This window comes from Tiliqua scincoides, chromosome 1, assembly GCF_035046505.1.
Source record: "Tiliqua scincoides isolate rTilSci1 chromosome 1, rTilSci1.hap2, whole genome shotgun sequence".
In the NCBI taxonomy this organism is placed as follows: domain Eukaryota; kingdom Metazoa; phylum Chordata; class Lepidosauria; order Squamata; family Scincidae; genus Tiliqua; species Tiliqua scincoides.
In genome coordinates, this window is record NC_089821.1 from 192,902,460 (window position 1) to 193,046,638 (window position 144,179).

Below are 144,179 nucleotides of genomic sequence, written 5' to 3' on the forward strand. Positions count from 1 at the left end.
GTCTTTCATCCTGTATTTTGTTTTTTCCAATGTGCAAAACAGGTGCCTTTTCTTGGAGTCTCTTCAGGTCCTTTTTAGATGTTTTGAACAGGGGAATTACAAGGAGTTCTCCATTTGTAAAGAAGCGCAGTTGGCCCTGTCCATGGGAGGATTCACACAACAATTCATTTTAAAAGCACATTGAAGTTGTTTTTTCCAGAGACGTGGGGCTTATTCAGCAGGCTTGTGAATGTTTCAACATGGGCTCAGGACCAGCAGTGCTGTTTCACATTTTGTGATAGGAACAGCAATCAGATTTCAGAAGGGGTTCAGAATTCTTAATGAAATATTAAAGGCCCATTCTTGACTATCTTCAAGATAGCATTGCAAAACAAACAAAATAAAAACATCAATGCAAATAAAGAGCATTTATTATAGTTCTGTAAGCAGGACCAGCCCATCCATGAGGCCAACTGAAACTGTCATCTCAAGGTAGCAGATTGGCAGGGTTCCATCTGCTCAAATCATCCTGCTCATACCACTCCCTAGATGGGAAAAGGAAGAAGTCTTCTGCTCTGAGACTTCCTCTTTCAGTCTGTCCCTCTTTTCCTTTTCCAATCCAGAGAATGGGACAAGCAGAGGCTGGCACATCACCAGGTAAGAGGAGCACCATTTGACACACTGCCTCAGGTGCTGGGAGCTCTTGGGCCAACCTTGTCTAACAGCTCAATCCAAACTAAGCGTCCAATCCTATCCGACTTTTCAGTGTCGGTGCAGCTGCATTGCAGCCCCAGGAAAGGGAACAAACATTCCCTTACCTGGAGAAGGCCTCTGTGACAGTCCCCCTGCCGCAGGATGCACTGCATGCCCTATTGGCATGGCTATACCAGCACTGGGAAATTGGATAGGATATGGCCTCCTGCAGGCTATGCTGCATCCTGCAGTGGAATCTTGGCTGCTAGAGGTATTCTCAGGCTAAGGGGACATTTATCTCCTTGCCCCAGGGTATGCCCCAGCAGCTGCAATGGGTCTACTCAGACCTGTGCCAACTCTATATCTGCCACAAGTCCACACTGATCCATGTCAGCGGATCCCCCCCTTGAAGACGGTTCGGAAACTGCAACTAGTGCAGAATGCGGCGGCCCGTGTGGTTACTGGAGGTAGGCGGTTCGACTCTGTCAGTCCACTTCTCCAGTGGCTGCATTGGCTGCCCATTCGTTTCCGGGCCCAATTCAAGGTGCTGGTCTTGACCTTTAAAGCCCTATACTGCTCTGGACCAGGGTATCTTAGAGATTGCCTGCTCCCATACAATCCGGCTCGTCCTCTTAGGTCATCAGAGAAGGCCTTTTTACAAGTGCCACCGCCTAGGGAGGTACGTGGGGCGGCTGCAAGAAATAGGGCCTTCTCAGTAGTGGCACCAATGCTATGGAACTCCCTTCCCCCTGACTTAAGAATGGCTCCCTCTCTTGAGACCTTTCGGCGAGGCCTGAAGACCCTTCTGTTTAAACAGGCCTTCTGAGTTCTCGGCCTTTTAACATCTTTTTAACATCTTTTAATATTTTTTACAGGCCTGATTCTTTTATGACTTGCTGCTGCTCTATGTTCTTTTTACCTATTTTTTACTCTGCTGTTTTTTATGATGTGTTAATATGTTTTTATTTGTTTTTAAATTATGTTTTTAATATGTTGTAAGCCGCCTTGAGTCCCTTTGGGGAGAAAGGCGGTATAAAAATTAAGTTGTTGTTGTTGTTGTTGTTATCAGGCCTAGGAGGGGGGATAGGGTATGTTGCATGTCAGTGCTGTTCTCCTCTGCCCTATTCCACTCCCTCTCCATCCCTGCGCCAGTCATTTATCTGCTTTGGCGGGTATCCTCCCCACCTGTGTGCACAAGAAACCTCTGGCCTTCCCACTGGTGTGCTTGGTCTTGTACTGTCACAAAGCACTTTACAGTGCTTTTGTGACAGCATGTCTCTTAGGTTGGGTTCTAAATCAGATTAAACATTAAGGGCACAATCCTAACCAGGTCTACTCAGAAGTAAGTCCTATTTTGTTCAATGGGGCTTACTATCAGGAAAGTGTGGTTAGGATTGCAGCCTAAGTTGTTCCAGTGATAAGTAATGTTGACAGGTACTAACTCCAAGCTTCTTTCTGTCTACAACACCTCAGTGATGGTGAGAAAATGTACAGCAAACTGCATTCCAGAGGTCTCTGTGCTCATTATTTATACTTGGCTCCTATAGCAAGCATAATTATGTCCCTCAACAAATGTGAAACGAGTGGATAAAGGGATTCTTGAAACAGTGGCACAGGACTGCCAGGTAGCTGTACATACCGTCTACCACTTCTCCAGATACTTTTTAGTATTTTAGTAAATACTTTTTGCTTTTTAGTATTACAGCTGAATGTGTGACACAATTGTCTGTAAATAGTTCTTTTCATGGATTCATCACTGCCACTGCTGGGTCTCATAGATGATAAGCACATCTATGTTCAAGACATGTAGTGCGGGCAATGCACAGCCCTCTAAGATTTTTAAAAACCAGACTTTTCAGATAATCATTGAGTGTTGCAGGCATTTCCCCTTCAACTGCCATTGGGGACAGAGGGGAGGCTTGAAAACAGCCCTGTGCCTTGTGTACAAATGGGTAATGCAGCCACAGCTAACAGTGCTGTCCATCTAGTTACTACAAAACACACAGTTTCCAACTCAGTTTTGGGAACTGCACCAAGAGTAAGGATTCAGAGTCCCACTCCTGGCAGGTGTGAATGCATCATTTAGTCATTTGTGTGCTTGGTTCTCAATTGAGCAAAGGAGGTTCATATGGAAGCCATACTTTCCAGAAGCACATCACTGGGTATTGTTAGTTGTTGTCATTCAATTTATACTTTTTTTCCCTCCCAAATGGGCACCCAAAACAGCTAGCAAAATATAAAAAGTAATATAATAAATAATTAAAACACAGAGCATAAAGTAGATACACATGAAAGGCACACATTTCAAAGTTTAAAAAATAAAAAAATGTACAGACAACCAATATTTTTTTTAAAAAAACAAGCGATTACTGCTGCACACAGCAAGTGCAATATTACAAATGGTGCTAATTACATACAACATAATTGTCACGCTCATCATTTGCTAATATCAACCGAGACCCAAGATGAGTTTGGAAACAAAACCACAGGTAGCAACATATTGTTCTATTTAATTTAAGGATATGAAAATAGGAATACAGGCCATTTAAGAAACCACTAGCTTTATTATGTTGCTAATGAATTATAAAATTGATTAACATCAAAACAATGAACAGGCTTGAAACTGCTCTAGTGAATCACTTCTTAGACAATGTGCCTGTTATGTTAACTGATTAATTTTCTGCTTTGCTTCCTTTTTGAGGCACAAAAAACATTGTTTTTGTTAGAGAAACCTGTAGATAACAAAAGATCCATTTTATAGTCTTTTGTGGCTATGATTTGATAGAGTAGAGCTTCTTCAGCAATTTGAAAAAGATGCCTAAGGGCCCAATCCTATCCAACTTTTCAGCACTGGTGCAATGGAAAGCAAACAAATGTTCCCATACCTTCTGTGAATGCCTACCCATCACAGGATGCAGTGCATGCCCCACTGGCATGGCTGCACTGGCACTGGAAAATTGGATAGGATTGGGCCCTAAGACTCCACAGCTCTGCTTTTGTGAGTGATACACAAAGGATGGCATGCAATGTTGCAGCACTCATGCAGTGCTGTTGTAACTTGTGACAATGCAGATGGACTCTGGCTGCTGTGGCAATGAAATAGGGCAAAGTGGAGCTGCTGCTCTGGCAAAATCCACATAGCCAGGTGCAGTATGTGATGCAAAATTCACTGGGCAGAGAGAAGCATGATGAGTTGGGATTCTGGACCAGTTACCTAGTAGGGCTCAGTGATGGCACCTGATTTCAGTCAAGGACTCACCTAAATAAGAATAGATAAAACTATCTCTGAACAGGCACAGCGTGTCTTTCTCACCATTGACTACAGAGAACCTCACATGGAAGCCTTCAAGATCGGAGGGCAGTTTTCCTTAGGGATATACAAGCTTCATTTTCTAGAAATTAAACCCCCCAAGCAACACTAAAAAGGGGAAGTTTTTTAAGGAAAATTCAGAACCATTTTCTTACTTGTGGCAGGTGAGTCCTGTTTCGAGAGAGGAGCAGGAGCAAAGACTATGCCTCCCATGATTCATCATGCTGAGCTAAATACATACTTGCATCTACAGCACACTTGGGTGGATTATAAACTTTCTAACAATGTACTTAATTGTCAGAAGGTACAATAATTTTATCCCCACTTCTGTAAAATGATTACAGTACTTCTGTACACCCAGGAAAGCAGCAAGAGGTCATAACATCAACAGTATAGAAAAAGAAAGTGGTTACATGTCCAAGTGTCTCTGTAGATTGTTCTTTTCCTTCCCTTTCTCCCCCTCCCCCATCAACAAATGTAGCTTGCCTGTTTCTGTTTCATTGGTCTCAGTGTGTTTCCACATTTCGGAAATGTCTCTGATGAACAAATGCCTCAGAACAGCCTGTACAATAATCTTTTCTCAGCACAAACCAAATAGCCAATTAACAGGGATCACAAGAAATGAAACACATGAGCCAAGAGGCATTCTGTCTTTACCTACAATAAAGAGGACTAAAGGTCCAGTCTTATTAATGAGATATGTCTGGATAACACCGCTTGCTCCAGTGCAACAACAGCTCTGTCAGTGCAGAAGCCCACCACCATCAACAGCAGCACAATGGTAAGAAAATGCCCCACCATTGTAGCTCTGATACAGCCAAGACACCAGCCTTTCTGCTAGTAGACAGGCCAAAACAGGGAGGAAAATGAGGTTTGACAAGGGTAGAGTGAGAGGTTGTTGATGGACACTAGATCCTAAAACCCCTTCAGATAACGGAAACACCCCTGATGCTGGAAAAACGTGGTGCCAACAAAAGACCTGGTATGGCTAGGAAGAACCTCATAGGGAGTAATGGGGAAGCAAAAACAGTAGAAATTGCACCTCCTACCCCCTTCGCCCTGCCCCACCAACTCCACCATGATGGAACCTAGAATATAGAGTATATCTGATGGCCAATCACAGCCCATCCACCCCAGCATATGAGCCCCTGTCAGGGAGAGCACCATTCAGGTCCCAAGATGAACAGCATGGGGCTATACCTCTCTTGTCTCTCAAAGGAAAATTTTGGGTTTGGGAATCATGGTGAAAGTCTTATTGCAGGTATTCTGTTCCACATATTTTGCTCCCCACAGAAACACCCCACTGGAACCACTACCTCACTGCTTCAACAGGGGAAGGGCAATGCACCCCACACAGATAAGAAAAGGAATCCCATGAGGCAGTGGACCAAGGACATCAGAGTCCCATCCAGGACAGCATCACCGAAGGGTTCTCCACCACACAGTCAAGTGAATTTCCCATTCAGGGTCCTATCCACAATCATAATTATAAATATTAATAAATAATATTAAATAATAAGTATTAATATTCCATTTTAAAATGCTTCCTTCGATCAGGCATCACTTAGGCAAAACCAGATCTGTTCACAGTAATCAGCAAATTCAAAGCTGCTGTTTTTATACAAGATATTTTCTGCTCTTGACAATCTCTGTTATAGGTAATTATATTTCCATGAAAGAAATCTTTCAAAAAAACCAGCATCAAATCCCCAACCAGCTCTTGATAGGCCCTTGTATCTATTTCTTTATGCAAGAACGTATATGCCAATGCAATTACATTTTGCTGTAAACTGTATCAAGCTGCAGAATCCTTAAAGTACATGTGAGCATCTGGAAGCATAAGGAAGAAAGTGGAGTGCAGCAAGCATGAGAGCATTTTAATTTATATTCATGATGACAATATTGGTACTGCAAAATATATGGAGAATAAATATCTTGGCATGTTGATACTTGTGGGACAGATGGTTGTTGAAAATAACAGTTGTGAATGTAAGGAAATCTCTCCCAGTGCCAGTTATATAGAGCTGATAAGGTAGTTGGAAACTTCTCAGGAAATTCACAAATCATGTTTATTTGTTTTTAGTTTATCTTTAAAAATCATAATTGAAAAGCACAGAAGTATTGTGTCTTAAAAAAACTGAACAAGTACAATTTTTCACCTAGATTAATTCATCCATCAAGAAAAATTTTTCTTTGCTTTTCAGTACTGTAATGCTTTTTAAAAGTAAACCAGGAAAAAAAAATTATTTGTAAAGTTGCTGAGAAGTGTTAAACTGCAGCTTCTTAGGTACATGTGCACTGTGGGTTATTATTTCCTTATGTTGCCTACTGATACAAGCCAGAAGCTTTGGGAAGTGAAAGCACGAACAACAAGCTTAGTTCCAGCCAAAGGTTTAACTAGGAACAAAGCTAGGACACATGGTCAAGATACTCCGCCCATATATATTTAAGAAGACCTGAGAACTTGGTATCTGGAAGACAACACATTTCATGTATGTACCAATCATAGCCTTTACATTAGAGTTGTTTGGGCCAATCAGAAAGAGTGACAGTTCAAGGTTGTAAGAAAATTTGTCTGAAATTTCTAGTGGCATTGGGGGGGGGGCAGCAAAGTACTGTTTTTCAGGTGCCTGCCTGAAAATGTGAATGCCTCCACATTGCTCCTGCTGCCCTGAATGGTTCTGAAGGCAAGGGGAGACTGCTTTACAATGAACTGGTTCAGGCACCTGAAAAACTTAGCGCTTTGCTCCCCCCACCCCGGGGTACGCCACTGGAAATTGCTACAGTACATGTAGATGAGTTTCCACAATATGATAGGGCTTAGAGGCAGAGGTTAGTCCTGGAAAGCCATGTCAGTATCAGAGTGCTGCCTTGGAACACTGCAGATGTGAGGGTCCTGTATTTATAAAAATTCAGGACCCTCTTTCTTTATATAATCTCTTGCTAAAGGTGGAATTACAGGCCTTACAAACCAGTCTGACTCAATGCCTCCCTGTGTCTGAGGCAGTGCACCAAATGCTGCCCACTCCCTTACTCAGCAGTTCACCTCTCCCTCTCTGGATTTGAAAAGAATGAGGGGAATAGAGCAGAAGAGGAAATGTGGAGGAGAGGAGAGTTGTGGGTTGGAGTGTCTTTAATGCTCTAGCTTGCCACTCTCTTCTCTGCCACTCTGCCCACTTCCTCTTTGAAACCAGGGAATGGGAAGAGCAATTGTAGTGAAAGTTGGAATGATGTACAGAGACAATTACCCTTCCCACTCATCTGCTGGCTAAGGCATGAATGAATGGCTCTGCCTAAAGAAACATACTTTACAGGCACTTTTCTACTGATAAACTGCAAAACTATGTGGGAATATATCTCACAACTTGGTTTCATGTCAGGAAAATTATACCCCAGCTAGTTATATATGTGACCAAATTCCTCTTGAAGTGAAAGACAGTGCTGGTTTCGGGATGGGGGGGGTGTGCACTTCTGGAGAAAGAGTTGCTGTGCCCTCCTCCAAGTGGTTTGAGGCAGAAAGGCAGTACTGTATATAAATGCAGTCAATAAATAGCAGCCCAGTCCTAGCTTTCCAGCACTGATGCAGCGCACTACATTTTGCAGTGGAGAGGGAGTCACAGAGGCCTCCACTAGGTAAGGGAATATTTGTTCTCTTACCTCAGGGCTGCATTGATGCAGGAAAGTTGGTTAGGATTGGGCTGTAAGTACAAAACCTGCCTATTTGCAATTAAGGATGTGCTACTCGCTCACTTCCATCATGTATAGTCCACTCTCCTTGCTATCTTCCTGTATAGCGGGAGAGCAGTTGTTAGTCTCCTAGTTTCAAGAATGAACTGGAATCCCGCTGAAGATGTGATACCAGTGGTGTGTTCTCAGAGCAGAGTAGGAGCATCGCAGTGGATCATTCTGTTGAGACAGCAAGTCTCCTTGCAGCAAGTACATGTTGATCATGTGCTTCTGCAGTCTGTAATCCATGCTTCCCACTGGCCTTCTGAATGCTGGGAGAGCAGTGTGATGATTAGATATGAGAAACTCTGAGGCCTGGTTCAGAGAAGCCTTCAAGATCTATGATGATAGCAGTTCTCCTAGCTAATCAATAGAGACTCTGGCTTTCATGTTTCATTTCAACTAAGGTTTGCCAGTGTTTGTTAGTGGGCACTAGAATCTCATTACAGGTCATTCCTTGTTATCCACTGGGATTCCTTTCTGGAACCCCCAGTGGATAAAAAAATCAGTGGATACCAAATCAGTGGAAAAATAGCTTTAAAGACCCTTTCCCAAGTTTCTTGATTCTCCACTGTCGCCCCAGAATGCTTTGGTATAGATGCTATACTGCATTCAGTCACTAGATGAGGTGAATAATAGAATCTAGTGAAATAAAATAATTTTTTTAACAGCACGAAATGGGAAATTGAATTTTGGCACTTCTTTCCTTGTTGCAACAAGGCATTTAAATGTGGACCTTGGTTTCAGTGGTGAGTCAAATCAGTGGATACCAAGGTCCCACCTGTATATATTAGCCAGGTTTGGTGTTTTTTTTCTCTGACTTTCAGGAGAAGAACCTCTGGGAATGCGCAGAATGATCTTCCCTCACCAGTGAGTAACTACAGCCACTCCTTAGTCATCAAACATTAGGTTGATTGGACACTAACATTGGAATCTTTTTAGGAAAGCTCAAGGCTGGCACCACTTCTCTTTGTCTCAAAATAAATGGATTATATGAAAATGGAAACCTGCCATCCATGGAAAGGGCTTCCTCCAATACCCATAATAGTATCATAACCATGAACCTGATACTCCCTTCTTCAAGGATCTCTTTGCTTGTTTAATTGAGCCTTTAAGCTTTGGTTCTATGCCAATGCAGATTAAGAAGGCAAAGCAACCACCAGCACAGGTATGAAAAGAGCTACAGAGCTAAAGGGCAATATGCGGACCAGGAGCTGGCTGCTGTTGTATCTGCTCCTCTTCACCCCAGCACAATTTGTGTGTGTGTTTTGTTTTTCATTTTTTGTTTTTTCTTTTCTAGTGGCTGTTTCTGGTGTTTCCTTTGCATCTTTTTAGTTTGGGGTTCCTTTGGGGGACTTTTAGTTATTTATTTACTTTATAAATTATTTTTGGAGAAGCAGTATATAAATATTCTTAATCATTGGTAGATTTGTCTCTGTGTCCAGTGCAGATCAGTAGTGGCTATGAGACTCTAGTAGCAGCAGCAGTTGCAGTAGTCATAATTACTATCATCATCATTATATGCACAAAGAGTGCATATACAAAATAATGGGGGGTGTGCACCCCCCAATTTTCTGTAACCTGTGGACATTAATCACTTTGATACTTGGAGGGGGGTGGGATACTTGGGGCGTGTCACTGGGGGAGTGTCACCTGAGCTCTTTTTATCTTGGAAATCAGATGGGATTCTTGGTCCAATGAGCTGATGAAGATATGCAGGAGAATGAGGGGGATTGGAGTTTCCAGTATAGGAGTTTCACCACACTGTGATACAGGAACATGCAATCTTTTTCAGGAAACTAATTTTGCCAGCAATATAAAAAGCCACAAAACAAAACTAGTGAAAACTATGGCTTCATGCATTTTTAAACGTCATAATAATGTCACTTAAGTCACATCAATTTCTTTTAAAATTGTAGGCCATCTTTTTATTAAGTTTGAAATATTAACAATATATAAAATTCATATAAATTCCCACAGCATCCTGTTTGGTCTTTTATCATACCCAGAATGCAGTTCTGCAAGCAGGTCTTTCATACACAGAAACTTCTGTAATGAAGGGCTGCCTCGCACATGCATGCTCAGCATTTGATCACTGTAGCATCATATGGTGCTTGTATGTGTCACCCATCATACACCAAAAGGAGTATTTGTGGTAACAAATACAGTTACCACATTGCAATAAGAAATTCACTTCTAGCAGCCAACCAGTATGCACTACTGGAAAACAAGTTGTGAATGAAGATGCCAGCAACACAGGCAGTCAGACAGATCTTTCTAAATGTAACAACTACCATAAGGGTAGCCATGTCAGTCTTTCACATCAGAAAACTTTGCCGCCTTAAAGACTAACAACCCAATCCTACCTAAATCCCCATGTGGTGAACCAGTGGCGCCAGCATGGTTTCCGCTGAATCACAGAAGTTTTGCAGCTACTGGAGGTTTCCTCAGTGTAAGGGAATATTTGTCCCCTTGTCCCAGTGTAAGCCCCAGCAACCACTATGGAGAAACATGGACCTACGCCAGTCAATAGCTGTGCAAGTTTTCATTGCTCCGTGCACACGGATCAGGCCCAGGAAGGCGGTTTGGATTCAGCTTGCAATGCCACCTCCCACTTCCCACCCCATCTGGGGCCCGATCCCCACCCTATCACCTCCCTGTTCCACCCTTTCCTCCACCTACTCTGTTCCATCCTCTGCACTGGGCTTACCTGTTCTGGTGGGCCTCCCAATGTCCACCAGCAAGCGTGGGAAAGCAGTGGCTTTCTTACTGGTATACTGGCTGCTTGCTCTGCTGCAAAGTGTTTTATGGCTGCTTTGCAGCAGCCAGCACCTGCTGAACACGTGTTCTGCCTGTGCTAGTCTTCCAAATGTAACACATTTATTGTAGCATAAATTTGCTGCAATTCTCCACCTGTCCATTGAGGATCAGACTTCATGCATCTGATGAAATAGGCTGTACTCCATGAAAGCTTTTTAAGTGAGTTGAGGACAAAACTTGTGCTGGCAAGCGATATCAAGGTCATGAATTGTGGAAGAGAGTTTGAGGCCCAAATCCTAACCAACTTTCCCACACTGGCACAGCTGTGTCAATAGGGCATGTGCTGCATCCTGCAGTTTGGTGGCAGTCACTGAGGCCTCCTCATGGTAAAGAAATATTTGTTCCCTTGCCTCAGGGCTGCATTGCCTTTACCTCCGTGCTGGAAAGTTGGTTAGGATTGTGCCATTAGGCAAAGTACAGGTGCCAGATCAGATGTATCCCAAACTCTGAGATTTCTGAGGTGGCACTTGGTGATATCACAAGATGCCAAATCTTGAAAAAAGGGGGTGGGGAATCTGATCATGGAACAGAAACTAGAACTGGCCCTAAAACAGACTAGATAATAACTCGGTATTTATATACCACCTTTCTGGTCATCAGATTACTCCTCTGACTTAATTCAAGGTGGTTTACATAGGCAGGCATTTCTAAATCCCTCAAGGGGATTTTTACAATCATAGAGGTTCTGTCTTTGAAGAACCAACAACATTTCAGAATGGATCTTCCTGATTTGGTCTCACTTCTGGCCTCCAGTTCTCCCACGCAGGCTGGCAAGCAGCTCCATCTCTCAGGGAAGGCAGCCAAGATGCTTCTTGCTCACACCAAGAGCAGGTGGAATCACTCAGCTGGGCTTGTCAGCTGCTTCAAGGTCTTGCTATTCTCAGCCGTTCAGGGAGCTGCCGGTGTCCTCGAACTGACGACATGATGTTATCTTCCAGGCTAACGGAAGCTCTACCCTCTAGACCAGACATCCTGCCCTCCTGCTAGATTAACCATTGCCACCTGTTTGCCTGTGAAAAAAATAAAAAAGCTGGGAGAACAGGGTCATTTTGGAATGAATCTGCATCTTTTTAAATTGCTAGCCCTTTAGGGCTGGAGCCATTTAATTATTTGATTTTCTCTGTAAACTGCTTTGTGAACTTCTTTTTGTTGAAAAGCAGTGTATAAATACATTGCAACCCATTCACTACTTCCCCCTTATGCACTTACTTTATTGCAGTGGTGCAGGAGGCAAGAAAGGCTCACTCTCCTGGATAGTAGAAACCATGATTGGTTACCAAACCTAGCCAAAAATATCTGAATGCCAGAAGCCCACAGATTTGTATATGATATTTCCTTCTGGCAGGCACAATAATCTCTCACCCTTCTTTTGAGCTTGGAGCAGGGAAGAGAGAGTGGGGACTGTCCTTGCAGTTGCATTCTGTCTTGCCATGACATGAATATCGTTCTGAGATTACAGCTGGGGCAGAAGGCAACAAATCACCCCCAACCTCCCAAAACATTTACAACCTTTCCCAACCTTTCTTTGGCTATGGGCTCTTAGGAGATGCCCATCAAATAACAACATGAACAGATAACCATAACATTATATAGAGTTTTCAATCTGTGGCCCCCTTCAAATGTGCCAGGGCTCCCTGGGCATGGAGGAGCCATGTGGCTCCTGTTCAGAATGGCTGGCTATGAAGGTGCCCAAGGAGCATTTAATTAATATGTAGCATCATGTTGGCATCCTTCAGTCTCGGAAGATCATGATATCGTGCCCTGAATAGTGATTCTGGAACAGTGTCCTCTCCAGTGCGTGAAGCCTGGGTAAAGTAGATATGGAGGATAGACTGTTACCCATGCAGCAAATCCCCCTTCTCCACATTGCTGAAATGATCCAATGGAAAGGCAGAGGCCAATACAGTTGGTTCCAGCGGCGTTGCAGGAGTTGCCAGAACTTGACTGTGTTCAGCCATGAACTGCCTCAGGGACTCCGGCTCCGGATTTTGCCTTGAGGTTGACTCCTGAAGCCTTTTCCATAATTGGATGTAGCCACAAGGCAGTGGAGGTTTGGGATCAGAGTTTTCCTTCTCTCAGATGAGCTGCCTTCCCAGGCTAATGAGTCCCATCTACCCGGTGGCTGTTTAGTCACCTCTTACGACAAGTACAGCCAAACTGCTACCTATATGTAGCAATAGGTTAAATAATAATTAATTTTAAGCCAGAACAACTATCTCCTCCCCTCTGCTTGCACGTACAGTGCAAAGCATAAAGGAATTCAGTGCATATACACGCAAATAAAAATGGAATTGAAATATCTAGTGGGGAATAATTTATGACTTGCAGGAAGATGTCTGTTTTCCCATTTGAATGGGGCTAGTGTAACCTTTTAAAGTAGAATATTCATTTGTAAGCACAACAGACGATGATTTGCTCTTAGCAACATACTGAAAACTTCACTAGAATTATGTAGGCCAGCTTTTCTTCCAGTTGTGGCATACTGTGAAGTGCACAGTCATTTCAGTACTCATCTGAAAGGCAAAGCAAAGCACAATGGAAAGTATCATGTGGAAGGGACAATCTGCAATAGAATGCCTCTGTTTCTATAAAAGTTTTATTAACAAACCTGGCAATAGTTGCTGGGCAGTTTTGTGCTAGCAACCCATGCGAAACCAAAAGCAGTTTTTAAATAGGAATTTTTCTGAATATTTTTAGCAAAGAAATTTACATTACAAAATCATCAACAAATAAAAATTTGCAGGAAAGCCACAGAGTGAAGTTTAGAACCAGTTGAAAGAGGGGACATAATCAAATCAAAGAACAGAAAGTATTAACAGTAGCATACTAAGGGCAGGGTGGGCAGCAGTCTACCCTGGGTGTCAAATGTGCCACTGAGTGGACTTGGTGTCCACTGTGGGAATCTCAAAGAGGAGGCCAGGTCTAGAGCTTCCCGCCCCAGGTATCAAATACCATAGGTACGCTACTGGGTATTAACATTTGAGGTCAAGGAGATAAGCTCATCCAGCTTGTGGTAGATTGATGTGTTTATAGTTTGTGAGATGAGCTCATCTGTTGCTAAAACTTCCATATACGTTATGAAGGGAAACTGAATAGGTTTTGCATATTGTTTCCAGGATCAATCTCTGGCCAGCTATACTTGCTTGGTACACTTAGGCATGGCCATCAAATCCCAGACTTCATTGAGTCATTGCTTCTTGGATGGCTGTTCTGGAGTCTCCCAGTTTCTCTCTGTGCACATCTTGGCTGCTGTGAATAATTGCACTAAGAGGTCTTTCTGAAAGTATTTTCGATTTGCTTAAAAACGTAAGAGCCCTGCTGGATCAGATCTCTCTAGTCCAGGGGTGCGCAAACCCTGGCCCGGGGGCCACTTGCGGCCCTCAGGGACTCCCACTGCAGCCCGCGGGGAGCCCCCACTCTCCAATGAGACTCTGGCCCTCTAGAGATTTGCTGGAGCTCATGCTTGCCCAACGCGAGTGCTTACAGCATGAGGGTGACTGTTCAACCTCTCATGTGAGCTGTGGGATGAGGGCTCCCTCCACTACTTGCTGTTTCACGTTTGTGATGCAGCAGTGGCAGCAAATGAAAGACCAGCCTTGCTTTGTGCAAGGCCTTTTATAGGCCTTGAGCTATTGCAAGACCTTCATTCATTCATTGAAGTTCCATCTCTAATATATTAATTTATGTAAATTTATTCAAATTTGAAATGTAAATTAATTCTTTTTCCCCCGGCCCCCAACACAGTGTCAGAGAGATGATGTGGCCCTCCTGCCAAAAAGTTTGGGCACCCCTGATCTAGTCCAACAGCCTGTTGAACCTATGAAGTTACTTTATACCACCTCAGATCATTTATTTCTTATGACTGTTTCTTTAACAGAAGCTGCCATCAGTTTCTTCATGACCTTGTCTCAAGGTATTCTCCTTGGAGGAAACTATTGGGGAGTTTTAGAGGCCAGCTACAATTCTGCCAATTTAGGGTGCAATCTTAGCCTGTGCTGGAACTGTTAGGCCCACTGGCCTGTGCTGTATCCAGAGCAGGTTTGGTGCAGGCTGGGATGCAACTCGGAGTAAGGGGATTTTATATCCCTTAACCTGAGAAACACTGAAGGCAGTTCTATGGGGCTACTCAGACCTGCGCCCACGATTTCAAGGGCACAGATCTAAGTGGCCTGTATAATGCTGCTTGGGCTGGGGGTTAGGACCTGGCCTGCGTGCTGTGACTGGTCCCACTGCCCTTCTGTGCCTGATCTGCTCCCCAGGCCACCCTCCCCTGCACTAAAATGTCTCCTTCCTGCCTCCATTCCTTGCTCCGGGTCCCCTCTCTGACCCCCTGTGCTGGCCTGCCTGGGCTGGCAAAAACTCACTCTGTCCCAGTACAGGTCCAGCTCTGCTGACCAGGCCTAGCCTGATCCCGAGTAGTCACGAAGTGCTTTACGACATGTTTGCAACACTCGGGAGCTGGCACAAGGGACATGTGCTGGTTCAGGGCAGTGGTAGAATTGTACTGTTAATGTTATTTGTAGGAGGAAAAAATGTAAGAAGTCTGGTCCATAGTTCCTGGAAGATGTGTAATACATATACCTAGGAAATGCACAAAGATACATATGAGGATAGGGAAGAGGGGGGAAAGTGTGATAAAAATGCTGGTCTGGTTACAGCCAGCACCATCTTGAAATAAGAGAACATATAAAAATAAAATAATTTAAACCAGCCATTCTCAACAGGAGTCAAATGGCCCCCTGGAGAGCCCTAGCACATTTGAATGTTCAAATTTTCTTGGTGTTTAATAATAGATGCATTGGCATTGCCAGGGAGGTGTGGATGGTGCAGGCTGCACCAGGTGAGGTGCACGGTGTGTGTGTGTGTGTGTGTGTGTGTGTGTGTGTGTGTGTGTGTGTGTGTGACATCACTATTGGTCAAAAAATTTTAAATACTGACATTTTTGAATAATACCATCTTGTTATATATCATTTGATGCGTACGTTCATGCAGAATGCAATGAAACAAACCACATTTAGATATCTATAATCTATTAAAAGTTATAGCCAAAAAACCAGCAGGGGCAGGGCGATGAAGCATCACCACGCCCACCAACTAGGACATTGCCCGCCCACTGCATGGGAGGAGGTCCATCATGGGAGTGACACCCTGGCCTCCTGCACCGGCTGTCGCAAACCCTAGAAATGCTACTGAATAAACAAAATTATGTTTATCGGTTTATGTTGTATCGTTGTTTGATAGAGGGGCCCTTGAACCTGAGAAGAACTCCTAAGGGGCTGCAGCAAGAATGACTGATTTAAACTATGGCTATAGACCCACAATAGTTTTTGAAAAGACTTGAAGGCAATGTGAAAGTGGGATTTATGTTTGTGGTGTGCACACGCATCCTATTTTTGCCACTAGTAGACAGAGTTTGCAAGTTACCAGAGATGCTAGTGGGATAAAAGAAATATTTATGCATCATGGGGAATGATGTGTCTCTTCCATTTCCAACTCTGTTAAAACTATTATGTGCTCTCATCTATATGCACAGATAAAAAAGTTAAAAACGGAAAACTGTCACTTGAAACATTCCAGCTCCACAGACTGACAGCCCAATCCTGAGCTGCCTGGCGCACAGGGCTGCAGCAGCGCTGAAAATGGCTGCTGCCACACCCAGCGTGCTCCAGGCAGCCGCCGGTGGGTCCTCGGGAGAAGGGGACATCCTCTTCCTCTGGGTAAACCAAGTAGCCCCACAATGGGGCTACTCGATTCTATGGCAACTCAAAGGCTGCCGTCGAATCAAGAACCTCCATATCAGGCGGTGAACCCAACACAGAGGCTCTGGATCCAGTGGAGCGAAGCTTGACCAGTCCCGCATCCCTCCTGCCCTGCTCCCTCCCCCGGAACACCTCCTCCCCATCCTCTTCCCACCCTCCCTTTGCCTCCCCTCTCCCTGGAATGCCTCCTCTCTGCCTCCCCCTACCTCTCCACAGCTCAGTGGTCCACACAACAACCAAACGGTAGAGCACCAGCACTCATCCGGCACTAGCCCAACATCAGCCAGTGCTGGGCTAGCATTGGCGGAACACCGGCGCTAGGGCCTGCAAATGTGCCTTACAGCACATTTGCGACAGAGCACGCTGGCGGTGAGCTGGTGTGCCATTCTTAGGATTGGGCTCTAAGACATTGATTCTGATTAAGCAAAACAGATTTTCTAAATGCAAGCATCAACTGGTGCAATGCCACCAAGCAAATGGTTGGTACCATCATGGTTTAACCATGCTTATTATGTGCTTGGTGTTTTCCCTCAAAGGGAACTAGGCATACCACCTGGATGTTAGATGCAGTTAAGAAGAGCTACTTGAACAGTACCATGGAAAAGTTAGTCATGAAAAGGATGGGACTATGTAAAGTATGTTTTTGCACATGGATCATCTTTGTTGAACTGATGCAATGAAGACTGGAAAAAGTGACCCACAGATTTCCAAATTCAAACTTACAATTCAAAAATATGGGGCTCCAGAATACTCCCACCTCTGACATTTTAAGATAGTGATAATAAAGAGCTACAGATGAACTCAAGAAAACAGAAACATTGGGAAAGTTTCAGAACCTTATAAAACTGCCATCCCACCCTCTCATGTCAATGATCTCTCATCTATTATGAATTACGCTTATGAGAAAGTCTTCCGTCTTTGGTGCAAAGGTTCTGGTAAAAGTCTTTTAAGTGGCATTGATTAAATATGTGAAACAGTAATTCAGTTGTAAGCTTATACTACTCTAGCAATATTAGATTTTAGCAATTATGATAGGAATAAAATCACAAGGTAGGAGTAAGAACACCTCCCTAAACAAAATGTCATTTTAGTGATGATGATGGTGATGGTGACACAGTGAAGTCTGAACTTTTTATTTCAACACCCCCTCTGAATCTGGGTAAGAGGTCATACCACAGTATTAGAACACATGGTGCGCTGGTAGAAGATCCAGTTCAATCCCTGGTACATTTAGGTAAAAGAATCTCACCAGGGCAAGACTGTGCTGGCGACTTTGGACAGTCATACTGGGTTAGACAGAGCAAAGGTCTGAATAAGGTACTGTAATGTATTCTGAATGTGCATATTGTTGCTGAAACACTGTTCATACATGTAGCAGCCTTGGAGAACAACAGGTTTAAGATACAGCCTGGGAAACCATATGAGTTTTTGAATCTGCCCTTAATAGGGTTCATATTAGGCCTGATTTAAACGTGATGCCAAAAACATACTTGTGCCACATTTCATCCATCTTTTATCAACTTGTATACATTGAGTTGTATCACTTGCACATACAGTCTTAGCACGCCAGCATCCTGTGACCTGGGCAAGTGCCATACTTGCATTCTAAGCTTACATGAGCTTTGCAGTGTTACTGAGGGCCAAAATTGTTGCTAATAATCATATTGCAATTATTTCCAAACACTGCCAAAGAGTGGATCCTGACAAGCTGTTCAGTGCACATTACACTGAATATTTTATCTTTTTTCCTGACTTTTTAAAAGTAGCCTGCTTGATGTCCATCATGTCCGTCTGTCCCCCAGTTAAGATTCATGGGTTGTCCTGTTTTCCCTTCTTTTTAACAGATGTAAATTTAAGTTGCTTGAATCATGTGGGGATATTTATTTGGTAAGAACATGGGTGTCCACCATTACCAGTGGGCGTTCCCCTTTTGCCCGACTTTGCTCCCCATCCCAGTGGGTGACCTTCTCCAGTGGCATGACAGTTGGGGGGGGGCACATACCCATGACTCTCCCTTTGGATCTGCTCCTGCGAGAGAGAGAGAGAGAGAGAGAGAGAGCACACTGTTTCAAGAAGGTTAGCATGGAACAAGGCAGGCTATCATGCATGCAAATGTCATGCCTACTGTATCAGATTGCTGCTTCCTTGCATCTGGTATTCAGAGTTGGACTACCTCTAAAACCTAGAGGTTGCATATAGTTATTATGGCTTGTAACCTGTGATGGACTGTACCTCCATCAAGCTGCCCAATCCCCTTTTAAAGGCATCTAGGCCAGGTGCCATAATCACCACATCTCCTGATGTGTTTTTTGTCCAAACTCTCCCACCAGTCAATGTTAGTGGATGTCCCCTGGTTCTGGTGCTATATGAGAGGAAAAAGAGCATCCTTCTACCCACACTCTCTATCCCATGCATAATTTTTTGTGTCTCAGTCATGTTCCTCCTCAGACACCTTCTTTCTAGATGAAAGAGCCCCAAATGCTGTACCCATGTGGTAGAGTGAGTATCTTCTTAAAGAGCAAGCTCCATGAATTTTTTGTCTCAATTCCAGTGTCACTCAGCAGGCTGCAGTGGGTCTATTTGGACTAGAAGTGCTCTGCACTTCCTCCCAGGAGAACTGCTAGTATCTGATGAGCTGATTTCGCATACCTACTACTCACAAAAGCCTCCAATTGGAGGCACTCTAATGAGTGGCAATGTCTTTACAGCTGTTGGCTAGCAGTGGGTTCTCATTATCCATAGGTTTGTTATCCATGGATTTGACACTTCACGGGTTCCAAACCCACAGTGGGAGGACCTCCTGGACACAACTTGAGGATGCAAAAACTAGAAGTGCCTGCTAAATTATTCTGGCAGACATTCTGAGTTACAGGGAGGTCATGGGCAACCTCCCTGCAACTCAGAACACCTCCCAGGTGCAACCTTTTCTCCAAAGGTCCTCTATGGGTCAGACCATAGATTTGATTATCCACGGTTTTCAGCATTCACAGTGGTTCCAGGAATGTAATCCTGTCGGATTCTGAGAAATGACCTGTATTTATTTTAAGTATAAAATTGTGAGCATAAAATAGTGATAATATTTAATTTGACTAGCTGACAATATAGTGTATATCTGAGTTCCACCAGTTAAACTTCTCCTAATTATAAATTCTTTCCCTGGAAAAAAAAAAAAGAGGGAAATCAGGCCAATTTATTTTCTTTTGGAGCTGTAAAAGAGGTGATAATGAGAACAACCAACAGTTAGATCTGATGGAGTAATCCTATGGAGGATCCACACATTTGAAGCCAAACATGATGACAATTAGCAGTTGTGGAGGCTAGATCAATGCTAGAGCCAAAGCTTAGTCATTATATATCCATTTGTGTGGAAAAAAAGAAAGAAAAAGGTGAAATCATAGCTCTCAGACAGCAGTGTTGTTTGTCCTCCAGATAATATACGAATGAAAGGAGTTTACTCAGTAAATTAAGTACCTCCATGGTCAAAGTAATTATAATGACAAAACGGAGCTGAAGAAACTAAATCACTATTAGTGCCAAGGCAGGGAGCCAAGAGGAACTAAAAAGACCAAGAGGAAGTTCAGAGCAGTAAATATCTCTTAATACTGGTTGGTTATACAATTCTGTCATTTTCACCAAGAATTTGTAAAGATGTTATGAGAATGGTTTTCACTGAGAACCATTTTCTTTAACTATGAGGAGTGGAATATTTATTATTTACATGTATATCTCCATGCATCTCCAAGGAACATGTATGGAACCCTAAGGAAAGTGAAACAGCCATACATGCACATTTACTTGCAAGTAAGCAAACATGCCACAGTCCATTTTGAGACTGTGGCAGGCCGAGAAGAATGCAACACCACCAGAATGGTCCTGATCCAATGAATACAGGCCCCAACAAACTCTCGAGAAGGAAGGCCTCCCCTCCGAGCTGACAAGAAAATGTATTGAGCCCCATGGAAAGTGAAACTGAGCCAAACAACGCAGGCCTCCAAATCTCTCAAGAAGGAAGCCCTCTCCAAGCTGATAAGAAAAATTTATTGAGCCCTATGGAAAGTGAAACTCAGCCACATGCAGGAATGTGCAAATCCACTACGGTTAGACTCTAATTGAGTCCCAAGTCCCTGCCCCCTTTGACTCGACTCGTGCATGAGTCTTAATGCGCGGCTATGGGAACTTGTCCAGAGCATTTTCAGAACTCTATTTGACTCAAGAGTCTTTTTGATACACGTCAGGCATGGCTCTGCTGAAAAAACAGCTCCTGGTGGTGTGTGTGTGTGTCTGAGTTTTCATTTAACACTCCCCTGATGTCCCCATCCCATCTTTAAACAACAGCTCTGAGGTTCTTCAAGTGAAGGCAGCAGTGCAGAAAGTGCTGGTTAGTTCCTGAGGAACCCGTGACAAAACACCTCCCCCCCTTCACTTCTGCCTCGTTCCGATGGAGCACCAGGCACTCCAGGGCATGGAGCAACAGGGACTGTGAGGCATCTGAGCTTGGCAAGGTGGAAGGGGTGAGATGGAGGGCTGTGTCAGAGCAGGGACAGAAATGGCAAGTGCGAGGAGGGTCAGGCACAGCAGCTGGGAAGCTTACCTGTTTGACCCAAAACTTTGCAGCTTTACTCAGAAGCTTTACTCATTGTGGCCAGTCATTCAATGAGCCTGCTGAAGCCATGAGTTTCTCTTCAATGGCTGCCTCTCCCCCCCACCTTGCCCCCTCACATGTCCAAGGAAAAAACCTTTGTCCAATGATCATCAGTTCCTTCAGAGATGAACAAGAGAGCCTGCTCCTTCTTCCATCTACCTCCTGCTTGAATCAAAACCAAAACATTAATCTTTCCCTGCCTCCTGGCTAGAACTTCTCTGTTGCTTGCCCCGTCTGAATGATGGCCTGAGGTCTTTCACACAGCAAAAAAAGTGAGCAAGCACAGACAGACAGAGACAGACTAGTCTGCACATATGGGACTCATTTTTGAGTCAGTGGCCTCAGTCATTGACACGTGATTCAAGTGTGTACAAGTCACCAAAAAACATGCATTTTTGTTACTTGAACTCAAGTTTCAATCCCTGGCCACACTTGTGCATTTACTCATGAGTAGGTGAGCATGCCTCAGCTCTTATCGAAGGCCTGGCAAAGGGGAATGCAAGGAAACCAGAATGGCCCTTGACAGATAAATGTGGAGCTCAACAAATGCTACAGAAGGTGGCCCCACCACCATAGTAAAATGTATAAAAGCAGACTTGAGTGGTTGGTAAAGTGAAACCTTTTTTTAGTCTCGTAAAGCTAGGTGGGTCCAAAAAGAGTGTCAGTTTTAAAAGAGGGTTCTGGTGCTGAAACCATGGAACCATTTTGGAACCATGGCTGTAATAGCATCAGATGCCACCAAACTACTTGCTAGACCTCACAGAAAGACTAACCTTTAAGCAGGTGTGAAACTTGAAGACAATAACACCATATAGAGATTTTTTTTTTAAAAGAAAGATTTCATGACAACATGCAATTGAGGTTCAATCCCTGCCAGTTCCAGGTATTTTGCTCCCAAAATATTTGAATTACTGAGGCAGGAATAGAAGGGAAACTGAGAAATGATATGCCTGGACCAGCAGTAGTTTCAGCCCTGAAGGAATTATGTATTTTAAAATTCTGGATACTAATGATCCATAAAATTCAAGGTGTAGACAAGGTGAAAACAGTTAAGGGAGGAAGAGCTGTCAAATGAGAATAGATAATGTTGTTAAAACAAATGAGAGAGAGCAAAGGAGGGTAATTTGTTGAGCTTGAAATAGCTTACAACAGTGTGCTTGCCATTTGTTTTCTTACAGGTCAATGCATGCAATCAGGTAAGGTTAATGACTGAATGAGAAATGATGCTGAATGAGTACTAGGATGTATGCATGAGTTGAGCAAGGATGCAGCACTATTTTGAAACCTGGAAGATCTCTGCCCACAAACATTAGATCTCTTGGGTGGTTCAATAGTGAATAGAAGAATTGCGTGACAATCCTTTTTGTTCCTCTGTGGGATTTGCAAGTCAAGGGCATGGTTTTAGAGTAAGCTGCACTTCCTTGAACAATGCCTTGGGCATCAACTTATACTCATGGAACTTATTTGACAATTTTAGTTGTTAGTCAGACTTTGGCATTATGCAGGTAACAACATAATGCTAAAGGAGCCTGCCAGATAACCAAGCATATCTATTAAGCATTTCATTAATAGCAGCAGGCAGCCAGATGTAGATAAAGGTAACATCTCGTGGCTATTGCCTATTCTTTTAGAGCTCTCAAAGCTAATGGCCATAACCACATGGCATAGCAGATTCCACAAATTAATTAAGAAGTAATAGCAGTAGTATTTATTTTGTTTGATCTAAGTATAGAGCCAGTTCACCGGCTGACCATGAGTCATTACATTACATGATACAGAGGCAGTTATTTCGACACCACTGTATCATGTCATGGGCAGCCCCAATAGGATTGGGCTGTTAGTCATGACTAACTAAACTAAGGATGTAACTCTCTGTTGCTCTTTCAGTGTATTGTGAATGCCAGTGTTTCTCTTCATTCTATAGTGGAGTGTCTCTGTCAAATATTTTATGATTTGGGCAAGCAATCCTGGTAACCTGGGTGAATTGTTTTAAAATGCCTGTCAGTGAAGCCTGATTCATCCTCTGAGTCTATAATGAATACACAAAAGATGTGGGCACGAATGAGAATATAATTAAACTTAAAACATGAGTTGTCAGGTTTTCCTTGGAGTGAACCTTTTTCCTGAATTTGATGTCATTCTGTTTTGGAGGGAGGGAGAACAGCTCATCAGAGCAGCCAACTTGAAAAGACAAGCCTACCCCCTGGCGTCTCAAAGACATGTACATGTCAACCACCAAATATTTGCTTAAGAGAAATTGCTCTGATGACTGGATACCATGCAGGTCTTCTGTTAAAGAGAAACAGGTGGAAGCTGGCTGGTCTCCATAGTTACCATACATTGCAAAAGAAAAAAAAGGCTGTTTTGGAAGTACTAGAGTACTGAATGTACGCTCCAATGAACTAGTCTGTTCCTGTTAACCACAACATGACCTGAAATAACAGAAGCAGTGTGTGTATGAATGATTAAACAAGTGTGTTTCCCATACTGGCCCTTAGGGGCTGCAGTGCCCCCAAAATTGTCAGACCAGATGTTCTTCTACAGCTGCAGAGTATAGTGTTGTCACCCACTATATCTGTATTTAGGATTCCACATGCTTTGGCCTGCACAGATTGTACAGAATGAGAGAACATTTACATGCCATAGTCTTCATCATACTTTGCCCTATGAAAATGCTTTTCATTTTGTACCAATTTCCTTTTTTAAAAAGTCGGCTTTGCGTGTGTCATTTTTTTGCATGGTACATAATTTCAAAAATTTGAAAAAATTTGATTTCAAAAATTTCTGGGGTGTGCATGGCAGGGTGATCTAAAATTGTATTTTTTCTTAGAAGCTATAGAGGGCAGCATATCTACAGATAGTTCTGATGGAGGGAACTGGCTGTGCTTTTTCAGCACTTCTGATCCACCCCCTTTCCAACCAAGTGTCTTGGGCACTTTGGTTTATGGTGATCTGTTAGTCCACAGGACCAAGAGAGACTAGCCGAGAACCAACCAAGGCAGCATACATGCAAAAGGTATTCACAGAATTGCAGTCCTGCAGCAATCACCACTCGGCAACTTGGCGTTGACCATGAGCGTTGACCATGACTGGCCCAACTGTGAAGTGATCTGATGCAGCTTGCATCAGTGTGGTTGGGGTGGGGGAGTGGATCCAAGGTGCCCTTCAGCCGGAGTCTTTCTCTGACCTGCTGGGAATGCAACCTGCACTGATCCATTCCCCACTTGCTCAAAATGAGCAAGAATCATATCTTCCGCTTCCTTTTGGTGCTCCATCCTTGCATAGTTTTGAACTTTGAAAGGAACGCATCCCTTTAAGCTTTAAACCCTGTGCAAGTGTGGAACATGTTGAGGTGGTAAGGAACTTGTTTTTAAGCGGGCACACGTCCCCCTTGGAGAACAGCTGTGCAGGATGCAGTGTTGGGCAGCAGACCCAGTCGGGCTGGTTCTGGGGCTGCTTTCCACAAATAAGTAAAGGCATCCCTCCCTATCCATGGAAGATATGTTCCAGCCCCCTGGGGATACGGAAACCAAGGATACAGGGGAATGCTATCTCTGAGCCTCCCCCCCCCACCTATTAGCTTCATTTCTATTCTTACTGGTAGCACCAAGAATGAAAGCAAGAATGTCTCTTGCTTTTACAGGACACTATAAGCATGAAGCGTATAGATGACAAGTAGGTAGGCAGCCTGCATGCTAGAGGGGAAATCGAACATTAACAGGAAGCACACCACTAAGAAACATACTGCTAAGTGAAGATAATTTTGGTCTTCCCTATTGTTGTTGTTATTATTAAGAATATTTACACACCACTTTTCAGCAAGACTAGTTCCTGTTATTGAATGACTAGTGAGTGGCTTGAATTTTCCAAAGATATTGGAAGTAGGATATAACATAGAATAACATATTACCCCTTGCTAATTGGGTTACCCCTTGCTAATTGGGTAAGAGGCACTTTTTCAAGTGGGTGCTCCTTTTTTTTAGCAGGGGGAGAGTAACTGGCCCACCTCACCCCAGCACTGTCTGTTCTAGTGGCTGTCTGCTGATATTCATTTGCATCTTTTTAGATTGTGAGCCCTTTTGGGACAGGGAGCCACTTAGTTATTTGATTTTTCTCTGTAAAACGCTTTGTGAACTTTTAGTTGAAAAGTGGTATATAAATACTGTTAATAATAATAATAATAATAATAGAACTGATTTTTGGAATGTTTCATGCATGTAGAGTCAAGTTCTTCATTATTTTCTGTTCTAATAGGATATTACTATCTGTTTTCCCCATGGAGATAAATACCTGTGGTTTGTAGGCCAAAGATCATGTCAGTATATAAAAGTGCAATCGCCTATAAACCGAGGTTGTATTGTTGTTGGCTTTAAATGAAATAGCACTCAGCTCTGTTGGCAATTGTCTTGTAGCATTATTGAATCTATTCTTGCAGTCAATTCATAATAATCCCTTATGAAAGAGAAAGCCCTATTTCTATGTCTGAGGCAGAAATTGGTGGGTAATTTAATGTCATTATTGTAAACGTATTCCCTAAAGCACAACAGAAAGCATGAGAAATGATAGTTTCAAATCCCCCTTTCTTTTCACTCATCTCCTTTTAGAAAGATTATTTGCCATCTTGGTGTTTCAAACAAAAGTAAAGCAGATCCCAGTTAGAGCCAGACAATCGTTCCAAATCGAGAAGGGCTGCAGGTCATTTTCATATAATTCATAGAAAGAGATTTACTATTATCAATTAAGAGTATTACAGAGTATCAATGAAAAGAATGCTGTGTGATTAACTGGAAAGCCTGATCTTCTCCTTGGGCATTTGTAAGCTTATACAACACTGGCATGTGCTGAGAAAAGGTTTTAAGTACAATCTCACCCAACAGGAAGGGAGGTTTTTCTAGCTGGGATCTCCCTTGGTCCTTTACCACTTAACAGCCACTAGTTCAAATATTGCCATTCAGTTTAAACCCAATTTACACCACCTCCTGTAATTTTAGGAAGCTAACTCAGAACTAGATCAACAGATATAACAACATTGTTGTCAAATGGAAGCTCAGACTCAAGAGAGGTATGTGCTTTCACGTGTATGTGAAATGTTTCATTACTGCTTACTGATCCAATGCAGTGCTGCACAAAATCTGAATTTTAAAAAAATACTGACACACAATCCAAAATTACTCAGCATCTGTAATGTAGGTGTTTTAATGGAAATGTATTGGCAACAATCCCAACACTTCTTGTGGCTGTGAAGAAAACCCAAGCTGACAGTTTATACTGGAACAGTACTTACATTTAATTACAAGTGAGCTGGATACATTTACAAGGAGAAAACTTACATTAAAACTGTTTTGTGTGAAGTCATCACCACCACCAACTTCAACTCTAAGAATCCACGTAACAGCATCATCAGCTGCAATCCACCTATTTATCAGAACATGCTAATTTAAAACATATGACTGAAACTAAAATGAGGAGCCTAGTAAACACTGAATAGAAGCAGAAAAGATACAAAGTTCATGGGAAGCTGAGAGTGGCAGTTCTTAAATGTAAGTACTACACCAAGTGCTTGGCTAGCTCCTGTTTATTGTTTTAAAATGCTGTTAAAGCCCTTGATTTCTAATTGAGATGGTGATGATCTATTCTATCCATTCAAGGTTTAGGCATCGTGCTATAAAGGCAAACATGTCAGATGCTTCCTCTATAACTTTGGCTGTTGGCTTTCCAGCACCATGGCCAGCCTTGGTGTCAACGTGAATAATCAGTGGGTTGGTTTGTTTGGGACTCCGACCCACAACATACTGCAATGTAGCAATGAACTTCAGAGAATGAAGAGGCACCACACGGTCATCGTGATCAGCAGTAAGAAGTAAGGTAGCAGGATACTGGACTCCATCTCCTTCTGGTATTTTGATATTATGAAGTGGAGAATACCTGCAAGAGAGACATGTATTTGTTTCACATTTGAAAAACAGATAAAATCCTATTTTGCATTAGCCACTTGGTAGGAGCAGCTGGGCAGATAAACGGATAAAGAAGAGTATCAGCACAATTCTATGCATGTCTATTCAGAAGTAAGCTTTACTGAATTTCAGTGAGAGTTACTTCCAGTTAAACATGTATAGGAGCCCCAGGGAATAAGAATAACCTGTGGTTCCTTGAGCTGGGGACAGATATGGACACACATACAACTAATTCATATGGGCTAATGCATATGGGGAAGTAGTTCCTAAGGTAACAGATAAGGGCTTCGGATGAGGAGAGGGATGGTTGGGTCCACAAATGGGAGAAGCAGGGGATCCCCTCCCACATGCGCAGTCAAGCACAGATGGAAGATGTGGAAATACTAAGTGTAGTCAACTCATATGCAGCAGCTGTGAAAAAGGAAAATCCTATGCAAAGATTATTAGGAAAGGGCTGAAAATAGAACCACCAATACTGTAGTGTCTTTATATACATCTGTGGTGCGGACACATTTAAGTACTGTGTACAGATTTGGTGGTCTCATTTCAAAGGATACTGTCCAGGTGGAAAAGGTAAAGAAAGGGCAACCAAAATTATCAGGGGATTAAAGCACCTTCCTTACAAGGAAAGGTTAAAGCATTTGAAGTTTTTAAAGTTAAGGGGGGAAAGGCAACTAAGGAAAAACATGACAAAGGCTTATAAAATTAGGCATGGGATAGAGAAAGTGGATGGAGATCTTTTCTTTCTCTTTCTTATATTAACACTTGAGGTCATCAACAAAATTTATTGGCAGTAGACAAAATAAAATGTTTTTCCACACAGTGCATAATTAATGTATGGAACTCACTGTCATGGGGTGATAACAGCTTAGGTGACTTTAGAAGAGGAACGAAGACAAAAATTCATAGATCTATCTGCTATCAACAGCTACTAAGCCATAGTGGCTATATGGAACTGCAATGATTAGGACAGGAATCTGTTGCTAGAAGGCAACAGCAGAAGAGTTTATTGGAATTATTGGAGATTATTGGAATTCCTGGCATATGGACCAGAGGCAATTGGATGGCAAATGGAGGAAATAGGATAATAGATTAGATGGACCTTTTGGTCTGATCCAGAGGGATCTTCCTGAAAGAATCTTTTCTTGTAATGGATAGTCATTGGCACAGATACCAACCTATCATTAGGTCATATTAACAAAACCGATTGCTTACAATGCAATACATAGTTCAGCAGATTGTATCTTCACATCTGTTTTTTTTAAAGGGGTTTTAACTAATAACGTACTTCATTATTACACTTATATTCCACCTTTCTCCCATCGTGGAACTCAAAGCAGTGTACATGGCTCTTCTAGGATCACCCATCCAGGCAATGAACAGACCTAATCTGCTTCAGCAAGGTGGTTATATCACACATCCTTGAGACCATGCCCAGGTACTCCCCCCCCCCCAATATTTTTCCCAGTATTTCAGATCTTTTTCAGTACATTGTGACTACGGTTATGGGACATATCATTGATTATTTAAAAAACCCAATTCATAACAGTTTTCAAAAATGCATTTTTAGTAAATCATCAACTTTAATAAGTTATCAAATGTCTTAAAATTACCAATCAGCAGTAACAAAGGCTACTTCTTTGGAACACATGCAACTTGTAATTATCTTTTTGAATATTTCAATTATTATTGTTGACTGCTAAATATTATAGATCTAGTGCCCTTTCCAAGGAAAAGTCAAAATAGTAAAAATTGCAGTAAATGTATAAGGTTAGTTTAGCCCTTACATTGTGAAAGACCAACTTAAGGCTCATACAGTCCAGTGGCAAATATGCATACTCAGAGAAAGAACGTTCTAATAATTAATGAAATCCACCTATTAGTGAATGCCCTTGGTGCTGTAGCCTTATATATAGCTTCATATATACAGTTCACTGAGTTCAATGAACCACATAAAGCAAATGCTCCCAGGAGTTAAGGCATTAACTTTAAAATAAGTCAGCTTTACAATACTCAGTTCTTGTGAGACTAGCAGAGAAGCAACAGCTCCCATAATGTATGAAATACAACTTGCTGTTATTCAGGAAGCAAGCAGACTATGCTGTTAATAAATGATAAATATAAATATAAAAAATAAATAAATATAATTATATATAAATATATAATAATAATAATAAATATAAACTCCCCACTTACTTGTACAGCCAACCAAACTGTTCTTTATAATCAGAGCAGCCAAAGTCTGTTGTCCAAGCATGACCAATGGTGTATTTGTGGAACTTTAACATGTCCATCACTCCTACTTGAGCAATAACACAGCCAAATAGATCTGGGCGCTGATTGGCACAGGCAGCTTAGGAATATGGAGAAACAAAGAAACAAACTCAGACTATATTAAGATGAATGTGTACAGCAGCTATTAGTGCAAGCTAATGTTTAAAACAGCAATCGTTTGTCATATGTACAAAATCTAAGTGTTGTGGCAAAGGAATATCTCAGAGTTTGTTGCTTTAGCATCAAATCAGAAGTTCTCTGAAAAAGTAAGATGCAATACAGGAGCACCTGTATCAATAATGCTATGCAAAAACAACAACAAATCTGCTTATGTTCAGTACAAGCCACTTGATAGCTACAGGCTGTGCCACTATCACACTGAATTACACCAACAGTCCATTGGTCTATCTAGCCTGGTACTTCTGACTGCTCAGTGACTCTCCAACACTACCAGGCAGGGCTTCTTTCCATCCCTGCCACCTTGTAGCCTCTTAACTACAGATGCCAGGCATTCAGCCCCAAACCTTCTGCATGCAAAGCACGTGTTCTGCAACTGAGCTGTGGTCCACTGCCTGTCAACACAGCTTTTTGGGAACAGAATGAACTGAACGAGGAACACCTGATTCCTGAAGAAGCTAATTAGTTTTCACTGGAGAGATGTCATTTTTAATAACTAGTGACATGAAGTACAAAATGAGATGCTTGGTGAAATATGGGCTATCAAGTCATCCATTTGAAGCCTACTGAAACAACTGGGTAATCCGTATTTTTAGGAAGATGGTTTAATGTGTGCTGGTGGTTCCTTTTATGAGGTAGGATGTTTAAATTCTGTTTATTTCTAAATTTACAATTTTGTATCTTGTAAAACAGTAATTTTAATTATGCTTTATACTTTTTTTTATTGTTTTGATATATCATTTGCTGTCTGGGGCACCCGTAAATGAGTTGGTAAGTCAGGGCATCACTTCATTAAACAAACAAACAAATGTAACATCTAAAGAAGCTGAATGCTCTGACCCAGAAGTGAAAGCACATTCACCCCAGTGGCCAGCTACTGGCAAAAATGCTCAGGGCTGCAAAAATGCAGGGCTGAGGGCTTTACACACTTCAATGGGAGTAAGTCCCATTGAGTTTTATGGGCCTTACTTTTGAGTAGACATGCATACGGCATAGCTGGAAGGACTGTCGCCCTGGCACACACCTTCCAGGTCCATCCCCTGACCTGTACTCCTCTGAATGTGCCTCTTCAGTCGTGTATGGAGGGTGTTCTGAGGCCCAGAGAGGCAGTGCATGGGAAAGGCCTAGAGAGGCCACTCGTGTGTGTGTGGTGGAAATAAATGAGCTTGGAAGTGCTCTTTGAAAGTACTATGTGTCGCTTTCTATTAACAATACTAGAAGGAAACTGTTTGGGAAGAAGCCAAAAGTTCTCTTGTCTTTTTTTCCCTCTTCAGTGAACACAATCTGAGGAAACATGGCACTGGGCCTCTCCATCTGAGACAGCACTGTGAATGCTGACTAGAAATACATGGACTGCTATTTTACAATTCCTTGAGATGTCAAAAGAGAGAAAAGAATTTTTTTGCTTCAGCTCTGGAAAAAGAACACAAGGAACAGATTTGAAATAAAAGGCACAATTAACAAGGTGTAAGAGAAGATGGCATGGGCTATGCAAGAGCATTACAGAAAATTGCAGCATATTTCCACTCTTGTTTTTCAATGAGCACAGTATTAATTTGCAAAGCATTCCAGGATATTATTAAGATTGCCACTGTGTATGCAAGGAGTGTAAGTGACAGTCTCTGACTGTTATGTAAGAAAGGCTGTGGTCCTAGTTGGACATGAAACTTCAAAAATGGAAAATTTAAGGGAAAAATGCACCAAGTAGGGAATGGAGGATTAGGAGGCAACATGGGGAACTAATAATAATAAAACAGTCAGTTTTAACTTGTTGTAAACTTGTGGAAACATTTGGCCCTTTCTTTTTATACATGGTGTCCTATACCTAGACCAATGTTTCTCAACCACTTAAGATGGCGTTTGGTGGGACCCGCAGGACCCCCAGACCCCCGCTGCCTGGCAGTGAGACTAGCAATGTAACACAACAAGCAATAGCAGGAAGCTTGGCTTGGCAGGCAGAGCTCCAGTGTGTTCTTTTCACACACTCAAAAGGTATTGAGAACAAAACAGCTAATATTGCTGTTGTACAAATATTAACAGCTATAATGCCGTTGTACAAATCGATGGAAAGGCCACACCTGGAGTATTGTGTTCAGTTTTGGTTGCCACATCGCAAAAAGGATATAGTGGAAATGGAAAAGGTGCAAAAGAAGGCAACTAAGATGATTGCTGGGCTGGGGCACATTCCTTATGAGGAAAGGCTATGGCGTTTGGGCCTCATCAGCCTAGAAAAGAGGTGCCTGAGGGGGGACATGATTGAGACATACAAAATTATGCATGGGAAGGATAAAGTGGATAGAGAAATGCTCTTTACACTCTCAAATAGCACCAGAACCAGGGGACATCCACTAAAATTGAGTGCTGGGAGAGTTAGGACAGACAAAAGAAAATATTTCTTTACTCAGCGTGTGGTTGGTCTGTGGAACTCCTTGCCACAGGATGTGGTGATGGCATCTGGCCTGGAAGCCTTTAAAAGGGGATTGGACAAGTTTCTGGAGGAAAAATCCATTACGGGTTACAAGCCATGATGTGTATGTGCAACCTCCTGATGTTAGAAATGGGTTATGTCAGATGCAAGGGAGGGTACCAGGATGCAGTTTTCTTGTTATCAGGTGTGCTCCCTGGGGCATTTGATGGGGCCGCTGTGAGATACAGGAAGCTGGACTAGATGGGCCTATGGCCTGATCCAGTGGGGCTGTTCTTATGTTCTTAAGTGAGCCATAGAAGTTATGAAATGAAATGCTCAGCCTGTTCTTACCAACTAAGAGGCCCCCATTTGAGCCTCCATTAATTGTCAGCTTCTTTGGAGAAGTATATCCCTCTTTGATAAGATACTCAGCAGCACACTGAAAGTCATCAAAACAGTTTTGCTTATTGCCCAAGATTCCGCCTAAATACAAAAATGAGGAAAATAAGTTAGTTAACCCTTTCAGAACACACACACACATACACCTACACACACTGTTGATTCAGAACAGTTGCTCCCACACTCAGACATAAGAGCTAGGGATGTATTTTCAGTTCCATGAGTATCTTAATAATTTATGCACCCAAGGAATACAAAAGACAATGAAGATCTCTTTCAGCAGAGGATTCAGAAGAAGGGGCTGCCAATAACTTCAATGCTTTCAGAAGCTCTGAATTATGCATACCTATGCAGAGCACGGGGGGGGGGGAGGGGGGAGGGAACAAAACAGGTAATGTTCCTAATAACCAATTCTAACTAAAAGCTTTGCACTGCAGACAAAACGGCCACGTGCAGTTCCAACTGAGGTTTGCCTTAATGGAAAAATGACAGTAAGAAGCTTGTTCATGGCACTGCTAAAGATGCTACAGCTTCCTCAATCTATCACAAAGGTAACCTTTTTATAAAAACAAACTCCAAAACTTGACACACAACTGCTAATCTGTTGGGTTTTGGTTGTTTACAAGTTCTGCTAATCCCACAGGTATGTCTCCTGCTTAGGATAACTCTGAAACTATGAAAATGAATTTTGTTCATGCTCAAAAGACTTGGTTTTGGCAATGAGAAGAGATTTTAGAGCAGAGGCCTGGTTGGTGGAACATTACAATAGGTAATGGGTTACAATAGGTAACTGGAGCATTTGGTGGGCCGCTGTGAGATACAGGAAGCAGGACTAGGTGGGCCTATGGCCTGATCCAGTGGGGCTGTTCTTATGTTCTTAGGTAGAAATTGAGCCGGTATCCTTATAAAGTTGGATACATTCCAGTTTTGTAGGCGTGATCTAAAAATATACACAAAGTTCTGGACTGTAACTAGACTTGACCATTTCATAGCTCCTGAAACCCTCTCTCCCATATGAACTGAAATCTTTTAAAGATAAATTCTTTTAATCTATTTCCCCATTTTCGGTGCCCAGGTGGCTACCATCTTTGGGGCATATCAGGTTCCATATCTGCTTAGCTTCAAAATGCTATACCTCTTTGAGACCAGTCTTGCGCTAAGTACAAAATAGATTTTAAATCTAGGATAACTTGGCTCCATCCACAAAAAGAAAGGCCTTCTTGATAGTGGTGTTATAGTATGCCCTGTCTTTGGAGGCTTGACTGACCCCTGCTCTCTTTCAGGAGAGCTGTAAAGATCTGGCTTTTTCAGTATTTGAAGAGGAATTATGCTTGGTGGTGTGATTAATCACATTATGGCTTTTTGGTTGTTGTGTTTGGTTTTGTATTATGCTGTCTAATTGGTTTGTTTTGAGTGCATTTAGAATTTTGTTTTTATTTTGTTTTAGCCTATTGCAAGTTTCCTTGGGTTGCCTTTACAGCTAAGAAAAGGACAGAATTGGCCCCAACTCAGGAAGGGCTGTAGCTCAATGGTAGAACATAAGCTTCTTATGTAGAAGGTTCCAGGCTCAATTCCTGGCATCTTCATAGAAGGCTGGCAAAGATGTGTCAGTCAGTGTAGACAATACTAAGCTAGATCAACTAAAGGTCTTAGTATGGTAGCTTTCAATTTTCTTCTGTTACATTGTCTTTTCACTTATGCAATATGAGGAGGTATTACCTTGCACAAACTGTCTTGCCTTTTTGCATCAGGCTTATATTAATGAAGAGAGGTTACAGATATGGACCAATCACCTACCTGCAGCAAAACAAGAGAGCTGTGATTCAGCAAATTTACTGCATAATTTTGGTTATTTTGTATTTTGTGAGCGTATCATAAACCAGAATTCTGTAAACAATTCTGTAAACAATACTGCTGCTATTTTATATCAATTTTCTTTTAGAGATGGCATGGTCTTTGTCTTGTATTGTTAATAAGCTTGGCTAAAAGTACAGACTGCTTTAATTTTTTTTTTTTACATTTGAATGTATCCTTTGTTTTTGCATGTTTATGCTCAAGTGGAATAAAACTATATAACTGAGGCTGCAGTCCTAACTTCACTTTCCTGGGAGTAAGTCCCATTGAACACAATAGGACTTACTTCTGAGTAGACCTGGTTACGATTGTGCCCTGAGTGTGGATACCATCTTTACAGCTGACATGCAAATGGTCTGTCATCACACAGTAATATGAACATTTAAAAGCATAATGCAGGCAAGGGAGGAGTGTATGCTGTCTATGCATGATACCTTCTAGTTTAATTGGTTCTGAAAGATGTGCACCACTAGAAAAGCAGAAGGAAGACACCTTGTGCTTCACTGAAAATATGAAGTACTCCAACAGAAGGACAACAACAGGATCCTCTGCCATGCAATTTATGGCCAGAGTACCAAGCAAACTTAACATCAAAAAAAGCTGCCTATGAAACTGACAAACTACAGACTTCCACCTAATGCCAATAGATGAACTGGTGCAGAAATTAACCCAGGAAATAGGAAAGGCAAAAGCCTCTCACAGAGGGGTAAATTTTATTAAAAATTCATTAAAGTCCTACAACTAATTTCCAGTTATAGAAGGAAAATTTGTCTTAAGCAATCAGCCTGCAGGCAAACTAGCATGTGTGTTTTTCTAGAAGCCATCAGATCTGTTCTCTTAATGACCGAAACACACTCCAGATCCCAGAAAATACAAAAAAATAAAACTGCAGGTAGCCATGTTGGTCCATTCGATAAAATGCAAAAACCATAATCTGATAATATGTTTTCTTAGGACCAGCCAAATTGATAATTTGAGTTGCAAGCTTTGAATTCTCCACTACTTTTATCCAGTTGAATATTAAGTAAAGCAATGAGAGGTAGACGAAAGGTGGGCATGATGTAATAACCCCAAGGTCTGAAGTTCATAAGGGTCATGTGTGCTGTTCGGTTTATCTTTCATTTAAAATAGCATCTCAAAAAGGACATAATGGAAATGGAAAAGGTGCAAAAGAGAGCAACTAAGATGATTGCTGGGATGGGGCGCCTTCCTTAGGAGTAAAGGCTACGGCGTTTGGGCCTCTTCAGCCTAGAAAAGAGACACCTGAGGGGGGACATGATTGAGACATACAAAATTATGCAGGGGATGGACAGAGTTGATAGGGAGATGCTGTTTACACTCTCACATAGCACCAGAACCAGGGGACATCCACTAAAATTGAGTGTTGGGAGAGTTAGAACAGACAAAAGAAAATATTTCTTTACTCAGCGTGTGGTTGGTCTGTGGAACTCTTTGCCACAGGATGTGGTGATGGCGACTGACCTGGACACCTTTAAAAGGGGATTGGACAAGTTTCTGGAGGAAAAATCCATTACGGAGTACAAGCCATGATGTGTATGCGCAACCTCCTGATTTTAGAAATGGGTTATGTCAGAATGCCAGATGCAAGGGAGGGCACCAGGATGCAGGTCTCTTGTTATCTGGTGTGCTCCCTGGGACATTTGGTGGGCTGCTGTGAGACACATGAAGCTGGACTAGATGGGCCTATGGCCTGATCCAGTGGGGCTGTTCTTATGTTCTTACTGTTTTCATAATGTAAGCAAGACTACTAGACAAAGAAACAATAACGGCTATTCCCCAATTTTTAGAAAATATAAAATTTAGCAGTGAAAATTAAACAATCAGAACAAATGGTGACAGAGTATTCTGGCACATGCAAAGCAGAACTATGGTGAAGCCTGTTTATTCATGGATTTTATATCTGAGGATCTGGCTCAACACAGGTTCCCCGGACCCGCATTGAACCAGACTTCGTTCCATCTGAACTCTCTGAAGGGGATAGGAGCTCTGCTCTGGTCGCCTCTGGAGGGCTTTCTGAAGCCCACAGAGGCCTATGCACCTGTGCATGGCCTCTTCAGAATGGTTGAAAAGGCAAAAAAACCCCACACTATTTCTGGAGGAAAACAGGAAGTAGCTTTTTGGGGGCCTTTTTGGTCATTCTGAAGTGGGCAGACATGGGTGGCCTCTGCAGGCTTCAGAAAGCCCCCGTCCCCTTGGAGGGTTTAATGTACCAAAATCCGCAGATTTGCTTATCCAAGGTTTTCAGTATCCAGGGTCCAAAAACGGATCTCTTGTGGAAACTGAGGCCCCACCTGTACTACAAATTTTGAAGAAGTTAGTTTTGCAAAGGAGATGCCCTTATTTTGGGCAATTAAGGTAATATTCAAATAAGTTTCCACTGGTGGTGCTGAAAATTCTCAGACCTATTTCAGTAGTTTAGTATGAGTACCCAACTATAATAAGCCACACTCGAGCTGCAGAAAAAAATTCTGACGGCCACTGAATTAATTTTTTTTTTTGAAGGGGAGGTGGGGGAAGGTTTTTGCGCCAATAAATCCTTACCTTTGTGCCAGGTCTCTCCATATTCACCACCTCCCCTGATGTTAGCCACAGCTAGAATACCACCTAGATGCCTGATGAAAATAAGTCTTGATACACTGTAACAATACAGAAAAATAACTGGTAGGTAAATATTTCCAGTTTTGTTCCCTGGTGACTAAAATGGAATGATAGCAGGAATATGGGTCCATTCACATGAAAACATAAGTGCTCAGACTTTCATACTGTTCTAAGCTTAAGTACAAAGGACTTTCCCATGGACATTCCTGCTGAGAAGCATATGAAATATTGCAATGGCTAATAGGCTCTTACAAATAGACCCTGTAATGGTTCACTCTCAGAGGGAAAAACAAAACCTTAAAAGGAAATGTTGATACCACTTTTGGGATATTTTCTTTGTGATAATTCCTCTGTAGGTTGTTCTGTCAACTCTGTTGCTATTGGCATTTTCTGCCCTAGCTTTCCTTCACCATTTTGTTATTAATGTGTTTCTTTGCAAAAGATGCAATCCTAAACACACTTCCTAAGAAGCAAGGCTCACTGAATGCAGGTTTTTTTTCAGAATAAATGTGCATAGGATTGCATTGTATGTGCCTTTCCAGTATCTGCCTAGCTTATGTTACACATCGACTATTAAGAATTATCTTGGCAGGAAAGGGAATTGTTCAGTGGAGGAAGAGGGTCTGGTACTGTAGCTAATTTCTATTTTAATTATTTACACTTCCAAACATGTGTTTTCTCTTCCCCTCATCTCTGCTGTTTATATCATTAACAAATGCTAATAAAATATTGGGGGGGGGGGGAAGAGATGTGGATTTTGACAGCACTGAAAATGCCTGCTAAGAATTCTCTTACTTGCTGCTTATAATTATGTGCTTAAAACATCTCTAATTTCTTCATCCTGACTCTCCAAAATTCTGTTATCACAGATGAAAGTTAACACAACAAAGACAAAAGGTCTACAACGAATCACAAGGATTTCAGACTGATGAGGTTTGAAAGCTGCTATTAAATTTAGGCTCATACAGTTAGAACTAGTGAACGCAAAAGTAAAATGATGGAAAGAAGGCCTGTTAAATGATTTTGGGATGAAGTGGGATAGTCAGAAAGCAACAAAAAAAATATATAAGAAGAAAATGGGGAAACGATGCCATTTTTTCCCTAACTCTTGCTGACTACTTGCATTCTTGGGCAGAGACTGGCAACAGTTATTTCAAGCCACAGTGCAGCACCTGCTATGCTTTTCCTAACACTCCCAGTTCCCCACTTTTCTACCTGCTGACCACTCTGTTCCTCCTCCGACAACTGCCCCAATTCCTGCCGCTCCAATTCACCTGCTTCCCTATATCCTGGAATCTCTTTTCACTTAAGGTTGCCAGCTTTTGAAATTAACCATTTTGATGCCTCGGTGGGTCTGAGAGCAGAGCCCATGGATCTATGTATGAAGCTAAGGGAAAAGTCTATAGAGATTTGGATGGGTCTGGAGGAGAAACCCAACACAAAATCTATTCACCTAAAGCATACAGTCAAAGGAAAAAAACACTGGAGTGAGAAAACATTACTTTTCTGAAAAATCAGAAAGGACAACAACTAATAATGGCTGGACTGATTTCTTTCTGGTTGGTTGACAACTCTATTTCCACTCAGATGCTTAGCCCTTGGTCTCCTAGTCTCACGTTCTACCAACCTCTCCCTTTGTCCCAGGCTCAGTTGTTTTCTTGCCAAACACAAGTCGTCTTTCTCACAGAAGCTGCACTCACTGTCAGAATTCGACATTCAGAATACTCCAACCCTGTAAGCACCAAGGCTGAACCACTCCATTAACTGTTGGTTTGTGGGCATTAGCCACAGAGCAGTCCATTTCTTTCACTACAAACCTACCAGGGACAGTTGATGGCATATTGATGTATGCAGACATTACTGATACACATTCTGCATAATATTATACGTATGGCAATATTGGCAAAAAGAAAATACTTTCTGATCTTCTAGCTGTTCTGAGTGATGGAGTTTTCAAAGGTTTGAAGTCAAGATATTATGTAAGTGTTTCAAAGTCCACTTTATCATCATGAAGAACAGACATTTGGTTTTCTGCTTCTGTACCAGTGACTCATTTGAGTGCAGTTGTCAGATTGAATATACAAGCACATGGTTGAGTGAATGACTGCTGGCTAGAGAAGAGACATAACAACAAAAATGGGACCAGGTAGAGAGGAAGCCCTAGGGTTGCGCAAGTTTCCTCTTGGTCACAGGTTCCTGGAACCTTGCGAAGACCATGTTTACATTTTAACTGTCCATAACCTGAGCAAACACTTCATTAGCTGCATTGGGGGCCACTGAGCAATCTCCTTGAGGACTCCTTCTTGCCCTTCTATTTGTATTGCCAAGTCAACTAGAGGCAAAAAAATGTTTTGCAACACAAGCAAAATATGTCTATATTCAGTGTCAAGCATGGCCAGAGTATGTGCATAGAATGATGCAAATGAAGTAAATCTGGGATATTTATTCTGCTCTAGAATTGATACTCTCTGCAAAAGCCAAGGTGGCAAAGAACTAGGGATTATGGGGAATTGAAAGTAAAAGTGAAGAGCATGGTCAACAGGCAGATGGTAACCATGAACAGATCTGAACGGTGTTTTCAATTCATGTCAGCAGCAGGGAGACTCTCCTTTCTAACTTTTAATAGCTGGTGAACACTACAAAACACAAGTTCCGGTAGAATTTGATATTGTCGTAACTAAGCAGGAAATAGCTTTTTTTTTTTTTTTTGCTGCTTATAGCAGTTTGGAGGCATGGGGAGGACTGCAGAGGGGGTTGCAGGTTCCCCAGACCCTCCATAGAGCCATAGCAACTCCCAGGTGTGTAAGGAAAAAAAAAACCTTCTGTCCTGGGTGGCAGCACAATCATGGCGATCATGTCACTACCCCCTCCCCCGTAAGCACTTATTTATTTTATTTTATTTGTAATCCGCCTTTCTCCCAGGAGGGCACCCAAGGCAGCTAACAACATTTAAAAGTCATAAAATACATTAAAACAACAGCAATAAAATAGATAAAAAACAACCAGCAGCAATAAAACCAGCAGTAAAAACAGTTAAAAGCAGCCATCAGACATCAAAAGCTTGCTGGAATAAAAACGTCTTCAGGCCTTGCTGGAAGGTTAACAATGAAGGAGCTGTTCTCAACTCTAAGGGGAGGGAATTCCACAATACAGGCGCCACCAGCGAGAAGGCCCTATTTCGTTACAGGTTCCCAAACTCTCCCTGAGAATTTGGGAACAGCTAATATAGTCCATTTATGGAGAGAGTTAGGTAGCTTCCTCACCATGTTTCAGATCACAAAGACTATCAGTGTAAGAAAGATGAGATGAAGCCCTTAGATGTGATTGGACATTATCATCTTCAGCTAGTCCATGAACTCTTCTACAGGAGTAAAATGAACTGGCATCTATCACTAAGGGAACTTGCAAGGTTTTGACTAAGAAAGCCTTCAAAGACATAAAGGACATGGCAAGAGGAAAAAGTGGACAAAACTAGCTACTTAATTAGGAAATTGTGTCACCTCTTCAGGTGGTTGTTAATCCAGTTTCTGTCTGATCTGCCTTGTTTGAGATGAACAAATAGTATGCTACCTCTAATTATAAGCTTATCAGCATAGCATTCTCATTTTGGCAAATTTTCCAATATCATAACGTCTCCGAGAATACGCTTACCTGTAGCTTGGTGTGATAGAAATATTGAAACCACCATAACCATAAAGGAATGCAGGAAGAGAGCCATCTAATTTGATTCCTTTCTTGTGGACAATAAACATTGGAATTTTAGTACCATCCTTGCTGGGGTAAAAAACCTTGAACAGAGAACAAAATCTGACATATTAGTATGGAAAGTATTTTTTGCCCCTCTCTATATTTTTCCCCAGTAAGAAACTCAGGTATAATAAATACATAAATTAACAAAGAGTTCACATCCAGTTTTGACACAGAAATATATTACACAACCATAGGAAATGAAGGTTACACAGGCCTACAAAATTGAGGGTCAGAAAAGTTTTTCCCAAACTTTATGGTGGTTTGATATGAATTTGGGGTGCTGGTTCCAAAAATGGCATCTGTTCTGCCCTTTCACATCTAGTTTTGGAAATATAGTATAACCTCATTAGTGACTGGTTCAAGCAGCTTCCTCGTGAGGAAGCCACGGTGTAGGTTTCCTCATGAAGAAGCTGCTTGAACCATTCACTAAAGAGGCTATGCCGTGTCTCCAAAACTAGATGTGATAGGGCAAAATGGATGCCATTTTTGGAATCAGCACCCCAAATATAGCCAGGAATTGGCGTAACGTTTAAGGAAGCAAATTGTGTGTTGGCCTGTGTTATCAGGAAAATTAAACATCAGTATAGAAATGCATATATTAGGCAAATGTGTCCTTCCAAGAGCGATGGGCTAAGGCATCTTAGGAAAAGATGGGTTGCAGTTATTTCACATTATAAAGGGATACCAAAAAGCATAGCAGGTATCAGGTTGGCAATTGTCTGGATAATAGAGGCTGAAGTGTGCCATATGCAAGTGTTTCAATTTTCTTTAGTGAACATGGTTCAGGAACTTTGTAGAGCAGCACAATCTTATCCATTGTTGACAATGACCTCACTTTCCAAATGTGTAGTCTCTCCTAACTTCTGAGCTGTCATTCCTGAGTCAGCCAGGACTTTGTCCTGAAGGGGGTAAGACATGGTTCTTTTTAATCAAGAGCATACCAGTAAGAGGTAATTGATTGGAATGGAAAGCTCTAATTCTGCAGGGACATCTGTCTCACCTTATTCTAAGGCAGTGGTTCCCAAACGTTTTCAACCTGCAGCTCCCTTGACCTACTGGCTGTCAGCTGCAGCTCCCCACTGCTGTTATTTTTACTATTTTTAGGTGGGCAAAGTCCAGCCTTGGTAGTACAGGTCCAGCCTGTACACGGATTTTTTATACATGAATTTGACTCAACATGAATGGCCCCTGCAAATGAGAAGGAATGTGCTGATCCCTGGAGAAGGGGAAAAATGCATCCCTTTAAAATCAGCTTTAAAAACTGAACAGTCCTTTAAGGAGACATAGAGGGGGGGGCAGCAGGCTAACAATCCATCAATCCTTCTCTCTCCTGAGGACCCCTCCCTTCCCCCAGCATGTGAAAGAAAGGTGATCACTTTGCATTGGTGAAAGGAGGGGATGAGTGAAGTGCTGATGGATTGTCTTCTTAATGAGTCTTATCTTAGAGTCAAAAGGTCAGCAAGGCTGTTTTTCAATCACTGGAGCAAAGAAACTTTGTTTTTTAAATTGATTTTTTTTTAATCCAGGTGAGTGCTTGGAACCCACTTGAATTAGTCTCAACCTGTACTTTTCATTTTTCTTCCTGAAAGTAACTGACTGATAAGGTGCCAGGTTTTTCTGTGATGCCCTCACCCCTCTATTTGTTACGCATATAATATTTTCAAAACTTTATTTAGAATACTTATAATCTGATCTTTTTAACATAAAAAGGAGTTTTATGGGAGTACTTTTGGGAGTACTTCCCAACAGCTATCACAATATACACAAAAGAATAAACAATACGTAATGAAAATAAATGGTAGCAGCTATGTGAAACCAATTGAACTGTGAGAGAGTTAGGAGGTGGAGAGGCAAGCGAAGATAACAACATATATCTTCTCTCCAGAATCAGATCAGAGTTGCCTCTTCTGCTGCTTATTTTCCCAGCAGAAAACTAGTTATTCTTCATTTGTGGAAGGTTTATTTATTTATTTATGTTAAGAAAAGGTTCTGATTGCTTTTGGTCTCAGTAAGACAAGATCTATTAATCAAATGAATAAACACAATGATTTTATAAATAAGGCCAGATCTCATTTAATTCTTATGGATACAAGCAAAAAGCCTTTTCTTGAAGGGGGGGGGGATCTAGAAAGGGGATCTCACAGAACTAGAACCCCCAGAGTAAAGAACTTACATTCCTCACAGGACACTGATACCCAAAGCAATGCTTTCCAAGCTGAACTGTTAGAGCTCATATGGTTAGAGATGTGCCCTATAATATGTATTTTATTTACAATATTTATAGCCAGCTAGCAAGTGTTAACATCAATACAACAACAAATTATGAATATCAAAACTACACCACAAACCACAAAGTTGGCTCGACACAAGCTGTATTTAGGACTCAAAAGCCAGCACTTTGATTGCTTTTTAAGAATATCATTTGTTTAACCAAAAGGAAACAGAAACAGAGCACAAAATTATCCCAGCTGTTGCACTTTTTATTTGCTTTCTAAGGAAACACAGGCATCTTTTGCTGTAATAAGTGACACAGAGAATGAGGCAAGAGCTATTTTTGTAGTCAGTGGATAAGAGAATATGATCCTCTTTATCATGTGATATTTAGTATATTTATCATCATGTCCATGTTGGCAAAACATTACTACAATAAATTAGTTCTTGCTCAATCACAGCTTTACAAACAGGAGGCATTTCAGAAATGGGGATGGGAGGAAAGAGATGCAAGAAATGGCACATGGCACATTTATGGTTACATACAGGGGGCCCGTATCCACAGATCCTGTATTCCTGAATTCACTTATCAGCAGATCAGATCTGCTGGCTGCCCCAGGAGGCGAGGGGAGCTGCTCCCCTCACCTCCAGAGGGTCCTCTGAATCCAGCAGAGGCTGTGTATTGCATATAGGAGGCGAGTAAATCTTTCAAGCCCACACTAGGAAGCACTTGACTTTAGCAAGTATTTCACCAGACTCAATGTTTTCATCATGAGCATCCAAGCCTTGCCTGGAACAATATGTACATGGAGTAAATCTCCAACAGCAACTTCTGAAGTATCAATTATTGGGGAGGGGAAAGAAGAGGAGAAATCAATCACACAGCAGCCTTGGTCACGTCTGTCACAAGTATGTTGCATTCTAGATGACCAGTAATCAATCTGTCAGTCGACACAAGTAAAGTTGAAAATAAATGGGGTTGGGAAGGGGTATTATAAACAGGCCTTTCTTTTAGCCTCCATACACACTGTGAACCAGAGTCCCAAGTATCCTCTAATTAGCACATGGAGCTACTGCAATAACTGGAAGCAAATTCAGTAGTTTCTCATATGACTCAACATCAGGAAACAGTTCTGGTAGATTAACAATGTAACCCTAAGCATGTTTATTCAAGAGCAAGTCCTTTGGAGTTCAGTGGGGCTTACTTGCCAGTACATGTGCTTAGGATTGTATTGCAAGGAAAACTTGAAACAAATATTTCCAGGAAGAAGAGGGGATGGGTGGGTGGGTGGATGCATGGATGGGTAAATAAACGGGGGAAACAAAACCCCACAATGCATGTGCTTGTTTTAGGTTACACAAGTTCTCACCAGAGAATGATCATAAAAGTGTCATGTTTCCTCCTCATCAGAATATGGTGAAAGAGGTACTAAATTTTTAGGAAAAAAAAAAGCCTTCTATAAAGTCAGGGTCATTTGCATAAAAATGTCAAACAAAGCTGTTACAGAAAATAGCAGAACTGTTATAAATAATCAAGGAAGCCTTCAGGAGAGTTCATTTCACCACCCACCTAGGGGACCCAGTAATGTCATGCTGGCAGAGGCTAAGTACTGGAAGTCAGTCATTTAGAAAAATGCCTTGTTAGAGAGCCTGGCAGCTGAAAAGCAAATGGTTGCTGGGAAGATACTCACCAGGTGTCAGAAAAGAGAAAGATAATTCTCAAAAAACTTCAGACAGAAACCCTGCAGTGAAGGTACAGAATAAGTTCTTTTTGATTCTTGCCTAACCAGGCAGAGAAAATAGTTTAATTCCCTCTATACAAATATCAAATGTCAAAAAGGGTTGATGCAAAGTGGCCTAATCAGATGCTTTTGAAGTCAACCCCATCTGATTGCACAGATATTCTTTAGGAGCCTTTACTATGATTTAAGCACTGAAGATCAGTGAGGACATCCTATGCTTTTCAAATCAAAAAGGTATCTCTAGTGCAAATGCATTATTAGAAAATCCAAGAAATCAAAGTGCAATTCCTTTCATTAAAGTAGCCTTTCAGGCCGGAACACCCCATGATGCAGGCAATTACAGGAACAACACTAGCCCATAGCTAGTGGGGGGGAGGGGGGAGAGGGAAAGGAGACTTAAAAGCAGTACACAGCAGTCTTTGTAATATAATAGGCATCCTTTTAAGCCATTTCTGCATATACGCAACAGCGATCAAAAGTGTGCAACTGTGGCTGGGCAGAAATGGGTTAATACTGTGAGATGGCATCTTGAACCCTTCTCATTCTGTATCTCCTCTTCTACCATGTCAAGTCCTCTCAACCAATAGGAATATACTGCAATGGCTAGCACTGTGAATGAGTTGGTGGGTTCCCCATGCACTCCATCCACCCTAATGGTGCACTGGGTGCTACCACTGCTGCTGGCCAGGTGGGCCTTCAGCCAGAGGTCTACCTGGCTGACTGCTGATATATGCCAGGATATACTGGTCATCAGCAGGACTCTCTTCATCATTCCTGCTCACAACCAACAGTTGATCGATTTACCACTGCACCTAGGCCATCAATAAGAGCAGTACTTGGGAATGATTTTTAGAGCCTCTAATGTTTATTGCACACTTGGTCCTAGAGATAGGCATTCACTGAACTGAACGCTTTAACTTGCATGAAGTTTCACTGATCATTGAAGTTGATATAAATAGTTCAAAAGTGTGTGAATGGAAGAAATGAAGAGCATTTAGGGGAACTAAGGGTACACTAGAAATAATGTATTTTCATTGATCCATTTTGCACAACAGCCCATGTGCCCCATCGCTCTATTCCTCTAACACTCTGGAGCAAATCTGGGGGGTTAGCTGTGGGCAAGGAGGGGGAACAGCAACAGGATGTTCCATGCAGAAACTTCCTTTCATGTATGCTAGGGTTAGGGTATCAGAAGCACATGGCAGGCTGAGACACTTTTAAAAGATGCTAAGATTTTTAGATAGTTTCATACTATTTGAGTCAGGTTTTATATGTCAAAAGTACTAAATATCTGCTAGATACAAAAACAAATCATTTAGAGCCCAATCCTATCCAATTTTCCAGCACCGGTGCAACTGCAATGCAGCTCCACAGTAAGGGAATAAATGTTCCCATACCTTAAGGAGACTGTGAATGCCTCCCCACCACAGGATGCAGTGTACATCCCATTGGAACAGCTGCACCGGCACTGGAAAATTGGATAGGATTGGGCCCTTAGACACCTAAAGTGTCAACTCAGATTAACATAACTATAACAAATAATGAATAATAATTTAAAAAACCACTTTGATGTCAAAACTTAAATGTTACATAGCAAAGAATTCTAGGCTCTTTTTCTTGATACAAATGGAAAACATTTCAGCTTTCTATATTAAACATTACAGGTTGAGACTAATTATCCGCTTAGTTCCAAGCACTCACCTGGTTAAAAAAAACGCACTATGACAAATCAATTTAAAAAACAAAGTTTCTTTGCTCCAGTGATTGAAAAACAGCCTTGCTGACCTTTTGACTCTAAGATAAGACTCATTAAGAAGACAATCCATCAGCACTTCACTCAGCCCCTCCCTTCTCCAATGTAAAATGATCACCTTTCTTTCACATGCTGGGGGAAGGAAGGGGTCCACAGGAGAGAGAAGGATTGATGGATTGTTAGCCTGCTGCCCCCCCCTCTCTCATTAAGGAGGCTGTTGTTAAAGGACAATTCAGTTTTTAAAGCTGATTTTAAAGGGATGCATTTTTCCCCTTCTCCAGGGATCAGCACATTCTCTCTCATTTGCAGGGGCCAATCATGTTGACTCAAATCTGTGTACAAAAAATCCATGTATAAATAGGCTGGACCAGTATTAATATATTATTTTTGGCAGAGTCATCCTACTTTGTAAGTTTAATGGGTGATGCCTCAAATACAGAGCAGAAACAATTAGTTTGAGGAATGGCTATTTACACAATAACTATGGGCACATTTTTTACATGCAGGATGAATAAACTACAAAATCCCAAGTGAAACTGGAGGCCAATGTCCCTATAATATAACTGCCTGATGCGTGCACACATACTAAACTCCCCTTGCTTACAAAGAAACATGTGATGGGAGAGCTAATTAGCGATGGAGTGTTATTACAAAAAAGTCACTTCCACCCTTGATAATTTACAAAGTGAATCTTATTATGAAAAGTGTGAGCTATGAAAGTTTATGCTTTCTTTGCTGACTATATACTTTGCTGACAGAAGTAGTGCTGGAAATATAATGAAATATCATGCTACTATATTTAAAATTTTAAGAGCCATGTTTTATAAGTTCCAACGGGCAGCCCAATCCTGAGCTGCCCAGGGCACCCAGGCTTAGCGGCACCGAGAAGGGCTGCCGCCGAATCCTGTGCCTCCCGGGCTACCGCAGGAGGTGCCTCGGTAAGCAGCCCCACAATGGGGCTATTCACTTTACCGCCGACCAAAAGGTAAAGGTCCAAAAGGTCTTGAGTCCAAGAGCAACTCATATTCAAGACGACATTTTTCTCAGCTTCTGCCTGTATATCACATATCTCATTTATTAGTTGCATCTCACCTAACGACATGCCCGAATCAATTCCTTATTACTACTAAAACTGCATATTAGACTTGCCTAGCAGTGCTTAAAACAAAGTCCAGAATAAAAGCCAGGCCACTCAAAAACAAAGTTTTGCTATCTATAGAGGTGTCCTAATTTATCATCACTTAAGATTACTGTGCTATTTATGCTTTATTAGAGACTGAGGGCACTTGTGCTACCTGGAAAACTAATATAAGAAGAGAAAGCTTTCCACGTAGCTTCAGCAAGGATGTTGGAAAATAGGAACAAACAGATCAATCAATCAATCAACAGTATTTATATACCGCTTTTCAACTAAAAGTTCACAAAGCGGTTTACAGAGAAAAATCAAATAACGTAAATGGCTCCCTGTCCCAAAAGGGCTCACAATCTAAAAAGATGCAAATGAATACCAGCAGACAGCCACTAGAACAGACAGTGATCTAGTGTCAGATCTGTCAAACAGATCTGATTCTTCCCTTGGTGAAAAAGTAAATTCAGTTACTTACATTAAAACTCAAAATATATTTTTGTTCAGAGAACGGGCAGTCTTTAAAGATTATAAAAGCTTTCCTTAATATTTCCATTAAACATCTTTAAGTAACTGTTACGTCTTTTATACGATATGGAAGCATTGTGAGTGCTAGGATTAATGGCTACGGATTGGCGCAGATTCAATACTGTCTGTTAATGAGAAGCGTTTGATTTTAGATTTGGAATCAAGCCTCAGGCCGCAACGTTCTTATGTTGGCCTTGCAAAAAGCCCCACGGAGCACATTTCTACTACCCAAGCATCTTGGTAGAACTAAAATTCAAACTGCCTCGATGGATTGGAGACCGGTAGAAAGTTACCTGTTCACAAAAAAAAAAAGTTAAATTTATTTTATCATTTCATCTGCAATGTAGGATAATCAGACGGATGGCAGAGATTCTGCATTTACAGGACTGGTGAAGAAGTTTCTCGTGCAGTGATTAGAGAAGTACCACTTTCTAAAAATACCTGTCCTTCGCATTTGGACAACTAGTATGGGATATCAACAAAAGCAAAAGTGTTCAAAAGCAGTTCATAAGATACCAGCCACTTTTGGAATTCACTTTTGGCTTCGGGCCTCTAGGATTTTGTTTAAGCAGTCCCCAATCTGTGCATTACAATGCCCTGGGATGTCGCGAGGCACTGGCCAAGGTGTCATGGGCTGCCTGCTACCCTGGCAGAGAGAGATTGTAGCTGGAGCCTCCAAGCAGCAGCAGGAGCTTAGCGCAGCAGGAAGAACTGCAGCTTAAAAGGTAAGTCAGAGAAGGATGTAAGGCCAACAGAGCAATTTATTGTTCTAAAGAACTGAGCAAGAGACAGCCCTTTTGAAATATAAATGCTTTGTATCATAAAAAGATGATATCTTTCAGCAGGATGACAGAGTTATTGAAAACTAGCTCTAAACACCACAAAACCATTTGTCTACGCTTGAAAAGATAATAAAAAGAGAAAGGGTCCTCAATAAATCCTCCTTAAAGTCTTCTTTAAAGCATCATTCAAAGCTCTTCTTCCATCCTGGAAGGCAAACACTGAACTTTGCTAGAAGGGTTTTCAGTAAAAAATTAATTAATTGGTACATTTAATATTTACAAAATGACACACTACTAAGGGTGCCGAGATCTAGGAAAAGTGTGGGAAGATACTGTGAACAAAATTTCTTTAACAACTTTGCCAATTAAATTCAGTTCTGATTCACCCTCATCCTTGTCAAGATTACCCAGTCATGCTAGCAATCTGATGCAGGTGATTTCATGAAGGGCAAGGTTGACTCTAGAAGCATCTCTACCACTGAAATGCACTGACTATGAGACTCACATAGATCTGAATAGAAAGCAGATTTAAATTCTGCATATCAATCAAAGCCTTGGGAATAAAAGTTTCTATCAAATACACAACCTCAAATTTTAATTGAAAAAGGTTCCATTTTTTCACATCAGATCGAGCTGCAGGCGAAATCAGAATAACGCATGCTGAACACTCAGAAGCATTTCAAGACACAACATAATGTAGATGTTAGGTTCAAAACATGGATGCTCCTGGCCATCAGAGATGTCTGAAAATAAAACTAGGTCTGTCAACAACTACAAGAGGATATACAGAACCCATTGGAAGAGTTATGCACTAGGCTTCCTGTCTTTTACTGAGTCAGTTGTAGAGGTCTCACACCTGCTCTGGTAAGTTTCTGTGGGGCTGGCAGTGTGCATCAGTAGAGGCTGTTGTAAATGCTAAATGCTAGCACAATGCTAGTTACGCTGGCAGGGGAGGGGGATAGGATTGGGCCGCTAGTCACTTAATGTTCGAACTTGCTTCATTCACTTACTTTGTTGCACACTTTGTTCAACAGCCCATTTGGTCTATATGTTCCCCTTTTGTTCTCAGCTTTGTTCATATTCTAGCTTAACAGTGGTTCTCATCTGCTAAGTTTTATTCATGGACTTATAATTCATGGATTTGTACAATTCATGGACTTACAATACCAGAGGTAAAAATTAATTTATAGCCCAAAGAGAAACACAGCAAGCTGAAGACAGGTATAATATAAAAAGAGGACTCAGAGCTGGTTCTTGTGAATTCTCCTTCACAATGGATGTGTCAAACGAGCATATCAGTGAATCAAATACTGATTTAACTTGTCATCTTGCTCTGTCATTCACTATCACCCCTTTTCCTCTGCCTGGGAAAAGATAAAAAACCATCTCTGTCTGGGAAAAGATAACAAAACATCTCCAAGTCAAGTACTGCAAGTGAAGGAGAAGCCAGAGAGGAACACAACTGACAGGCTTGAGCTACCATTTGATGCACTGGTATGCCTATTTGACAGCTCCATTGTGAATGGTACAGCACTGCTGAACACACTGTAAGATCTCTTTTCATATTATGCCTGTCTCCAGCCTAAGGTTTCATTCTAAAGCAGAGTATTTTCCCTATTCTGTTCCTCAGAATCTTATAACACCCTCAACCAAACTCATCCTCCCTTCAAAAACGATTCCATTCTCCCTAAGTGGCAATGGATTCTATGTAATTGGTCTCACCATTTCAGCACCCTGTAATCTTGCATAACAAGATAAACTTGGCTGAATTCTGATTTAGAACAGATGAATGTTTAACCCAATACTGAATAGCGCTATGAAATATAAATGTGAGCAGCACCAAAGTGCCATGCCAACAGGCTCACAAAGGCCTTTATGTAGAGCCTTGTATGTACAACATACAGTGCAGTCCTACACGTGCTTACTCGGAATTAAGTCCCACTGTGTTTAATTGAATTTTCTCCCAGTATAGGACTGCAGCATTATTGTTCTTTGAAATTTCAATGAAATAAAATAGTATTAGTAATGGAAAAAGTATTCAGAGAAATAGTTCCAAAATGCTTTCTGTTACATGGAGGTCAAGAAGAACAATTGAATGTGTGAAGAATCTAAAATAGATTTTTTTTTTTAAGATGCACTTCATCTTTTCAAGTGAGGCTGTGATCATAATTACATGTACTTATGAAGAGCTAGATTCAAAAATTAATCACAATTTGGGGGAATGATTTTATAATGGCAAAGCTTTAAAGGCAGGTAAATCTTGTTCAGGTAGGTAAATCTTGTTTAGGGAAAAGGCAAAGACAGCCATTATCAGATGAGCTTGAATTATTTCTTTTCAACCCTAGAATACATGGTACAGAAGATCTGTAATTATTGGGACTTCAACACTGAAATGATTTATCAGTTAATTTAGGCTTGTTATAGGTTATGGAAGCAATGCTAAACTTTGGTTTCGTGCTATTTATGAACTAGATTTATGATCCTTTTCTAATTTGCTGCCCTATGCTCTTACCTGATTAGTTTTAATCCGACTACTGTTTTTATGATATGCTTTTATCTGCTTTTAAATTATGTTTTTAACTTGTTTTAACCTTGTTTTGTAAGCCGCCTTGAGTCCCTTCGGGGAGAAAAGCAGGGTAAAAATAAAGTATAATAATAATAATAATAATAATAATAATAATAATAATAATAATATAATAATTCTCCTCTGTAAGTTTCAGTGAACACAGTCATGCTATCAGTGCTCAACAAATGCAATCAGAAGCATAATGCCACAAATAACATTTTGTGTTACTTTGACATACTTACACCATATCCTGTGCTGCCTAATATAGTGAAATTGGCACTAAAAGCTCTTAGTGAAAGTAGATCTTTAGTCTTTATTTGCCTGGTTTAAAAACCTAATCCTAAATTAGAAACTAATTAGAAACTATATTATTTATTTTATGAATTTAAATACCACCTTAAAAATGGCACATGGCAGCTTACAAAAAAAATCAAACATATTTAAAATTTAAAACATAAAATATTGCACTGCCATAAAAATACAAAACATTATTCATTGTGATTAATTCCATGCTCAAAAGGACAAAGCTAAACAACATTAAACCAAAATAAAATATTGGGTCTTAAAAATAATAACTGCCTCTTCAACAAAATGGGGTGCTACAGCAACTCAGACTTATTGCTGAATTCTCCCAATACATTTCTATGGTTTAACAAAGAACTTACACAAGCAAAGAAATAACATTATATACCCCAAATATTTAAACCAAATACACCCATTAGGCTTTCTTCAAAATGAAACAATTTAATTACATGGGTATTTGAATTCCATCATTGTCATTTCACTGATTTTAGAAAACTACTTTTAAAGTTAACAAGACTCTTGTGTCCCATTCTGAAGATAACATCTCCACGGTACGTTTGTGTTAAGCAATTGTATACAGTTCACAATGATGTCTTAAAACAAACTACCTGATTCACCTGCCTATAGCAGGATCATAACATAAGGACTTTGCTAGATTAATCTGGAAGGTCCATCTAATCTCATATTCCAGTGGTTCCCAATCTGTGCACTGTGGCACCCAAGGATTCTATGGAATGTCCCTGGCAGCCTCTTCTTCTCAACTCTCCCTGGCACCACCAACATGGATCAACATTCAGATCTTGCACAATCCAAAATGGTGGTGCCCATCTTCCCGTCTCTCCCTGGCACCACCATCTTGGATTGCGCAAGATCTCACACAATTATTGCAAGAATTGCGCAAGATCTTGCAGCACAATCCAAGATGGCGGCACCTGGGAGAACTGAGAAAAAGGGGTCATCACAAAAGAAGGGTGCAGTGACCACAGCACATTTGGGAACTGCTGCCATATCCTATAACTAACAGATATTTCTGGGATGGCTCACAAGCAGGGTATGAAGATAATAGCCTTCTCCGCTGTTGCCTCAAGCAACTCATACTCAGTAGCATGCTGCTTTTGATTTTGGAGGTAGCATATAGCCTTCATGGCTAACAGTCAGCAATAAACTTGTCCTTCACGTATTTGTCTAGTCCCTCTTTAAAGTCATTTAATCTACTGGTTATCACTGAATCTTGTGAAGGTTTCATTAATTATTGTGCAAAGAAGTGCTTCTTTGTCTCAAGTCTACACAATCAGTTTCACTGGATGATCCCAAGTTCTAGTATTATGAGAGATGAAGAGTTTGCTCAATGTATTTTCTCCTAATCATGTGTAATTTATTTATCATGTCCCTTCCTGATTGTCTTTTCTTCTAAACAAAAAAGCTTAAAATGTTTTTCAGCACAGGGAACAAAAAAGCTTAAAATGTTTTTCAGCACAGGGAAGATACTACAACCTTTATCATTCTGGTTGCCCTTGCTTGCAACTTCTCCAGCGTAATTATATTCTTTTTGAGATACAGCCACACTATAGATTCACACAGGCATTATGATACTGCCTGTTTTATATTTAGTTGGTTTTCTAACACCACCTAAAATGGAATTTCCCTAATTTCCCTTATCACACACTGAAATGATAGCTTCATTGAGCGATTAAAAAAAAAACTGTTAAAAGGCACAATGGCCCACCAGATGGTTATCTTTTAATCAATCATACCAAAGGACTGCTATAGTCAAAATATGCACTATACCTAAACCAAGCATGATGCTGCACTCCCAAGAAGTGATGTGTGTACCTGGGAAAGATGCCTTTTTTCCTTCCCTGAAGAATGGGAATTAACATGCTGCAGCTCGAGGATACCACTTTAAGAAACAAAAACAGAGGGTATCTTTCACAGACAACACAACACATCACTTCTTAGGAATGCAGCATCAAGCTTGACTTGCACGTATAGTGTGTATTTTATCTGAAGCAGTACTTCAGTATGATAGATTAAAAGATGGAGAACCTGATATACAGAGGCCAATGTTGCCTTTAACTAGACTCTTCATGGAGGTGGCAGAAAACTTGGTTTGACAAGGAAGAGAGATGTGCCTCCTAGCTTAAAGCACAGTCTGTTTTTCAAAGAACCTTCCTAACTTCTTAGTGGGTAGAGGAGAGCACTCTGTGTCTGGACCACAAGTAAGGAGAATGGTAGTAATGCTGTGTTATAATTTATTCTGTTAGCCACTCTGAATTTTAGAAAAGCACAGCATAAAAACCATCTGCAGAAGTAAAAACTGCAAGCAGATCTCCAGCAGCAGTTCAAGGTACAACTCTGTAAATGAAATGCTTGGAGTTGGCTCAACAAAGACCTCTTGACGTCAGTGCAGCTCAGAGTGCTCAGGGACACTTGAAACTCTGAAGATTACAAAACTAGACTGATTACTATACAGCAAGATTCTGTAAAGCAAAATTGATAGTGAACACTAGCTACTGTTATAAACACCATAGCATGCAAAAGTCCAGATCTGATTATGCCTCTTCCAATCCAACAATTTTTTTTAACAAGGAACTGTCACCAAAGCAAGAAAGATAAATTCACCTTATTAATGGGTTCAAGTCAAAACAGTAGCTGTGATGATAAAAATTAACCCAGAGGTCAATTTGAGGAGGTTTCAGCCAAATGCAACTTTTGTCAGCCATTACAGTATATTACTTGAACTTGTAAAAAATGTACTTTACTTACCTGAACTGTTTGGTACGCTGAAGGATCAAATCCTTTCACTGTGACCTCTCGAAAAACCCTTGGCTCTAGTTCTTCTTTGGTCAGATCACAGTGGTAAATAATACCTAAAATACAATTCATGTTTGTCAGTTCTACTGAATGGAAGTCATGGGAATTTAGTAGATCCAGATATATAAATACAACTCTAAACACAATTTCGAAGAAGTTCATGAATGCCTAATGCTCTCATTAGCTAATGCAGAACTCTGTATCTTGATCTACTCAAACTATCATTCAATGGAAAATTCAACTGATCTTTTTGAAGCAGACTAATTTTCAGGCATGCTGCCACTCGTATATTTTTGAGACGTAGTTAAGAATCTTTTCCTTCCTTCTTCTTTAAATTAAATGGTGGTTGAAAATCAACATTCCTTCTCAACCAGGGTTGTCAAACACAAGGCCTGTGGGCTGAAGGTGCCCCCTGGAAGCAATTTATCTGGCCAGTTATAATTGGGCTCCCCCAACTTGATAATTGGCTCTCTCATATCTTGAAAATATGAAGAAATTTGCACATTTTCCCTTCTGTCATTTGGAGCTAACGAGTTTCTGTGTGCCACTGCCTGGTCCAGTGGGCACAGCTGGGTTTGGTGGAGGAGCTGTGGTACTGCCACCTCTTGCAGCAGCACTCACAGAATAGCCATCAATGGAGCACCATGTGCTCCAATGGCAACCATTTTAGAACAGCAGAAGTGACCGCTGCTATCACAATAGGCATTGCATGGCAGCCCAATCCTGCATAGGATTAGACGAGCAGGCGCTAAACTCCTGCCCGTGGGCTGGATCCAGCATCTGCAAAATATCTTCCCCATCGTGAAATCTTCCCCATATTTGGTGGGCCACTGTGAGATATAGGAAGCTGGACCAGATGGGCCTCTGGCCTGATCCAGTGGGGCTGTTCTTATGTTCTTATCGTGAGCAGAGCTTACAATTCCGCATGGCGCTGTATCATCTTTCAATCAGATTGTTTTGAAAAGTTGCACCAGGTAGCTGCTTTCACTGCCCATTGCCCAGTAGGTTCTGCGCCCAGATTTCCTGGTGGAAGCAGCTGGCTGGAGTAACTTTGCAAGGGGATCAGATTGTAAGATAAGACAGCACCATGCAGAACAGTAAGCTCTGCCCCAACAGGGAAGGTTTCATTTTAAATGCAGCAGTCCCACAATTTGGAAACCACTGGATTAGACTATTAGAACGCTAATAATGTAAAGGTTATATAAGGAATTCATAGGGGGAATAGTTATGAAGACAGTGGTTATTCTCTATTAAACACCACAAATAAATCATTAGCTATTTAGACAGCCATCTTAGATCATATCACTCAAGACATTTACATACTGGTTACAATATAGTCATTAGCATATTGTTTACAATAAGTAGCATCCCAACTAGCACTGTTGCCAACGGAATCTTGCTCTGTACATGGAAGGAGCATTCTGTTCACATGAGAGGACCTTGAATGAATAGAACACTCCTGTTCACAGAGGGAGCTCCTGATGGCAGAAATATCATTATCTTCAAAGATTTTCACAAGGGCAAGCTCTAAATCAGGAGACTGTGGACCACTGAGGCAAAAACGGGAATTGTCATGGACGACATGCAACACCCCATCCCACCCCCACAAAAATATACATTTAAATTTGCAATACAGGTGGCCCATTATCCGCAGGGGTTCCGTTCTCAGAACTCCTGCATATAAGGGAAACCACGGGTATTTGAAAACTGTGGTTTTCAATGTGCCCCCCCCCCCCCCCGAACCCAACCAGACCTAAACTCTGGTCAGTCCAGAGACTCATCTGAAGCCTGGACCCGTTGAAAACTGTTTTCACCAAAAACCAGAAGTCACCTTTAAATGATTCTGGGCCTCATTCAGAAGCCCACAGAGGCCGCGGGCACACGCATAGCCTCTGTGGGCTTCAAAGGCCTCCAGAGGCAAGGACAGCACAGATCCCTTCGCCTCTGGAGACTCCAGGCTGGCCTGCACCACAGGTTTGGGGTCCCATGGATGAAAAAATCCAGGGTACCAAATGTGATACCCTGGGCTGCCTATAATTAGAAAAGATTTATTAGAGATTTATAGAAAAGATTTGTGGTTTGCTGCCAGCTGCAGGTGGTCCATTCTCTGCCCTCTCTGGTCATCCATGAAGGACTGCTTGCTCAGAGATGCTGGAAGTGATCAAAAGCTACTTTCTTTTTTCTGAGACCTCACGGACCACTTCTCAGGGTCTTGTGGACCACCTGTGGTCTCTGGACCACGTGTCTGGAACCAATGCTCTAAATGAAGTCAGATAAAAAGCTATATTTTATGTGAACAATTCTTCCATCAATGAATATTACCTTAAATAAGGCAGAGTGAATGGCAATAATGTTTAAAATATTTCCCCCCCCCCTCAAAATTCCATTCAGCTTTATTAAAAGTATTATCTGCTGAGAAGCATCAGAAACTGAGTAGCTTCCAAGAACTGGTTCACAGATTTTTCCTACATACACATAGCATATACTACATAAGACACACCGTTAACCTACCACTATTCACTGCTTCAGCATGTTAAGAAACAGATTCTATTTATTTTATTTGTACATGCAACAATGTGTATTTTCCATATACTTCTGTACACACTTATGTAGGTAAAAGATAACATGTGAAGTAGCCCAGAACATACTGCAAAGCAACCTATCTTACCTGGTGATAAGAAAGAAGTAAATTGGTAAAATATTTCATTATCTTTCTTTTGGCCGCTGTATCCCACAATGCTACCAACATCTAATGGAAGTGTTTTGAGATGGGCTCCAGTTGCTAGGTCATGAAGTTGTAGAACATTCTTCACATCGTGAAGGTAACACAAGACTAAGAAGTTGGATCTAACACAGGCCACCCATTCTGCCAATACAAAGGGGAAAAAAGTCATTTTCAGAATAAGCACTGCAAACTATCTTAAGAAAAACTTTATAAGTCGTCACTCTGAAAAATGTATGACTGTAAACAGTTACATTAAAACTTTCCTGAATTCTTCAGTCTAAGTGAAAATATATGTTCATTGGGATTACGAACACTGTGAAAAGATGGTTCTATGAAAGCTATTATAGACATGTTCTCTAAACAATAGTTCCGTTGGAATACTCTGAAGAAGCTTCCCAGTTACATAAAACTAAAAGATATTTCTGAACGCGCACATGGAGCCGAATAATATGTATTGGTTTTAAGACAGCCAAAGACAGCCAGACAATTTGTCTGCAGTGCACCCTACATTGTTATTAATGAAACATCTGCTACCCCATGAGGGCCTGGAAAATATAACAACTGTTGAGTGTACATCTTCGTACAAGACACTGTGCAAGTTTCTCCTATTCTTATTTTCAAATAAAAACTAAAACCAGACTCTGAAGTTAGTTTCAAATCTTGTTTAACGGTGAACTCCAATTAAAGTTAATCACCATCAACATTAGTACAGATATAACAACAAACAATGATTAAGGACAGTGAGAGTGACTCATGCAAGGGGAACAAGAGGGGAGGTGCAGGGTGGAAGAAAATCATGCTCCCGTGGCCCACTCCCGACCCTGTAGTCAAAGATGGTTAAGGATTAGGCAGTATTATGTTTGCACTGATGCTTATGTCTGCACTGACACTTTAATTTTTCAAATTAAATTTTCTGGTATTCTACCCATGCAGCATCAAGGCCCTTTAGACAACTAGTTGAAATCACATTAATCTCACCTGTTGCCAGGAAGACAATCAAATGGATAATGTCTTATGCATCACAAACAAGCACCGATGTAGCCAGAAGCAACATTATGACTAAGGGCCCAATTCTATTCAGTCTTCCAGGGCTGGTGCAGCTGTGACAATGGGGCGTGTGCTGCATCCTGTGGTAGGGATGCAGTCATGGTGGCCTCAGGGCTGCAAAGGTGCTGTACAGTTGGATAGGACTGGGCCCTAAGAGAGCTGGAAAGCGTACCCATGAACATGAAAACCACTCTATGTGTGGTTGTCCAGTTTACAGTTAACTTTTTGTCAGTTTATGCATCGTCAGGACTGTTCCATGTGTGGACCAAAACTTACTGGATGAACTAGTCTTAAATTCTAAGACCCAAATTCAGTTAAGGTTGGTTTTGATGGCCCTATTTAAACCAATGGAAGAAAGCTATTGTGATTTATTATTTCTGCTACCAGTGGGGAAGTCAAGATTAATTACAGGCAGGTCAAGGTCTAAGCTTATAACCATAAGCACACATACTATGTATACCACCCTGAGCTCCTTGGAGGAAGGATGGCATAAAAAGGATTTTTTAAAAAAGGAACATACTAGTGTGTCAGTCTCACTGACCACAGTAGACGCAGGAGTAAAGAATAAGCATGGTTAGGACTATGCTTTACATCTCTTTATACCGACAGGGTTACCATGCACAAACTTAAACATGAGACTATAACTTAAGCATGTGAAAGGATTTGACAAATTAAGCAACAGACTAATTTTAAAATAATTAAACCTGCCCCCCAAATGAATCTGTATAACAAATACATAATAGAAGAATTTTTTATATTCTTTAGATATATATTTTATATATCTATGAAGACAGAAACAGTAAATGAACAAATTAAGAAAACAGGTTTTGCAGTTTCTACGTTCTAACAAAAATAAGAAAGTCTAAAACAGAATGTTCACAACTGATTATACTATTAAAGATTTGTGTACAACAGTGTCAAACAGTGTGAAACGTGGCTTATTGTACCAGAGCAATGAATCACATTATGCTAAACAGCAATTTAACCTTTGAGTTCTTACAAGTCTTATTTTTTTGCAGAAGGCATTTCATTAACATGTCATCCTTGATCAGGTGAAATCAAATTCAATTAACTGAAAAGCTTTCTGAGCAATAAATGATTAACTGCCTCATGCTATAATTATGTCTTTCCAACCAAATCTTGCAAGTGACTAAAGCAATATGACACAATGGCTGGATGGTCTGGTTTAAACACGATGCTCTTTAAGTAAGAGGAGTTCTTGCTTAAAATGAGATTGACTGAATTCTACCTTCTGGTATCAGGAATCCAGCCATTAAGAAAAAAAATAAATGAATTCAGACTAAATTTATAATAATGCTTGAAACATATACATATTTCATTCTGATGAGACCATTGTCTCCACAAGAAGATGACAGAAATAACACTGGCTAAAGCGTTAAGGGACAGAGATGGTTTTGAAAATCACAAACATGACCCACACCTCCAACGCTGGCAATGCTTAAAGGTCATACTGACATAGTCATCTGAAAAACCAAGACCAAAAGAACTCTTCTCTGCACTGCTCATTTGATGGTTTTGTTTGAACGTATGATTGTCTGAATGTATGATTGTTTTAACAGCTGTAAGTTGGCTTGTGTGTCTCCCTCAGGGAGGAGAAAGGTGGGGTAGAAGTTGTTTTAAATGAACAAAAAGTAATGAAATTTGTGGCTCACAAAAGTTATAGTTGCATAACAACTGTGAAAATATAACTTATCTCCCCTACAAGGCTAAGAAATAAAACAATAGCTGCAAGATGAAGAGGTGCAGTATACAAGATGAGCTGTGAAGCAGAGCTTCCCTGGTCTGATCCTCACCTTGAATCTCTGCCACAAATTTCCTAGCAAGCCATATATCAACCGCAGACCCCAAACTGAGGATAACAAGGGGATAATATACTTGTCTTACAGAGTTGTTCTGATCAATATGAAGCACCTTCCATCTTAAAACAGTACTACACAAATGCCAAATGTTATTGTAGTGACTACTGAAAGTATTTGCACGTTCACATCACAAGCTTCGCAAGTGCTCTCTCCCCGCACACTGCTTGCTATAATGCTATATTCTTACCCAGAACATCTCTTCCATGTTCAGGGACCAATACTTTCCATTTGGATTCCTCAGGATCACTAAAATCAATGTTAATTAATCGATAGTTTGGAGCATGGTGGTTCGTCTTGAAGGTGAATGTAGTTCCCTCATTGGTGACATATTCATATTCTGCATCAAAGTTGTCTATCAGTTTCACCCACTGAAGAATACCTATATCAAGATTTAAAAAAAACACAAATCACTTGCATTCTAAACAACATAACTGGAAGATTTAACAGCTAAATTCTTCTGACCAAAGAACACAAATCACTTGCATTCTAAACAACATAACTGGAAGATTTAATAGCTAAATTCTTCTGACCACACAAGACAGTCCTTCTTTTAGCAGTATCACAGTTGCCTGAGTTAGGATTAGAAAAAGTTGAGCTTGCTAGGGAGCAGGGGTAGGACCCTATTGAAATTGAAATTACAGGCTTCTCTTGCCTTAATTTTTGCAGACTCATTAGCAACACAGTGACTTTCATATAGTTTCAGAACAAATAAATAGTATCTTCCTTGATTTGGAAGAAAACTTTATTTTAAGCCAAGGAAAAGATATAGTCTTTTTTTCATTCCCAGAATACCTATTTTGTATTGCATGGTATTCTGCCAAAAGAAATATTGTTAAAATTCCCATTTGGCTATGAAATGCATTGTGGCCTTGGGAAACTCTCACTCTACCTCCTTTCCTTGTTTTAAATTTCAAATACTGTTCTGAGACTTCCTTACAGCTTAAAGGATCAGGGTGGGAGAGATGTTCATCCAATCCCAATTAACTCTTCCCACACTTTCTTAAGCTTTACTATTGTTATTTAGCATATTTATATACTACTTTTCAACAAAAAGTTATGAAAGCAATTTATAAAGCAAAACAAAAGATGGTTCCCTATCCCAAAGGGTCTCATTATCTAAAAAGATACACAGGAGAGACAAAAGCATCTGTTGCTGGAAAAACTCAATGCTGGGATGAGTAGGGAGAGTTGCTCTCCTCCTGCTAAATATCAAACAACAATCATTTTAAAAGGAAGCTTCTTTGTTCGGGTGGAAACTTTTGCTAGCCTTTGGCAACTTGCTTCCTTTCAACAGAATTGCCAGCTGCAGTTATGTGTTTAATATTCACTGACAGAAAGAAGGCAACTCACTTGAACCTCAAGTCTCATACCCTGAGAGTTTGGGTAAGACAGCAATCCACACCAGGTATGCCCACTGTTATAGAGTAATGTTCCATGTTCCATTATCATCACCATTTTAAAAGTGTGATGATTGTCCCGTTTCCCCCCACCCAACCCAATTTTCCTTATTTTTGAACACTCTTAACTTTCCAGTAACTCCTGAGCAAGTTTAGCAACTTAAAAAGCTGCTGCAACCAGAAGGGCTTAACCTGAAGGTAAGCAATTTTGGGTGAAGTTAAAGTGAGAGTTGGCAAAAATGTACCAACTCCAACCTAGATATTAAATCTTAAGAAAATCCTGCTGAGGTATCACTGCTGAAAGGTGGCCTGCCAGATAATTGGGATCTTCCAGCACCACTGCTTCCATCAAGACACTGGGAGGGACAGATGGAAGGAGGCCTCAGAGGCGATAATAGTACGGGGAAGGAGACCGATCAAGAGGAGTGAAAAAGGGAGAAGCTGTTGAGACTCTAGGAGAGCCCAATTATTATGCAGGCCTCCCTTTCAGCAGTGCCACTTCTGCTGAGGTGTCACTTTGCAGAGCACCTCTCAGCTGCTGAGCTGCAAAGTGATACCTCAGCAGCAGTGGTGCTGCTGAGAGGGTGGCTTGTTTGATAATTGGGCTCTCCCATGTCTTGAAAATATGATCAGGTTTTAAAACCTACTTTCGGGTCATCACCTACTATTATATCGTCAGTTCCTGCTTATTGACATCATTTTCAGACCTCACCAGTCACCATGAATGCTATTCGGCCCACTGTATAAAATGCGTTTGACAACCCTGTTTTAGAGCCTTTAGCTGATGACTTTGGGAACTGAAATTGGAACCCTGTATATGCAAAAGTATGTGATCTGCTGAGGTGCGGGGCTTGTGAGGCAGAAAACTGCAGGATAGAGAAACTGGCAACACCCATTACAAAGATATCATGAAAATTCACTTAGGTTTCAGTTCTGATCCATCTCATAAAAGTCACATAACTGATATTTACACATTTCAAAATGCAAAGCTCAACCATCACATTTTTGTATTTCAAGGTTACAAATCTGACCACAATAAATGATTTATGTTACTTCTCTGCATGCATATTTTCCAAACACTTGGCATATGGGTTTTTTAAAACCTAAATTACACCATGCTGTTTCAAACAACAAAGGCTAATAATGCATACTTTCCAGAGCCAAAACCACTTTTTCCCAGAGACAGAATGAGTTAACTTCAAGCTACTCCACAGATACCAAGGACATCAAGAACCAGTGAAGAGAAGACACAGCTGCCTCCTCAACAGCAGAACTAATAAAATGTCACACTTTAATGTGACTTTAATGACAGACATCCTTTCCTTCACTTACAATTTAAAAGGCAAAAGTAGTAGAGACTTTTACACACCCCAGGCAGAACATGGCAGATAAGAATTATGACAACTGAACAAGAGCAAGCAATAACCACAATACAAAGCTGATATGGGCTACATATAGCGAAAGGTGAAAACAAAACGCAAAAGGTACAGCCAGATTCAGAGTGTCAGAGACAGTACTACAAGAACATCAAAGCAAGCCAACAGTTCAGGGGTTTTGTGGTCAACTGATTTCAAAGCTGTTTTTTTTTAAATTTTAAATCAGAAGGAACTTCCTTCCAAGTTGCTTCTTCTTGTTCCCATAGCAGTAGCTGAATTCTATATAATACTCCACCATGATGAACTACTAAAATAAGGCATCGTTTCTCTCATATCGGTAGGTCTGTACCCTAAGGTCATCAGCAGGGCCCTTCTGCATGTGTCGACCCTGGCTGAGGCCAGGTTAGTGGCCACAAAAGCTGGGGCTTCTCTGTGGTGGTTTTATAACTTTGGAACTCCCTTGCAGTTGAACTAAGACTATGCCCTTCCTGTTAGGCTCCTGGAGAGGTTCAAGAATTGTCTTTCCATTTAGCTTCCTCACCTTAAGTTTTCTGTTGACTTTAGTTCCTGCTTAGCTTTTCTGGGTTTTCTATTATTGTTAAGAGGTTGATTTCACTGTGTGCTGCTGCCATCATTGCTTTCATTACTGAGTCCTATTTGCTGTTTTTCTATTGTTATTGTGTTAATATTCATGCAGTGCAATCCTGTCTTGCCCTGGAACAGACAGGCCAGGAGGCCTGCGCTATATCCAGTGCATGATAGGGTGCCAAAGTGGCTCAGCCCAAAGTAAGGGAAACTCTTCTCCTATGGGTCTCCTCGGACTTAGTCCAAGGAGAACAGAGTGGCTTGAAACCACTCTGAGCTGCTTGGGAATGGGGGTTGGGTTCCAGCATGACAGGTCCCAGCTCCACCTCCCACTCCCTGCTTGCCCCGGGACCACCCTTCCCCCACCCTCCCCAGTCCTGGAATGCCTCCCTCCCACCCAGAGCCTTGTGTTTCCCGAGCTTGGTCAATGCAAGTTTCCTTTCCCGAGCTGGTGCAGAGGCTGGATTCAGCCTCTGTGGGCCTGTACACATCTGTGCGCTGGTCCAGCCAACTGACAAGGAGGTACAAAGTGCTTTAGGGCATGTTTGCGACGTTCCTGGGTCAGCACAAAGGCCTTGCACCAGCCCATCCGTGGGTCAGGATTACGCCCTTAGTGTACATATTGTGTTCTAACATATTTGCTGTGAGTTATCTTGGACAATACAGGCAGGATAAAAATGCTTTGAAATAAAGAGACCCAAGCTGAGCCACTGTTGAAAATATCTGACATTGTATGCTCTCCAATGGTATGGGAGAAGTGACTGTAGGGGAATCTTGACGGAGATATTATTTTAGTTTCTTGCACTCATTTTACAAATCACCACAGAGACAAGCACATTTCTAACAGTTTCATATTGACACAATTATTTCCGATTTACCTTGCTATACATCATTTTGCAAAGTTCTTCTGCTGTCGCTACTTATCTACAGTACTAGCTTTATGCCATTACTACTCAGGGAGCTCATGATATCACATTCTACATGTTCTGCTTGCAGTCCAGTTTGCCTGCAGAAACTCCTGCTTCTAGTTAACAGCAGACTGATCTGTTGTTGTATATAAATGGGATCTTTCTTAAGCAGCAGGCTGGGTGAGGGGATAGCAACGGTGGTGGCAACAGCAACAGTATGAGGTTTCTTGGAGTTTAGAATGTGTACTAGCAAGGGCAGCAGATCTGCCTCAATTCTAGTGGTAGATCCATGTGGATTGCTCCTGGTGGGGACTACAGTTCATAAAAATCTTCTCCAAAAGTTGAGCGGTTATCAGTGAAACTTTTTGTGTTCTGCTTGCACACTAAAACAAAATGGATTTTGGATCACAATAAGAATTTTCAAAGCAATACCTTCAGCATGAAATAAGCTATGGGGGAGGTAATAAGTTTTCGATGTAGTATAATAACTATGGAGAAAAACTAGTAAGCTGTCCCAGTAACAAAGCTATACGTCATGGGTCTTTGGGCGTAATTAACTGAATAGCAGTCATTTGTAGTTCTATTTGCATATTCTAATGGCAAAATATGCAAAAACCTAATTAATTTATTAAACACAGTAGGATTAATTTGGATGTTTATGAATTCATTTTAGAAAATGTCCAATGCACTTTGCGATTGGTCTGTGTTTTAAAAATCAGCATTGTTTTAGAGGCTCTTTATGAAATAAAAATATGACATCCAAGATGTTACATTGATGAGTTTCATTATCTTCCTTTGTCTCCCTTCCTTTTAATATCTGCTGGTTTTTAATCTCAATTTAGTTTGCATAGACCTTATATAAACAAAACATCTTGAGAATGACAAGATCCCATCAGTAATTAGGAACTAGGTTCCTAGTAATTAGGCGCAGGTTAAATAGAGAAAAAATCAGGTCACTGAGATCCTTTGTAAGAAAAAAAATTATGGGAAATTTTAATGGTTGCAAAATATCAGCATGCAAGACAGATATATCTAATAAAATGGAAAGACTCAAGACACATACCCTGTGGTATTGACTCTTCTATAAAAAAATCTGGCTGAAGAGGCTAACAAATCACAGAAAACAGCACCGTACGTCTATAAGGCTTGAAATTTCTGACAATAAATCATGTGTAAATTATCTCCTCCCTTTATCTGCAAGATCATTCAGGGGCCAAGGCTGTTTCAGGCACATGGGCTGCTGAGATAATGACAGGGCAATCAGTCTCCATGGTGACCAGGCTTCAAGGCAACTACAGCCAAAGTTAAACTTTTATTCTTCTCCTGAGGAAAAAAGGAAGCCAGGGCTCAAGGCTTCCATTTAAATCAAACAAGCTTCCTTCTCTTCAGCACACCCTTATGCACCTTGTTCCATTTTGCAAATGTTTGGCAGAGGCCTGCTTTTTTAAACACCAGGATGTAATCCTCATTTCTATCTGAAAACAAGTCCAAGGCACCATTACATGGAAAGCAATGGGTCTACTTTTGAGTAAATCAGGTTGCAACTATGTGTAGTTGCACTTGCTAACAGTTATTCCTTGTTGCTCATCTCTCCAGTGTGCATACTCCCAGTTAAGTGTTATATATTATATATACAGCCTCTGGCTTAACACACCAGGCACCTTAAAGAAGGATTTGATTAATGCAGGGGTGTCAAACATAAGGCCCGGATGCAGCCCCTGCAAGCTTTTTATTAGGCCTTCAGGCTCTCAGCTGCTGAGCAGCACTGAGGACTTACTGCTGAAACAGCAGCCCACAGAAAATTGGGCTCTCCCATATCTTAAAATATGATCAAGATTTGCGTATTTTCTCTTCTGTCATTTGCTGTTTAGGAGAACAAAGTGCTGATTTCTGGACATCAGCTGCTTAATGATGTCACTTTCTGGTTAATGATGTCACTTCTGGCCCTCAGCAGGTACCCTGAATGCTAACTTCGGCCCTCTGTATGAAATGAGTTTGACACCCCTGGATTAATGGTTCTACTGCTATATTGTTTACGGTGCACTTACTCTGACAGTGTTTACACAAGATTGTGAAGATCAGAATTTTAAAAATTAATGAATAAAATGTACCATATTTTTCGCTCCATAAGACACACTTTTTCCCCCCCAAAAAGTGGGGGAAAAAGTGTGTGCGTCTTATGGAGCGAAGACTGCAAAAAAGAGTGCATGTTGGGGACCTTAATGAAGGGGGGATCTTCATGCCAGTTTATGATCCCATTCACCCTAATAAAGGGAGGGATCTTCATGCCAGTTTATGATTCCATTCACCCTAAGAAGGGGGGGATCTTCATGCCAGTTTATGCTCACATTCAAAAAATGTCATTCAAAAAATGTGGCATTAGCAATGTCTTAGATGGAAGTGAAGACGGTATCTTATACGAAGACAGCGAAGAAAGTGATGTCAGTGATTGTGAGCAAATGAGCTTCATAAATTCTGACTCTAGCAATGATGAGTTCTTGGGGTTTCCAGAAAACTAGAGTACTCAAACCTTTAAGTCTCTCCATTTGTTAATGACAGTGATAATGGTTCTTAACACCACTGTTGACTGCTGTTCACTTTACATGGTTCAAATGTTATTCTGTTATAGTTTATTAAATATTTTATTACACTATTTGGTTCAGAATATTTTTTTCCCTGTTTTCCTCCTCTAAAAAATAGGTGCATCTTATGGTCAGGTGCGTCTTATCGAGCGAAAAATACGGTATCTTATGATCATTTACTAAATTTTTTGAAAATTAGAGACTGTTCTTAGGAACAAACACTGGTAGGTTATTTTTCAGGACCTGGCCTCGGGAAAAACCAGACAAAACTATAGTCAGACCCCCCCCCCCAAGTTTAAAACCCCGACTTACAGATAAAGTTTCATGATTTTTGGCTCAAAATCTGCCCTTGACTTATCTGCAAGATCGACTTATAGGTGAGTATCTGCAGTGACTGTAGAAGTGGAGAATAAGAATTACTTTTAGAATTTCATCTTGAATTAGAAGCACCACTGCTCATGCTTTTGTTACTGCAGTTGTCAAGGGATATTAAAGGATTAAGAAAAAAAAATCAGACATCCTTTTTATTAAGCTACAAACTTGCAATAGTTCCATTCATAGCTAAGGAACTTTGGTTTGTAGTGATATTTCAGTTGAAACAGACTGTAGAGGGATGATGCCGGCACATTACTTTCTCCTGTGTAAACAGCTCAAACAGACAGTTTTGTGATTGGCTGGCAAACAAGGATCAAAACTGTGGATGAAAGTGGGTTTGTAAATCCCAGTTTGCACTAACTATGGTTTGGCATGTTGTCTAACAGCGCAATCCTATCTTGCGTTGGAACAGGCAGGCCAGGAGGACTGCGCTGAATCCAGCACAAGATAGGAGTCCAAAGTGGCTCAGATGGAGGTAAGAGGAAACTCTTCCCCTTACCAGAGGGTAAGCCACTGCAGCCCAATGTGTCTCTTTGGAATTGTGCCACCTCCAGAGGTGGCATAAGTCAGAGGAGAGTGGAGCGGCTTACAGCTGCTCCATACTGTTCAGGGAATGGGGTTGGGATCCAGCATAACAGCTGGGTCCCAGCCCTGCCTCCTGCTCCCCGCCCGCCCCCAGGTCTGCCCTCCTCCGCCCCCCCGCCCCAGAACGCCTCCCTCCTGTCTCTTCCCCTCCTCTTCCCCAGACCCCTGCATCGGCCAAGCTCAGCCAATGCAATCTACTTGGGGCAAGCTGGTGCGGGGCTGGATGCAGCTTCTGTGTTCCAGCGCACCTCCGTGCACTGGCACAGCTTGCTCCTGAGGAGGCGCAAACGTGCTTTATGGCATGTTTGTGACCCTCCTGGGCCGTCCCTTGCGCTGGCCCAAGGGTGCTTTAGGATTGCGTCCTAAATTGGCGAACCAGTTTGGTCATTGCTCTGTGCCCAGAGGCCATTAGGAACTGGAATGCTGAGTGGATGAAAAATGAAAGCAACCAAGCAGCTGTAAACCGGGGTTTGCTTGGACATTTAGAAGCTGAATTCATAGTTTCGGCTGCAAACTACAATTTATGCAAATCATGATATGGCATGAGAGAGTCTTTGTTTTTGAGCCAGTATATCCTCCAATTTATCACATTCACTTTATAGATAACAGTAACAAAATGTTTATTTTTTATTTCACAAAGTAGAATATTACCTTGTTACTACTTTCTGAACTGGGCTTGGAACACACTGCTCTATTAGAACCGAACCCCTGCACCCACCACACACAAAGAAAAAGAATTCCACCTCTGCCTTTCATTTCTGGCTGATCAGAAGAATAAAATTAACCATGAATACTCATTCAGTTTCCATGCTAAAATAGTGAAATGGTTTGATGTGGTGACAAAAATAAACTCTTGAATTCACAAAACTGTTCCAAAGGTATACAATTAATATAGAGTTCAAGGCCTTTACCTGCTCAGGGACACAGGCTTCCCTTGCCCAAAAAGGTTCTCACACGTTAAATAAATTGAAATACTTCTCTCTCATATCCCTGTCTTATCCCAGCAGTTATCTTCTGTTGACAGCCCTGTGCTGAAAAATGTAGAGTTTCTGGGGGGAGGGGAAATCCTGGAGAGTCCTAGGCTCCAACTTCAACCTAACATCACACTGTAGACCCCTCACTCTCTTGACTGGATTTTCCAATATCATTGGTATCTGCAGACTCCCCAGCACTAGGCAGACATCTTGTGATGTTCGTACCCTTTGAACAAACCAGGCAAATCACTACATGGTTAAAGTACTCAATAATAGCACATTTGTGCTATGCTGCTCGTGACGGAATCTCCCACTACAAAATACATCAGCACCTGAAGGGTATGTTTTCAGCACAACAGTTCATCATCCAAGAGAGATGGGTTCTTTCTAAGGATTTGTTTCCTTCCCGAAGACTCACATTCTTCACAGTAGCACCAGCACCATAAGCATGGCAGCGGAGCCTAATTACATCCTTGAAATTCTTTTCTAGTTCCCTGACTTTTTGGTTCTATAGCTTGAAGTAATTTGCTTCCTAACAGTCAAAAGCTCAGTGCACCAAACACACATTCACAACTTTTGCCCAGCAGGCAAGCAATCTTCTCTGCAAGATACTGTAAAAAAAGAAAAAGAAAAACCATATTCCTTCTACTTTCTCTCCTTTAATTTTGGAAAGCTGAATTCTGACGGAAACATATAACATTTTACACATCTGCCCTGCTTCCCTGAAGTCCAACTCTCAAAGAAGCAACCTTTTTGCAGTGAAATGTCATATTGCTTTGCGAAACCTCTCTAAGCTAATGGGGGGGAAGACCTGTAATACAGGTGCTGATTATGTAGCTTAGCTTTCCCACAAAGGGCAATCCTAATCAACTTTCCAACAGTGACATAGCTGTGCCAATGTGGCGTGCACTGCATCCTGCAGTGGGGAGGCAGTCAAGGGGGCCTCTTCAAGGTAAGAGCATGTTTGTTACCTTACCTTGGGGCTGCATTGTGGCTAAGTCAGTGCTGGAAAGTTTGTTAGGATTGCGCCCAAAGTCTAATAGTGGATCTTCACTATTTCTGATCATATCAAATGTCAAGAAAACATTGACATTAACCTAAAACAGGGGTGCCCAAACCCCGGCCCGGGGGCCACTTGTGGCCCTCGAGGCCTCTCAATGCGGCCCTCAGGGAGCCCCCAGTCTCCAATGAGCCTCTGGCCCTCCGGAGATTTGTTGAAGCCCGCACTGGCCCAACGCAACTTATCTCAGCGTGAGGGCAACTGTTTGACCTCTTGTGTGAGCTGTGGGATGAGAGCTCCCTCCACTGCTTGCTCTTTCACATATGTGACGCAGCAGCGGCAGCAAAGGAAAGGCCAGCCTTGCTTTGCGCAAGGCCTTTTGTAGGCCTTGAGCTATTGCAAGACCTTCATTCATTCATATAAGTTCATCTTTAATATATTCATTTATGCAAACGTATGTAAATTTATTCAAATTTTAAATGTAAATTAATTCTTCCCCCCCCCCGGCCCCCGACACAGTGTCAGAGAGCTGATGTGGCCCTCCTGCCAAAAACTTTGGACACCCCTGACCTAAAACATGAAGCTTAAAGTACTTTAACTGTAGTGCTGCTCTGAATGTTATGAATAAATAAAGAAAACAGAAGTCCATCACAATCCCCTCAGCTTTCTCTATTTCTACTGCAGGGTCCAAAACAGGATTCTGGATCTCATCCATGAGCCAACTGGGGCTCTTGGGTAATTAGAGAAGCAGAGAAAATAAAAATAAAAAGTTCTACAACTCATTGTTGTGCTAAGGTATAATCACTATTTTTAAGATTTCTGAGAATATCTTTTCTATACCATAAAGGTCTAAAGAGGAAGAATGAAACCTGTGATTTTAAAGTATGGTTTTCCCAACTAGCTACTCATGTCTAAGACAAAAATAAACCTCATTTTAGAATTGAGTTTTAGTCTCACACTGAAGAAAGGGACAGATTGTGGAAGTCACTTGAATAATAACCCACATCCTCCTCCCACATGTTTTTCATTATGCAGTTCTGTCTATGATTGGAAGTGTACTCATTGCAGAATGAAATCAAATTAAGATACAAAGTCAAGAAAAATGCAATAAATAAATTCAATAAATTTGCAAATCTATTCTAAATCAACCACTCTTATTTTTTTATCAGTGCAATACATGATTTTGCTGCTTTGTGCAATTGGTTGGCCTCAGGTACCATTTTTGTATACACTTTGTGGGGCAAATCTAAAACTGAAGCAATTTAAAAGCAAGAAAGAATTCCTAAACAACAGGAAAGTCTATATCAATACAGGATAAATCTGAAATTTGGTATACATGTGGTTCATGCTGTTTAAACTGGGGATCTTCCTGTTCAATCATAAGACTACATCAGCTCTGCTCTTTGGGATACAGAGAAAATGTGGATAAATGTAGTTCAAATAATTAAGGCCTGGCTAGTAAGAGTTCTCGCGTTTCCAGGTACTTAAGAGGTGTGTAAGAATCACTATCACATATGCAATGACACTTGAGTACCACACAAATATAAAATTCAAGATATTCTGTGCCAGACATACAATTGAAATTTGGTATGTTACACACAATCCAAGACTCCCTTCACTGCTTATAAAGTTTAAAATTTATATTTTGACATCTGGTGGTTAAAATATGCAATGTGATGTCTCTTTCAGAATATCTGTCTCAAGCAAAGAGCGAGTCAAACAATACATGGGATGGACTGAATGCTAATTTCCTGGTCACACATTTGAGCAAGCCTCATATCAGGGATCATTCTGGCAATCCTGAATGTACTTATGTTTTGAAACAGCATGAATATGCAATATCAAAGAACTATTGGAGATTTATGCCAATAAAGGTCTTCCTGACTAACTGTTGGAGATTTCTTCTTGTTTGTTTTAACAATTTCCAATTTCTACAATTTCTACTTTTTGGGAAGATCCCAAATTAGAAACATATCCACATTTGAAAAATATCAGCAGTAAATCACATATAAGTGACTGTAGTCTCATAAAAAATGAGGAATTTTACTCTGAACTCAAAAACAAAGCACCTTACCAGTTATACCATTTGATTCCTTCTGTAGATTACAGTACCAAAGTCTGTTCACTGGGTCACATCCTTGTCGTATGGATAGCAAGACATATTGCCCATCATCAGATACCTAAAATTTATCAAAATTAATACAAATATTGAATTTAAAATATAACAACATTATTCAATATGTCTCCTAGTTTTCCTGAAAAGCATGATAAGAGAGCAGAATAAAGACATCAAGTGACAAAATTATGTACCGAACTTTAAAGATGACCAACAGTTTTTATGTTTGACAAATATATAGGAATTTCCTTTGAAAAATGGGAAAACCATGGGACAGACGCACTTAGTCCTTCATGTTGATCCTACTTGTCAGTTATACAGAAATACAGGAGATAATTTCAAATGCAGTGTTATGACTCAATTGTGTATTCTAATACAGTATAGTTGACTGAAATTAAAATCAGGCTGAAAAACTCATTTTAATTCCTCTCATTTATGAACCCAATATGTTATGGGCAGTCATGCCCACCTGAATTTATTATGAATTTGTTATGCTAAATGCAATGTGGCAGTAGACAGAGTTAAAAATTATACTGACAGATCTTTACTGAACATAATCACTCGACAGAAAGCATCCCAAATTAATTATATCATATCATCACTGAAATGCAAATTTCTAAAAGATCAGCAGAGTGCAATTTTTTAAAGTTCAAATCTAATTTTGTCCCATTTCCTCTTTCATGGTGGAGGGGAGCCCTTATATATCTGCATACTCTTTTTATAATGCTGCTGAATGCTTACAATAAATCTCTCCTTAGAGCACTGTTCTTCTCTTGGAAGACCATGCCACACATCTATAAGTCATGATCTGAGGTGGGACACACCAACGGCACATTCTTTAAGTTTTAAAGGAATGAGAAAAATGGCAAAAGTATAGAAAGAGAAAAAGACAAAAGGAGAGGGTGAAGCAGAGAACCAAGAGCACATGTCATGCTCTAGGATCTTACACCTAGAATTGACCATGCTACAGATTAGAGCAGGTTCTAGTCTGCTCAATTTAATTCATTCACAGGATCTGTACTGCATATATATCAGTTTCTCTACTGTTTTATATAGTGCTGATCAGAAGCCAGCACTATGTTTACACAACAGGGGGTTATCCCCAGGTGGTATGTGTATGCTTGGTTTTCTTCCAGCATTGTACACAAAATTGCATGGACAAGCTTTGCTTCTCTACCCACTTCAAAGATTATTCATTAAAAAGAATTATACTTTGCTTTTAGTATAATGATAGAGCCACTTCACAAATCTATGATATTAATGTTCACAACAAATGTAATTTTAAAAACCCATTCACTCCAAGAGCATATATTTTCACCTACTCCATAGTCAGCATTTGTACCATAGGAAAGAGAAAGGTGGCGATACTGGAACTGAATGGAAGTTAAGATGCAGAGGAAAACACAAGTCAGTAAACATACAAATAAATGCACCATTTCAGATCACCTCCTATAATTCCCAGATGTTTCATTGTAGACATTATAGAATAGCAATAGGATAATAAAATTTGAATTCTGCAATGACCTAATTTGTACGTACAAACACGGGCTCCAAATTCAATCAGATAGCAATTTTTTTTGGGGGGGGGGGGAACGGGACACGACAGACCCTACCCAAACCCTTGAAGATCTACTAACAGTCAGAGTAGGCAATACTGGGCTAGATGGACCAAAGCCTTGAATTTCTATATCTAGCTGTGCTCAGTATACAAATCCTAATCCACATTTTTTGCTTTCTTAAAAATCTGTCCTAGCAGTCACGAATTATAATAGTACTGTCAGGAGATACACATTTTGTAATTGGAGGGTCACCATACCCCTGAAATTCTGAAGCCAAAAAAGATAGAAGAAAAACATGCGTTTACGTCTACTTTTTAAGTGTTTGATGTTCACATACAATGTAACAGGCACAGTATGGACAATTTGCAAAGAAGTACAATATATAATGTTGGATAATAGAAGGGCTCTCTCTGTAACGGCCTCAACCTTACTCATTCAAGTTTATGCCGTCAAGAAGAAAGCTAATGCACATGGGAGTAGAGATAATTACCCCTGCTAATTGGGTAAGAGGCACTTTTTCAAGTGGGTGCTCCCTTTTTTAGCAGGGGGAGAGTAACTGGCCCACCTCACCCCAGCACTGTCTGTTCTAGTGGCTGTCTGCTGGTATTCCCTGGCATCTTTTTAGATTGTGAGCCCTTTTGGGACAGGGAGCCATTTACGTTATTTGATTTTTCTCTGTAAACCGCTTTGTGAACTTTTAGTTGAAAAGCGGTATATAAATACTGTTGATTGATTGATTGATTGATAATGTACACAGATCAGATGAGAAGGAAGACCATTTGAAAACCAGCTATCTCAATCATTTTCAACTTATATGTGTACATTATTGTTGCACCAATGGCTTTAAATATCTTCTGATAAATCATGCCATTAACAAGTGTTATAAACAGTCTGAACGATGGTGTATCGTCTTAACCTTGGGTTACCTGGATCAGGAGGATGAAGTACATAACTTCCTGAGCCATGTACTCATCTCCAAATACTATACTGTGGTTCACATTGTGGGCCGCATTAGTGAGAAGCTGCCAAAACAACCCCTCTGGATTAAGACATGCAAGGCTGTAGATTACATCTAATTTAATTTTTTTAAAAATATGTGACTAGAATAAGTTGCACATCTTGGAAGGTGAGCTCTATTATAAACCCTACAGAGAATGTTGAGGTTTTCAGCAAGTAGCAAGGTTTCATTTCATAGCAATTTGACATGGGGAAAAAGTGACCCAAAGTAGTAAATGATACCCCAGCACTTTGCAAGTGACAAATGCATCTAGCACAGTAGTTCCCCAACTGTGGGTTTGAACCCACTGGTGAGTCAACACCACCAGTGGGTCTTGGTGGGTCGCGTAAGAGTGATGGAAAGATCAGATAACTAAATTGCCTCAAGCCGTTATTCAAAAATCAGAAAGCTGCAAATTATCCTGCAACAAGCTAAGCTCCTGCAGTTTTCAAGATAGTGAAGTCTGGTAAACCTAAAGAGTGTCGTTTTAAAAGGCGGGTCTTGGTACTAAAAGTTTGGGAACCACTAATCTAGCATCTCTTCCATTGAGTTCATGTTCAAAATTACTTCTAAACTCATTCAGCCTTCACTTTATCAAAGAAAAAAAATGTTTTTGCAAGTTTTCTTTTTGAGCTATTGCAGCGATTTTTGAGCACATCTAATGAGCTTTGCTTCAGCATTCCCTGCTGGACCAGTGAATAGTTGATAATAGTTTGCTTAATGCGATTCCCAGAACACATTTTTAATTTAATCCCCCAACACACACTGCTGGTGGGGTGCCAATTAAGTTTGTCTTCATCTACAGCTGCCTTTACATCAATGTGCTTAGAAACTCAAAGGAATTAAAGAGTAACAAGGCAAGCGTTGTTGACTGGTGTGTTTAAAAATTACATCCTCAGCTATTATACTGAAGACAAACAAACAAGGTAGAGTATTGGTGGCCAATTTATACAATGAGCAGAAAAAGAAAAGGTAGTCTCTTTGCAGATCTCTGAGTACTTTCAAACCTCACTACTGTTGCTTCCCTTGCTTCCATTTCTACAGTTCATGCACAGCCCTGCCAGCCCCTGCCATTACAATACTTTTAGTTCTTCTATCAGAAAAATTAAACCCCAAACCACCAGCCAGAAGTGCAGCAAGCAGGGTGGCGCGGTAAGTACGGCACACTCCATAATCACCATGCAAGTGCCCCCCAGAGGGGGAGTGATGGTACATTGCCATCGTTGCCCCAAATGGTTCTGACGCAAGGAAGAGAGGTTGCTTACACGGCGTATTGCGGAGCATGCCATACTTGCCACGCTGCCCCCCTCTAGCTCTGCTTCTGCCACCAGCTATTATCTTTATAAATTGCTGATTCCAATTGAAACACTACTGAGCTTTCCAACAGAAACATTGCTCTGATCACATAACACCCATCCAATGAAACAGAACAAATGTATTAAAGCACACAAGCAAAACAGGTTGATTCAGGAGTTGGACTGTATTCCCATAAAGCATTCTTGTGACGGTCAGTGTCCTTTAAGAAAAAGGAGTCCCAGGGAGATGGAATCAGCTATACTAGGTGGCAAGCTTAGTAACCAGATTTCTAAGAGAGTGGTGTTGGGTTTCAGACACACCTGGAAATACTGCTACTCCTTTCCAAAATGTTTGGGGGAAGGCTGGAGCTGTTTAATAGTGACTGAAATGCATTCTGAACCAGTCTGCAAGTTTTATATTTTTTTGTTGGATCACCACAGGTGACACTTTTCCTCCATCACTTTAACTTCCTGCTAGGAAAGGCATCAATTTCGATATGTCATAGTTTCAATAAAAGGCAAAAGTTAGAAAAGGGCAAGCCTTATTGTGCTCCCTGTGGCATTTGGTGGACTACCGTGAGATACAGGAAGTTGGACTAGATGGGCCTGTGGCCTGATCCAGCGGGGCTCTTCTTATGTTCTCTCTCTGTCCAGCACTCTACTTTGTCCTTATCCCTCTCCTAATCCGCAGCACACTACTTTTCCTAGCCTGTTTACCTTGTATAAAATTGCTAGAACTCGCCCATTCCTTACTCTCTTTCTCAGTTCTCTGGTTTCTCTGATCACTTTTTCATCGACCATCGATTTCTCCACCCTCTTCCCTGTGTACTGTCCCTCCCATCTCACCCTCCCTCCCTCCCTCCTCACCCAAACTGATCTGTCTCCGCAACACACTTTTATCTGGTCCGAGATACACTTTAGATTTCAGTTCCAGGCCAAATGCAATCTTACTTCCTGCAGAGGAGACTGCTAACCAAGACCCCAAATGATTCCATTTCCATTCCCCAGCACTTTTCATCGCCCAGCACATTCCCCAGCATTCACTGATGTGAACGCACCACAACAGCTCATACAACTGGTGCCAAAGATTTCATTGCTGCTGCAATTGTCACAAATTCCTTAATACAATGTTTTTCAAAATGTGGGTTGAGATTCATTTCAATGTGTATTTTATTTTTAATATATTAAGACTTGATGCTACTACGGTATGTGATTGCATTTGGGAAAATGTTACAGATCTGTACTTTTAACAGGCTACTATGTATATGCTTCTAACAATGATAGTCAATGTGGTTTCCTACTGGGAAAGAGAGAATAGGATTGCAGCCTGTGGGATGTTTGGAGAATTTTTTTGTTTAAACAGATCAGCTTGGGAGGGTTGGGAGGGTCTTTATTTTAAATTAATTTTTAAACTTACATTTATTGTAAACTTTTAATTTACTTACTTAAAATAATTTAATTTTGTCATGTGGGGGTGCTAAAAGTTTTCCTGTTTGATGATGTCACTTCCAGGCATGACATCACTTCCAGGTAAATTATTATTATTTTCAGTGGGTCCCAACAGATTGTCATTCTAAAAAGTGGGTCCTGATGCTAAAAGGTTTGAGAACCATGGCTTTAGTGCATTACAATATAGATAAAAGCACCAATTCTGACTACCACTAACTATTACTTCATTAAGGACAACGCACAATGATCTTTCAGGTCAACACATCAAGGCTGTGCGCTCTTATGTTCAGCAACATGTGCCTCTGGCTGATGCAAAATGAACTTTTTCTTAACAACAAACATCTCTAAACTATATCTGAAAGAAAGCATGCTTCCTAGGCTCCTGTCTATTTGCCATATTATTTGAAAGATGGCTTCTTCCCCATCTCCTACATACTGTTGGCATCCTTCAGTCTCGGAAGACTATGGTATCGTGCTCTGAATGGTGGTTCTGGAACAGAGTGTCCTCTCCAGTGCGCGAAGCCTGGGTAAAGTAGATATGGAGGATAGACTGTTACCCATGCAGCAAATCCCCCCACTCCATGTCGCTGAAATGGTCCAATGGAAAGGCAGTGGCCAATATGGTTGGTTCCAGTGGCATCGCAGGAGTTGCCAGAACGTGACTGTGTTCAGCCATGAACTGCCTCAGGGTCTCCATAACTGGATGTAGCCACAAGGCAGTGGCGGTTTGGGATCAGAGTTTTCCTTCTCTTAGATGAGCTGCGTTCCCAGGCTAATGAGTCCCATCTACCTGGTGGCTGTTAGTCGCCTCTTACGACAAGTACAGCCAAACTGAGGGCCTATTCTTATCCCCCAGCCCCCAGGTATGTATCTCCTACATACATATCAGATATAGTGGTACATTTTATAATAATTTAATGTAATTTCTTATATTACTCCAGGAATTAGAACTGGAATGAAAAAGAAAAGCACAGGTTCATTTAAAATATCCAGATTTGTCCTTCTCCCTCCTTAACTCATGCAACATGCACACAGCGTCAAATCATCATTCTACAGTGCCCTCTTCTGGCAGCTGCCTCAAACTCATTTCCTTGACTCATTTCCTTCTAGCCTCATTTTGTACACAGTAGCTAACATATGGGAGAACACCAGTGTCATCACCTTTAAATTTGGGATGCCATAACTAATCTACATTTACTTCAGAAGGAAAGGTTTCAGGAAGAAATTGTCTTGGCTAAAAACCTGAAGAAATAGATCAAAGCACTACAGAGAATGAATGCATGAAGACTCTCCCAGGAACACACTGCTATAGCCCAACTCCATGCTGATGATGTGCTCACTTCAGCCTGTCCTTTGTCTGTAGCCACGAATGCTGAATGCAGGAAGAGTTTCTCCCTGTGGCTGCCACTCTGAACATTTCAGGGAAGCTCTCCTTTGTTTCAACATTTGTTACTAGAGGCAAATTCTGAATGCACTGAGAGCAGGGGGAGGACTAAGTACATGTGTCATTGATGGAGGTGGGACTAGCACAGCGCAGTCATGGGAAGCCTCTCATATGTTTACTTCCCATAGGGCAGTGACCACCTGAATAGGACTTAAGGCACATCAATATACTACAATAAACAGCAATAAACAATACTAAACATCAATAAACTACAAAACAGTCTTTGCCTGATGCCTAAAATATAATAAAGGCTGCACCGGGGGATCTCCCCAAGAAGAGAGATCCATAATCAGGTGAATCTACAAAAAATGTTCTGTGTCCACCAGCCATACATCAAACACTCCACAGCTGAGGGCACCTAAAGAGTGCCTTTTGGAAGAAAAGCAAGAAAGAGACAAAAAGGAAGGTAATTATTAGGTTGGTGGAATATTTGGTTGATTCCTTTGCCTAGCTCCTCCCAAGCTCTCTCTAACTCTCTAACGTAGACTGCCATGTAGATCTGCAAAATGTAGACCTTTGGAACACATATGTGTATTTTTATATTTATTGAACACTGCTACTCAGCATGCATGTTCCTAAAAAAAAAGAAAGAAAGAAAGAAAAGAAAAAGAAGAAACTTGTAAAATTAGCAGGCCATAAAATAATAAAATGTGATTGGATTGGACCTTGAACATCATCCAGTCCAACGTCCTGCTCAGCACAGGTGACTACAGTATCCCTGACAGATGGCCATCCAGTCTCTGCTTGAAAAACTCTAGTGAGAGAGCAAAACCTCTATGCCCACAACTGCATAGACAACAGGCTGTTGTTGGCTGAGGCAGGTTGTTTCAGTGCTAGACAACTCTCACATTTATGCTACTGTCAAGCCAGATTTCTCGCATCCTGTATTTGCACCTCTGACTTTTTGTTCCTATGTGCACGACTTTACATTCGCATCTGTATCTTGTTGGTATGGGCCAACTGGTAGAGCCTGTCAAGATCATTTTGAATCATAATTCAGTCTTCCAGGATGTTAGCCATCTCCACCAATGCTGCCTCATCTGCAAATCTGATAACCATTTCTTCTACTACATCAACCAGATCGTTAATAAAAACGTTCAATAACACAGGGTCTTCTCTCCAGCATCTATCACCATTTCCCCACCTCCTCCATGCAGCAGGTCTACCACTTTCTTGACCTTTCAGATATAACACAAAACCCCCTTTGTGTTGTCTTTCGCATAACTCTAGGCCAGTGGATCTCAAACTGGCGGGTCACGGGCAGGGGAAGGCAGCAATGCAATCCCCAAGATCACATCGCTAAGGGTGGCAGCTTTTACTCACACAGGGCTGCAGAACATTGCAGGAGGTGCAGGGAGCCCTGCGCAGCCCTCTGCAGGGATCCTGAGGCTTGGAATGTCCGAAACAAGAGATCGCAAAGCACCTCCTGGAAACCAGAAGTGCTTTGCACTCACTTTTTCTGAATATTCCAAGCCTTGGGGAGCCCTGCAGAGGGCTGCGCAGAGCTCTCTGCCCCTCCTGCAACATCCTGCAGCCCTGAGTAAAAGCACCCCCCTTTGCCCCCCCTTAATGAAGCAATCCTGGGGATCATGTCGCTTCCCTTGCCCCTCCCCCACAAAAACTTAGGGAGTAAATCTCCCTAAAAGTTTGAGAAACACCACTCTAGGGCTTTCAAAGGTATAACTGTACAAACACAAAATACTCCATCTCCTTGCCTCCCTATTAGCCCTGTCACAACAGCAGTTCAGAAAATCAGTGCACATTAACCCATCAGATCTATTGGTAGCATTGCTGGGTCACCTGGAAGGAACAGTGGAATCTAATAAGGAGGAATTATTGCAGTACTCTGTAAAGATGGCCAAGGTTTTTAAAAATAGAGACATTACTCCTTTGTTATGTGAGGGACTGGTGAAAGTCTGGGGAATAGCAGAAACATCTAAACTACCTGATTGTATGACTGAGATATGGAAGGCAGAAAACTACTGTTTTATGACTATCTGGCTCCCATTTATTGCATTTCTGAAAGTAAGATACAATATAGAGAGCAATTAGAATTTATGAACATAAGACAAGCCTGTTGGATCAGGTCAAAGGCCCATCTAGTCCAGCATCTTGTTTCTCACAGTGGTCCACCAGATGCCCCTGAAAAGACCACAAGCAGGAGAGGAAGCCACATCCTACTTTTCACTGCAGCTGATATTCAGAGGCATATTTCTGCTAAACCCGTGCACAGTCATCACAACCAGTGGCCACTGATAGCCGTTAATTTGACCATTTCCATTTTAAGCCATCCCAGCTACTGGTCATCATCATATCTTGTAGCAACCAATTCTACAAGACTAATGGAATTCTGCAGAAGTATGTCCTTTGTCTGTCCTAAACCTTATTCAAAAAATTAATTATAATTAATTTTACATGGTTTTTGTATAACGTGCTCATTTATTTATAGCTATTTTTACAAATAATGTATTGGCATATGTTGGGAGAAATGTAGCAAAATTATATGACCCGTTAAAAATATATCACATATCAATCATGTTGCACCCCCTGCTTCTCAGAAACAGCATGTAAAGTGGAACTTGTGTCACCCTCCCTGCATGATAAAACCCTCTGCTGATCCGCCAATTTTCCTGGAACTATCAAAGCAAGGGAAGCACACACTCGCCTCTACTATCAACCAAAGGACTAAGGGGTACCAGAATGCTTTTGAGTTATCTATTATAAGTTTCCTTGGGGATCATTTTGATCAAAAGAGAGGACATAAATATTCAGAATAAAAGTTCACAGGATGCCCTGATTCATTTAATAACTATTTTTGCAAGACTACCTGACAGAAAGTGAGAATGAAAGTAATAATAAAATATCCCAAGCAGGTGGATGAAGCTAGTAAAGTGCCTTTAATTAACAACAGATGTTGTGGGTATATGATGCCTCCCCAAGATATGTAATCAAAAGTTAATTCCTTCACATAAAACATACACCTTGAAAAGCATACAAACTCCTGTCACTACAGTCGGGTTTAATGACCTAGTTGAAAATAGCAAACACAGGCATCAGTCAAGTTTTACAGCCAAGAATGTCTGAAGTCACAGCAAAACACACTAAGGTCACATTCTTAACCAACCTTCCAGTACTGACATAAGGGCAATGCAACCCCAAGGTAAAGCAACAAACATTGCCTTACCTTGATGAGGCCTCCCGTGAAGGAGGGAATGTGCCTGTGGCATAGCACACAGCCATAGCCATAGCACACTTCTGGATCTAGTTGTGGATCCAGAGATCCACACGCAAAGCAGCAACATTCCTCAACATACTCATGGAATCTTATACACAGAGAGAGTGAAGGTTCGCTGGACTATGGAAGAAACATTTATGGTCCAAGCAAGAGTAAGAAACTAAAAGCAGCAGCAACTAGAACTAGTGCTTAAAGGCCCACTTTTTAAAATTCTCTTTTTTTCCTTTGCTCAACAGCAACACAGTTGTGTTCTGAACAGTTATGGAATATTCTGAAAGGAAATTTGAAATATTACACGAATTGTTCATTATGTATGAAAATGAAGTGTCCACCTGATGCTTTTGAAGCTTTCCTCAGATCTGTCACTCTCCTCAATCCATGACAGGCATACAGAGTATGATCCAAATTCTCAAATGGGCACAGGCTTCTCCCCAAGTACAGTCGTGCGTTGCTTAACGACAGGGTTGAGGACAGGCACCCATGTCATCACGCGAGGCTTGACTTTAAACTTTAAGTTAAACGAAGCTTCCAAAGTCAAAGGAGGACAGCTCTCCCCTTGCCTGTGGAGGTTTTTCTGAACCTCTGTGAGGCTCAGAATGGCTGAAACAGCCGAAAAGATGTGACTTCCGGTTTCCTCAGGAAACCACAAGTGATGTTTTCTCACCTTATAAGGCATTCGGAGGCCTGGGGAAGCCCAGGCCTTCCAAAGGCCTCCAAATGTCTTATAAGGTGAAAAATGTCACTTCCATTTTCCCAAGGAAAGTGCAAGTTGCATCTTTTTGACTGTTTCAGCTATTCTGAGCCTTTCAGTGGCAGCACACAAATGCGCACTGCCTCTGCAGTGCTCCGAAAAGCCTCCAGATGCAAGGAGAATGCAGATCCCCTTGGCTTCGGAGGCTTGGGGGTTAGGGGGACAGGTACCAGCAGTGGCCGTCGCATATGTGAGCTGTCGCTCGTCGGAACGCCACTAAGCGACGTTCACTTGTACAGTGTTTGCTTGAGCAGATACACTCAAAATGTTTCAAGCCAGTTTCAAGACTGTGCAGTTTCAAGACTGCACATCAGTGTGCAGGAAGGGTGTCTTTTTGGGGGGAAGGGGAAAAAAAGCCTCTTAATGTGGATTAACGTGTGCATCAGGTATGGAGTTCACAGGTATGGAGCAATATCCTTTCCAGTTAAATGAAAAAGTGCTGCTGAGTAACCAGCAGATACAGGGGAAAAATGATTAAGTACAGGCAGCAAATGAAATAGAGGAAAGTGGTGATTTCTGTGGACTATTTAATACCCTCCAAAACAGCAGCATTAATATCGCAGATCAAACATCACAAAAATTTGGTATAGTCAAAATGAGTTCAGTTATACATTTCAGTGTAACAGAACTGTACCATATCGCTTCCATAAAACTTGGTATACCATAATTTGGTATACAGACTGCTTTTGTCTTCTTGTTCTTGGGCAACATAATGGAGAACAAAGTAAACCCTCTTATTTAACAAGAAATCTTCTGAACCAGTGAATATATTTAAGATTACTTTCTTATCTGCTGCACTTCTAAAACATCATGTGTACAATGACTGTATGCCTTCAAACAAGATGAAATGCATCATACCTCAGCTCCACCCATCCACTTTGGCTCATGAGGGAATTCGGCACATAAAACATCTTTTGATTGGTCAGTTCCCAGGACATGATAGTACAACTTCTGGTGCAGGTTAGTTGACGTCTCAGTGCCTAGGGCAAAAAACATATTTAATGACACATACATATGCTGTGTTCTAAACATGACTTGTTATTAGTATGAAAAATCTGCAAGCTTCACACTTCCACACATCAGAAAGTTATTTATTTGGCAAGGTAACAAAAGGAACACCCATTAATTAGCAAAGTAATAATTGCACAATATTCATCTCTTTGCTGAACATACAGAAACTTGGTATGAAGAAACTGCATCATTTCTTTGATGGGTATAATTTTTTCTTTCAAACATTAAATAAATTTATTCAAGCTCTACTCTTTTCAAATCACTGTTCATGATGTCACTATTGCACTGTAAGCAATATTGTACCTTTGTTATTAATTTAAATGATTTATATCCCACCTTTCCCTCCAAATAATCCAGGCACCCAAGCTGGAGTACAACATAGTTGAAAAACAGTGAAGTGCAAAATAAGAATGAACTATAAAATGCAGTACCCATACAGAACAGTGCAATAAAAAAAATTGTAACAAAACACAGAATACAACCACAACGTCCAAAGGCCACTAACTTTATCTCTGCACATGTTTAGGTTACAGTGAACCAGCAACATAAAATGTTCACAAATATTTTCCTGTCAGAAAATGAGAGATCACTTTGACTGGAACTTAAACCTCATACTGGCTGAAATGAACCTGTGCTGTCATGGTATGCAAGTTGATTTTGAAGAACTCTTAGGAGCTAAAGAAGCCAGGGACAACGAGCCCAGGAGCAGAGTTGCAAAACCAAGGGAGACAGAGGAAGCAATTCAGTACAGAAGGGGAACCCAGATGGAAGAGGCAGAAGCAAGAGAAAATGACAGGTTCATTCATGAACTATACCTGAATGCAACTCACCATCACTTTTCCCATCTTGCTTTGGATAGCAATTGTAGAACATGCCCTTGCCATCATGGGTCCAAGACATACAACTGAATTTTACCATTTCCAACGTGTCTGGAAGTTCTGTGGCACCATCCACCTTCATAAATTTAATTGTTACCCAGTCTGACCCACTGGAACTCAAACCATATGCAAAATATTCACCATCTTCACTGAATGCATAGCCTGCCAATAAAAACATTCCATATAATTAATGTTCACATTCAAAATGTTCCTCTTTATATTCTCCTATACAGCTTTCCAGCATTTACTCTCAGCACGTGTGGCATTTAAAAACAAAGAACTTCCAGAATTCCCGTCTCATGTCTGTTGTGCAGCTTGACAATACACAGGAAGGTGTCCCTAATGATGCATTTTGAAAAATCTGTTACACTGACCTCGCAAAGCCACAGTGCCATCATCAGAGAGTTTATTTGGGTCAAGAAATACTTTCGCATCAGCCTCCAAGGAATCTTGCACATATAATACTCGTTGGTTCTGAAGTCCAGAATTATAAAAGTGAAAATACCTAGGACACATATGAAATATGTGAAAACAAATATCTCAAACTTTATGCACAGGAACCATGTGAATACAGAAACACAGTAGTAGTAGCAAAGTTAAAATACTGAGAAGTGCACAAATGTTCTCAGCTCAGAAGCTGTGAGTTCGTCATTTTATAAGTTAGAATTCAGTTTCATCACTCAAGTTGATTAGAGTCCATGGGCTGAATCCTAAGTTTAGTTAGTCAAGATTAACTAAACTTAGGACATAACCCAATATCAGAATAAAGTCACTTAAAATGCTTTGACAAAATACATAGAGCATTTGCCACAACTGCTTTATGAGAAGTACTGATTTACTACATGGTCTCTACCATGCACTTACTAAAGAAAGATTGGCAGCCCAATCCTATGCTGGCTTCATACGGCACGGTCAGTGCATGTGCCATTGCAACCTTGCCATAAGGCACACTGCACCAACAGAGAGGCCTCTCCTACTAGCAGAAAGGCATGCACTGCCCCCCCTGCCAGACAGAGGCAAGCACCTGCCAGAGCAAATAGGCTCTCCGCTGGATGTTGTGGGGGAGTGGACTGGGGACGTGGTGTTTTTGGGCAAGGAGGACAGTGAATAAGGCTCAGGAGGGAGTGGGACAGTGGAGGAGGCTGCCTCCCAAACCTGAAAGCTTGAAATGGGGCAGTTCACATTTGCGCCAGCTATAGAGCTGGCACGGATCTCAGTAGCCCCATACAGGCTACTGGGGCTTCACCCAGGGTAAGAGGACAAAGGTCCACCTACCTCAAGGACCTTTAACACCCACAATTTCCATGCTGGATGCAGCAGAAGCTGAACTGCTCCTGCTGCACTGAAGGGTGGGAATTTGATTAGGATTGGGCTGTAAGGCAGATTCTTGATTAGTGCTGCCATGCAAAAACGAACTCCCTTACAGATGGACACTAAGGCCCCCTTTACATCATTGGCATGACTGCCACATATAAGGCATATATCAGGTGGGTAGTACTCTGTATAGGAAGCTACTTGTGTGAAAAAGCATCTAGGATGGTTATATTCAGGCTGATTATAAGCATGCCAGCAAGCCCCGTTTGGGAGGGGTCCTTTGCGAGAGCATTTTAAAATTCTTATTATCTGTGAGCCGCCTTTGGCAAGAAAGGCAGCATAAGAATCATTTGGAATAAAAAAAAATAAAATATCCCTTTTAAAAATTCTTACATACCTTTTTCCTTTCTTGAAATGACAACTGTACTTGGGATAGTCATATAGTTCAGTCATCCTCTCTTTAAAAAGCCCTCGGGCAGTGCATTGTTCAAGAAAGGGCACTGTGATCTTATTTTGTGCTTCTACAAAGGCCTTAAAAAAAACAAAAACAAAGTTACTATAGTAAGACAAATATTGTATAAGCAACAGTGAACTGACTGACCTAGACAGTCCCGAAAAATAAGTTATGCAATGATGGGGTGTTACCTTACAATTACAGTCTCAAAAGAGGAACTGAGCATAACTAAACTTTTTTTCCAGAAAAGTTGACAGCTAATGCCATTGCAGAACTACCAACATTAAGCAATGCTGCTCTGCAAGGCACATAAAAGAACATATCTTTTGATCATTTAATTTTCAGCAACTTGACCAGTGCCCCTATATTACCTACCTTTAATTTCAGCATCCCATGTGAAAATACATCAAAGTTTTGGGTCGGATATTGATGAAAGATGACTAGGCACTAGCATAAATAGTTTATCATCCTTTCGTCAATGACTGTACAGTTTCTCAACCTGCTTTTCAAGTGTTACAACAACCTCAATGGACTTAGACAGAACCACTCCATGTAAAAACATACACAGAAACTGCCATGCATCTGCCATTTTTTCACCATCTTGACTGAACACATTGAAAAGCTGGATAAAAGAGACTTATGGAATTCTTAAGCTGAGCCCTACTTAACTTTATGAAGTGCTTAGACCAGGTATGTCAAACTCGTTTCATACAGAGGGCCAAAGTTAGCATTCAGGACGCCTGCTGAGGACTGGAAGTGGCGTCATTAACCAGAAAGTGACATCATTAAGCAGCTGATGGCCAGAAATCAGCACTTTGTTCTCATTAAATGTGAATGACAGAAGAGAAAATACACAAATCTTGATCATATTTCAAGATATGGAAGAGCCCAATTTTCTGTGGGGTGCTGTTTCAGCAGTAACACCTCAGGACTGCTCAGCAGCTGAGAGCCTGAGGGCCTGATAAAAAGCTTCTAGGGGCCGCATCCGGCCCCCGGGCCTTATGTTTGACACCCCTGGCTTAGACATTGCTTCCAGGAACTGCTTGGGGTATATTAGCACTTTTGTCCAAGGAGAAAGGAACAAATATAGCTTAGTACCCATTTCACAGCTGGAGATTCTACAATAGTCCTGTTATTAAGGATATAAGTATATGCCTGAAGATCACACCTATGTCTGTTTAGTAATATATAGTTGCTAAGTCAGCCCACTTCCATTTAGGTTTCAAATACATGTGCAAAATGTTGCACCAGGAGTCACTTGATCACAACCACTAGTTCCCTCTACACTAGAAAACATGCAAGGTTCACAAATAGATAAGCCTTTTCAAGCCTGTTGAAATGCTAAAACTGTGAACCTTTCAGTTAGATGAAAATACTTCATGGAAATTAGACTGCAATAAGTTTTATAAACAGCCATTATACAGTTTACAAATTATTATTATTCATATTGCAGTTATATCCTTCAAAAGACAAGCTTACTAGCTTAAAACAAGCTGTTCTGAAATATATGAAATAAATAAATTTGAAGGTACAAAAAGAGACAAATGTTACAAAGTTACTGTCTCTCTCCCCTTTTCAGCTCTATAGCAATAATGAAACTTCATGGAGAACTTTAGTGCCTGCCAGCTATGAACATAATCCGAGGGGTGCAACTATTACATGTCATTAGATAGCCAGCGTGAAGGGCCAAGGCAAATTAAAGCAAATCTACGGCAGGGAAGACCATATACCATACTGAATCCTGCAGACACTTAGGTACCAGCAAAATTCCATTTAATCCTGAATTGGTAACAGCCAGCTCAAGGAGTTGTTTGTTTCCCTATAATATAGGAAGCAGAATAATCTTAAGATTATATTATTTTAACAATGTACACTCCAACCTTCAGTTTTCCAAAATATGCAGAGCATCTCACTTCCAATAAAAACACATAAATGTGTCCGTGCGTGTGACAAGCTTGCAATTTACAAAAACTCCTGACTCATCCCTAAAAGTCTTAAGACCCCAGCAATTTTTCTTCTCCTATAGAACTATTAAAGGACAAACAGCCCTTGATTCAGTAGCACAACTCTGCACCAAAACAAAAACAGGTCACATGGAAGTGCTTTGCTGGATCCCTGACCAGACCAAAATACAGTCCTAGTTTGCCAAGTTCCTTGGTAACTGTCCATTACTGACTTACTTATGTTTGGCACTAAAACCAGTAGGAAAGAATTTAGCATGAAAAGAAGCTTACTGAAGGCACACACAATATTCCAGATAGTCCTGCTCATCTTGTTATATCAGTTATGAGAGCAGAACAGATTACAGACCGGACCGGCTGTGTAGAAACATGATAAAGGCACACACTTGTCAGGCAACAGGATGGCTGGTTGAACAAGCAGGTGATGCCATTTGCTAGTCAATTTTTCACAAAGCATACACACAAACACAGAGGTATTTCATAAATTAGTGGCAAAACACTGCCTATGTGGTACATTAAAAACTGCTATCACGCTCAGAGATCAATTCATGTACTGTATAGTGTAGTAGTAGGCAACGTTCAGTCTCGAAAGACTATGGTATCGCGCTCTGAATTGTGGTTCTGGAACAGCGTCTAGTGTGGCTGAAAAGGCCAATTTGGGAGTGACAATCCCTTCCACACCGGGAGCAAGTGCAGTCTGTCCCTGGTCTGTCTCCCTGGCTATGGGCCTTCCTTCTTTGCCTCTTTGCCTCAGACTGTTGGCCAAGTGTCTCTTCAAACTGGGAAAGGCCATGCTGCACAGCCTGCCTCCAAGCGTGCCGCTCAGAGGCCAGGGTTTCCCACTTGTTGAGGTCCACTCCTAAGGCCTTCAGATCCCTCTTGCAGATGTCCTTGTATCGCAGCTGTGGTCTACCTGTAGGGCTTTCCTTGCACGAGTTCTCCATAGAGGAGATCCTATGTATAGTGTAGTCCCTGTCAATTAATGCAAAGTTAATATCTTCCTAAGGTATTGCATTTAAGTCCATTACTCACCTATATTTCCATTCATGATTTCTGGTACTAGGGATTCTTTTGCTCTCTACATAGACCAGCTTGCTTGCTGGCGTTGACAGGGGGGCGCAGGCCACACTGGGTGCCATGCACAGAGGAATGACACCACTACTGGACAAAATTTTTAAAATCTTGGTATTTTTGAATAATGCCATCATGTTCTATATGAATGATGTATAATTTCATGCTGAAGGCAATGAAACAAACCACATTGAAATATCTCTATTTCATCATTAGTTTTAGCCAAAAACCCAGTGGGGCAATGGTACATCACCGCAAACATCGCCTGAGGTGTTGCCTTGCCCAGTGCATGGGAGGAGGTCTATCAGAGGTGTGACATGCGGGCCTCCAGCACCCTAGTGACACAAAACCTAGTGAGGTCACTGCAGCTGAGTGTGTGTCAGTATTATGTGATTACTGTGAGCAAAATATGCTTTGGTGTACCTCAAACTGAGATTACCATGCAGAAAACTGTTTTATGGTGCGATATTTACACTGATGTTACAGAGAACAATGAGGAGAACTTGAACAAAGAAGTAGCCTCTGCACTGAGACATGAGTGTTATACAGTATTACCATAGATACTCATGTATAGTAGGTGAAATTTTTGCCAAGTAATCAAACTCCAATTATCACTTCGCCTTATCTCCAGGTCAATCAGAGGGCAGAGCCTTTCAACTCTGACAAGTTTCCTTTCTCCACTACTCAGCTCAGGCAGGCACCTCTTCAGTTGCTGTAGTAATTTTCCTGGGACATTCCAGCCAAAGTTAACCTTTTATTCTCCTTCCTTCTGCTGCAGCCTGATTCTGCTTTGCAAATGCTTGCAAAGCAGGTCTGTTTTTTGAAACTCCGGGATGGGATCTTCCTTCCCAGGCTACAATTCAGTGCACCATTACTTAAGAATAACACCCATGGAAAGCAGTGGGTCTACTTCTGAGTAAAAAGGGTTGCAAATATCTCATCTCTGCTGTGAATTGAATTGCACACTCTCAGTTATGTGTTATGGGTTGTATGTTGTATGTAGAGCTTCTGGCTTAACACACCAGACACCTTAAAGGTGGATTTGATTCATAGTTCTCCTGCAGTGGTTCCCAGCCTTTTTCACTTGCATATCCCTTGGCAGCCTATTTCCATAAATTGTACCCCTCATATTAGCAAAATATTTGTAATTAATAATACAAGCCCTCATCTCCTCCATATGTAAGCCCATGTATTCATCACATATTTTCTCTTTTCATCTGTTTGAAGAACAGAAGACACTCTTTGCACTGTTTTGCACCAGAAGTGTGGTGAGAAATTCTGGATGATCGATCACTTTCCATATTATGTTTCAGCTTTTTTACTGTGCTGGTTTTCAATCACAGGTTCATACATGAATTTCTGACCAAAAACTAGCTATTGGTGGGGCTTACACAGCCAACTACCTACCTCCCTTCCTGCCTTGCAAGGCATTCTGAAGCAGGACCTGCCTTTTTCTGCCATTATTCCATTCTTTTTCAAGTACCCCTAAAGGTCCTGTTGAGTGTCCCTGTGTTGCAAGGTTGAAAAAGCAACTCAAGAATAACTTGGTACTCAGGAGTGAAGGTTTGCAGGCTTTTATTTCATTGCAAGCAATGGGCATCTCACGGGACTAGTGTCCAAAGCATGAGAGCAATTCCCAATACTGATTTGACTATTTATACAATTTTGGCTCTTTGTCCCAAAAACTAGACTTCCCATTGGCTGAAATTTTACATCAGAGATGGGGCTAACACCTAATAGGTCACAGATGCATTAAAGATGGAAATAGGTGGGATTTCATCTTTAAACTTAGAAAAGTACAAAAGTCTCTAAATCCCAGCAGGGTGCACTATAATTCTATTTACTTAGTGTTGGATCACATTCACATAAATCAACCCAATTATACAGATTGTTTTGACAAATTTTAGAATAACATCATTAACAGAGCACAAAATACTTAAAGACAGGTGTGAAGACCAACATGACTTCATCTTGGCAGAACTTCAGACCAGTTTCTTGGCATACATCCCCTTCAGACTCATCCTAATTAGGGTGGCCTGGTACAGTTGCCTAGTCTCCTGTTATCTTTACACCTGTTGCTTAACATAAACACTGTGGGGTCCAGTTTGCAAAGCCAAGGTTTTCTGTAACACAGCAAAGCAGCTTTTGGTTCCTTTTATTAAAGAGGTTTTTAAAAGCTTTACTAAAACCAAGCATTTTGGTTTCTATGGCTTAATTTTATATAACTATTGTGACCTTGAGTAAAATGGTATCAGGGATCACTTGGTTTCACTTGGGATGACTCAATGTACTTTGAGTACATTGGTATAAAGGGATCACTTGGTTTCCAAATTACATATGTATGCTTTTGCTCTAAAAGCATAAAGTATGAAAGCTACAGAGTTTTCCTAGTAGGTAAACGCATAAATCAGTGAATACCTTTATCCCTTGCCAAGGAGCGAGCTCATTCCTCTTCAGTAGCTGCCTAGCACCTGCTATCTCTTGAGCTCCAAAGTGTAAACACCCTGAACTGAGGCTTCAGCCAGCTTCTTTCAGTCAGACTAGTAAAAATGATTCTTTAACATGTGGGTTACAGTCTGGGGTCAAAGGTCACCATGACTTACCTGGGAGTACATGAATACCAGGTTGGGAACCACTGTTTTACTGGTATGTTGTTTACAGTGCACTTACTCTGATAGTGTTTACAAAAAGGTGGTGAAGACCAGAATTTAAAAAGAATAAAAATGTATCTTATGGTCTTTTACTGCGTTTTTAATAAATTAGAGACTACAGTTCTTAGGTAACAATTAGTGGCAGGTTATTCTTCAGGATCTGGCCTCGGGTAAAATCAGACAAAACTATAGTCAGACACCCCCCTAAGTTTAAACCCCGACTTATCCAAGGGTCATAGAAATATCTAATATCACTTTTGAGCAATACGTTGTACTTCTAGCTTGACAAAGGTATCAATATCAAAATGTCCAATATTATAATAAAGACTTACCTTTGTTTGTTCACTATCGGGATCTTCAAGCCAGCTATATGGGTCACATATCTTACAGCCATGATAGTCGTGCACCTGAAGTTAAATTAAAAAAAATTAGCATGCTTTACGATCGTATCTACAAAGCTTTAAAAAATTTAATATGCTGAATCTTACCTGCTGAAGAACAGGGGATGTGATTAAACAAGCAAGTAATTTCACCTAACAGCCTGACAATATACAGAGACTCTTCCAAACAAAGTTAGTCATACACAAATAAAGCCTCAGTCCAAAAAACCTTGTAAGCTGGGAAAGTTTGCATGTGTTTCATTGTGGTCCCAGCTTTTCCAAGTGATCAGGGTTAAGAAAAGCAGTGAGCAATAGCCTGATATTGGATCAGTGTGAGGATGGAGCTCCTGGTCTCCTTTGGATATTCTTTTCCCTGGTTCTGCCCCGGGATTAGCACACTTCAGATTAGCACTGTGTCAATGTCAACTGAGTACGGACATCAATGAGACAGCTTCTAAAATGTATTAAAAGTATAAGTGTGTTTCTGGATGAAATGAACTGCTTTCCCTTTCACCAACTGCCTGCTTTGTGAGGAGCACAATAGATTTGCTCAGGGATACCCATTTCCAGACATGGACTGCACTTGCTGGTACAGGGCACTTGGGAATAATCAGCAAAGAAATTTCCTGTGATCTTTGTTTGTCATTGTAGCACTGAACTAGAAGTGCAAGAAGAATTCCTTAAAAGCAATTATACCATGGTGTAGACGAGTTTCACAAAGAATTCTCCTAAGAGCACTATGGGGGCTCCACAAAAACACCTTAAGTGGCCACCATCTGCCCCCTACCCGATTTGCTTGCCAATCCCTCGCATGTCCCCTGTTTGTGGCTCTCCTTCCTCATTCCCCTCCTGTCCGGCTCTTCATAGGTATTCAGCATTGGGCTAGGGTTAGTGCCATCCCACACATGCACTGGTGCTTGTAATGCTCCCAAAAACTACACATGTGCCGGTAAGCCTCCCCAAGACTCCTTGTAGTAGTGGGCTCTGGAGACCAAAAAGTTTGAGAACCATTGGGGTAGAAGAACCAACAAAAAGCTACAACAATCCAAACGAGTAATCAAAGAACAATTTCAGTGAGAAGGGAAATCAATTTAGCTGGTAATTGGCATAATAAATTCTCAAGAGAGAAAACAATGTGTTACTTTAATAAGGTGAAACACTGAAATAAGGTGAAACACTGAGCTTAATATCAGCCTGTAAATTTGCACATGGAAAACCTGACAACTTCACTTTGTTGTCCCGTTAAACAGAAGAGATGAAAACTCTTTTGTTGTTTCTGAACTTATGCAATATAAAGTTCTGAGAGGGTTTATTAATGAAAGCAAAAAGTTAGTTAACGGAAGATATTTGTTTTGTATCCATCAACAGCACAGAGTAAAGTAAAATTTAGGTTTAGTTCAAAAATCAGCACTTACTCTAGTTTTTTTTTTTTTTAAACCACATAGTTAAGGACTCTTTCTTTTAACCCATTTCTGCCCAGCCCATAGGGGTACACATTTTATCCCTGTTGCATATATGCAACATTGGGCAGAAACGGCTTAATGCAGAGGTTTTAGGCCCTGGCCTCTTTTCCCTTAAGGGGCGGGGACAGCGGCAGGGAGGAGGCAGTGGCACGATCCCAAAGACTGCACCACTCAGGGGACTGCAGGGGCTTGGCTGTACTTACCAGAGCCTCCTGCAGCTGCCCGGGGAGCCCTGCGTGACTATCTGCAGGGCTCCCTGAAGCTTTAGAAGTGAAAGTGGGGCAATCACGCCCTGCCTCCGCAAAACCAGAAGTGGAGCGCGATCGCTCCACTTTCACTTCTAACAGGGCTGCAGGAACTGGGGTGCACTCTCCAGTCCCTTCAGCAGCCTTCCCTGGGTGCAGGGAGCCCTGTGTGAGGGTCTGCAGGGCTCCCCAGGTCAGCATAAGTGAAAGTGCTCCATAATCACGCTCCACTTCTAGTTTTGCTGTTTGGGGGTACTAAAAACTTCAGGTTGGACCTTGGTTATCCACAGGGGATCCATTCCAGGATCCGCTGCAGATACCAGACCTGTGGATACTGAGATCCAGAGGATCTCCAGACACGACCAGAAGTGCCTTCCAATCACATCCGGGAGTGTTCTGAGGAGTGTGGAGGTCTCATGCGGCCTCCCTGTGCCTTGGAAGGCCTCTGAGAGGCCTTCTGAGGAGCAGGGACACATACATTTGTAACCTTTTGTTTTAGTAGTTCCCATGCTATTTGTGGCAATTGCCAAGAAACACTAGAGTACCCATTTTCAACCACTGTGCAGTGGTACACTAGTGTGCCATGAATGGTATGCAGGTGTGCCATGGGAGTTTGGGGGAGGGTCATTTATTAGTAGGGCCACTAGGGGATCTGAGCCCCCACCAACAGCACGGTGTGCCTTGTCAATTGTTAAAAAACTGATGGTGTGCCTTGACAATTTTAGTACCTTGTCAGTGTGCCGTGAGATAAAAAAGATTGAAAATCACTGGACTAGAGTGATTTTTGGCTTGTACACACACTAAAAACAACCTAAGAAAACCAAGTTTAGGGATACATATGCCTATTATGTGACAAGACATTAATGGGTGAAACTAAGAAACAGAAATGTACATCATCAGAAGTTTCCGGAATCACAAATACGCACCCAAACACTTAAATGCATTAGGGCAGTTCAGACAATACTTGCTTGGACAACAAGTTTAAACCATACACGGAGGGACAGACAACCTTACACTCCCACATGTTTAGTCAGTGGTGCCCTGGAATGTCAGCAGGGCAATGGGCATGTCACTACAGCAGCGTTTTTCAACTGCTGTGCCGTGTCACACTAGTGTGCCGTGAGACTGCCTCAGGTGTGCCGCGAGATCAGAGCAGACGGGCAGCAGCTACGCATGCGGGAAAAGCGGCTGCTTTGAGCCTTACGCGCGCAGCAGAAGGAAAAGGAGCAGGCAGGCAGCCAGCCAGCAAAGGGGCTGGTCGTGGCTGCTTTGCACCTCCTGCTGTCGCTTGCTCCTGAGAGAGACGAAGGCTGCAACCCGATCCTGATTTACCTGGGAGTAAGCCCCATTGACTATTATGGGGCTTACTTCTGAGTAGACGTGCCTAGGATTGGGCTTTTGGTCACACTTTTTTTCCCCTTAAATACAGAAGCAGGCAATTGAAATCCCCCCAAATCTCATAATTGCAGTCAGCACCTCTCTTACTGTCCCTCCCTTCACTCCTCCACACCTTCCAAAGGTTCAGAATCACTTGCTTCAAGTTCTCTCTTCCCCCCACTCCAGCTGAATCCTGTAGTTCAGGGGTGCTCACACTTTTTGGCTCGAGAGCTACTTTGAAACCCAGCAAGGCCCGGAGATCTACCAGAGTTTTTTTTACAATGTTCGCACCATCATAACATATAACATTTATGTGTACAATGTATGTTGGTGTACCTTGAGCCCCACTGAGTATAACAGGACTTACTCCTGAGTAGACATGCCTAGGATTAGGCTGTGAGGCTGCAATCCTAGCCACACTTACCTGGGAGTAAGCCCCACTGAGTACAATGGGCCTTACTCCCAGCGTTTCCTCCCAGAAGCACTTGAAGGGGTGGGTCGGCACTCCGCGATCTACTCATTTTGCCTCGCGATCTACCGGTAGATCGCGATCCACCTATTGAGCACCCCTGCTGTAGTTGTTTCACTCATGTTTCTTCATTGCACCTCACCCCACAGCTCTCCTATGTGCTCAATCTGACTTCTGTTTGCCAACACTTTCTCGCATAACACTTTAATAACATTTTTCATCCTTTTCACAATCACATATCCTTTCCTCTCCAAGCTTCTTGTGAGTTTCTTTGTCACGTAATAATATAATTGTATTAATTATATTAACAATTAATTGTAATATAGTGATTTAATGTAAGTAAAAAACTGGTAGTGTGCCTTGACAATTTTAGTGCCTTGTCAGTGTGCCGTGAGCTGAAAAAAGTTAAAATGGCTGCACTAGAGCATGAGTGTTCATTTCCTAATCACACAAAGATGAGGCTGGTAGGACAGGTATTGCCTGAACTAGCCCATTAATTATGATGAAGGGTTTTTCTCTAATGTAATAACATTGCTAAAGAGTAAGCTAGTCTAAAACTCAGTTTAACACCATGATTTTTCCATTCCTTAAAAATAAAAATAAAAACCTTAATTTTACAGTTAAGTTTAGCATGCAAGTCATGGCACCCAGCATCAGGGTCAGAAACTGAAAACTTTTGGGTTAAATCCAGCCCTCAGAGGTGCTGTCTGGTCTACCCCAAGTTAAGAAAAATAAAAAGGAAAAGACAGAGGTACAGACAAGAGCATAGATGGCAATGGAACTTTACAGCAGATCCTTGTGAGAGCTTACCTTACCCCCTTATTATTTTTTCAAAGAGACCCTCCAGCAAAACAAGTTGCTGGTTGGAGATCTACATACGCTTGGAAGTAGGTTCCTGTGAAATCAACTGAAACTTATTCCACCATAAGTGCACTTGGGAACAGACTGAAGTTCCCTCAATGTCAAATACTTCGTGCCTATCCATATACATTCAGATGCAGGTCCCTCATTTCCACGCACCTTACTCCCAAGTAAGTATGCACAGGAGTGCAATCTGAACACTGCAGATTTAGCTAGAATAACTATTACTTTTATTTAAATATGTATACCCTGCACTCTCCATACTGAAGGACCTTCAAGGTAAATTATTTTAAAACGTAATGGGCGGAGAGCAGTAAACATTCATATATGAGAGAGAGAGAGAGAGAGAGAGAGAGAGAGAGAGAGAGAGAGAGAGAGAGAGAGTCGGTTCAGAAAGTGAGAGGCTTTTACAATCACCATCTTTTCTTTTTCTTTTTCTTTTTTAAGTAGCAAAACTCAAAATGACCCAAAAGTCATATTCTCTGACCTGGGAGCCCTGATTTCCAATCTCAAATGGTTCTGCAAATGAAGCACTGAAACAAACATGAGTCTCCTCAAAATGACTGCTTCACTTGTGCCAAAAAGGAGTCATGGAATTAAAAGAAAATCCAAGGCCTGAGCCTATGTTCAACTTGTCAGACTTTGAAACAGCCGCTTGACTAGTAGGTAAGCATTCCTTACTTACTTAAGCATGCAGAGGCACAGTGTCTTGGACTGCGCAAAGATGTAGAGGTACTGGTGTGCAAATATTCTACAAGATAAGAATAGCCTCTCTGGATCAGGCCATAGGTCCATCTAGTCCAGCTTCCTGTATCTCACAGCGGCCCAACAAATGCCCCAGGAAGCACACCTGATAACAAGAGACCTGCATCCTGGTGCCCATCCTTGCAACTGGTATTCTGACATAACCCATTTCTGAAATCAGTAGGTTGCACATACACATCATAGCTTTTAACCTGTGATGGCTTTTTCCTCCAGAAATTTGTCCAATTCCCTTTTAAAGGCATCTAGGCCAGATGCCGTCACCACATCCTGCGGCAAGGAGTTCCACAGACCAACCACATGCTGAGTAAAGAAATATTTTCTTTCATTTGTCCTAATTCTCCCAACACTCAATTTTAGTGGATGTCCCCCTGGTTCTGGTGTTATGTGAGAGCGTAAAAAGCATCGCTCTATCCACTCTATCCTTGCCGTGCATAATTTTATAGATATTGCATTCCTATGCGCAAGTACTGTTTTCTCAAACTTCCCATTAGGAAAAACTGGTAAATGCACACTTAATTTAGGAGACAAGCCCCAATTTAATAGAAACAGGAGTCTGAAAGTGCAGTAGTATTCTAAATCCAGTTCTTGCTGTAAGGCAATACCATCTGTCCATAAAAGAGCCTCTTCTAGATAACCCAGATCACTGTGTGCCACAAGCAGAAAAAGATGCTTACAGCAAAGACCTCAAAGTGGCCCACACAAGTCAAGTCATATCCTCCAAGTCAGCAGTTCTCAAACCTTTTGGTCTCTGGAGCCCTATACACTTCTAAACAGACTATCAGGTAGCCCTGCCACTGTATGTGCAGGGTCTTAGGGAGTTCCAGAGTGACACGCACATGTGCAGAGTGGCATAGTGCGGAGCAAATAGCAGCCATTTATGCTGTGCTCAATGAGCCCCTGCAGGAGTCTTAAGCTACAATCCTATCCATACTTTCCTGGGAGTAGGTCCCATTGAACACAATAGGACTTACTTCTGAGCAGACATGCATAGCATTGGGCTGTTAGAGAGCCCCAGGACTCCTAGAAGCACCCTCTGAGAAACACTGCCATAAGCAAACCATGGTGGAACTAGGAGATACAATGGGGAAAATATTCCTTCCTGATTCAAAGAACAAATGTTTGGGCTGCAGGCCTATGTAAGAGATAAAAAGATAATTCAAGTACCATCACTGAAGTTTTAGAATTGGTTCACATATCATACTGTTTTGCCCTCAACAGCAGCCCCAGTCTTTCCCAGATCACACACAAGATGTAATGAGCAGGGTGATCAGACATTCTCTTTTCCCTGGACATGTCCTCTTTTTAGGCCTCGTGTCCTGGAAAATAACTGAAATGTTCTCCTTCTCCCTGTGAGCGGGACCCTGCATGCAGCGCACAGTCTTATTGTAATTAATAAACTGGACATAATATGGTTTTAAATTTAGTAATTAGTAATACCATGTTTAAATCAACTGCATGATATCAATATACGAGTGTTTTTAACTTTTCTTTTTCCATGTCCTACATTTTTCTTGGCTGTCCTACATCTTGAAGTGCCTTGTCCTCTTTTGCGGTTATGACATCTGGTCAGGGACATGCGGTGGATGGGGAGGCAGGTGAGGTAGAGTCCTTCGAAAAGTACCGCTGATGTGTGAGCCACCCAAGCACCCCTAACCCATGTGCTCTGCACATGGGGTGCTTGGGTGCCACACACAGTGGCAGTGGTGCTTTCTGAAGGGCTCTGCATGGGTAGGCTCTGCCTCACCTGCCTCCTCACACCCCAGCATTTGGTCACCCTGGTAATGAGTGAACCAGAGATTACACAAGCAACAATCACATGAGAGGCAGTTATGGCCCTTTAGGTCTCCCACACCTATGTCAGCAGGCACCTATGCTTCACCTGAGCACTGACTAAGTGGAGATGGACTGCACATGCCTACAGAGCAGAGAGCCCACAGAAGGTGCTCCAAGGACCAAGCCAGGAGAGCAGGCAGCCCAGAGCTCTGCCTCCGCCCCGGGGCTCTTTCCAGGGCAGCCAGCCTTCCTCGCCGGGCGGACAAAAGGGAGAGGAAGGAAGGAAGGGGAGCAGCGGGACCAGGACTGGACCGGCACTTACTGACGTCTCGTCGCGATACACCTCGGGGTACTGGAAAGCCTGCATGCTGCTGCTGCTGCTGCTGCTGCTGGCGGCTTGCAAGGAAAGGCAGGCAGGCGCCTTGGCGGTGTGCGTGAGCGGCCAAGAGGCGGGCTGCAGGAAGGGGAGGAGGCATGAGCGCCCAGGCAGGCGGGTGCAAGAGCCGAGCCCTCCCATTCCCCGACGAGGAGCTGTCACCTCCGGCTACCGGCAAGAGAGGGAAGGAAGGAGGCTGCGGAGGCTGCACGGCTCCCCCTGCAGTAAGGCACCGGCGCCGGGCTGCGCTTCCTCTTTCCAACCCGCTGAGGCTGCAGTCCTGTCCGCACTTTCCTGGGAGTCAGCCCCATGGACTGTAATGGGGCTTACTTCTGAGGAGACACGTATAGGATTGGCTCTGGGGCTACAATCCTATCTGCACTTTCCTAGGAGTAAGCCCCATTGACTATAATGGGGCTTGCTTCTAAGCAGACATGCATAGGATTGGGCTCTTAGTTCATGCATTCAAACACTGAAGTGCAGCCGGCCAGGCATGGAGCTACTGTGGCTGGGCTGGGCCAGCACCTCCTCCTTCACCCCAGTTCCCAAACTGGGAATATTGTCAGATTTCACTGACAAGAGCTGGAGCCTTTGCATGTGAGGTTTTTCAGGCAGTAGGTTTCATGCGTTAAAAATGGGTCACTTGTGTTTAATAAAGTGGCCCAGGTTAAACCCAAGTGCAGCCTGCTGTCTTCCTTGGGGGGTAAGAGGACAAATAGAATGCCAGATGTAGGGGAGTGGAAGTGGGATGCAAACATTTTGTGGTCTGGTGTGCTCCCTGATACATCTGTTGGGCAGCTGTGAGAGACAGGAAGCTGGACTGGATGGACCATGGGCCTGATCCAGCAGGGCTCTTCTTATGAGACCTCACTGGGTCTCATGTGGGCCCAGAATTTGCGTGTGCTTCATTGCTAAGCCCCAAAAGCTGTCGGAGTCCAAACCTACTTGGAAAACCCCCATCCTAAACCCAGATTGGGGGAGTTAAAACCTTAGTGGGAGTCCTGGGGCTCGCTAACACAAAAAGGCACCTCAGAGCCCAATCCTATCCAGCTTTCCAGCACTGATGGAGCCCCAATGTAAAGGAACAAATGTTTCCTCACCTTGAGGAGGCCTCTGTGACTGCCCCCCCCCACTACAGGGTGCAGTGCACGTCACATTGGTAAGGCTACATCAGTGCCGGAAAGGTGGATAGGATTGGGTTTCAGCCATTTAGCCAGTTCTGGCTACTCTGATGGGCAGTGGTGGTCCAAGGTGTTCGGGGACCAGGGTCTTTCTTGGCCATGAAGCCTGAGAGTCGAAGTTTGTGAACTTGTTTCTTTAAGTGGTTCTCAAACTTTTACCACTGGGACCCACTTTTTAGAATGACAATCTGTAAGAACCCCCCCCCCCATCCGTCAGTGGTGTCGGAAGTGATGTCATGGACAGAAGTAATATCAATTTAGGCTTCAAACCTAAGCTGCAATCATTACACAGTGCACTTGTGCTGTTATTTTGCATAGCTTGGAATTCCAACATTTCAGCTCAGATGTTAAAGCAGAATGTAGACTTGGATCCTTCTCCAACCACACAGCCCTCCCCCCTTTTCAGCATACTATCTTTCCACCTATTCAGGGCTAAGAACAAGACCTTTCTGCCACCGGGAGCCCATCCTGCCCAGCAGCTCTATACCCTGTATTTTCAGCTCTGTATTTTCAATGGTGGCTGAGCTAGGTGCTCCATGACCCACCTGAAATTGGCTTGCGACCCACTGAGTGGGTCCCAACGCACAGTTTGAGAAATGCTATTAAAAGATGTTTTACGACTTCTATGCAGAGATAGTAACATGGAGGGGTGGCTTTAGGAATTTAGATGTGCACAGCACCTGCTGTGCAATGAGCAAACCAGGCCTGCTCATGAAGCTGGGAGAAGTGGCCACATGGAGTAGCAGATGGATGGAGAAGGTGCCCCTGCACACCCCACCTCTATCCGTGACCACCTGCTTACCTGCAGCTCATCTTTTTGAGAGGGGCAGTCTCAATGCCTGCTCTGGTCATATATAACTTTCATCAGTCACATGGCACAACTTTATCTGGCTAATGGGAAAAACTTCATTTTAAATACAGTTCTGAAAAGAATTGTGAGAAGATGACATGTAATAAAACTTATTTGCTATAACTATCAGGTTATGCCTTAATTGCCCAGGCAATTAAAGATCTGCATGCATATTCTGGTACCTTCCCTGTCTTGCAGGTGAGTTTAATTGTGTGTGTGTGGGGGGGGAGTGCAGATGTCTCCAAACCTTAGGCCGGGGGCCAGATGTGACCTGCGGTGAGCCTCTCGCCAACCTGCGGCCAGCCTCTGATCCCCTGAGAGCCTCTGGCCCAGTTGACCAAACACAACTAGAGTTGGGCTTGTGGGGTGGGAAAATGGGGGTCCATTTAAGTGTGTGCTTTGGGCTGTGTTGGTGCTTGGAGAAATCCTGGACATTTGAACCCATTCATTTCTTCATTTATCTAAGTTTCATCTCTAATATATTTTAGATTGAATTTCTTTTTCCGGCCCTCGACACTGTGCCAGATATTTGATGCAGCCCTTAAGCAGAAAAGTTTAGAGAGCCCAGGTCTAAACCATGCTCTGAAGATGCTGCTGACACTGCTTTCAAAGTAGTATTAGCAGCAAATGTAGGGTGTGTTTCAGGCACAGCAAACACCCCCCTCAGCAAGAGAGAAAACTCACTTGGATGAGAAGGGAGGAACCAGGAAGTAAGCACACCATGAGAGTGCATATCATTAAAACATGTGGCGATGGTTTGAACTTTAAAGTACCATCTGAACTGGATATTTGTGTATCCATTTTTTTCTCTGTGCTCATTCTTGACAATTAAGCTACTCATAGGTGGCACCAAAGGGGGGTGGTAAGCACCTCCCAGACAAGTATGTAACTCTCCCTGCTGCCCTCTTGTTCCTATGTGGTAACCTGAAATAAAGGTGCTTTTCACATATTTGAAGTGCTTTTCATTATCCTCAGTATATGTGCATATGTAAAAAAGATGGAAGCATTGACAGAAATGACACTTAAAAAAAAATCTTTCAAGTGGGGCAACATTTCCTTCCTATACATGCAGTTTGCCCCCTCTGTCCTATCAAATTTATTGTTTTATTTGTGCTACCATTTCCTGTCTTTGACAAAGTGGACTCTGCCCTACCATAAAAGGTTATGTATTGTTCGTCGATGTGTCACAGAACGAACTCTTTATACTAACTACTAGTTCTGGAGAAGGGGGGAATCTGGGATTAGTGAGAAGGAGGTAAGCAATTGCTCAGTGACAAGGAGGAAACATTTAGCGCATGTTCAGTGGAACCAAGTTCTGGACAAGCAGTTCTTGTGTTTTGTTGAAGCAAGCCCTGTGCAAATCTTTATTTATTTATCCGCACCTTCCTTTCCTTTACATAGGGACATTCTGCAATACCTTAGGAACCCCGGCTACTGTGTGAATGTTACGAAGAAAAGGAAAGGACTCTTTTAATCTCTTAGCGTCGGTTTGGCTATTATAGTGGCACATTAAGTAGAGTCTTTTTACCAGTGTATTTGAGGTGCTATGATTTAGACTTTCCTGACTTTTATATACTGCTAAAATTCTGCCACAGTAACTTTATGCAATTTTGTAGCTTCTTTACAATCCCTGTGGGCCAACTAGGATTAAAAATTCCTTGGATATGTTTCAGCTGAAATGTGGTATTGATCAGCATTCTATTGGTGTACACTGGAGTGTCTTTGAAGCATAATAGTAGATTATCTTTCTGAAGCAGACTTGTTTTGTCCAGTGGTCAGTGGTGGCATCAGCTTGCTAGGAATCCTAGGGTAAAATCCTGCAGTGGGTGTCCTTGGCGCCCTCTACCCAACTCCTGGTAGTTCATTGTGCACTACCACTACCAAGATGCTGAGAGTTCAGGGATTTGTCTGGCCTTTGATGTCATCTCTCTCTCTCTCTCTCTCTCTCTCTCTCTCTCTCTCTCTCTCACGCACACCATTATTGTATTTTTTTCATAACCATAGTGGACACACAACATATATCATTTTTCAGATGGTTAAAAACATAACCTCAAATGTTGATCTTTAGCTGGTCACCAGACCCTTCTCTTGACATGGATGGGAGCTTTTGAAGGCAGGGGAATTCTGTGCTTTCTAGATCTCCAGTTCACACTTCTGGATTATTATTAACATTAATTATTAACAGTATTTATATACCGCTTTTCAACTAAAAGTTCACAAAGCGGTTTACAGAGAAAAATCAAATAACCAAATGGCTCCCTGTCCCAAAAGGGCTCACAATCTAAAAATATGCAAAGGAATACCAGCAGACAGCCACTAGAACAGACAGTGCTGGGGTGAGGTGGGCCAGTTACTCTCCCCCTGCTAAAAAAAAGGAGCACCCACTTGAAAAAGTGCCTCTTACCCAATTAGCAGGGGTAATACCCAATTATGGGTATGGGTATAAAAAACTAATACTAGTTTTTAATTGAGCAGGGATTAAGGCAATTATGTAAGAAGTAAACTCTACAAAATCTGTCACCTGTTCTCTTCCTGTTATTTCATTATTGCATCAATAACTAGAAACCCTATCTTGATAAAATTATTATGACTAAGAATATTTATATAATGCTCTGCTTTAATAAAATGTCTCATTCTTTCCCTTTTCAAATGGATTATTAAACCAGGATTGTCACACTTTGTCTTTAGTGGGGGAAGGTGTCTCACTCCCCCCCCCCACACACACACATAATGTCATCATCTGTTACCTGCCTTAATTTTTTCTTGTGCTTAAATTGTCACATTTATTAACAGGAAAAATACAAATTAATAGTACTCTTCCACCTTTTTGAGAGGCACATGCCCAGATTCAGCAGACAACAAAACAGGAATGGTAAAAGAGGGATAGTCAGTCTACAGGTCCGTCCCCCCGGCCCTCCAAAAAATACTCTATACATTATTCAGTGTGGAAGGAACATTGCAGTTTCAAATGTGAGCACAAGTGGAAAAGCAACAACTGGCTAGAGCTACAAAGAATCCATTTTGGAGTACTGTACTCCAGTTTTTAAAAAACTTCCTTACTACAGTGAACAATCCCTTTAATGAACTAATGGAGAAAGGGATGTCTATGAATGGCAGAAGTTTGGTAAATCTGAATGCATTAAAGTCAATAGAAACGCACATGCGCAAAACGTACATGACTAGTTTTTAATTGAGCAGAAAGTATCCATTGTTTCCAAAGTCTGTTAAATCAAGGTCTGAAATTAAGGATTCACTGTTTAATTATTGAACTTGTGCTTCTGAAATATATCAAGAGGTGGCAGCAAAACCACAGTATTTCTTTGACTCCAGTGACAGACAGTTGTCTTCACTGTGTTCTGTGTTTCCTATGTGAGATTTCATTTGATATTCTAAAGCCATGAAAGCTCCCCCGGCTGCGTATGTGTCTGCAGATATCTAACATAATTTAAATTTTCATTAGCCTTTATAACTTTTGAAGCATTTATAAAAGAAAACACAATATGATACTAGATGGTTTTTTGCCTACAGACATTCCAATAATTAACAAATTGTTAATGTGGTTTCTGTTTAATTGATTTTCATAAGCTTGCTTTTGTGCCTTTTTGATGTTGTATTTAGAAACTTAAGTTTAGAAAAAGTTCCTTCTGGTTATCAGATTTTTCAGATGTGTGAGATATAAAGGTACCATCTGAAAGACAGCTGAACAGTGCGGCATGTAAGAAGGCCTTTATTCCTAGTAGGATGCAGTCAGTCACAAAAAATGACTGTCAAAAAAAGTGGCAAACAAAATAAAGAGAGGCTTGAAATTATTTAAACATTTCAGCTCCTGCCTTGATCACAGCTGGATTTCAAACCAGGTTCTGAATAAGAATGCCTGTGACAGAATGCTCACAAAAGAACATTCACAGGAAGATGGCATCTGTTGTATAAATGCAAGCAAATTTTTAAAAGGAATTTAAGATACGTTCTTATTATAGTTGAAACTATATACTATTTTTCAACAGAGAAAGTCTGTAAGGCAGTTTACAGAGCTCACGCGGAGGCTTAGTGCCAAGTAGTGCTGGCCTCCCCATCGGCACCATTCGTCTCCCAGTCGCAGCAACGTGCCTTATGGCACATTTGCGACAACTGTTGCCTGGGAAACGCATGGGCCACTGGTGCTGCCTGGCAATAGGATCAGGCTGCTTGTTCAGTTAGCAGGGATGACAGAATTTTATAGTCCAAATTAAGTCCACGGGTTGTTAGGATTTTCGATCCTAAATGTAGTCTGTTCCCCCCCATGTAGCTGTTGTTGTCCTGAGTCGGCACTACTCCTCATGTTAACATGAGAGGAAGACTGAGCCGAAAGGGGCTGCAGAAAACTTAGCCATCTGGTTATTTAAGGATCTGATGATTGTCCAATTTACTCTTTAGCAAATTTAAGTGTTAAGCAACTCTGTTCTTGGCCACTCCTTTGCTCAAAAGAGGCTGAGGCAACCTAAGGCTTCATTTTTTTTTAAAGAATGCATATGCATGCAATACTTAATTTTCCCCTTCTTCCACTTCCAACATAGTTTTATTTTTATCCACCCATATAAAACTTGCACTTCTGAGTATGGTTAGTTCTCATTGTAGTCAACATGACTTAAATTGTGTCAGCTAGTGTAAGACTGCAATTTTGTGTGCTCAGGACCAAAATAAGTTAATAACAATGTCTGCTTACCTTATTTATGTCTTTATTGTTGTGAATTTTACAATATTTGCTCAAGTGCAATGTTGGTTGTTACCACATCAGGAGAACTTGCAAAACACTGCAATACATTTAAAGATAACATACTATCTTAACCTTGTGAGCGATGCACTGATTGCGTAAAGAGATGAACCTTTCTTCTCTGATAGACTGAATGTATGAGATTGTATAAGTATGTAGCTGTTGAATGATCTTACAGACATAAGCAAGACAAACAAGAGTGAACTTGTTTTCACCTTCTAAGATAAGTATTGGTTACCGAGCATTATTACCATTGCTGTTAAAAATGAATTACTCAGAGTAGTGGGATATAAATGGGAAATGGTAAAAATTATTTTAATAAAAACAGATCAGCTTTGTGTAATGTAATGTGGGCCACTAATGCATTTTTATATTAACCATCCTCATAAGGTTTGTTCCCACTGCCATCCTTGGGTCCAGTGTCAGAGGCTGACCAAGTTGTACACTTGTCCAGGGTCATCAGAAGGCCCACAGTCAAACCCTCAGGTCCTGCCCAGTACACACCTTTGTGCAGTGGTGGTAGTGCAACTCAGCTGAGAGAGTTGTGTCATTCCTGCCATTTCCCACCCTTCCCATCCACAACTGGGCTTCCTCCAGGGGTCCCTGTAGTAACAAAGGACAAGATGGGAGCTGAGCAACTCTGTTGGCTGTTGCACGTCTCTTCTTGTGATACCTAAATATAAAATCTCTTTCCTGGTCCATTATTGGCTGCTCAGACCATATCTGAAGTTGGGATTAAATACCCTGGTGTGCATCACTTTACACTTATTGTACACTGTATTTAAACACATTTACTATTTGGTGGCCCATTCATCCAGTTTGGAGAGACCCTTTTGTAGCACTTCACAATCTGCATTGGTTTTCCTCATCCTAAATAGTTTGTTGTCATATGCAAACTTGGTCACCTCACTGTTCACCCCTAACCTTCATTTATGAACAAGTTAAAATGCTCCAGTCCCAAGACAGATCCTTGATGAAATCTCCCTTTCTGTTTTTTTGAAATTCAATAGCTTTTATGTGGTGTTTCCCTCATGTTATGCAAAGTTACACACTTTATCTTCCTGTGGCTAGTAAGGAAGATACCTGAGAAACCAAATAATGAAGGGGGGGGATCACAGTGGACATGCTGACTGCTTTGATTGGAGCCAAAGCACAATGGATCAATTGGTGACCAAGAGGGCAAAACAGGACAACCTTCTTCCTCACTGCAGCTTCACTATAACAAACACTCCTATTCCTCATTGATTCCATCCAGGTAATCTCCAGGCAGTTGCTGTAGTGCCAAAGTGAATTAGGTTGCTTCCCAATGGAGCTGCTCATATCCTGACCTGTCTACCTTTCTGGATACTTGAACTAACCCCTATTAGGTTAGAGGTTGCGGAAGAAGCCCTTCACAAGTCCTTACTATAGTTGGAGGAACAATCAATCTCATCACAGGTTCAAAACCCAAAGTGATTTGTCTAACCATGTAGTATGTGCTAGGCTAGCTATCCATCTTGTGGCCTAGAATACTGGCATCAACAACTCTCACCCATACTAGTTAAAGACTGGGAAAAACTCAGAATTAAAAGCAGAAGTCTTTGGGATCTTTTTCTGCTCTCTCTGTCCTTGAGCACTTTACCCAGCCCATTTTGTATACCCCTTGCATACCTTGAAAAGTTTTTCCTAAGGGAAAATATGACTTTCCTATCTTTTAATCATAACTACACAATTCAGTATTATGCAAGTCAAAACCTGTTGAAACCAAAGGTATTTGTCTCTGACCACAGATTTCAGATCCTTCAGCAAACAACGGAAACATTCCAGTTGACGCTGAGTGCTCTGCTTTCTGACAAGAAACCTGCAAATCTACATCCACATAGTAAACATGCAGATGTTCCACTGCAAGCCATTTCCTTTACAGGTATAGTTCAATACTGCTTTAATATTAAGGCATTGGTATGTTTTTTCAGATAGGGTCTTTAAAAGGCCATGACCCCAGTCATGCAGTTGCTTACATGCCAAAGGACTTCAGAATATGCATTATATTTATATCTTGCATTGCGTACCTATCTAAAGAACAGGATATGGTCTATAGCTTTAGCTTAGCTTTAGCAACACTGAAACATCAGTTTTTCCCAGATCACTCACAACCCTCCTACATATCACAGATGAATGAAAACAGGGGCATGCATGTAACCCACCACTCTTCCATTCTCAAGTCCAGAATCATTCCTCAAACCCCTCTTTTTTTATGCATTACTGAAGGCTCTACACTGTTTTATGCTACATTATTTCCTCTGTAATAGTGATGAGAATTCAAGAATTATGCACTTGCATAAAAAGTCATTACATTATATTAAATACATTGAATAAGATAATACATCCCCAAATAGAAAAAAAGCTACCTGTATATATGAAAGGACAAAAGTGCATGGAGAAAAAAAGCCCTAGAGAAACACATCAACCAGCCCACTACTAATTGCGGCTTTTTACCACAAGTACATTCAGCAAAACAGACATGTGAATTTGTCATATGATCCATGTGGTTTTCTTTCACATAAGTGATATTCATTCAGGAAACCATCTTGGGTGATAGGGTCCTAAAGAACACAAGTAGCAATTTGTTCATCAACAGCATGACAAACGCACATTTCTTATTAAATAAGTGGTTAGCATTTCATTCCCACCCACTGTGCTGCCGTAAAATCACATGCCAGCTTGGCTGTCTAAAACTCTTGCAGTGACTGGGAAGGAGTGAAAATAAGGGTCGTGCTAAAGCAATTTCTCTCAAACACATTTTCCCATATAGGAAAATGCTCTCTGCTGTTCATATCATCTTCATGTGTAAAAAGTTCTTTAAGTCCTCGAGTTCTTTAATAAGAAGGTATCTGTCACAACAAGCAAGAATTATTGAGGGACAGCTGGAGATCGATATTCTGTTCAGGTCAAAGGTCTGGTTCCAAACTTACCATGATCACAGTGCCCTTCTTTTGCAGTGGCCTCTTCCCTGCTCTCCCAGATACCAACCAGAGTGGATCGCACAAGGTCTCATGTGATCCAAGATGGCTGCACCTGGGAGAGCCAGAAAGAAGAGGCTGCTGGGGACATCCTACAGCACTTCTGTGAGTTCACCACAGCACCCTCAGGTGCCATAGTGTACAGTTTGGGAACCACCGCTTTACAGGGTTTCAGACGGAGGTCTTTCCCCAGCCGTTTCTGGAAATGCCAAGAGTTTAACTGGGATCTTAGCTATGTGCTCTGCCACGGAACCTGGCTCTGTCCTAAACTGCAGGCTTATATTGGTTTTGTACTTAGTTAAAGTTTGGATTTATTCCAAAGAATCTTAAGAATTGTAGTTTGGTGAGGGTGTTGAGAAATTTCTGCTAGTAATCTCTCTAGCTTTCCCTACAAAACATAAGTTTTTGGCATCCATGGAAGAAGGGAAACACTGTTAAATCAGTGTAAGCCTACTGTGTTGAAGGTATGCCAAGTTAGCCTTGAATATAGTTAGCCTTTGAGTATAGCCTTAAAATATAGTTAGCCTTTATATATATTCTCATACTCTTGTCCTTTCCTTAACTTGAGAATCCTTGACCCAATCCTATACAACTTTCCAATGCCAATGAAACCGCAGTACAGCCCCCAAAACATTCCCTTACCTTGAAGAAGCCTCCGTGACAGCCCCCCCCCCCGCAAAATGTAGCGCATGCCCCATTGTCAGGACTGCATCAGTGCTGGAACATTGGATGGGATTGGGCCCCAAGATGTCAGAAAAAAACAGAACCTTTATGATTTAGCCCAACAAAAATAATCAGTACTAAAATAAATAGACTAAGATTCCTTCTAGATTAAATGTTAATTTATTATGGCCCAAATCCTAACCCAATTTTCAGCACTGGCATAGCTGTGCCAATGGGACGTGTGCTGCATCCTGCAGTTGGGGGGCACTCATGGAGGCCTCCTCAAAGTAAGGGAATGTTTGTTCCCTTACCTCAGAGCTGCATTGCCCTTATGTTGGTGCTGGAAAGTGGGTTAGGATTGCGCCCTTTGTTGCTGAACCTTCCATAGCATCAATGGAATGGTTTAATCCTATTGTAAAGCAGCAAGCCAATTCCTGATCTTTAGTCCAAATCATCAGTTACCAGGACAGGACACTGTCTCTTAATTCCTTGTGGGCTATTTGTATTGCTGGCAGACCCTTTATGCAGATGGGTTCCCCTTTGTGTCTTTTGTTGAGCACCTTTGGAAACACTTAAAACAAACATGCCCCTTTCTCTTCCCATAGACAGTACAAGTAATATTAATGGTTATCTACCTGGGATAAGCTCTACAGTCTCGTTTTACATGACTTGAAAGGGTCATCTGTATCGTGAAGCCCAATTAACCTGTCCTACTCTCACAAAACAAAGAGTCACTAACAGGCTATACCTCATCAAATGGCACTGAAAACAGTTCCGGCACAGCAGTCTGATCAAAGAGAATTTCTAGTCACGAAAGCCTCCAAGCAAACAGAATGCACACTTGCATTTGGCACACACACTGGTGCCTGTTTTGGCTAATCCTCTGGCATGATTCTAAAGGGCAAGCCAAGCTCAGTCACTGGCAACAACCCATTGGATTGCAAAAAGACCAATTGTATCCCAGCAATAAATTTCACTTCTCTTTTTTCCCCACTTTTGAAAGCAAGCAGAAAGAAAAGTATTTTTTAGGGACATATCCACTTTAAAAACATAAGAAAAACAGATTTGTAGCCCATTCTGTGATCTGGTAGTCTGCTTGAAACATGCATAGACTCAGGCGTAGAAGACACTTAAGTATTTATAATATACTGGTTGCCTTTCTTACAGTCGCCCACAGTGATGCATGTATAACATTAACATTTATGGAAACTCATAAACTCAATAAGAAAAATATTAGGGAATAGCCAATAAAACACACCCTAATATCAGAAGGCAAGCTTAAAAGCAGCAGGTTGTATTTGGAAATGAAACAAGGTCAAAAGCACTGGCTGGTTCAGGTGACACTGTTGTAACTGAGTCCCCTTCTTAGCTGGTATTGAAAAGTAGTCAAGAATAACAGTTCTTATTCTGACAGGTTTTTGCCTTTTCACCTTTGCTGCTGGTGCCACTGTCACTCGGGGGGGGGGGGGAATTCTGTGGCATCCTTGTGTCATGTTGTGAGTGTGTGTGTTGTTCTTGGGGCATCCCCCTATGGTTGACAGTGACTTTGATCCTGTGCTGTTCGTTTCCAGTGGCACCCCCCACCTTGAAGATTGGCTGCCTGTTGGTCCTGTGCCTGCCTCCACCTCTGCTCAGTTCACCCTGGTGGTGCTTCTCTGGCTGCTGTTTTTGGGGCTGGGTGCATGCAGTGATTAGGTCCATCAGCATCACACAGATGGCATGCTGATGATGCGTGGACCGTACTATTGGTGATGTTGTTCTGATGTCACATAGCTGCTCCATAGCCTGTGGGCCATAGGTGATGAGCTGTGATGGGGTTTCTCTTGGGCACTGTCAATGTTATGACTGTGCTACCTTGGTGTTGCCTGGATTGGGCTGTATCATGCCAATCCTGAGCTGCCTAGTGCCCAAGGCTGCAGTGGTGCCAAAATGGTTGCTGCTGCATCCTGTAGTTGTTAGGCAGCCGTGAGTGGCTCCCGACATCTCATTGGGGGAAGGGGACATTTATACTCTTCCCCCAAGTAAGGGAAGCGGCTCTGCAATGGGGCTACTCAACTCTCCGCTGGCTATTTAGCTGGCGCAGAGTAAAGCAGCCCCATATTGGGCTGAGAGGCTTGACGTGGAGCTTTGGATCCAGCGGAATTCAGCCCCAGGGTAACCAACACCAAGCAGGCCTCAAGTAGCCAAAGACTGGCCCTGAGTGCCTTATGTTGATCTGAGCCCTCCCCCTCATGTCTCTCCCCCATCCTCATCCCCTGCTTTACCTGGCCCTGCCCTGTGGTTAAAGCAGGACTACTGTCCCAGGGTGGAGAGGACTTCATCCTGCAAGGAGCAGCTGAAGCGAAGTTTTTGACCTCATTCTTTTGCTCATCAAATACATGCTCAGGTTCTCTCCCTCTGCCACTGCATCTACCGCTAGCCCACTGTTTTCTGGTGGCATGGTCCCTTCCTCGAGAGTTGGCCTGACCTTGTGAGGATTTGCAGGATGTTGTGGGATATCCCTGACTGCGACAGGACTGTTGCATCCTGGACAACTGTGACCCAGTCAAATGTGTCCTGGTATTGGACATTTGGATCTATGTATTTGCGTTCCAGACATTTGGGTCCCTATATATGTATATTTTGATTAGATATACTTTTTTATTTTTTAAATGCAAAGGTAGGGTTAGGGCTGGGATAAAAGGCTTAGGATATATAACATGAGGTTTGTTGCCCAGTTATAGTGGAATGCAAATAACTGGGACTTAAAAAAAAAACACCAGATGTGAATATGTAGGGATGCCAATGACTGGGACACATTGACCAGACACAATAGTCCAGGACACAAATACCCTAGTACCATCCCCAACATTTTGCTCTGATGTCTCAGTGGGATGAATGTGAATCTGTGCTTTGGTAGAGTGGTAGTAGTTGCTGCTCCCCCTGATGGGGTTTTGATGGTGAATCTAGAGCCCCCCAAACGGTGGAGGCACAATTAATTAGCTCTGTTTCATCAGAGTTGACTCTGTGTTACTAATATAACAGTTTATGTTTATCAAATTTCAGTTGTCTTCCTTTCCAGGAATGTTTTAGGACAGTGTTTCTCAAACTGTGGGTCAGGACACACTAGGTGGGTGGCAAGCCAATTTCAGGTGGCTCCCCATTCATTTCAGTATTTTATTTTTAATAGACTTGATGCTACCATGGTATGTGACTGCATTTGGGGAAATGTTACAGACCAGTACTTTTAACAAGCTACTATGTCTATTCTTTTAACAAGGATAGTAAATGGAACTTAATCCTGGGTAGGTTTGCAACTTAGGATAGTTAAAAATTTTCCTGCTTGATGATGTCACTTCCAGTCATGACATCACTTCCGGTGGGTCTTGACAGATTCTCATTCTAAAAAGTGTGTCCTGGTGCTAAATGTGTGAGAATTACTGTTTTAGGATAAGATCAGTGTGAAAGTGTTGTATGTTAATACGTATTTCAGTACCAATAACAAAAGATGAATTGAATTAAAGTAGACTTAAAGTGACCTAATTATTATTACTTTTCACATTTTTATACTGCCCTTCCTCCAAAGAGCTCAGGGCGGTTTGCACAACTACTCCCCTCCTCCTTGTCCTCACAACAACCCTGTGAGGCAGGTGAGGCTGAGAGAAAGTGACTGGCCCAAGGTCACCCAGGAAGTTTTGTGGCTGAGTGGGATTTGAACCTGGATCATCCAGGTCTAAGTTCACCTTCCAAACCACTACGCCACTCTTCCTTTCTCCTTCAACATTATCAGAGATAATCATAGATTGTTCTAACCAGTCTGTGCATGCAGGGTTGCTTTCAGATTCGTGGAAATGAGAACCGTAACCAAAGTCATTCTTATATTCTTTAGAATACTTCCTTAAGTTTCCATACTTTCACATGCAGAGCTGTGTAATCATAAAATGATTCACTGGCACTGTCAAATCGTAACTGTCTGCTCACATTGTTTCTGCCACAAGCCACAAAGAGTCATGCTGCTTCTACTATTTTTGAAAGGTGGAGACCCACAAGAGCACAGCGTTCACCATTTCTGTTTAATGTCCTGATAGAGAGACCTTCTGAACTGGTGAAGATGCAAACCAGGTTGCTAGCCACGTAATCAAACGTAGGCATCCAAAAGCAATTCCCCTCATGATGGCTTATGTTCACCAATTGTAGCCATTTTTTCAGAATTCTCTGTAACAACCAAGTCCGTCATTCATTCATATAAGTTCATCTTTAATATATTCATTTATGTAAATTCATTCAAATTTTAAATGTAAATTAATTTTTTTCCCCAGCCCCCAACACAGTGTCAGAGAGATGATGTGGCCCTCCTGCCAAAAACTTTGGACACCCCTGCTCTATAGCAGTGGTTCATTTAACACCGGGACCCACTTTTTAGAATGAAAATCTGTCAGAACCCACAGGAAGTGATGTCATGACTGGAAGTGACATCATCAAGCAGGAAAATTTTTAACTATCCTAGGCTACAATCTTACCCACACTAAGTCCCATTGACTATCATTGCTAAAAGAATATACATAGTAGCTTGTTAAAAGTACAGGTTGTAACAATTCCCCAAATGCAGTCACATACCATGGTAGCATCAAGTCTGATATATTAAAAATAAAATATTGAAATGAATGGAACCCACCTGAAATTGGCTCACAACCCACCTAGTGGATCCCGACTCACAGTTTGAGAAACACTGCTCTATGGCAATACAAATAACAAACAATGTACTCTACACTACCCAAAAATCTGCCATGAGGCAGATCTGGCCACCTCACTCTGCTTAATAATAGTACTTAACATTTCTGTAAAACTTTGAGTGTGCAAAGTGCTCCACTTGTATTATCTTGCTGTATGTCTAACTAACAACTCTGTAAGGTTGTAGTTAGGTTAGGATGTTGGTTGTTAGGTTGTTGTTAACTGTAAGTATTATTATCTCCATATTGCAGCTGGAGTGCAGAGACTGAGGGCCCAATCCTATCCAACTTTCCAGCACCGATGCAGCCGCAATGCAGCCCTGAAGTAAAGGAAAAAATGTTCCCATACCTTGAGGAGGCCTCTGTAACTGCCTTTGGCACAGCAGCACCGGCACAGGAAAATTGGATAGGATTGGGCCCTGAGTGGCTTGCCTGTGGCCAACTACTGGGCATGGCAGCAGTGAAGGGAGGTCTGATTTGCTGCTCAGTCACTGAGAGCACAATCCTACATGTAACTCCTTAGAAGAAAGACCCATTGTGCTTAATGGGGCTTACTTCCAGGAAATGTGTGTACAGGGTTTTAGCCTGACACACTATGCGACACTGGCTCTAATACATCAGTGGTAATGTGAAAATGGGGATTGCTCCATGAAAGTGCAGTTATCTGAGCAGACTAGATGGAGAGAGGAGATTGCTAAGGTCTGAAGGTAGCTAGGCCATTCACTTTTCCCTGCTTCTTCCATATCTGACCAGTAAAGAGATAAACAGGCCCTGTTTGCTGTTCTCCTAGCAAACACTCTTTTGAAGCCAGCAGTGCTGACAACTTGCTTTTTCCTGAATCACGCCTAGCTGGTGGAATGCTACCTTGCCTTAGCAGTGAATTCCATTTGCAGTTGTGTGTCCTATAATGTGTCCCCCACCTCCACCCCACAAATTGTATTATCTATGTCTCCAACTTGGCTTGCTTTGTGATCCAGAAATATGGTCTGGTCAAAAGTACGCTTTCTCTTTACGAGTTTCCAGGGGCCAGGTGAAGAGGCTTGTCTAGACTTATGTTATGTGGAGATGATACATCTCACATAAAGTGACAGTCAAGAGCCAAGCAGAGTGCAGCAGCTACAAAAGATGATCATTTATACTAGTGCACCACCCTTGCTGAGTACAGACGCCATAGATGCTCTGGCCCCAAATTCAAAGCATAACCTGGGGGAATGAAGAAGTCACACAGTGATGCTAACTACACCCCTTAATGCTGATTTAGGGCCCAATCCTATGCAGTGCATATTGGCTCACTGCTGGCGCACACTGTCACAAAGCTGCCGCAAGGCATGTTTGCGACCCTCAGTGCCAGTGGAGCACCGGTGCTAGCTTAGTGCTGGCCGGCACTGGTTTAGCACCAGTGGAGCACCAGTGCTCTGCTGCTCGGCGGTCACGTGAACCAATGGTCAGCAAAGAGGTAGGTGGGGGCATGAGCGGAGGCGGGGAGGAGGAGCTCCCCAGGGTGGGGAGAGGGGGCAGGAGGGTAGGGAGGAGGCATCTGGAGGGAAGGAGCAGAGCTGCAAGGGAGGGAGGTGGGACCGGTTGGGCTGCCAGCCCAACAAAGAGGCTCTTAATTCTACACTGAACCTTGGAATCGAGTAGCCCCATTGCAGGGCTACTTGCCTTACCTGGGGGAAAGGGTCAAAGTTCCCTACTCCCAAGGAGCTGCTGGTGCTGCCTGCTGAGTGCACAGGATGCAGCGGCAGCCATTTTGGGCACCGCTACTGTCCCGTGCCAGGGCAGCTCAGGATTGGACTGCTAAAGCCCAATCCTGAACTCCAGTGGCACGCAGCTTCAGCAGCACCAAAAATGGCTTCCTGCATGCCACGGTGTACCGTAGGTGGCACCTCGGGAGAAGGGTACTTTTGTCCCTTTCTCCCAGGTAAGGGAAATAGCCTCACAATGGGGTTACTCAAGTTACTGTCGGCGGTAGGGTAAAGGCGTTTGTGTAGGGCGCCAAGCCCCACAAGAACACTCTGGATCCGGTGGAGTGGAACCCCAGTGGACCTGCCTCCCTCCCTCTCCACTCCCTCCCTACAGCATGCCTCCCGCCCTCCCTCTCCCCGCCTTCCACTTCCCTGTCATGCCTCCTCCCCGCCCTCTCTCCGCAGTCCGCCTGCCTCCGCCCACCCCGGAATGCCTCCTCCCCGCCCTCCTCCCTGCCCTTGCTTACACTGCTGCGCCAGAGGCCAGGCACCCACCTGGTGCTAGCCGAGCACCAGCTAACGCCGGACTAGGACAGGCGCTAGCCCACTGGTAAGGCTTGCAAACATGCCTTACGGCACGTTTGTGAGAGTATACGCCAGTGGTAAGCTGGCGTGCACTGTTTAGGATTGGGCTCTTAGTCTGCAACTCTAAACACATTTGTCTGGGAGGAAGTCCCATTGAGCTTATTTATGCTTCTGAACAGTCATGTATAGGATTGTGTGGTTAATAAACTTTTATTGGAAAGAGAAAATAGAGGAGATTTGCTGTGAAATATATTAAACATCACTGATCCTGGAGTCCTAACTTTTTCAGCACCATCAATGTTTGTAGCACCTTACAACAGATGAGAACACAGGCCTCTGCCCTGAGGGGCTCACAATATAGATGCAGACAAAAGGGAAACAACAGGAAGAGGGGGGAAGTAATTGAAAGGAAAATGGGGAAAGAATATGTAATTTGTGTCTTTCATCCATCTTAGGAGTATCCTTAAACAGAGTACATGAGATGGCCATCATATGACTTTGTCCATATCTGGACTTCTAATTAAGTCCAGATTTCCTTCTGAGCATTGCCCAATTCCAGTGCGCAACAGATGAGAGATCTCATATCATTGATAAGGCACAGAGTGTCAGGAACGTAGAAAGAATTTAAGGCAGGATTATAAAAGTGGGTTAGAGGCATTTTTCAAAGCCATGGTTTGAAAACAGAGTGTGCACAAAACTCAGCATTAATTAAATTAAACTTTTGCATGTTCCAACTCTTTCTCCCCTTCCTTTGCGGTGCAGTAATCTTTGTCTCATATGTGAATTTACTGTTTGTGCATAAAACAAATGGGTTTTGCTCCAAAACAGAAATACAGAAAGTGCCTGGGAGTTAACTTGGGTGGTACTCACCATAGCTCAACTCCTGAGTGTTGGAATGCCAAGACATTTGGATTGCCAAGAACAGCCCTGGTGCCTGTGGTATTGTATTTAAGAATGCCTCTGAACAGGTTCAGAGTGTATTTACTTCATCATTAAGTAGCCCTGCTCCACTTTCATAAGAAGAGATCAAAGGTCATCTAGTCCAGCATCTTGTTTTCCACAGTGGCCAACCAGATGCCTCTGTAACATCACAAGTAGTAGGGGGCATACTCCTCTCTTGTCACCCCTCTGCAACTATATTGCACCCAAACCTGGAGACAGCATGCAGCCATGACTAACAGCCATTGATAGACTTCTCCTCCACGCATTTTACACATCTGGAGCTGGGAAGCAAGTCTGAGTTCAAATGGCCTGTCTTGAAGGCTAACTGTTTCTCTTTTAGAAATGAACCAATGGCGTATAGCATAGTGTGTCTAGAATTTATTATCTTTTATATATCTGACAGCACAAGTGGTTCACTTTCTTTTATAGACTCTGATCCACAAACTAGTTAAGACATTTAATTCAACATACATTTTGTTGGTAAGAATTTTCCTTGGAGTTTACAGAATGTTGTTTGGTGTCCAAAATGATTCACATATACAGTATTTTCTCAAAAAATTCTTACAACAGCCCTGTAATTTAGGTCTGTATTATTGCCCCTTTGGTAAAGATAAGTCTTTCAAAAGTCAGAAGGAGTGTGCTGTATATGTCAGGTTTAACCAGTTGTTACATTTGAATTTTTGGAGAAATGTTCCGCTAAGGTAAAATGCTAGGCACTGTTTTATTAATTTAACCATCACTGGTGTGTTACAACAACATCACCAAATTCCAGTGCGCTACAGATTAGATACATCATAGATTGGCACAGTGTCAGGAACATATTGTTATAATACCCCCCCCCCTTCTGATCTGTGAGAAGCTCCAGGAGCAACTGGGCTATGTTTTTAACAGTAGCATGCTGAGCTCATCAGCAGGCGAACCTTTTTCACTCTGTAGATGTAGTGGTGGTGATACGGGAATCTGCTGTATTTCTGCTTGCCACATCACTTTTAAAGGCTCAAAAATCCAACCAGAAAAAAGTTGGCTCCCAGAATAGTTGGCAGGCATCCCTGTTAGCACAGGTCTATTACTTCTTTTCCAGACATCCAAAATCTGAACTATTCTGTATACTGTAAGTATCCCTCAGAGCACAGTTGAGGATTCCCTGTTCTGGCATATTGAGGTAGAAGCCAACTCTGCCATTTTTCCAGCCTGACTGTGGCTGTAACATGAATCTTCCTAGAATCCCCACAGCCTCTGTTATGCTTATCAACCTCATCTCTTAAAACAAGAGTTACTTCCAGGGCTCCTTCATCTCTCTCTCTCTTTTTTTTTTTTTGGCTCTTCAGTGCTCTTTCCCTCTTTCTCCCAACCCCCAATTTCTTTCTCCACTGGCACACGTCTATCAACATCATTCTTTCTTCTTTTCTCTTGCTTTTCCTGTTGTCATCGCAAAGACTCAGATGTCCTTTATTTTGATATTTTTCTGTCTTATCTCCTCCCCTCAATCCCCTTCAAAGGCTGTCCAGGTCTTCGGGGAAAATCTGTCCTCATACGCTCCTTTAGAACTGAAGAGAGGATTTTTTTCAATATCTGAATAGGCGATCCAGAAGAAGCTGCCAGAGAATCACCAAAAGCCTACCGTGTGTTTATGTTGTGAGTCATAAGAAAATGTAGATAAATGTAATAAGCAAACATTGGTCTTGTGTATCCAACTGATTCTTCTCAGTGCCCCACCTGCACTTGGTGAATTTCCTGAACAATCTATTTATGACCAGCTTCCTTGAAACTTGGAAACATTATATGTAACAAAGGCTTCCATATTGGTCTGCCAAAAGAGTTATTAAAATAGATGATTGCTTTCCTTTTTGGAGCTCTCGTGACCTTTCACATATTTGTTTTTCCTACTGCTCAAAGTCATATCACTGTAGCTGTTAAAGTGAAAAGGCTTCCTATGGCTGGATATGGATGATGGCTTTTTCAAAGACCAGGAGGAGGACTATGAAGAGGTGTCATTACCAACAGGATGCCCATTACTCATCTGCTATGTTCAGTTTACAAGGGCATCAATTTTGCCAGTGTAAGTCCAAGGAAAGCCAGGGTGTGTTCCAAGGTCAGCATGTGTTGTAGGGGAAGGGGTTGTTTTGGAGAGGGGTTGGATCTTGACCACAGGAATTTGTGCTAGGATCCTATCTCTGATAATCCATCTTACACTCCCTGGTCTTGCTTGGACTTTATGCCAGCAAAATAGGTGAAGTGGGTCCAAGAAGATCCATAGGTGATTTACTGGAGAGGGAAAGTAAAAAAATAATTTTACTTATTTCCCCTTGGATTTTGTTTTTTTTACACCTACACTAGATTTGGGAAGCTTAGGACAATCTCATGTAAAAATAAATACTCTGGCTTGAGCATCATGGGTCATAACCTGTAATACCATGTGTGACAAAAGACAAATGTTAACATGAGGTAGAAGAAAAAACCTTTCTGAATTCTGCTCAGAAGCAAATTGAAAAAACTACAACAAAGACCACTTGGTTGTAATTAGAACTTGTCACTTGTAATACTTGAATTATTTATTTCACCAGAGGCACCTGACACTGTAAGTAAAACGATGGTTTCAGTATAAACATTTTAAGCCTTTCTACAGCTCCATTAAGCACTCTGTATCTTCCTGACAATAGGAGTGATTGATTCGCTACAGCTCAGTGACAGATTCGTATCTGTGGACAAGAGCAGAGATGGTCAGGAAAATCCTGACTATACTTCTTGTCAGACATACTAATCTCGTAGGAGAAGGCACTTGCCATTCTTTGGTGTTAAATTGCACAGGCCTGTATGCCATGGTTTCAATTTGTCTTTCCTTGGAAGTGTAAAGGGGCAATACACTTATCAAGCTGTCCACTGTAGTGAAGGTTAGCTGGTCCTAAAGCAAATATGTAGCAAATCTTCCAGTTATTTGCACTCAAAGATGTTGTTTATGATTGATTCCTGATGCAAAAGCCATGCTGTCACACAGCCCCATGAATTACATGGCGACATGTCATCTGATTAAGGCTCCTTTAGTACACTGTGCCCCAGGAAATGAAGCAGAAAAAATGCTGTGACATTTCTCAACAGGAAACGTTTATCGTTGCTTCATTGGCACTTAATTGACTTGCTAACCACTCAGGACACTATCAGAACTGAGTGAACAAGTCTTTAGCAAGAAGTTGCATTTCACGTGAAGTGTCTCTAAGGTACATTTAGTCTTGCACACTGTAAGTGGACTAGAAATAGCTCTTCTTAGATAGACACATCATCAAAGTTATGAATATTTTAGAGTCTAATAGTTCCAAAATGAGCAAGAATTTGTGATTCAGACTCTTCTTATTATGTTTGAGGAACAGAGAATTAAATCTACATTTCTGTATGGCTAATAAGCTGCTCTGTTTATGACTTCTAGCAACTGTAATATTTCTTGTCTATTTTTCAGTATAGTATAGGCAAGATGGTTTGGGACAAGGCACACGCCTTTTTCTTCACCATGCAGTTGGAATAAACCCTCCGTAAATGTCTGAATCATGGCAGAATGTGTTTTGCCAGATATTCCTTCTTCTACATCCACCCCCGCAACACAGTTTCTTTTTAGCCACATGTCTAAATTAACATTCAATTCTTTGGCCCACTTCTGAGGGGTTCGTGCTTTTCGCCAACTGCAAAGAACTGAATTCTCACCCGCACCACATTTGGCTGGGTGGTGCAAGGACGCAGTTTGATATATGACATCTTGCAAGCATCCAGGCACAGGAATGTTTTGGGATGATCCCATGACTGGAAAATCATAACCTCTGATCTAACTGTGAAGTTTACGCAATATTTCCAACATGCTTGGTGGTAGCAGCGACAACTCATCAAAGATGCCAACATGGAATGACTACAATAAACACCATTCATCGAAGGAATCAAAAAGGGGAAAAACAAAGGCACGCAAATGGAAAGTTGTATATGTTTCTGGAATCAGTTACGAGAATATTTGGGAACAGGCGCCTATTTATATGGTTTCTAGAGGCATCTAAAAACTTATTGTTTCACTTGGCCTTTGAGGAGGGAGGAGGAACTTCCTAAGAACCCTTTTTTTGCCTTTGTTGCTGGTTTTATGCCATTGTTTTTATGCTGTTGTTGTTTTCATATTTTTATCCGTATCATTTAACTTTGTAATTTTAAATTGCTTTTAATGGTTTTTATTTATACATTTTTGTGGTTTTATATTTTAATTGTACACTGCCTTGAACGTAGGAAAGGCAGTATATAAATATTTTAAATAAATAAATGAATGTGCATTGGTTAACAAGACATACCTTATAAAAAGATGTCACATGATAGCAAGGAATTCCTTTATTTGTAAGGGCCCAATCCTATACAACTTTCCAGCAGCTGCAATGCAGCCCTGAGGTAAAGGAACAAATATCCCCATAACTTGAGGGGGCCTCTGTGACAGCCTCCTCACCTCAGGATGCAGTGCATGCCCCATTGGCACAGCTGCACCAGCACTATAAAATTGGATAGGATTGGGCCCTAAGTCATCCCCAAATATTCTGCAACAGAAAGTTTTTGCCAACAAAGTCTTGCCAGTGGGACATTTCCAAACATCCTCCGCAGATAACTCTTGTAAAGATACTGCAAAGGAAGCCCAAACAACCTGGGGTGTTGTTGGTTGTATTTTTTATGCTCTGAAGTCACAAACATGTCATAATTACAGTTCCTAGTGAGGTATTGTTAACCTTCGTAAACATTTTAAGTAGCACTTGCCTAGCTAACACATTTTTGTGTGTGTTTTGTTTTAAAAAATAAAATAGAAAGTACCTTGCCCAGGAGCATAAGGAAATGCCTAATTAAAATCTAGTTTAATTAAAATGCAAAGAGGTTAATTAAGATAGACCATAGGAATAATGAAAGTACAGAACCCTCCCAGCAGCTGTTCTGCTCATGTGTCATATGCATCCATTAACATTCCACTGAAATTAATTGTGTGTTTGGGGCTCTTTCCCACAATGTAATCAGAAGTCATGGAAATCTTCCCATGGGTCACTTCCATGTGTGAAAATGTGTTTTCAGAATAATTAAAGCACATAACTAGCTTGTAAACAGATTGCTGAAATGCAAGGCTGTAAAACTCCCATGTCAGAAGCAGTGTGTTTCTGACTACTGCATCCCAGAAAGAAACAGAGAATCTGTTAGTACCAATGGCAGTTTCCATCCCAACTCATAAAGCAGTTGGATGGAGGGGGGAGAATATTCATCAGGCCACTTACAGATACAGGATGAGAAAAAAAAAACACCTCTGCCTTGCCATCATCACAAATTTGATCCTCCTCAACTCCCCCCACCCCGTAGCAGGTATTACAAATAAAAGAGAAATCTACAATGTCTGACTCCATGTTTAATGTTTAGTCTTCAATGCCAGCTGCTTGTGAGTTTCTCAGAGCATATGGCTGAAATCTTTTGTTTCTAATAAAATCTACTTATGGAAGATGGCTCTGATCTTCAAGCAGATCTCTTAGAAGATATTCCATGTCTAAATGATTCCAGTATGGTGATGTCACAAGTGGAAATGAGTTTATCCTTGACATTCTGATTCTCTTTTGCTGTTTGACAGCAATTACAAATTCAACGTACTTTAAACAGTTCAAAAACCATTTTAAAATTAACAAGAGTACAGCTATCAGGTGGTGACAAAGCTGTGAAACTCTGAAATATGTCTCCTGAACAGTTCACCCAATGAAAACCAGAAATGTGAGGCCCAGGGAGCTTTGCATTTTTGTTTTAATTACATCAGAAGCTACATACTAGGCTCTGAAAAACAAGGAAAAGTGAGTGTTCAGACCTACAACTAAAATCAAGATTAGGAATCAAGAGCAGAGTGTGAGATTGTGCACACCTTTTCCTTGTTGTATGATGTGGGGGCTCCTGAAACCTAACACTCTTCATCTTGCACTTGAATTTTGGTGTCATATTGTTTCATTACATGTATTATTACCTTGCATATCACAGCCATCCATTCTTTAGCTGGACTTGGTATTAATTACTAATCAGGCTCCACCCAGGGGCCTAGGATATTGTAATGTATTTATGAATAATGTGTGCTGAACCAAGCAAGGTAGCTTTTTGACTGATCGTAATTTTGTCAATGTTCAGATGTTTTAAATGCAGTTCAAGCATTTTTGGGACTGCACCCAGTGTACCAATCACAACTGGGATAACCACTGTTGGTTTGCGCCATAATCTTTGGATTTCAATTTTTAAATCCTGCTCTTTACTAATTTTTTCATGCTCCTTTTCCTCAAATGTATTATATTGGCAACCTTCAGTCTCGAAAGACTATGGTATCGCGCTCTGAAAGGTGGTTCTGGCACAGCGTCTAGTGTGGCTGAAAAGGCCAATCCAGGAGTGACAATCCCTTCCACACCGGGAGCAAGTACAGTCTGTCCCTGGTCTGTCTCCCTGGCTATGGGCCTTCCTTCTTTGCCTCTTTGCCTCAGACTGCTGGCAAAGTGTCTCTTCAAACTGGAAAAAGCCATGCTGCACAGCCTGCCTCCAAGCAGACCGCTCAGAGGCCAGGGTTTCCCACTTGTTGAGGTCCATCCCTAAGGCCTTCAGATCCCTCTTGCAGATGTCCTTGTATCGCAGCTGTGGTCTACCTGTAGGGCGCTTTCCTTGCACGAGTTCTCCATAGAGGAGATCCTTTGGAATCCGGCCATCATCCACTCTCATAACATGACCGAGCCAACGCAGGCGTCTCTGTTTCAGCAGTGCATACATGCTAGGGATTCCAGCACGTTCCAGGACTGTGTTGTTAGGAACTTTGTCCTGCCAGGTGATGCCGAGAATGCATCGGAGGCAGCGCATGTGGAAAGCGTTCAGTTTCCTCTCCTGTTGTGAGCAGAGAGTCCATGACTCGCTGCAGTACAGAAGTGTACTCAGGCCGCAAGCTCTGTAGACCTGGATCTTGGTGTGTTCTGTCAGCTTCTTGTTGGACCAGACTCTCTTTGTGAGTCTGGAAAACGTGGTAGCTGGTTTACCGATGCGTTTGTTTAGCTCAGTATCGAGAGAAAGAGTATCCTCAAATGTATTATTACATAATACAGTATTACATAATAATAACCATTTATGAGATTTTCGCACACTCAGATAGGTGTTATTGACTGGTTTGTTTTATCCAGGCATCGAGTCCTTCCCAAAGACCTGGGATGCCTGTTTTTAATCCTATAAATACTGTTGCAAAATATAAGCTGTTCCCAGTAATGCTGCTTTTTGCAGTTGATTGATGGCAATTTCTGTGGTCCCTGTGATGTTCAGGTGCTCTTCCAAGTGTTTTGGAACAGGTCCCAGTCACCACTGGAATCACTTTGATCTTCTGCCACAGCCTTTCCATTTCTACTTGAAAATTTTTGTATTTTGTTATTTTTCCAGCTCTTTTTCTTCCACTCTGCTAACCCCTGGGATTGCTATGTCAAAGATTTTGACTTGACTACAGTTATATCTGGTGCATTGTGCGATAGATGTTTGTCTGTAGTTGGAAATCCCATAATATTTTGGCATTTTTATTTTCAATAACTTTTTCAATTTTGTGGCCCCACCAGTTTCTGGCCGCAGGTAGCCTGTATTTTTTACAGATGTTCCAGTGTATCATTGTTGCTACCTTGTCATGCCTTTGCTTGTAATCTGTTCGTGTGATTTTTTTTTTACAGCAACTAATTAGGAGGTGCACTGTTTAATCAGTTTCTTTACAGAGATGGCACTTGCTATTTGTTGTTATTTTTTCTACTTTTCCTTTTATTGCGTTTGTTCTTAATGCCTGTTCTTGTGCAGCCATTATTAGACCCTCTGTTTCTTTCTTCAACTTGCCTTTTTTGAGCCACTGCCAGGTCTTGGTGATATTTGTTTTTCCAGTAATGTCTCCCAAATATTGTCCATGCAGTGGCTTATTTTCCCACTTTTCCGCTTGATTCTTTAGTTGTTCTTTTTTATAAGCCTGCTTTGTTTCATTGGTATTTAATAATTTCTTGTTGTTAAGCCATCCTCTTGGCTATCCTTTATATATTCCTCAAGGTCTATTTTTCTTCCTCTACCATTTGATGAACTTGTAACAGTCCTCTTCCACCTGAGCTGTAAGGGCGATACAATCTGTCCACACCACTGCAAAGCATGGTTGATGGTAATTATTTTCCTGGTCTTACGGTCTAATGTCTCTAGCTCTGCCTGTGTCTAGTTTACTATTCCTGCAGTGTATCTAATGACGGGTATAGCCCAGGTGTTTATGACTTGTATAGTATTCCCACCGCTAAGTTTGGATGTTAGAATTTTTCTGACTCTCCTGATGTATTCATTTTCAATTTTTCTTTTAACTTCAGTATGTTTGATGTTAGCTTGAAGTATGCCCAGATATTAATAATGTTCTTTCTCATCCAAGTTCTTAATATTGTTTCCATTGGGCAAGTCTATTACTTCAGTTTTTTTATTATTTTCCCTCTATTCATTATTAATACAGCACACTTATCTAATCCAAACTCCACTGTGATACCATTACAATATATATACAAATGTGTTTATTAATGATTCTATTTCAGATTGGGACTTTCCATTTAACTTCAAATCATCCACGTATAGCAGATGATTTATTTTAGTTGATGTTTGGTATCCAAGGCCTGTTTTATTTAACATTTGTGAAAGTGGAGTCATGACAATAACAAACAGCAGAGCCAATGAGTCCCCTTGGAAGATGCCTCTCCTGATGTTCACTTGACCAAGAGTCTCACCATTGATTGTTAACTGTATACTTCTCATACTCATTGCCTTTTTTTTTTTTTTTACAAATGCCTGAATATTTTTGCTAACACCTGTTATTTCTAAACATTTTAATATCCATGCATGAGGCAATGAGTCAAAGGCCTTCTTGTAATAAATCCATGCAACACTTAGATTTATTTTTCTCTTTTTGCTATTTTCTAAGATCATTTTGTCAATCAACAGTTGGTCTTTTGTGCCTTTGGTGTTTTTGTGCCTCTCGGAGTGCCTTATTGATTAACAGGTGTTACATTATTTCATCAGCTACTACACCTGTTAATATTTATATAATATAAATATATAACAACATTGACAATAACAATAACAACAACAACAACAATAGTAATTAATAATAATAAAAATACCTTTTTAACAAGAGTAGTTCACAAAGCAGTTTACTTAATAGAATAAGGGTACAATCCTAACCCCTTATGTCAGTGCTTTCCAGCACTGACATAAGGGCAATGCAGCTCTGAGGTAAGGGAACAAACATTCCCTTCCGTGAGTGACACCCAACTGCAGGATGCAGCACACGCCCCATTGGAACTGCTATGCCAGTGCTAGAAAGCACTGACATAAGGGGTTAGGATTGCACCCTAAATCAATAAGTGGTTCCCAGTCTCTAAAAGGCTCACAATATAAAAAAATACCAAAGAGACATCAGCAACAGCCACTGAAAAAGATGCAGTGCTGGGGTGAAGAGGGATAGTTGCTCTACCCTGCTACATACAAGAGGGCACAACTTTAAAAGATGCCTCTTTGCCCAGTTAGGAAAAGTTATATTAACCTTTATATTAATATTATATTAATATTATAAAGGTTATATTTACTTACACAGACAGACACACGTGCACGCACATGCACACACGCGCACACACACATGTATCAATCATGCAATTACAACTGGATATTCAAAGTGAATTTTTGGAGCATACATGAGTCCTATTCATGAATTTATCTGTGAAATAAACACACAGTCTGGGGGATAGGTGGGTGGGAAATCATGCCTACTTGTCCTGCTACTGATACATTCACAAGCATCTATGAAGAGATCTTGCACCTGCACAACTTTCATGTACATAGCTTTGTTCACAGGTTCCTGTGGGTGGGGCCAGCAAGTGTGATGCCATTCCCCCTGTGTTCCTTTGTACATGAATCAACATGTATACAGGGTTTTGGTTTCATTTTAACCCTGTATGTCAATGGTCATGCATAATGACAAGATTGAATACAAAGGGCAGGGTGAATTCCTACAAGAAAGAACAAAAGGTAAAAGGTGCACCTGACCCCTAAATCCAGTTTCAGTTGTAGGACTAAACTGAGGTGTGTGTTTCATAAGATATTCTCCGCCTTGATGATATTCTCCACCTTAACCATCTGCCTGCATTCAGTATCCTCTCAATTCTTTACCCCAGTTTTGGGGCTCTAAACAAGCCTCCCAGCCCACCATCTCACTGAAGAAGAATGCAAACCAAAAAGCGATTCAAGTTTTGAGTCAAACTCTCACATCTGTGCCATTCAAGTGGGTTTGAATTGAGGCCAAACCGTTAGACCCATATCTTGTTTCAGTCCTTGACAAACAACTTGTGCAGCTTTGGGACTGATGCTAAGGAGCACAAGAGAGTACATGCCTCTTCTTTCATAAGGGAAGCTGTAGAAGGGAGCTGTGCACCACTAGGCCTACAAAAACCATGTTTGCTCAAAACCAATACTCTTTTATCTCCTCGCGTTCATTTTAGAAACCTTGCGTTTTGCTTCACTCCATAGTGAATAAAAGAGAATGGCAGAATCAGTTAATTGGCTATTTAGCTAAGTTGCTCAGAGCTATTGAGGACCAACTATTGGACCAAATCAAGATTTATTTGGAAAGAAAAAAATGTTTTTAAAAAAGATTGTCCATTCACACAATTGTTTTAACATGAAATTGCACATTACATCACTTCCTTTGCAATTGCCTCTCTGTAGCAGTTTAGAAACAGCATTTGTCAGTACAAGGGCATATTTTTAGCCACAGCAGAGACAAACTTGAGCATTATCATTCCCAGGAGCTCCAGGAGCTGTTTGAAATTCAAGATGTTAAGCAAAAAAGGGTGCTGTACAAAATGGAATTATTCAATGGACTGTTCAAAGCTGTTACATCTGTCCAAAAAGAGTAAGATGCAGATAAAACAGAGAAGCAGCTGAAGGCAAATAAGCCAGACAGGTAAAGCCTAAACGAATATGTTATTCCCATTTGACTTGGAAGAATTTTCTGCACAAATAGGTTGTGGACAACCCTTAGGCAGTCTTGAGTTTGGTGGATGGGATGATGTGGTGGGGGAGAGCACATTCAATGGAGCTCTTAAAAAATGGGCACACCAAAAGCATAGTCTGCTAAACCAGAAACATTCCTGCAATGGGAGAAAAACAGTAGTTTTTATAGAGATATTTTGATTTCTGGTTGACACCAAAGAGTCTGGAGCTTAACTCCAGTGGAAAAATTGACAAGGTAGATTTGTGCAGCCAATAGAATTTCTCTTCCAGCTTATTTTGATCATATGCTTAATTCTGCAGAACTCAATGTAAAGCCTCATGTAATGGAGAAAATGTTCCCTTGCCTTGTGAAGGCCTCTCAGCTGGTACCCCTGTAGTAGTTATGTAGATACAGCATGCACTCCATTGCCATGGCTGTTATCAGCAGGGATAGATTTAATTAGGATTGAATTGCTAGTCTCTCCCAGTTTCTGTCTAAATCAGAAAGTGTCAAACCTGCATATAAATTCCAGCTTAGCAGCTTTATGCTACCTTTGAAACTTTTTTTTTTAACCAAAGCATGGCACCTTCCAAGTCTTTTACTGAATGCTCAGGAAGAATGAAAAATATTACTCCACTTCTCCAGCTTCTCTTACAATTTTTAATAACATAAATGCCTGCAACTTCTTAAAGACTAATCAGGGTATTGTAACATAAGCTTTTGTGAGCTATAGTTCAATTCATTCTATTCAAAAAAGCTTTATGCTACAATAAACTTTAACAAGTTTGACAAGTTCTTAAGGTGCTCCAAAACTCCATGTTGTTTTTGCTATTCATCATTTTTAAAGTGAGGACAAGATGTTCCAAGTACTCATAAGAACCACTTATTTATTAAAGAATGACAACTTCAATACCTGATGGTTTCATCAGGAAGAGATTCCCCACTCGTTCTGTTTCTCTTTTCACAGAACAGAATTTATTTTTGTTTGTTTGCTGGCACATCTTTAACTCCCATAATTGTTTTCAGAAAAAGCATGTAGGACAAGCTGCTATTTATGGAATTGTGAATTATTGTTTACAAGACTAGACATTTTTCAAATGCTGTAAATTCTTGGACATTATATTATAATTTTCCCAAACACATGTTTTTTGAAACTTGCCTTTTTAAAAAATGACCTCACATCATGTTTGGAGTGATTGTGGTTCCACATTTAACATGTTAATTGCAGCTGTTCACTCCCCATTTGAAGCAGAAGTGCAAGAAGAGCTATGTGTTGAGTAACATAGACATGGTGACTGTAAGGGCCACCTCAAATGCCCTATTAAACATCAATCAGGTGCAGTCCCTAAGTGATACAAATTGGAAGGTTCTGGGGAAGTTCACCTAAGGTGGTGGTTTTCAACATTTGTACCTTGAGTGAACTCTTCCTACAGTTGCCTGGTTAGACAACATGACCAAACTACTGTTTGGCTGTCATGAAGAAGCCTTCTTTTATGTTCCAATTCTGTTTCTCCCAAGTTTAAGCAAACCAAGTTTAAGTTCACCATGCATCTGAATCAGAAAATGTATTCCAGGGATTTCCAAACATTTTGGCAGGAGGGTCACGTCATAAACCGGACAAGGTGTCAAGGGCCATAATGAATGAATGAATAAATTTACATTTAAAATTTAAATAAAAGTAATAAATAGAGTAGAGAGGGAAAGGGGGGAGGAAAAGATCTCCTTGCAAACCAGTCCAAAGCACTTTCAAAGTAACAAAGGGAAGGGGGGCACACAAAAAGATCTCCTTGCAAATTGGGGGCTGATGGGTCTCTGTGGACCAGATGGGCGGTCTTCATGGGCCAGATGTGGCCTGCAGGCTGTACTTTGGAGACACATGAGCTATACATATTATGGTGTGCCTCTAAAACAGAACTGAAGATCATGGTTTTCCATTCTAGTTTTGAGGCAAGCTACTGTATTGTTTATTGCAAACTATTGTATAGTTTCTTGCAAACTATAGGTTCCCCAATTCAGATATTATGGCAAATCATTATTTGCTCAAACCAGAAAGGGAGAGAGGGAATTTGGGGGGGGGGGGATAAGGGAAGAAGGATAGGCAAAGAGGGAGCATGCAATCCTGAATCTAGTTCACAGCAATCAAATCATAGTGATTTCTGAACTGGGCCTCCAAGGAATTTCCACCAAGGAAACTTGTGGAATATTCTAGGGCAGGGGTGCCCAAACCTCAGCCTGGGGGCCATTTGTGGCCCTTGGGGACTCCCAATCCAGTCCGTGGGCCCGTCTCCAATGAACTTCTGGCCCTCCAGAGACTTGCTGGACCCTGCACTGGCCCGATGTGACTTTTGGCCCGAGGACTGACAGTTTGACCTCTCGCTTGAGTTGCGGGCCGAGGGCTCCTTCTGCCAGCTGTTTCATGTCTGTGAAGCAGCAGTGGCAGTAAAGGAGAGGTCAATCTTGCTTTGCGCAAGGTCTTTTATAGGCCTTGAGCTATTGCGACACCTTCATTCATTCATATAAGTTCCATCTCTAATATACTCATTTATGTAAATTTATTCACATTTTAAATATAAATTAATTTTTTTCCCAGCCCTCAGCACAGTGTCAGAGAGATGATGTGGCCCTCATGCCAAAAAGTTTGGACACCCCTGTTCTAGGGCATACACAGTTACATGAGACACTTCCCAGGCTTCTTGGTCCTCTCTGTTGCCTCACTCACGCAGAAAATGTGACCAAGAATGTAGCCAGTGCTAGTGGTTCTTATGGAGGACAACGTAACATGCAGCGCAATCCTAACTTGCCCTGGAACAGGTAGGCTGGTGAGCCTGCACTGCATCCAAGGCAGGATTGGGGCTGAAAGTGACTCAGCCTGGGGCAAGGGGAATCACTTTCCTTTACCACGGACAAAGCAACAGCAGCCCCATGGGGCTACTCAAATCTGCTTGGATTTGTGCCACCTACTCAAGAGGTGGCACAAATCCAAGCAGCCTGGGACTGCCCCGGACCACCTGGGAACGGGGTTAGGATCTGGCATAACCACTGGATCCTGGTCCTGCCTCCCACTCCCCACCCACCCACCCCCAGCAGCACCTGCGGCCCACCCTCCCCCTGCCCAAAACACCTCCCTTCTGCCACCTCCCCACCCTCCCCAGACCCCTGTATTGGCCGAGCTTGGCTGACGCAACTCACCCTGTTGCTGGGGCCCACGCTGGCGTGGGGGGGGCTGGTGCAAGTCCATGTGCCAGCCTAATCCCATTTATGTTGGCAAAAAAGTGATTTACGGTACTTTCGTGACGACGATGGACTGGCACAAAGGAATTGCACCTGCCTGTCTGCAGGGCATGACTGTGCCTTTAAAAGGTTGGTTCATCATTGCTAGTGTCTTTATTGAGGAATCTCTCAGAAACTTTTGAGGCCAACTATTCCAGAACACAGTTTGAAACCTAATGGCACAAGCTTGGAGTTATCAGAGAGGCACCTAAACTGACATTATTCGAGGACTGCACTATTATATGTCACTCAATTATATAGTATATCTCAATGCTATAAAAAAAAAAAACAGTTGAATTTTCATCCTGGTTTTGACAGGGGAAGATTTGAACAACAGTCCAAGGATTGTATATGACTGTACAATGGCAAATCAGGTCATCACAATTTCAACATACCTTTCTAAAAACAAGAACATAGAGTTATGCAATAGTACAGTACTAAATTTGTTTCGCTGTTGCCCGTAGAAACCAGGAAACAATTGTGAAAGTAGCTGTTAGGCCCATTAAAATCTGTTTGTGAGTATTAATCAGTAGTGAAACTAGGGTGGATCTCCTGTCCGGGATGCAAAATAGGCATCAAAGACCATTATTGTCATTTACTAGTGGAATATAATGTTAAACAACATTATGCTTTATTTTGGGTGTGGAATAATTAAGCATGTTTTTATAATGAAAGATGAAAAGCCAGATACCAACTTGTTCAGAGGCTTAGTGAGGGCAACAGGTCAGGCAGCAAAAGTGGCAAGGTGTTTCATGGACTTTGAAGTTCCCATCTTTTTGAATTGGCCTTTGAGTGAAGAGGGCAGACAGAGACTGTCTCGACTTACAAAACTCATTTCCTTGAGATTCTGGATGAAGTCCAACCCTACTTTATGATGCAGAATTTCCAGCTGGGAAATCCTTTATGATATCTGGATAAAGATGTTCTTTAAATAGACTGTCTGTCAATTGATCCCTAGATGAGGAAGAGCAAAATGTTGAAGCATTTTTATTGCTTATTGTTTTAAAATGTTGACAATGGTTCTGGCCCTTTAGGGATTGGGCTGGTAAAAGAGTCAAATGAATTAATTAATAAAAGTGCCATTCAAAGGATTCAGACAGAAAATTTGACAAAGGTGTTACTGTATGCACTTGGATATAGGCACAACCTAACCTTTGTACTTCTAGATAGGTGCAACATGTCCTAACTGATTTAGCTTCATCTTTCTGTCTAACCAATGAGGACTGGAAAATTTACATTCACACAGAATCCCTGAGTTACATCATGATGAAGTGCTGAAAGGTTTTGGCCCACTTCCAAGTCTGCATATCATAAGATCAGACCTGAGGCAAAAACCTGAAACTTCAACTAGTAGAACTCTCTCTCTCTCTCTCTCTCTCTCTCTCTCACACACACACACACACACACACACACTTTTTGATTGTTTGCAATTCTTTTAGTGGAATGTTGCCCACAATAACCTTTTACATATTTATAATTGACTTTTTCATATTTATGGATCTTTGCTCCACTGAAAAGGTGATACATGCACAAGCGCATTAAAATCCTACCATTTTAAAAGCCCACTAAAATTCTGACAATGATTTTCTGACCTAGAACCTCCAAAGAAAAGGAAAATGCAAACAAGGAGGGAGTACTCATTTGTACTGATTCTATAAGGCTGATTCAGTTCAGTTGTGCAAGTATGTAGAAACAGCCAGCTTGTTCTCCAGTGATATTTGAATGGTTGAAGCTGGCTTGCTGAATTATTTATTTTATTTATTTTAATGCCCTGCCCACCTCCAGAAACTCAGGATGATTTACAGTTTCTGTACAATGTATTTGTGTAATTGAATTAACAAGCTACTTCTTCTAGGTACCTATATATTTGTGCTATTCTTTTACAGTTTCTCTCTTGAGTTTGTACATTTGTTCTGGTTATCTATTTTATCTTAACTTCCTTGACCAATGGAGATAGAAATGTTCTCAGTGTGTTTGCTTTGCTCTGATATTATTTCAGTTCTTTTCAACAGACCTGCATAGGTGAACTATCCAGCGTACCCTGTGAATCATATATATTCTCTGTCCTTCAATAAAATATAGTGATACTGGTGCCATAGCATCATATTACACTTCAGAAGAAAATAAAATACTGACAGTGCTTAGAATATTTACAACCATTCTTTTTAAAATGTGCAATGTTGACATGTTTAAAAGCTAGAAAGATGGCTTTTTATACTCTTTACATAGCCCACTTTTAGTTGCTCTTTCTGCTTCTGAATGAGTAGAGTGTAGGAAGCTGTCTTTTACTGAATCAGGTATTGCCTACCCTGGCTGGTAGTGACTTTCCAGAGCCTTTTCTCAACCCTCCTTGGAGATGTCAGAGACAGCCTGGGCTCTTCTGCATGCAAAGCTCCTGCTTCAGGAAGGCCACCACCCTCCATTTTGGAGCTTGCTACATCCAATCTTCAGGTCTCCCTGTAGAAGATGTTGGTAAAAAGCAGCGCAGCAGGCAAGAGAAGCTGATGTGCAAGAGAAATGGCTGAAGAATTGGTTTCTCCCAACCCCTCAGAGCACTCAGTGTATGTACACTTTCTCCAGGCGAGGACCTGGCAACCTTAATGGACTCTGTGTACACAGGATGTTACAAGTGCCTGAGGGCATCTGCACTGGTGTCCAGAGCTGTATGAAATTGCGTATATTTCTTTGTGGATGTATATGGTTGCATTGAGGACTTGGGTATTCTTTAGCCAGTGCAATATTTTTGGTCTCTTCTTTTCTCATTGTGCATGCTTTTGCCTGTTATGTGTTTGCACTATTGTTCACTTAAAAGGGTAGCTGTATCTTTTAAACAATGGCACTTATGTGTAAAATGTAGTAAATTGTGAAGCTGGATGAAGAGCTGTAGACAAAAGGTAAAAAAAGAAACACAAAGCCAGCTTCTCTAATAAACTCCAATGCTCCATATGCTGTCTCACAGGTGTCCATTTATATGCTCGAGCTCAGCATGTAATGGCTCTGTTTGCTGTATAACCACAGGCAGATTTTTGATATCTTATGTTATGCCATTCCTCATTGTACATGCTTGTAATAGTTACCAAAGTGGTGCCAGTTATTTGCTCCTCCGTGTGAGGAAATGGGTTCTGGTTATCAGACGCAAACTCTTGCCAGGGCTACAGTCCCGCCTGTGAATTTAAATCCAATCAAAGTCAACGGCTGCAATTCAGCAAAAGTTAGTTGCTTGTTACAAGTTGCTTTTATGTTATATTTGCATATATGCAAACATATATATGAATTTGCATAAATATGTATATATGCATATGTACCAATATATATGTGCGTGTATACATATGCATACGAAAATATATGTATTTGCATATATACGTTTGTGCAGAAATATGAAAAAACAAAAAAAATGTTCTGTGCCAGTCAGGACACCTTGCCACCGAGGGTAAATGAAACTGCTGGGTGGCCGTGTAGCCTCTGGGGTACAAAGGAAGGGCAGAACATGGGTGGGGTGGGGGAGAAACCAGAGTGGAAAGGAGGGTGGGTCCAGTGGAGCTCTGCTCTGTCATATCCTGAACTCCATGTTGGGCTGAAAGGCAAAGTAACTCTCAACCTCAGCTTTGGGGCCAACAGTGCTGCTTGCTGCTCATCCAGCCCCAAACTGCCTGGCACAGCACAAACATGAGAACATCCCTCTCTAGGGTTGGTGCTTTCATTAGGATAACTGGGCAGCCAGCTAGGGCAGAGACTTCAGAAGGGTGCAGTATTGACCATTGAGGGGCACTGCTTTATACAGATTAGCTTTTTTAACACTGTAAGAAATGCAACCAATTTATATTTTAAGATAAGTATAATTAATTATAAAGTCTTATTAAAAAAAACTTTTTGGAGGAGGTTGCACTTAACTGCTCTTCTGTTTTCACCCTGAAGATAGGGACCTCCCATTTGGGAGGAAGCATGGGCACAGTCCTCAACCAAATTTTAAGAGAGTGGGTATTTCACCTAATGTGAGTGACCTAACTTGTGTACGTATATTTTTTGAATACCAAGTTAGGTCACTCACATTAGGTGAAATACCTTTTTAAAAAGGTTAATTTACATTCTGGTTATCAATTTAATACCAGTGGGCATTTATTGAATTTGATATACTAAATCCCTCTTTCCTAAAATAAATAAAAATCCCACCTCTCCTAAAACCTGCATAACAAGAAAATAAATAATTTTTTTCCTCATATCATTTATCTGTCTTAGGTAAAGGGTATCTTAAAACCTAAACCCTAAAGATTAATCTATTCTTCTACTGCTGTAGTTCCATAGCTCTAACACTTGTTGGAGCTCCATCCAAACAGAAGAAAAGAAAATAGTACAAAGTACATTATGTTATACTTTTAAAAATTTTTTTGAGGAATTGCTGGCAAAACTGATTTCATGTCAAGGAATAGTTTTTTCGAAAAGCTTTACAGACAAAACTAGGCGTTAGTGTGTGTGTGTGTGTGTGTGTGTGTGTGTGTGTGTGTGTGTAGTTTTCATAGTTACATAGTTTCTATCTATCTATCTATCTATCTATCTATCTATCTATCTATCTATCTATCTATCTAATGTTTGTATGTCAAATTGACACAACTGACACATGGGCGGGGCGAAGGGCCTTTTTGTGCTCCTGTGAAAGGCAATATTACCCTGTTGCAGTTTTTCCAGTCAGTACAGCACTGCGAAGGGAGAAGCTGTGTCTGTGCTAGAGCTGTGTTAGCCATTTGTCAGTTCTGTCCTCAATAAAACAACAATCCAAATCTAATTTTGTGATGGTTAATAACATTCAAGTCCTAATGTCTATTTGTGGGCAGTTTATTGTAGACATGAACTGAGAGAGTTAGACAGACCGGCAAAACCTACAGATTCTGCAAGCCTGACCAAAGGCTCCGTATGAGAAATGCAGAAATGCAAATGCTCCTCTTCTAAGTCTTTTACCTGGACCTCCTGTGATGATGAGCCGTATTGCCCAAAGAAGGGTGCCCACTTGAAATTCAGACAGAATAATGTACATCTAAAAACAGCTTTCTCCGCTATCTTTAGGATAGGCAAGTGATCAATTTTCATAGCTGACAAACACAACGGACGTTGAGTTCTGTTTTATTTACTTATCCGCTTTTGTTTCAGGTTACCATTCCCCACAGCCTTTGAGTTCCTCTGGTAAATCGGATAAACAATGTCTTTTTTTTCTGCTCTGGGCAAAGAGTCTGATATACAATGGGATGCTAAAGTTGGCTAGTTTGCGAAGTGCAGGTGTTTGGTGTATTGTAATCATCTAAACCAGATGCTAAGGAGATTCTGCACCTGCTTCCTCTTCTTCTGCAGCTCTGGGAGAATAGAGCTCAGTACCAGCTCTCCCAGTATCCAATGTGAAGCTTGCAAACACTCATGGAAGGAAACACCCAGAGAGCAACACTATATTAAGACACGCATGCAGGAAGGAGCATCTGGCTGTTGGGGAGCTAGCTCCCCATGTGCTAGTGGCCTGCTTTAGGGCAGTGGCATTAAAGTTCCATAGGAATCAGAGAGGTGTCCTTATCAAGATCCTGGATCAGAGATCTTGATAAGGACTGGTTATACCTGTATCATGGATCTGTGGCTATACTACAGTGTCTGAAATAGTAATTAGGAAATGTTTTTCCCTTTCCTTAACATCACAAATGGTCAATACATTCATTATCAGGCCTCAGCAGCTCCAGTGAGCTCCCATTCATCCATAAGACAAGGCAGAGGAGAAGCCAACCATCTAGTTCTGACTCCATTAGAAAAGCTCAATGAGTTTCTATTGTGAAAGCCAAACCACTAAGGGCTAGGTAGTGAATTTGAGCAGATGCTGGAAGATCAGATTTGGGCACTGGTACTACACCACTGTTGAGGTACAGAGAGAGAGAAAGAGAGAAATCTTTACAGCCCAACTCTATTCCCTGCCAGTCCATAACCTGCCTCTGCCCTGCCCGCCCCTTAAGGGGAAATGGTCCAGGGCCCTCAGGCTGGGACATCGCAGTTCCCTAGTTTGTGAAGCCCTGCATTTGGGACTTGGTTCTGTTGAATCCCTTGAGTTGTTCCTTATTCCAGCACTGCTGAATGTAACTCAGAGAATACATCTACCAAGTTATAGCCATTTAGCTCAAATAGACAGTGGATCATCTGCTGCAAGGTTTAGCATAGAAATCAACATATTAATGCAAATCTTGCTGGCATATCATCCTGTCATACCAATATAACATTACTAGTAGTGTATAGTGATAATATATAACAACGTAGCAGTGTTCCCTTACTTTCTATGATGTTGGCTTGGGTACTTCTTAGTATTTCCTCTCCTAAGTAATACTTATAAACTAGCTGAGAATGTTATAGAATTGCTGCAAAATTCTAGCAATTCTAGCTAGAATTTATAGAATTATAGTTATAAAACCAAGTATTGTATTAAGGGGTGTGGTATTGTAGAATTTTTGCAAGTTTCCATAAAGGTCAAAATGGAGACAGAATAGAACAGGAGGTGTCAGATCTGTTTCATATCGTGGGCCAAATAACATTTGTTATATAGTGGGTCCATGTGAATAAAGGAAAGCATAGTGATGGAATAACATTTATTTCATCTTCAGAACAGAACCTACCTAATTGCTAGGCAAACCCCTGGCTTTATATAGCCTTTAACTCTGCCCAGACTTCCCATGATTGGTGCAATTGAAACCTTAACTAGAGGGCCAATTGGATGGTAGGATTTTGATCTATCACCCAATTGGCCAGCCATAAGTCTGGGCCAATCAGTTATGCAGGATTTTGATCCTGCGTAACTTACATACATAACAGCATTCATGGTGCCTGCTGAGGGCCAGAAGTTATATCATTAAAGAGGAACTGACTGTAGTGCTGTGAGAGCCCAATTATCATGGAGGCTGGATAAAGGGCTTCTTGCAGGCCTTATGTTTGACACTGCTATCTTAGAACATGCTAACCGAACTTTTTGACTCCCGTTATAATGGAAAGAAGAGCATTCTACTCATGTCAGTAGTAATATTTCCAGAACCTTCCCTACACATGATGCCTTTCCTTTTAAGAAGACTGGACAGAGCTGTAGAACCAGCTTTCACCCAGTTTCCCAGCTATCTTCTCTCCTTTTTTACCTATAATGTAGCAAATGTAGTATCTCATTGAACAGTAAGGGGAGGAATAAGGGGGCAAGGAGACCATTGTAGGCATGGAGTGGGAGTTGAAGTAACTCTGTCTTATTGCAGAACACTTGAAGTAAGGCCCCACCTGGCTCATGCAGTCATGTTCACTACTTGGTAACTGCAACAGCCACTAATTATTTACATGTGTGAATGGACTATCACAGGTCTAACACTCTGGGCATAGCGTTTATATCATTTCAGTGCTTTTCGACGGTTCGAGTTCACACTTTCAGGGCTCATCATCAAGTATAATGTGATCAAGTGTATGTATGTGCGACCAAGTGATGTATTTATGTTTGTGAGCCAAAATGGGCCTTGGGCAAGGACCTGGCTTCCAGTGAGAGAAGAAAATGAAAGGCTAGGCTGAGGGTGATGGGGGGCAGGAGGTAGATATTTGGATATTAAAGTTAACTTGTTTGCTGTTGAACTGTTGCCTTGATTGGAGATTAAATTCTCATTTAACTAATTAGGCTAATTGGGGTAGAGTGGGGCTGGAGATGTTTAAAATGAATGATAAGCAATGCCTCTTTTATTGATATTATTTTGAACTGGTTTCATTTATCTACAGAAATCTTTCTTTTTTTATGCTCCTTAATTTGTCCATGAAGTTCTGTATCTAATCATTAGTTGAGCAACCAATAATTTCCCCCATCCCCTCTGCCTCCTTTTACGACTAACTTTAATCTTTGGACTCAGTGAAAAACATGCTTCCCCTATCATAACTAGTTTAACAAAAAAAAAAAAATCCCTTTCAAGTTTAGATTACTCAGATACAACTGCTTTCCTGCAGCTTCATGCTGGAGAAAGGAATTTATGTTAAGGGGAATAAAGAGAGAGAGAGAGAGAGAGAGAAATAGAAAGAAAAGAGAGATTTATGATAGCATTGTATTTCCATTTGAATATGGAGAGTTAATAACATGCATATGTTTTTTTATTATTATTTTAAGATTTAAGCTATGCCATCGGCAAGAGGAAACCTGGAAATGGTGGGACTGGCAAGACTCAATGAATAACTTAATCTGGATTTCATTCACAAACAGCAGCTCACACACAGGGAAAGAGCTGGTGTGTTTCGCCAAATCGGAACTGGAGTAAGTGCCAGGATTTCCTGATTTGTTTACATTGCTCAAAACCCTTTCTTTCCCCCTACCCCCACCCCCGGAGTATGACAGAATTAGACTTCCTTTTCCACTTTTGGCCCGATCCAAGCTATTCTTGCCTGTTGTTCCGCTCCTTTCCCTATATTCTCCTTTGTTCCATTCTCAGCTGGCTTCTTTTGTCTTGGAAAAAAAATGGAGAGGCAGTGCAAGATGTTAATCTATTACAATAATAACAAGGTGACCAGTTTTCTTCTCTCCCTCCCCCCTCTCTCCCCTCCCCCCCTCTCTTTCTCTGTCAGTAACGCAATGCCCAGGGCTTTTTCCAGAAAACTTTGGATGCACCACTTTTAAAACACATGTTCCAGCAAAAGAGAATACGATCTATTTCAGTGCCTCTCGTCCTTGAGGCAATGTGTTACAGTGTTACAGAGAGAAAAACCAAAATGAGACTAATTCGTCTAAATCTTGTTGATGAAACCTGTCACTGGTTTAATAGGAAATCAGAGGGGAGAGATCACAGAATGAAAACACTTTTTCATCAACTGACAGAACTATTTAAGCACTTGGAGGTTTTATTTCCTTAGCACCCCATTTATTTATTTTTTACTTTCACTGGCTTTGCTGTATGCCTTTCATTGATTCAACTGTAGTATGCTGGAGGGAAGCGCAGTTCAAAAAAACCTACTCTGTTCATTTGTGCCTAAGTACCCTTCTGACCAATTCCCCCAGAGAGAAAACCATAAATGAGAGCTAGTCTACTTTTTATAAAAATTACAGAAAGCCAACAAGCAACTATTGACTACAGTGTATATACAATAAAACCAAGGGGTGAATTCCATTATAAAACTGTTTGTGTTTTTTTGCCATTGCACCTAAAGCACTACAAGACTTTGTCGAGGGTGCTTGCATTTTACCACGTGTACGCCTTCTTCTCCCATTACGCTGTAGCATCTAATGTCCCATGGCTCTGAATCATGGAAGAGCCAAAGAAAACACACTGCTAAATATTCAAGCCGGAAAATGACCAAAGATTAGTCTTCATATGTCAAGCAGGAATATAGATGCTTGTAAATGTTAAGAGGTCTACTTTGTAACATATGATCTGTGCTAAGAGTGCACATATGGTATATAAACACATGGAACTGTCTGAGTCAGACCATTGATCCATCTAGACCAGTATTGCCCTCTCTGACTGGCAGCTGCCCTCCAAATACTCAGAAAGAGAACTTTCCGGTTTTACTGCCCAGTTCTATCAGGGCCATTCAACGTTCTATTTCCTCTTCCACAGGCACCGACTGCCATATAACAGTCAGTGCCACTAGTAAAAGGTGCTTCAGCAGCATGCTGCCAAGGATGCTAAGGGGAAGGCTGGAGTCTATCTGCACCTGCCAGAGCAGATAAATCAACAGGAGAGGCAGGAGGGGATGGGGGAAGGAGAAAGGGGGCGGGGAGGGGGCAAAACTGGTCAGGGAGGGGGCATAATGGGGTGGTGGTGATGCTGTGGAGTGGGTGGATCTAGCAGCAAAAGGTGCACACTGGATCCTATCCCTCTTTCCTGCAGCCTCCCTGTCTCTTTCTCCCTATCCCTTTCCCTCTGTCCCAAAATTGCTAGCAGAGACCCATTATGGAGCAGGAGGCTTTCAGAAGTGTAAGGGAATTCACACTTCTGTAAATTCTCTTTGCCTCTGAAGCTTCCCAATCTGCCCTCCTCCCCACTGGATACAGCATGTCCAATTTTGGTGTGACTGCACCAGTGGGGGAGGGGGTGGAAAATAGCTCTTAGTACATGAGATCATTTTAGGTGGCGATGAGGAGAATTTACCTGCTTTATGCAAAGCATGATCTACAACTGAATGATGAACTCCCTTTCATATTGTATCTGTCTTTCCTCTCTTTCAAGAACTTTCTCAGGATATAGACCAGCCCTTTTCAACCATTGTGCTGTGGCACACTGGTGTGCCATGAATGGTCCCCAGGTGTGCCATGGGAGTTTGAAAGAGAATCATTTATCAATAGGACCATTAGGGGATGTGAGTCCCCACTGACAGTACAGTGTCCCTTGTCAATTGTCAAAAAGCTGATGATGTGCCTCGACCATTTTAGTGCCTTGCCAGTGTGCCGCGAGATGAAAAAGGTTAAAAATCACTGATATAGACCCTTAAATCCAACAAATATGTACTATTTCCTTGACTTTTTGATCATCTATATCTCTTCCCCATTTCTTTAATTTTTACCTTCTTTATTCAGTCTTTTGATAAACTCCTTTTTATTGGTCTCAGTTCCTCAAACTGCAAGTCGTCACACTTTCCCAGACTGGTCAGCTCTCACTATGGTTTTTTTGCTCAAACCATTTTTGCTCATGTGGGGATCTCCAGATTTTGAAAGCTCTTTAATAGATCAAGGTTTCCAAGATGGCATCTCTCTGTCTGGCTTTCCACACCCTGGTGATGGCAGCAGAGACTTAATGTTTTCTAAATAACCCCCAGATCAAGCAGTGCCCCTTTTCACCCCAGCATGGTGTTTTTTCCAATGGCCATTGCTGATGTGTATTCTGCATCTTTTTCAGACTGTGAGTCCTTTCGGGATAAGGAGCAATTTAATTGTTTAGCTATGTAAACTGCTTGTGAACAACTTTTGGCTGAAGAGCACAGCAGTATACTGTATAAATATTCTTAACAATAATTGCATAATAATACTTGTCTTGGGTGACATGTGGTCATTTTGTATGGTGCTGCATTCAAAAATAGACAGGGATTTCTGCAGGAAGATGTCTCAGCTACTTTTGTGAAGTTGGAACACTAGCTTTTGCAGGGTTAGAAAGTTTCCCAAAGAGGCAAAAGAGGCCAAAAAAATGAGGGAAAATGCAGAAAGTTTTGCCACACAAGTAGAAAAGCAACTCAGCAGGAGAGAGACAGAACCTTTTCTCCAGTATACAGTTTTATAAAGATACAGCCCTCTATCTTAAACATGAAGTTGTACATTTTCTCTTAAAATTTGAGCTGTAGTACCCATTCTCAACTTGCTCAAAATTTTACAGAACAGTTCCCATACAGACAATCTAGAAGCCTCCTGGCTAATTTAACTGTATATGCCCTCCACCTGCCAGCTGATGGTCTTGTATAAGATTCCGGAACCTCTGAGAAGGCCTGGCCCAGGTATACGCAGTGCTCATTCCTAAGCATGCCTAAGCAAGAAAATATTTCTTTACTCAGCATGTAGTTAATCTGTGGAACTCCTTGCCACAGGACGTGGTGATGGCACCTCGCCTAAATGCCTTTAAGAGGGAATTGGACAAATTTCTGGCAGGAAAGTCCATCATGGGTTACATGATGAGTATGTGCAACCTGATTTTAGAGGTGGACTACCTCAGAATGCCAGATACAGGGGAGGGCACAAGGATTCATCTTGCTGTCTTGTGTGCTCCCTGAAGCATTTGGTGGGCCACTGTGAGATACATGAAGCTGGACTAGATGGTCCTTTGGCCTGATCCAGCAGGGTTCGTCTTATGTTCTAAGCAAGTTGCACTGGCTGGGAATCTATTATAGGTACTCCAATTATCTCCTCACATTGATTTAAATATATTTTTAACAAACATCTCATTTAAAAAAAATGCTTTTTCACCCTGCTAAGTTTTGACCTAGGTAGGTGGAAGTGGATCAGGTACTGCCTAAGAAAGTGGGATAATGACCAGACTTGAAGGTTC

The 144,179-nt window shown here is 41.5% G+C and overlaps 1 protein-coding gene across 1 annotated transcript; it reads right to left on the reverse strand.

Moving 5' to 3' along the window:
• Positions 1-26,097: 26,097 nt before the first annotated feature.
• On the reverse strand, positions 26,098-99,612 carry PREP (prolyl endopeptidase). Its single transcript, XM_066610227.1, has 15 exons — positions 99,464-99,612; positions 92,141-92,215; positions 86,069-86,202; positions 84,732-84,862; positions 84,310-84,519; positions 83,327-83,448; positions 71,697-71,802; positions 60,028-60,219; positions 56,857-57,054; positions 54,141-54,244; positions 40,265-40,401; positions 36,557-36,651; positions 32,093-32,224; positions 29,080-29,236; positions 26,098-26,854 (listed from the first exon to the last, which is right to left on the reverse strand). Exons 1-15 carry the CDS (start codon positions 99,506-99,508, stop codon positions 26,560-26,562), a joined length of 2,133 nt encoding a protein of 710 aa, XP_066466324.1. The 5' UTR covers positions 99,509-99,612; the 3' UTR covers positions 26,098-26,559.
• Between the last annotated feature and the right edge of the window lie 44,567 nt (positions 99,613-144,179).

Excerpts from the sequence above, each read along its gene's own strand:
- PREP (XM_066610227.1), bottom strand. The coding sequence starts at position 99,508 with ATGCAGGCTTTCCAGTACCCCGAGGTGTATCGCGACGAGACGTCA. Across the intron at positions 86,203-92,140 it reads CCGATAGTGAACAAACAAAG|GCCTTTGTAGAAGCACAAAA; the intron begins GTAAGTCTTTAT and ends GTTTTTTTTAAG. Across the intron at positions 60,220-71,696 it reads GGAATCAAATGGTATAACTG|GTATTCTTCAGTGGGTGAAA; the intron begins GTAAGGTGCTTT and ends ATCTTGATATAG.